This window comes from Ciona robusta, chromosome 8 (genome assembly GCF_009617815.1).
Source record: "Ciona robusta chromosome 8, ASM961781v2".
NCBI classification, from domain to species: domain Eukaryota; kingdom Metazoa; phylum Chordata; class Ascidiacea; order Phlebobranchia; family Cionidae; genus Ciona; species Ciona robusta.
This window is the reverse complement of record NC_143242.1, coordinates 7,301,220-7,423,115: the sequence shown is the minus strand read 5'-3', so window position 1 is coordinate 7,423,115 and position 121,896 is coordinate 7,301,220. Positions and strand designations below refer to the sequence as shown.

The 121,896-nt window shown below is 36.9% G+C and overlaps 15 protein-coding genes, 1 long non-coding RNA gene and 1 other non-coding gene across 26 annotated transcripts in view; 10 read left to right on the top strand and 7 right to left on the bottom strand.

The window, feature by feature from the left end:
• Positions 1 to 684: 684 nt before the first annotated feature.
• Positions 685 to 15,122, bottom strand: LOC149732970 (WD repeat-containing protein 75-like). The gene is made up of 17 exons (XM_089882555.1): positions 14,953 to 15,122; positions 14,427 to 14,556; positions 13,920 to 14,067; positions 13,520 to 13,718; positions 12,465 to 12,566; positions 11,713 to 11,951; positions 11,283 to 11,351; positions 10,896 to 11,005; positions 10,635 to 10,737; positions 10,095 to 10,182; positions 9,332 to 9,471; positions 8,604 to 8,772; positions 7,778 to 7,959; positions 2,781 to 2,926; positions 2,093 to 2,263; positions 1,558 to 1,670; positions 685 to 877 (listed from the first exon to the last, which is right to left on the bottom strand). Exons 1-17 carry the CDS (start codon positions 15,060 to 15,062, stop codon positions 727 to 729), a joined length of 2,370 nt encoding a protein of 789 aa, XP_089738681.1. The 5' UTR covers positions 15,063 to 15,122; the 3' UTR covers positions 685 to 726.
• LOC149732971 (uncharacterized) lies at positions 3,350 to 7,308 on the top strand. Its single transcript, XM_089882564.1, has 5 exons — positions 3,350 to 3,494; positions 4,270 to 4,449; positions 4,888 to 5,094; positions 5,495 to 5,618; positions 5,962 to 7,308. Exons 1-5 carry the CDS (start codon positions 3,408 to 3,410, stop codon positions 6,840 to 6,842), a joined length of 1,479 nt encoding a protein of 492 aa, XP_089738690.1. The 5' UTR covers positions 3,350 to 3,407; the 3' UTR covers positions 6,843 to 7,308.
• Positions 15,123 to 16,112: 990 nt separating the features above from the next.
• Positions 16,113 to 22,682, bottom strand: LOC149732969 (uncharacterized). The gene is made up of 8 exons (XM_089882559.1): positions 22,316 to 22,682; positions 21,713 to 21,875; positions 20,967 to 20,986; positions 20,456 to 20,554; positions 20,025 to 20,224; positions 19,235 to 19,342; positions 18,202 to 18,387; positions 16,113 to 17,795 (listed from the first exon to the last, which is right to left on the bottom strand). Exons 1-8 carry the CDS (start codon positions 22,520 to 22,522, stop codon positions 16,994 to 16,996), a joined length of 1,785 nt encoding a protein of 594 aa, XP_089738685.1. The 5' UTR covers positions 22,523 to 22,682; the 3' UTR covers positions 16,113 to 16,993.
• Positions 22,683 to 25,324: 2,642 nt separating this feature from the next.
• On the top strand, positions 25,325 to 28,042 carry LOC149732968 (uncharacterized). The gene has a single exon (XM_089882558.1). The coding sequence runs from the start codon at positions 25,344 to 25,346 to the stop codon at positions 27,396 to 27,398; it is 2,055 nt and encodes a 684-aa protein (XP_089738684.1). The 5' UTR covers positions 25,325 to 25,343; the 3' UTR covers positions 27,399 to 28,042.
• An 892-nt stretch (positions 28,043 to 28,934) lies between these two features.
• LOC149732967 (vitellogenin receptor-like) lies at positions 28,935 to 45,841 on the top strand. 7 transcript variants are annotated; one of them, XR_016385513.1, is made up of 23 exons: positions 28,935 to 30,107; positions 31,017 to 31,117; positions 31,194 to 31,499; positions 32,359 to 32,553; positions 33,003 to 33,205; positions 34,010 to 34,150; positions 35,141 to 35,285; positions 35,510 to 35,660; positions 36,031 to 36,203; positions 36,614 to 36,794; positions 37,092 to 37,254; positions 37,838 to 37,986; positions 38,370 to 38,467; positions 38,798 to 38,996; positions 39,524 to 39,661; positions 40,208 to 40,350; positions 40,566 to 40,677; positions 41,331 to 41,461; positions 41,897 to 41,981; positions 43,053 to 43,091; positions 43,157 to 43,364; positions 43,562 to 43,753; positions 44,003 to 44,127. XR_016385513.1 is itself a non-coding variant. In XM_089882538.1 (22 exons), exons 1-22 carry the CDS (start codon positions 29,927 to 29,929, stop codon positions 44,130 to 44,132), a joined length of 3,372 nt encoding a protein of 1,123 aa, XP_089738664.1. In that variant the 5' UTR covers positions 28,938 to 29,926; the 3' UTR covers positions 44,133 to 45,841. The 7 variants fall into 7 exon arrangements, 4 of the variants coding, with proteins under 4 accessions (XP_089738664.1, XP_089738665.1, XP_089738667.1 ...); XR_016385514.1 differs by having other exon boundaries at positions 28,940 to 30,107; positions 43,256 to 43,364; XM_089882538.1 differs by lacking the exon at positions 43,562 to 43,753 and having other exon boundaries at positions 28,938 to 30,107; positions 44,003 to 45,841.
• Positions 45,826 to 52,775, bottom strand: LOC149732966 (alpha-1,3-mannosyl-glycoprotein 4-beta-N-acetylglucosaminyltransferase A-like). The gene is made up of 4 exons (XM_089882572.1): positions 51,882 to 52,775; positions 49,821 to 50,036; positions 47,324 to 47,574; positions 45,826 to 46,928 (listed from the first exon to the last, which is right to left on the bottom strand). The coding sequence occupies exons 1-4, from the start codon at positions 52,359 to 52,361 to the stop codon at positions 46,880 to 46,882; spliced, it is 996 nt and encodes a 331-aa protein (XP_089738698.1). The 5' UTR covers positions 52,362 to 52,775; the 3' UTR covers positions 45,826 to 46,879.
• Positions 52,776 to 54,812: 2,037 nt separating this feature from the next.
• Positions 54,813 to 63,648, bottom strand: LOC149732964 (uncharacterized). Its single transcript, XM_089882553.1, has 15 exons — positions 62,828 to 63,648; positions 62,510 to 62,639; positions 62,029 to 62,234; positions 61,639 to 61,750; positions 60,840 to 61,022; positions 60,333 to 60,449; positions 59,862 to 59,930; positions 59,217 to 59,457; positions 58,733 to 59,002; positions 58,194 to 58,325; positions 57,430 to 57,591; positions 56,728 to 57,033; positions 56,019 to 56,359; positions 55,387 to 55,586; positions 54,813 to 55,134 (listed from the first exon to the last, which is right to left on the bottom strand). Exons 1-15 carry the CDS (start codon positions 62,889 to 62,891, stop codon positions 54,848 to 54,850), a joined length of 2,820 nt encoding a protein of 939 aa, XP_089738679.1. The 5' UTR covers positions 62,892 to 63,648; the 3' UTR covers positions 54,813 to 54,847.
• Positions 61,518 to 61,599, top strand: Trnas-aga (transfer RNA serine (anticodon AGA)). Its single transcript has one exon. It is a non-coding gene; the product is annotated as a tRNA-Ser (tRNA).
• An 83-nt stretch (positions 63,649 to 63,731) lies between the features above and the next one.
• On the top strand, positions 63,732 to 66,973 carry LOC149732963 (transmembrane protein 53-like). Of its 2 annotated transcripts, XM_089882576.1 has the most exons (5): positions 63,735 to 63,908; positions 64,398 to 64,547; positions 65,048 to 65,196; positions 65,583 to 65,789; positions 66,275 to 66,973. In XM_089882576.1, exons 1-5 carry the CDS (start codon positions 63,833 to 63,835, stop codon positions 66,563 to 66,565), a joined length of 873 nt encoding a protein of 290 aa, XP_089738702.1. In that variant the 5' UTR covers positions 63,735 to 63,832; the 3' UTR covers positions 66,566 to 66,973. The 2 variants fall into 2 exon arrangements, with proteins under 2 accessions (XP_089738703.1, XP_089738702.1); XM_089882577.1 differs by lacking the exon at positions 64,398 to 64,547 and having other exon boundaries at positions 63,732 to 63,908.
• Positions 66,939 to 68,694, bottom strand: LOC149732962 (UDP-N-acetylglucosamine transferase subunit ALG14-like). The gene is made up of 4 exons (XM_089882581.1): positions 68,499 to 68,694; positions 67,979 to 68,141; positions 67,526 to 67,685; positions 66,939 to 67,163 (listed from the first exon to the last, which is right to left on the bottom strand). Exons 1-4 carry the CDS (start codon positions 68,611 to 68,613, stop codon positions 66,990 to 66,992), a joined length of 612 nt encoding a protein of 203 aa, XP_089738707.1. The 5' UTR covers positions 68,614 to 68,694; the 3' UTR covers positions 66,939 to 66,989.
• Positions 68,695 to 68,826: 132 nt separating this feature from the next.
• On the top strand, positions 68,827 to 71,717 carry LOC149732961 (uncharacterized). Its single transcript, XM_089882571.1, has 3 exons — positions 68,827 to 69,749; positions 70,204 to 70,285; positions 70,768 to 71,717. Exons 1-3 carry the CDS (start codon positions 69,282 to 69,284, stop codon positions 71,349 to 71,351), a joined length of 1,134 nt encoding a protein of 377 aa, XP_089738697.1. The 5' UTR covers positions 68,827 to 69,281; the 3' UTR covers positions 71,352 to 71,717.
• Positions 71,718 to 71,780: 63 nt separating this feature from the next.
• LOC149732960 (lysine-specific demethylase 4C-like) lies at positions 71,781 to 83,688 on the top strand. Its single transcript, XM_089882552.1, has 18 exons — positions 71,781 to 71,935; positions 73,072 to 73,185; positions 73,490 to 73,666; positions 74,053 to 74,246; positions 74,499 to 74,652; positions 75,082 to 75,279; positions 75,776 to 75,963; positions 76,206 to 76,681; positions 77,019 to 77,153; positions 78,087 to 78,223; positions 78,812 to 78,950; positions 79,628 to 79,767; positions 80,336 to 80,503; positions 80,848 to 81,048; positions 81,479 to 81,646; positions 82,253 to 82,372; positions 82,771 to 82,863; positions 83,308 to 83,688. Exons 1-18 carry the CDS (start codon positions 71,810 to 71,812, stop codon positions 83,383 to 83,385), a joined length of 3,006 nt encoding a protein of 1,001 aa, XP_089738678.1. The 5' UTR covers positions 71,781 to 71,809; the 3' UTR covers positions 83,386 to 83,688.
• A 240-nt stretch (positions 83,689 to 83,928) lies between these two features.
• On the bottom strand, positions 83,929 to 85,842 carry LOC149732959 (serine/threonine-protein phosphatase 2A 56 kDa regulatory subunit beta isoform-like). The gene is made up of 2 exons (XM_089882566.1): positions 84,703 to 85,842; positions 83,929 to 84,301 (listed from the first exon to the last, which is right to left on the bottom strand). Exons 1-2 carry the CDS (start codon positions 85,651 to 85,653, stop codon positions 83,963 to 83,965), a joined length of 1,290 nt encoding a protein of 429 aa, XP_089738692.1. The 5' UTR covers positions 85,654 to 85,842; the 3' UTR covers positions 83,929 to 83,962.
• Positions 85,843 to 85,970: 128 nt separating this feature from the next.
• On the top strand, positions 85,971 to 105,622 carry LOC149732958 (polypyrimidine tract-binding protein 1-like). 2 transcript variants are annotated; one of them, XM_089882563.1, is made up of 16 exons: positions 85,971 to 86,175; positions 94,767 to 94,820; positions 95,358 to 95,486; positions 96,054 to 96,212; positions 97,114 to 97,279; positions 97,982 to 98,040; positions 99,130 to 99,310; positions 99,660 to 99,746; positions 100,373 to 100,491; positions 101,837 to 101,870; positions 102,370 to 102,462; positions 102,890 to 103,005; positions 103,387 to 103,487; positions 103,853 to 103,927; positions 104,659 to 104,722; positions 104,966 to 105,622. In XM_089882563.1, the coding sequence occupies exons 1-16, from the start codon at positions 86,134 to 86,136 to the stop codon at positions 105,035 to 105,037; spliced, it is 1,551 nt and encodes a 516-aa protein (XP_089738689.1). In that variant the 5' UTR covers positions 85,971 to 86,133; the 3' UTR covers positions 105,038 to 105,622. The 2 variants fall into 2 exon arrangements, with proteins under 2 accessions (XP_089738689.1, XP_089738688.1); XM_089882562.1 differs by lacking the exon at positions 85,971 to 86,175 and adding an exon at positions 92,629 to 92,874.
• On the bottom strand, positions 103,809 to 108,658 carry LOC149732957 (integumentary mucin A.1-like). Of its 2 annotated transcripts, none has more exons than XM_089882583.1 (5): positions 108,497 to 108,658; positions 107,474 to 107,632; positions 106,944 to 107,093; positions 106,464 to 106,578; positions 103,809 to 104,014 (listed from the first exon to the last, which is right to left on the bottom strand). In XM_089882583.1, the coding sequence occupies exons 1-5, from the start codon at positions 108,570 to 108,572 to the stop codon at positions 103,915 to 103,917; spliced, it is 600 nt and encodes a 199-aa protein (XP_089738709.1). In that variant the 5' UTR covers positions 108,573 to 108,658; the 3' UTR covers positions 103,809 to 103,914. The 2 variants fall into 2 exon arrangements, with proteins under 2 accessions (XP_089738709.1, XP_089738710.1); XM_089882584.1 differs by lacking the exon at positions 103,809 to 104,014 and adding an exon at positions 106,092 to 106,223.
• Positions 108,659 to 117,322: 8,664 nt separating this feature from the next.
• The window catches only part of LOC149732955 (uncharacterized), a 10,905-nt gene continuing 6,331 nt past the window's right edge, over positions 117,323 to 121,896 (top strand). Inside the window, exon 1 of the mRNA XM_089883831.1 lies at positions 117,323 to 117,856. Coding sequence (XP_089739957.1) covers positions 117,443 to 117,856 — 414 coding nt within the window. The 5' untranslated portion in view covers positions 117,323 to 117,442. The remainder of the gene's footprint in view (positions 117,857 to 121,896) is intronic.
• LOC149732956 (uncharacterized) overlaps positions 117,863 to 121,896 on the top strand; it is an 8,324-nt gene continuing 4,290 nt past the window's right edge. The window contains exon 1 of the long non-coding RNA XR_016385616.1: positions 117,863 to 121,896. This exon is cut by the window's right edge and continues 2,809 nt beyond it. This is a non-coding gene — a long non-coding RNA (uncharacterized LOC149732956).

Below are 121,896 nucleotides of genomic sequence, written 5' to 3'. Positions count from 1 at the left end.
TCTGTGTATAATGATCTTCTTGCATTTAAGGTCTCGACATAGCCCTGCCCCGTACTGTATAAGCAGGCAGTCGGCAAGAGTTAGGACCTGCACTTGCTGTTGCCTGTATCGTAGACGCCGATTTGTCGAATAAACTGAGTTGAAACCCGGACTTGTCATGGAGTCGTTACTGTTTTGCTTCAAGTCAGACTTATGTTGAGCGGGGTGCGGGTACAAAGCTCGGGACACGTGAGAGCGGCATGGTTTCGAACGGCGGATGGAATGAGGGGACGACCTGCGCCTCAACCTTCTGCCCACAATATAACAACGTGTGTTATATTAAACAAGAAAAACGTAACCATTCACCGTATCATTATTTATCGCATTCACCGTATCATTATTTATCGGCCAACTATAGAATATAGACCGCTATTCCTGTGCCACACTGAACCTCACCCATATATAGAATAGAATGTGCATATACAATGTTGGGGTAATGGGCCAACTTTGTCCTAAATCCCAGGTCCCATGGCATGCCTCACTGTAGGACCTCACCCATATAGAATGATATTTATTGAGGCTTAAATCCTAGGTCCTGTGTCGTCATTGTTTCTAGGATCTCACCCGCGTGGAATAAACGAATGTCTGTTGCAGGTATCTTACATTAGTTCTACGTTTCCATGCATTATTACAATGATAGAGGCGTATTTTCCGTTTTCTGTTTTATTTGAATTACAACCACGGAAATTATTTTAAATTTGCAAACGATTCTGCCAACCAATCAAAATCGTCCACGTCCGGATCTGGATCGTTCCGCTTTAAACCAGTTTTAACCGGTTTAACATTCAAGGTAGAAGGCTCTGTCGTGCATACCTCCATTGCAGTTACGTCTTCCGATCTTAAAAAAAGAAATTGTTTTTATTTATGTTTTGGCAGCAGAGATAACAGTAAAAGTATTCGGTTTCATACACCTTGTGCCCGCTTACAAGTTAGCATGTATTTAACTTTGTAGTTGTGTAATAAGGCTAAATATGGGTTTAGTTGGTAGTTTGCTTATTGTACTATTTGTATGAAACAGGTTCTAAGGAAAAAAAAGACTAAAAGAATGGCCATTTTGATTTTTTTGTAGGGCGTAGACAGTCGGTATACCACCGGTTCAGTTGCAGGTTCTTTTAGATAAGAACAGGAAAACAATTTTACTACACAATTAAACAGCATTATATTTACCCAGCAATAACATACTATCCAGCTATCTTTTTTCAATGCTACCAAAACTTTAATATAAAAAGATTTTTATTAGTTTGTGATTTTAGAAAACTGGGATTAGTCAGAATGTGGACTATAATAAGGAAAACTCTGTTTAAAATCTAAGTACAAAACAAAAATAGCTGTTTTATTAAACAACCTATAAGTGTCTACTTTTTCAGTGTTGCCTGCACTGTTTATAGATCCTCAAGCGTTTATGATTGTGAAACACTGGTAATTTTTCAGTGTTGCTTGCAGTGCTAAAGGATCGTTAGGAATTTATAATCATGAAACACTGGTAATAGTATGGATGCCAAAATATATATGACTTACTCTTCATGTATATTTGCACCATCAAGTAACAAAGCTGCAACAAATTGTTGACATATCTTGGGGATTGGGGGCAAAACATGGGATTTTGTTTCAAGGACGACTTGCACTGCTTCCTATAAAGTGAATGATTGTGTTATAATGTATTGTAACCATGCTAGTAAGTTAAATGGATGAATGGAACAATAGTCGTTATAACACGGCTGTTCTGTTTCATACACCTTGTGCCTACATACGAGTTACCACACATGTAACTTATTTATCCTCGCATGGCGGGGCAACGGCACCCGTTATAACACGGGTGTTCTGTTTCATACACCTTGTGTCCGCTTACGAATTACCAAGTATATGTAACTTTGTTTGTGATTGTTTTCTGTATGGCTGACAATTTGGACAACCCATTAGTGACCACTGGGTTGGAGCAATTCCCGGTTTTGCGCAAGGATATATATATGCCCACAATGGTAGCAGTATGGCTGTTAATATTCCTGCCCTAAATACTTATTAACTCGCAAAAGTAAAATGTTAAACATTTCACCTGTAATGTTCGGTTTCGAATTGGAACACCTGGCATTGTGATGTCATCAACAGCTTCTTTGTTTGTTGATAATAGAGATGCAATCGGTGTTCTAAGCGTGTCTGTTGCTACGGGTAACGCTCGGTTAGAAACTACTTTGGATTGCTCCTTGGTGGCGAATTTGTGCACTGTCTGTGGAGTGATAAGTTGTAACGGTAAGTTATGCTGCCATGGTATAGCGGTTATTAATGTGGTTCAAGGGTTAGAGTGCTTGCTTCTAAGCCAGAGGATACAGGCTCAAAGCTCGATGCTGCTACCATTGTGGGTGTATATGTCCTTAAGCGAAACACTTAATGGTAAAAAAAATACCCACATATTTACATACATAGTAACTTGTGGGCGGCACGAGGTTTATGTAATAAAACACCAGGGTTATAATGACTTCCGTTGCCCCGCCATGCAAGGATAAATAAGTTACATACATGGTAACTTGCAAGCAGGCAAGAGGTGTATGAAACAAAACACCCATGTTAAAACGACTGTCGTTACCCCGCCACGTGAGGCTAAATAAGATACATTCGTGGTAACTCAAAAGCAGGCATGGTAACTTAAAAGCAGGCATGAGGTGTATGAAACAGAACATTCATGCTAAATGTTTTTATGCCACTTAAATATATAACATTAAGCGAGATATATACAAGTACTTTACCATTTTATTTGATATCATATACAGCTGGGATTTAGCACACCAAGGTATCTCATCATTTCCACCTTGTACAAAACATGCCGCCAATATTTCCATCTTTACATTCTGTGTGAATGGTGGTTTCTCATCAGATGGTTGAAAGACATGCACTGCAAATGTAGAAGGGTAATATGGGGTTTGTATACTAATAGTAGGGAAATAAATTTATATATATAGTAGGGTGGGGGAAGATAGGAAGCCTTTTTATTTTATTTTTTCGTCCCATTCAGTAGTAAACAAAAAATATTTAAAGAATTATAAAACCGTATTCTCACGACTTCGGTAGACCGTTGTTAATTGTTTAAAACATGATCAGGATATTTGGATATTAGGTGCTAATGGTGTCCCATCTTCCCCCACAGTACTATATAGTTATATATTATATTACATGTTTTAATACATCAAAGGAAAAGTTTAATTACTGCTAATTGTTCAACTATTACATCATAATTGGCGCAACAACAATAACCTTTGTTACGCCACATATAGTGTGTGTGATGTCACACAGGAAACAAACAACTTCCTCCCGGCAGACAAACCATCATTATGATGTCATAAGCAATAACAACACAACAGAAGACAGCCATTGTGATGGAGACAATTAGAATTGTTGTTTTTATTTGTTTGATTAATTATGGAGATTGTCAAAATGACACTCAAGTTCAAGGCAGAAGTTCAGTAAGTATTATAATTAATTATATACAGTTAGTTAGTAAGGTTGAACGGGCAAATACACATGGTATTATACAAGAAATAGCTCTTCTGATAAAAGCATAAATTTCTATATATAAATGCATCAGCATAATATATAGATGTTTCGCCACATGGCAAACAAAACAATGGTATAAAAAGTTTACATTTTCTTATTAGAAGAGATATTTGCAACAGATGATTAAAGTCGTTTATGCTTTAACTAGTATGCTAAAACATATGATGTCACCAATGCTTAAAAGTTGGGTAACATGTGACCCCAGGAACCCCTAATGTTACCCCTATGTATTCATCCATGTATTAAAACTGATATTAAGTTTATTTAAAAGGTTACAGACTTTAATTAGACAAACTCATTTGATTGAATTTAATAGAAATCTGCTAACCGTGTGCTAACTACCCAAATACAATTATATAGTTTGTCTTTTTGAGCGATTTAAATTTTGTAACTAGTTTAAACTTGACTTTATTAATGTGCCAGCCACCCAAATACAGTCATAAAGTTTTTTTTAACGATTTAAATTTTGTAACTTGTTAAAGTTTCACTTTAGTTTTTTTTCAACGCTATGCATTTACTTTTAATTCTAGGTTTTTGGCTTTGCACAATCTTATTTTGTTCTTTGGTAAACTTGACTTTATTAATGCTAGTCAAAAGGTGTTTTTTTGAGCGATTTAAATTATGTAACTTGTTAAAGTTTCACCTCCATTTTTTTTAACGCTATGCATTTACTTTTAATTCTAGGCGTTTGGCTTTGCACAATGGACAGCATGGGCTGCATGCACTGCTGGCGAAAGTTGCAGCTGGAAGAGACAGCACTCGTGTTCAATCCACCACAATCCTAGTGGTGCGTGCGGCACAATAGCTTGGAAGGAAGAAACCATGGAGTGTGATAGATGTATAGGGGCAGGGAACAATGTTTGGGTGGGTATGTTTGTAAATATCCTTTCAGCTGGATGCTAACACATTGTGGGCATGTGCCCTTGGGTAAGACACAGTAATCCCTCCAACCAAGTGGTTACAAACAGGTCATGAAAGAATAACATTGGATAGATGTAAATATGCACTGGACTCAGGGGCGAACCAGAAAAAAATAAGGGGGGGGGGGGGGGGTTAATCAAAATATTGTTCAAAACATTTTTTTTGTGGTATAAAAGATGGGGTCACGACCCCCGAAACCCCCTGGCTGCGCCACTGATTGGACTTCTAGTGTTTTCTGAAACTTAAGTGTTTTGAAATTAAGTGACCACTAGGTACACAACTGGGTTGGAACAATAACCGTTAACAGTCTTCCCCAAGGACATGTATCCACAATGGTAGTCGCGTTGTGCCCTGAACCGAATTCAATTTTGTATCTTATAGATACCGCAAGGGCAGTGGAGTGGCTGCTTCGGCACCGGCTGTAGCGACACCATTCAAACTCAAATGTTTAAGTGCTGGAACCATGACACGCAACCGACGTGTAAAAGGAAGTTGACGCGGTTCTGCCCCTCAAACCTGGTATGTGACGGTACATGGTCCAGTTGGTCAGGAACCCAATGCTCAGTGCGGTGTGGTGGGGGGTTAGAGGTGAGGCTGGTTTTTATTTTATGCTAAATATGGGTGAAGTCCTGCACAGTTAGTACATTAATTCATCATTGTATATGCACATTCTATTGTATATGGGTGAGGTCCTACAGTGAGGCACGCCATGGGACCTGAGAAAGGCTGAGATTTAGGCCAGAGTTGGCCCATTACCCCAACATTGTATATGCACATTGTATTCTATATGGGTGAGGTTCTACAGTGAGGCACGCTATGAGACCTGAGATTTATGCCAGAGTTGGCCCATTACCCCAACATTGTATATGCACATTCTATTTCATATGGGTTCGCATCTCTTTGCTATGTTAATGGATAAATATTATGTTAAAGACAAATCAGAATTGAACCTGTTTCTACATTAATAACCTTTTGTAAACATTTCAAGACTAATACACGACAATGCTACAAGAATGGCCGTGAAAGTTATAATTGCGACTCCACGACAACGCTCCAGATAGCTTTATTTGAATCCAGAATTATAATTTGTAACGTGTTTGATTGTAATGCAGGTGAGTCGAAATGTGATGTTATATTCAGTTGTAACTACCTAACCACTTATCTGCCAAAGTAGCTTGTAACTAAATAAATACATCCAGTAACACTAAAAATTTTGACAAAGAAATCGTTTTAAAATTTTTTGCTTTAAAAAATATTAAAATTTTTGCATACTAAAGCAACCGAAAAAAAAGTTTAACGTCACAAAATCTCTACCAAAAGAAATAATAACTTATTGTCCAAGAGCTAATGTTCTATGGACTAAGACTGACTTTACTTCCACGTTACATTGGTCTGATACACCTTATAGAAATACTTTGTCACTGATGCATACCTACACATACTTTGTAATCACAGTTCGATACACTGAATGGGGCGAATGCGTTTGTACAAATGGAATATCAAGAAGAACAAGAGAATGTCTCGCTAATTGTAACGGCGTCAACCAAGAGTCACAAACATGCAACAACCCCACTTGTACAACAACAACAACAACAGTGATACCTACAACAGTAACAACTCCTATAGTGACTACAACAACAACAAGAACAAGAACAACTACTACAACACAAACAACAACAAGCACAATTCCTACAACCACCACAACGGAAAATTATGGTAGAATTAACAAAGAAATCCCAGAAATTGAAACAACTGCCACGACATTAGAGTACGAACATGACGCACAAGAACCAACTTTAAAATCTTGGGTGAACAGAATCATAATAATAGCAGTGTCAGCTCTAGTGGTTGGCTTCCTTGCTTCAATTGCTATATTTATCCTTTGCTGTAGGAAAAAGTTTAAGAGGAAGCAAGTCGTTTATATAGCCGGGGATCAAACTGATGAAGTAGCACAGTATAATACATTAGACATACAGTCAACTTTGCCACCAGTTCAATTATATGAATCCATGACTTCTATACATAGGCCATCCTTACCTAACAGACCGTTACCACGCACACCAACAAGTATTTCATCTTCTATCATAATAACACCAAGTGCAAGTTCGACTATAAGACCACCTAAACCACCCAGAAGGAACCGACCAAACTCAAGACCAGACATGAATATGTTTTTTGACACATTAGCCCCACCAAGTAACCCCCCAGACACCCCACAAATGGCGGTTTCCGCACCAGTGTCACCTACTTTAAGAATAAACAATGCAGATGTTCAATATTCATCATTAAGGAAAATATCCGGAACGCCAGACCCTTATCTTGCTCCAATAAACTGATAAACACCAAGATCAACCAATTCAAAAGCAAATGTGTCATATTTTTCAAACTTTGATAAAAATCTGTGGCGTCATTGTTAAAATTAAAGTAGTACATGCTGTTTTAGGCTTAAACACTGGGCTCTAAAATATAACCCCTGTTTTAAAGTCACCCCAGGCCCCTTAACACCTATGTCCAACTATTCAATTAAGTTCTTAGTATATTTAATGAAGTCATGTTTAATTGCAACATTTTATTGAATTTACATTTATGTCAACAATGTTTTTATTAAATTGTCGTACTTTTTCTACTACCCACTGTACTTGTATTTCAGCAATGCCTCCTATGTGTGTATTCTATATGGGTATGGCCCTACAGCATTACATGTCATGGGATCTAAGATTCAGGCCAGAGTTGGCCCATTACCCTAACATTGTCTGCAACAGCAAGTGTTATTTATTTTCACATTAAACATATTTTATTGTAGACATGTCTTTCTACGGCATTTAGTTGACTATGTTTATAATTGATAGTGATTGTGAATTAAGCATGAAACATGAGAAGGAACTCTGTTGAAACTTGCAGCTATGTCTATATTTCCATTGTTATAATACAAAAGAGCACAAGAAATATGAGAACAAGACAATGAATGGTAAGAAAAAACGTGGTAACTTGTGGGTAAGGAGTGTATGGAACACAACACCCGTGTTATAACGACTATCGTTGCCCCGCTATGCGAGGATAAATAAGTTACATACGTGGTAACTCGTAAGCGGGCACGAGGTGTATGAATGGTTATAACGACTGTCGTAGCTTCGCTATGCAAGGATAAAAAAGTTGCATACGTGTTAACTCCAAGCAGGCACGAGGTGTGTGGGCCATACGAAGATAAATAAGCATTCATTCATATATAAGTATCTAGGTAATATTGAAATCCAATAGTTTAACTCCATACCTGTATGTCTTGTATCAATGAATGCCAGGTTATCAGAGAACGGATCTTTCACCAAAAAGTTGAAACCACAGGTGTCAATCAACCAAATCATAGAAGAGGTTATAACACTCCATGACTGTAGACTGTTTTCAGTTGCCACGACAAGTAAATGGCAGTTGGAGTCTTGACCAAATTCAATTTGCCTGGAAAAATATAACAGTGTTAAAGGATTAAAATCATCATTTTGTTGATATTTTTAGACAGAATCAAAATTTACTAAAACAAATTGACATCTATGGTGTGAATCCTAAACATAATAATAACAGTGTTATGATGTTACATTAGAACCCATGTATTTCTTTTCCATACAGAAGTGCTATTAGTAGTTTAAAAGTCACGCTGTACCGCGTACAAATTAAGGTTAAATCATTTATTCTCGTGTGACGGGACTCGACAGTCGTTATAACACCGGATAAAATGTCAAACACCTAGTCACACTTACTAGTTACCACATACATAACTACATTAATCTTCTCAAAATTACCAAAGTTATATGCAGCTTAATCTATTAAAAACAATATAATATTTATGACATTAACTCAAACATGATTATTACAATTTAAAATGTTAAATTCTGTAATTTTTTCCTTTGCATTAGCATAAAACATTACCAAATTCAAAAGTTTTTACTTTTTTCTTCGAAAGCAACATTAATCTAACTTAGTTGGTATCAGTTGTTGAGCTGACACATGCATTGCCTATGGCTTACTTTATATCTTAACGACAATCAGTAACTAAATACTAGTACAATAATAAAGCTTACAACAATAAATCGAATCTAACTTACTTAATATTAGTTCTTGCCGAGACCAACAGACTGAGGTCGTCGAGCAACAAGGGGTCGATGAGAGACACCGTGTGGCCAAAAGCAAGCGCGAGTACCGACCCATCTTGCGAGAACGAGGAATCCGATGAAGCGTAACCACGATACGACGTTGTGGACTCACAACACCAACCTGGTGGACATAGAAATATCATAAAACATCGGGCCAAGACAAAAAAATTTGGGAAATATAAAAATTTAATTAAAATACTAAACTTTTACAGTAAATGCAGCATAGTAAGTTTAAATTAAGAAAGCCTACAGTGTGGCATGCCATGGGACCTTGGATTTTGTCCACAGTTAGTCGTAAACAGCCATGGCGCTACAACTCATTAGTGACCACTGGGTTGGAATAATGTCCATTAAGACAAATACTCACACAATGGTAGTGGCATGGAACCCGGTATGGTTCCGTGAAGATGCATACCCCTATTAAGCCACAGTGCAGGACAGACAGCATTATTACTGTGGCCTTTCATTATTGCATCATTGTACACGCTCCAGTAATCGTCATGGTATTTGGTTGCGTTGTGTGCGGTAAACCGTGACGGTGACTTTTAATTACACGACTGTGAGTTTGGATGTTCAGTGGTCAGATTACTTGTAATATTGGCGAACGGACGTGAATACAAAACTATTACATTACCAATTACACTACCAACAAGAGTACAAGACAGAGTTACCCATCTTACCCTCGTTATCATCAAGAATCCACGTCTTAGCATAGCCATCCTCAGCAGTGGTCACACATAATGCATTCTTGGGATGAAAGGTTAACGATGTGATGTTGCGGTTATCATGGGGAGATGATATTACTGTGACCAGGCACCATCTGAAAGAAGTTCATTTATAACATTTATAAAAAGTTGAAAAATAAAATGTATAAAAGTATTGTAGTCGGCCATATGAAATATAATTCAAAATTATGCGTACGGCAGTTAACCATCTAAGAAAAAGTTCGGTAAAAAGTTCATGTTATTAAAGGTATGAGAACTAGTATGAGTGTATTGTATTTTACCATTTGAAACAGAGTTCAAAAGTGATGTGTATGGCATTTAACCATCTGAAATAAGGTTTAGGTTACTGCAAGCTATAACTATTAAGGTTCAAGTTATAAGTTACAATATAATAAGTATGAATATATCGTGTTTGACCATCTGAAAAGGACACAAGTTATCACAAGTTGGAGTTAAAAAAACTTAGCCATTTGGTTATGTTTAAAATCCAAGTAATTTTCAGTTTTGTATAAATGAAAATATCAGAAATATAGTGCAAGTATTCATTTAAAATTTTCACATTCTAGCAGAGTGTCTAAAGCCAAGGCAGGACTATACAAAACAAAGTTCTTATTTGCTGTAAGAGTCATTTAGTTTCCATGAATTTGTGTATAAGTAAGCGCTCTAACCAATACTGACATGGCCATGTAAGTTTATTTAATAAGAACAGAGTATTTACTCTTTATATGACTCATCAAATTTCCACATCTTTAGTTTTTGGTCAGTCATGTTTTCCTTGTCGTATTCCGCAGTTGCCATGAGGTGTTCTGTTTGTTTAAATAACAATTTATTTATCTCTTTTACAGTAATATAAAGTAGTTGAAACTAAGTTAAACAAATTATTTTGTATGGGTGGTTATTTTTTGTGGGACTTTTCTATTTTTTATGTATGGCTGATAATTTAGACAACCCATTAGTGACCACTGGGTTGGAGCAATTGCCGTTAAGTGTCTTGCCCAAGGACACATACGCCCACAATGTTAGCAGGGTCAAGCCTAACACGTGTGTTCTGTTTTTATACACCTCGTGCTAGCTTTCGAGTTCCCACGTATGTAGCTTTGTGGGTGATTATTTTTTTGTGTTTTTTTTTTCATTATTTTCTGTATGGTTGATAATTCAAACAACCCATTAGTAACCACTGGGTTGGAGCGATTGCTGTTAAGGGTCTTTACAAGGACACATATACAATACACCCACAATGGTAGTACTCACTACTCACCATTATTAGCAGTCACTGTAAATCCAACCCTCGTAATCTTAGTATGCGGAAGACTCTTCTCCAAATCAACCGGTGAAATATAGTTTCGACTTACAATGTCAAGCTGGGAATAAAGGTTGTCATTCAGATTTACTTTATATATCCGCAGCATAATTGCAACAACTGAATATACTACTTAGAATATTCACATAAGACATTATAATGTATTCCAAAGACTACATGCATACCCATGTTAGACAACATCACATTAATATTATTTACATTATATAGTTGTTCATCGTTGTCAGGGAAATAGAAGAGAAGATGGCCGGCTTTTCCGTTGGTCACGCATGACTGCGTTTTAGGGTCGTAGTTTAATCCACATGGTAGAGCTAGAGAGAATTAAGAAAGGTTAAAGAAATCATCCAAAAAGTTGCATAAAAAGGCTAAGGATAGGGGTAGGTGATTTGATTTTTAATTAGAGAAAAGAGATACAAAAGTCCTTTTAAATATAAAATAGAAAACAAAATTGAAAGTTAACAGTAAATACTAGATGCTTAAAATTTAGAACACATGTAAAAATAGTGAAAGCTGTGTATTACTTTCAAGTTCAGAGTGAATATCACAAACTAGATGTATTTGTAACATAGGCCTGTGGGGTTAACTTACATTGGCCAGTTGCTGTGAAACCTTCTATGGTAGTTCGTACAGTCATGTAGCTTGTGACAATGCAAATGGCTGGAAAGATAATGATTGACATCAATGTAGGCATATTATACATAAACTGTTGCAGCATTCTGTCAATGGCCAGCGCTGCTTTTAACCCAGAGGTAATGGGTTCGAAACTCAACGCTGCTACTATTGTGGGCAGTTTCTTAGACAAGAAATTTAAAGGAAATTGCTTCAACCCAGTGGTCACTATGGATGGCACAAGCATGTAACAGAACACCCTTAATATAACGATTGTCAATGTCGCACTACACAAATATAAACAAGTTTAGATTCCTTACAATAAGTGTGCAACAGAACACCAGTGTCATACGACTGCCTTGCTGGCCACACGTTTATGAACAAGTTCATTTCTTTTCATTCAACTTACAATTATCATTATGAGACGTCGCGTACAATTGATTATCATTGGAAGTCGTAAGCTGCTGGATAGCTGAGCCCAATCTGGGGAGGAATTGTTTTCCATCTGATGTCCATTGAACCATGACCCCTTCATGACCACCAGATATTACAGATGAGCCACTTGAGGTGTAAGAGAGCGAGAGTGCAGGTAACGAATGCCAGTGTTGTACGTTGAACGTGGCATTCTCAGAATCACTTAAGTTATACCTGGAAAAAACGAAGAAATAACCATACTGTTTTTTCAAACAAAAATGGTGTCAGCTGTACACAATATAGAACAAACAAGGATTTTATCTTTTGGGATAGGAGATGAGACAATATTATACAAAGTGGAAGGAGAGCAGTTTTAAATGAAACTGTATGCCTTACAGTGGTTATTTGGGTACACACAACATGTGTATTAAGTTAAGAATGTATACTAGCACTCATAAACACCTCAGGAATATAAAGAATGGGCAAATGTCGTATACATAGAGTCTTGTATCATACAAGCTTAAAGGTTTTTTTATAAGATAAGAAAGGACAGTATAATTTAAACAAAATAAGTGCATAGAGTTATAAAGGTATCGAAGTTGGTATTACATGTAAGAAAATCAACTGTTTATTCCGTAAGTGTGTGTATACAAGCACATATATTATGCTTAGTTGCTTACATTATATAAGACTTGTATCTATATAACACATTTAAATTTTAAGATTCGGCAATAACACTATAATTACCAGAAACGTAATTCTCCATTTTCATGCCCAGTAACGCATTGTTCCAACTTTGGATGGCAAGCTATACACCTTATTGCTGGTTCTTTAGGATTTAAATCATGTCTGGAAATCAAGATGTGTCACGTATTACATCAGTACTCTCATAAACATGTCTTAACTCAGTGCTCTTCAACCTTTTATGGGTTGGTGAACCCCTAAAGTTGTTGCGTCGAACTCATGCACCCCTGATTGCTTTAACGTAAAACTAATGAAGTTTCACAATTCCCAGTGATGCAAGATATAGAATTCATATAAAAAAATGTAGGAAAGTGGCTAAATTGGTTAAAAAAGTTTAAAATGAAAAAATATTGCTGAAAATTGTTGAAGTTTGTGATGCACCCTTGTATACCTTTTTGCACTGGTGCACCCCTGGCATATTTTGGTGCACCCTATGGTGCACCGTGCACACCGGTTGAAGAGCACTGTCTTAAAATATTAAAGCAGTCACCCTGAAAAGTGTTGGTGGTTCCTTGTGTGGCACATTTTTTTAACATGGGTGACAGCATAAATAATTTTAATATCATTTTAATAACACATCATTTTTTATATCATATGTTATGGGCTAATGCCCCCTCAGTTTTAGGCTTTACCCTGCTGTTAGGTGTATTCCTTATGTTTGACAACTATGAGTGTAACTGCATTTTAACAAAGTCACCCCAGGTTTTACCCTGCTGTTAGTTGTCTATACAAACAAGCAGAGTCAAAGTACATTGCATTCACCACATTAATCAATGAGGTTCCCTATGTTTGACAACTATGAGTGTAACTGCATTTTAACAATGTCACCCCAATTTTTACCCTGCTGTTAGGTGTCTATACAAACAAGCAGAGCCAAAGTATATTGCATTCACCACATTAATCAATAAAGTTCCTTATATTTAAAGACCATGACTGTAACTGTAATTTAGCAATGTCACCCTAGAGGTCCAGATTTTTCTCACAATTTAAAAAACATAACACCTATGCCCTACCCGAATAAAAAAATAGAAATACATCAGTTTTTAGACTATATATACCTGACTCTGTTTTTTTTTTTGACTTTGTCTGGTTTACAAAACACTAAGAATGATTTTGGTTGCGCAACGACAAAATATCCTTTAGAGAAAGCAATAGTTTTGTCTGTCAGCTTGTCCATGCTGTTCGCAACTACTTCAACATCATCCACTTTTGGTTGACTAAATTCAAGCTTAAACCGACAGAGTTCGTTTCTTTTGTCTGTAAAAAATGAAATAAATGTTTTGTAGAATTAATGAATTCAGTGCGGTTAAGGTCGTTTTTAAGTTTCTGGGATTTGGGCCAAACTTTCCACTGGTTTTTAAAATTTGCTATGCTCTAACTGCTAACAACTGTTACTGCTCCGCCATGCAGGGTAATAAGTTACATATGTTAATTTGTGTGGGTATAAAAACAACCAACCTGTTCTCTGCACAACAAAGGCAGTGCTTGGATATTGTGGTAAAGTATATATTCCATATAATGGGGTATTGAAACCAAGTGAAGATAAAGCCACCCCGTCCTCATAGTCCCATAACTTTATGGTGCCGTCTGTGGAACTTGTTATCGCCTATATAAACATGATGCTGTAATTTTATAAACTTCATATATTATGGCCTGTATATGGAACAGAATGCTGTGGTTTTATACAGGTATGGGTTACCCTCTTAGTTACATACATGGTAACTCATAAGCAGGCATAAGGTGTATGAAACAGAACACCTGTGGTATAACGACTGTTGTTGCTTCGCCATACAAGGATAAATAAGTTAAATTTATTTATTCCTTAATAAAGATATTTATATTTACAGCCACATTGGCATTCATACATAAACTACTTTTATTGAAAACATGACTGTGTAGTAAATGAACATATTTTGCAAGCAAAACATTGTACAATACAAACAATACACATCCATGCATACATACCTGCAACTTATTACATGGGTGATGGGCAACCATTGTTACAGTGTCTGTATGGCCAACCAACTTCTGGCAACATTCCCCTGTGTTTGTTGAATACACCTTCACAACATTACCACATGGACATAACAGATATCTGGGGGAAATATTTAGTTGAATGAAATAATGAATGCACAGTACTGAAGACCATATGCCTAATATTAGTATAGTAAAAAGTTGTTCTTAGTTAAAGTTAACACATGAATTGGTAACTTTTTATCTTCAAGTGACGGGGCAATGATGGTCGTTGTGACACGGGGTGTTCTGTTTCATACACCTCGTGCCCGCTTACAAGTTACCATGTATGTAACTTGTTTATCCTCACATGGCGGGACAACAACAGTCAATATAACACAGATGTTCTGTTTCATACACCTCGTACCCGCTTGTAAGTTACAATGTGTTTAATCTTAAGGGGCATCCAGCTTTTAAATTTGAACAATATAAAAAGTATAGAAGTTTAAATACAAATATGCTTGGTTTAAATGCTTACTTTGAATCTAGAGTGAATAAGGATTTGAACCGAACGATGCTAGAACCGCCGGTTTCAGTGACGTACAAGCTGACGTCACTTTCGACGTCACATTGCTTCTTCTTTTTCATTCTGGTGGTGAATAGTTGCAAAATATTACTTAACTATACCCTGAAAAAATGTAGAACGCATTGTTACAATTTATTATCTGTTCAGCGTATGCTATGTTAGGTTTAACAGACGCGCTTTTTAACTAACGCTCTTCACCACACTTTGTATAGCGCATTTTAAACAACTGTCGTTTCGCTGTTGATTCCCATCTCTTCGTTGTTTCAATTAAGTTGAACTTCACTACTGTATTCGAATAAGTCTATAACTGTGTTATGTAGTTAGGCACAGTTTAACAACATTATTTACGTAACTAAACAGCCCATAACTTGTTGGGGAATTACACACACGCAGCCACATGATAACTACAGTAAGAACGGATACACGAAACGGCTTCCCGTCATGAAGAAAATGACTTTACTACATCCACAGTCAATATTTTATTTAAAATAGTTTTAACTAAATGATATTACATAATACTGTAACAGTCTATTGCAGTTTTAAATTGCCACTGCCTTTATTAATAAAACAAATTTGACACTTAAAACCGTTGTACTATCTGTTATAAAGATTTCGGGACTTACCCACTGGAAAAATTTACAAAAACTATTCCCCTTTTAGTTAAATAAATGAATGCGCTTTAGCTATCCTCGTGTGGCGGGCAATGACAGAAGTTACAACAGCGGTGTTCTGTTTCATACACCCCGTGCCCACTATGTGCAACTGAATATAACTGCTATGATCCTTTGGAACAAGAGTTAAAGCTAGCAAACCTGACTGAAACGAAACCCGATTGAAACGTAAGTGTGTGTCGTGTGTAGCTATGTACCTGCAGTCTGCTCATTGTTTAGCGTAATATGAAACAAAATTAATCATTTTAACTTATTAATCTTCTCGTGGGGAAGCAACGGTAGTTGTTAAAAGTTATAACACAGATGTCCTATTTCATACAACTCGTGTTCGTCTAGTCATATGTACCTTTGTGAGCGTTTATGTTTTGTTTTATCGTTACCACGACAATAATTGACGTTTTGCTGGTTTGTAGCTTGTTTTAATGATCAACTCGACTGCGGTATTTTTACTTCAAATATATTTGTGCGATAAGAAAAGAATCAAAGCGTCTACTACCACGTAGCTAAAAAAGCTAAATTTCATACAGAATCATAATTCAAAGATAAACCGGCACAAAATACTTAATAACCAATTACACAAATATGCGCCATGTAGCTAGCTACACCAAAGTTATGCCGGAGCCTTGCCCAACATTAAGGTGCATAAAACATGGGTGGCTTAGTTTCGTTACATACATAACAGTCTACATGTATATAACATACAACTTAGATGGTTTTAGTTTTAAAATGAATCGTTTGAAAATGAAGTGCCATATATATAGGCTGCGTTCTTGTGTTTAATAAATGCTATAAATTTTTAAGAAAACTTTAAATAAATATATTTATAAACCACAATTATTCTAAACAACTGCAATCTATATATATATATATATTAAATATACTGCATAGAGAATTAGTTTTCTAATTCAAAAGCGCCATGCGTGTGAAGTAACTTTAACCAAGCTACAATCATAAGCTTTATGAAGTCAAATGATCTATAGGTGCAATTTGGCTAAATAAAGTGCAGACGATCCATAGGTGCAACACCAATCTTCCTGAAGTTAAATGTGCACCTTATATTTACAAATGCTGAAGCAGAAGAATATTCATTTAATGTATTTCCAATGTTTGAAACACTTTTTCACTTACTCAAGTTTTATTTCCATGATTAGATTAAATACGTTGATGAGTTTCATTTCTTTGATGTTTATCCAACATTTGAATGCTAATCCGGATTTAGACATATCCAGAAGACCAGAATCATGTTGGTTTAATCTTTAAATGCCTTTTTATCCAAGAGATAATTCCTGTCCATACATCTAGTTCAGTTCAGTTGTTACAAATTAATCCCTTTGATGTCCAGAGAAATACTTTTCCATCATCCCTTCATCCTCCCACCTTGAATGCTCTGGGAACTGGATTGATATTGGTTGCTCTGGGATAACTCTCCTCTTACCTGTCTCAATAGGCTTCCCTTGGTGTGGCTGGAACCCAGGGAGCTTGTCATCTCTTCTGAGATCATGAGGGTCATGTCCTCCTCTCATAACAAGCTCATCATTTCCCATTACTTTACGCAAGTAATCCTCATGTGCTCCATTGGCTGGGTGCCTCCCTCTATGATGGTGATGATGTTCATGATGACGTCTTCTCCCGTGATGGTGGCTTGACCTTTTGCTCCCATGACGGTGATGTCTTTGGTGATGATGGTGTCCATGGTGGTGGGAATGGTGGGACTTGATCCCTGTACCCGTGCTTCTTCTTCTTCTCCTCTTACCATGTGGAAGAGTCTGATGTTGCCTTGATCTAAATGCCTCTCTACTGATTAATCCACCGTTTTGTGAAATAGAGGGATAACATATCGACTCCTCATCTGATGTATTAAGAAGAGGAAACTCTTTCTGTTTAATCGAGGGCATCGTTGCGTTCCTCGTCATGTGTGGAGGACCAAAGTCTTGGCTCTCCTCATCTTCCATGTTATCTTGCCCAACCTCTTCACCAAGTGCGGCCCTCAGCCAATCTGGCATCGACTTTTTGCCGCCCCTTGATCGGTGAAGATCGTCAGTCTCAAATCTTGACACATTAGGTTGGAATCCCTGGTTTACAAACGAACTGGTGGCAAGCTCTCGTGGGTATCCGTATGCATTTCTATAGAATAAATGCAAAAGTGTAAACGTATATTTAAACCTTCTCAATTGTAGCAGTTACGATATTGTCAATGGAGGTAAATTTTAGCGCCATTTATGCCACACGCTATGAGACCTGAGTTTTATGCCCAGTTGGCTCATTACCCTGAAATCCAACCCATACAGAAACAAGAAACGTTAAATCTCTTGCCCAAGGTCAGGCATCCAACCCGGTATCCTTCCAGTTACAATGCAATCATCTTACCCACGACATGTGCGTCGCCAATAATAACAATATTAACACATTTAAAACTGCCTTTTATTTGAGCTAAACCCGTGTATGCACAAATAATTATGTCTGGTGGAACCAGCATCAGAATTATCTTACTAACTCTAGCCATACTGTTACCAAAGCTTGCAAACTTCACCTGTTTTCCCCGCTTCTCCCGTACCGATGCGTCATATGTGACAATGGTTGACGATGCAATACGTTTGACATCTCAGGATGGTCCATACCATACCCACTGCCCGTTCGTCGCATCTTAGGTGGTATAACCTTTCCTCGGGTTGGGGTTAACTCGCCTTCGCTGTATGCAGAGTCTTTCTCTGAAGCGCTGTAATAAGAAACGCAAAGACTGATTGAAACTTCACTAAGGTAGAATAGATGTATATAAGGTGGTTTAGAGATTTTAAGAATAGTAAATTATAAGAATGAATGAATGTAACTTATTTATCCTTGCGTTGTGGGGCAACAACAGTTATAACACCAAGAACAAAACGAATGACATCGGTTAAAAATGCTTGCTGCTAAACCACATAAACTAATTAATAATCAAAGCATATTATTTTGGAAAACGTTTCCGTGTAAAATGTATTGCCCTATTTTTGAATAGGGTTGTTCGACGATAACAAGAATTTCTTATCCGTTAGTCATCTCCAATATAATGATAGTTTAAACGTCCCTACAGCAGGTTAAGTTACAAAACAACACACTCAGGTTAGCATGAACACGTATGATTTCACCCCGCGGCGCATTTTGTTCAAGGTTTGAAGCCAATATCGTGCAATTATTATATTAATGTTGAAATTCAACGCCATTTATATCAACGAAGGTCGGGTCGGGTTTAAAAACAAAAATGCAAAAAAAATAAGGAAAACAACAGTCGTTATAACACGCTAACGAATAACTTAGAAACACATAACTTGTTCTATAAAAGCGTGACCGTAACACCCTACAAACAGTCAATAATAAACTATTCAATTAAACATATAAGTTTTAATCAGAAACATATCTTCAAAAGACATTGTGTCTATACGGCGCCGTGGTACCATATAGTATGCGGAAGTGACTTCGTTATATTCTGATGGCACAGTATACTCAGCGCGCCTGTCACTGGGTTACTGGTTCGTCACTCAAATATATTGGTATAGCGTAAATTCAACGCCAGGATATTCACATACCTGTGAGGGCGTTGATGGAAGCTTACAGTATCTTGGGGAGGGTTATTGCCGTTCTCGTAAATCTGGTCGGTTAGGTGGGGAGGGAGTGAACTAACCGACGGGAATCGCCTGAAAAAAAAAGAATTGTAAATAAATACTTCATTTTAAATTGCAGTGAATGAATGTATCTTAACTTTCCTCCCGTGGTGGAGCAATGACAGTCGTTAAAATTCTGTTTTATACACTTCGTGTCCGCTTTAACTTTGTAAGATGTTTTTTTAATGTGTGGCTGACAATTTGACAACCCATTAGTGACCACTGTGTTTGAGCAATTGCCGCTATGTATCCTGCCCAAGAACACAGTTCTATAAAGGTATCAAAGCCATGCCTCGACCTCTTATTCTCTAGTTTAAGCAAGTGTGTAATCACCGCTGTGCCCCGGGGCAAGACGTCTGGCATATATAGAATAGCATGAAACATGTGTATTGGTTGTATCAAAATAGAGCTAGCGTTCTAACCATTGTACCAGAGCGACGAACCCATTACATTATATAGTAGGGTGGTGGAAGATTGGCACCTTTCCATTCTATTTTCTCATCCCATTTGGTAGTAAACAAAGCACATTCGAAGAATTTTAAAACCGTAACCCCACGACTCCCATAGACCGTTTTTAATTGTTTAAAACACGATCAGGATATTTGGAAATTATGTGCTAAAGGTGCCATGTTTTTCCCATCCTACTATACTGTGATAACAATTACTGATCAATATTATGACAGCGAAAAGTAGATTTTCACCGGTGGTGTATTACCTTATACTGTGCTGACTCTCCGGGCGACGTTCTTCATTTTCCTCCACCTTTCTTGACCCTGATGACGCAACCGACTTCCTCCCTGATTCAACTTCGTTCTTATCTTCAACTTTAACATCTTCTTCTTCTTCTGATCCACGGAGTTTCCAAGTTATCCAGAAGTAATAAGCGAACGTGATGATAGAGATGAAACCGAACGCCTTTGTATAGAGACGTATAAAGATTAAATAACGCCTCGCTATTTGGATGAGAGACTGATGATGCCATTTTAGGAAAAATATATAGTTCGATAACGTATTTTAAATACGATAGCGAAAATCAAATTAATTACAACAACGAAGAGGAGAGAATTAGCAAAAAAACAAATAAAAAGGTATGACCCCCCAAAAAAACGTTGTATACACATAGTAGCCTATATATATAATACTAACCGACGATGCGTTCAATCCTGCGTTCCCAGCCGACTTACTTGCAGCGAGGCAAGCCCCAATGAATATGAGTAAACCGAACAACGCGAAGTATATAAGTTCCTGTAATGAATAAACTTGTTTATCTGCGCGTGGCGTGGCAAAAACAGTCGCAGAAACACGAGTGTTTTGCTTCATAAACACCGTGCGTCTGTCCTTGGCGCATCGTGGCAAGCTCTTATCACTTTAGGGACCAGAATAAGTAAGATCATTGGTTTTAAATTTCGATACAGATTTTCTTAATCATACAAAAAGTACTGTCGGGTAAGATGGAATACCGTTAGCATATACAATTTTTAAAGTGTTCTTTGTTTATTACCAAATATAGGACGATAAAAGGGAATGAAAACATGTTCCATCTTACCCCAATCTACTATAGCTAATAATTAAATTACACTTCAAATACCACAATGCGAAAATGCCTAACCAATAAAGATTTTTGTATCACGAAAAACTTTAAATTTTATTTACTTACCGTGGTAATCCAAGAGAGACCTGAAAACAAAATGCACAGTTAGTAAAACTACATGGTAGTTATGTTTGTAACTCAGAAGGTTATAGGTTTAGGATGCGCACTATAGGTCTTGTTTCACGAAAGCAGTTTTATAACGTTCCGTAAAAGTTGAAATGTCGTTCAAAACTTTATTGGTTACAAGAAAAGGAAATAACGGTGCAATATAAATTATTGGATGGTTGTTTTATATGGCAAGGGTGATATAGTAGGGTGGGGGAGATGGGACACCTTTAGCACAGAATATCAGAATATCCTAATCGTGTTTTAAACAATTAACAACGGTCTATGATAGTCGCGAGGATACGGTTTTATAAATCTTCAATTGTTCTTTGTTTACTACCAAATTGTAACCCCCCCCCCACTATATGTGTTATACGAATAGCGGTTAGCTACTGCAATAATGATTTTCATTAATTCTTATGAAGTAACTTATTTATCCTTGCGTGGCGGGGCAACAACTGTCGTTAAACACGGGTGTTCTGTATCATACACCTTGTGCAGAGTTACCGCGTATGTAACTTTGTGGGTGATTATTTTTAAGAGATAGTTTTTTCTGTATTGATCGCTGATAATTTGTTCTATACCAATAAAAAAACAATGGGTATAACTAATTGCCGTTAAGTGCCTTGTTCAATGCCACATACGCCCCCAATGGTAGCAGACTTATATGCGTGTGTGTATGTATAATGTCCAACTTCTCAACATACCGAATAGAAACGTTTTCCCTCTGGTTGAAGCCATGACAGTGAACAACAGATATCCGCTTATAAGAATCCCGAACACGAGGAACAAACAGTAGAATGTGTATGTTCCTTTGTCGGGCCAGTTTGACGCGATGATGAGACATACTAAGGCAACGATAAGAGTAAGCTGAAACGTAAATTGTGTATGAATATTCTCTAGAATAGAAACAAACGAGCAGTATAAACACTGGGCCACGGCGTTTTTTTTTTAAATTTTGAAGGGAAAATGTTAACAATGTTGCGTGTATACATGAATGCGACTTCTAGAGGTAGGCTATATTAAAATGGGGAAAGATGGAACACCTTTAGAACATAATGTTCAAATACTCAGATCGTGTTTTAATCAATTAATACCTGTCTATATGGGAGTCGTGAGGATATAGTTGTATAATTCTCTGAATGTTCTTTGTTTACTACCAAATAGGACGGAAAAAAAACAAAATAAAAAGATGTCCCATCTTTCCCCATTCTAATATAAAATGGCCATTTGCAGGATCTCACCCACGTAGTATAGATTAGATCATTTTTAAACGTGCTAATTATCCCATCGTTTAGATTATAACTTACCACTTGCACAATCCTCACAAAACCCGGGATAGTCCTTGGGTAAGTTGTATCAAATTCAAAGGGACCAAGCTTCATTTTGCTTTCTTTCTTTTCCTTTACTCTAGCTTCGGGAGCTATCCTTACTTCTGTCGCTTCATTCTCCGCCACCCTCCTAGCGAGTTTGGACCCCTGGACGTCACCATCCGGTTTCATAGATAGCCCTCCCATGTTGATAATTCGTTGATTTGAATTTTAAAACTTGAAATTTATCCCAGCTAACTTGGTAGGCGGTCGTAGCTTTATTGCTTTCCCATTTTTAGTAAAGGTAGTTACTAATTTAACAGCTCTAACCTTGGTGGATTGAAACTGGCGAATAAAATATAGTAGAGTTGGGAAAAAACGGGACACTTTCAGCACATAATATTGAAAATGCTGATCGTGTTTAAACAATTAACAACGGTCTATATAGGAGTCGTAAAGATATGGTTTTATAATTTGTTAAATCTTCTTTGTTTACTATACCAAAGGGCACGAGAAAAGAGAATGAAAAGGTGTCCCATCTTTCCCCATCCTATTATAAATCTTAGCTTTGTAACAGTGGTGATGCATGAAACATGCGGACTGCATCGCGGAATTAAATAAAGTATAGACGGCCATAACATTTTAAGTGTTCTTTAGAATTCGGGGTAAATCAGCACTTTAAAACTTACAGAAACCGACAAATGTGTATTGGCTTTATAAAAGTTAGCTTTTAATATGAACTGTGCCCTTAATTAAATAAATTTAGCGTCTTTTTACTTAGTATTCTTAAAAATTTAAGTTATATCAAATAATTATATACCGCTGACTCCTTAACAGAAATCCGTCTATAAAATATAATCTATCACTAAAACATAGTCTACCACAAAAATAAATGTAAATTAAAACTATTCTACACTTTAAAATTGCTCAGTATATTCTTTAAAATTCCTTTTAAATCGCTTTAAAATTTACAGCGCCCTTTCATGTAATGTCTCGACTTTCGCAACTGAAAAGTAACCCGACAAGTTTTACATTGAGGACAACTCTTCGTGCCCCGGGCATTGGTTGGTTCACAGAAACATTAGTTTACGTAAGAGATGAGGTGGCTTGCGTGTTTTAAATAAATATCCCATCATCATCATCATAATACGACCTCTCCGTTTTTCTTTGCTTTTATAATTAGGAACTAATATATAGTAGGGTGAGGGAAGATGGGACATCTTTAGCACATAATGTCCAACTATCTTGATCGTGTTTTAAACAATTCCATGGGAATCGCAAGAAAACTGTTTCTTTAAATGTTCTTTGTTTACTACCAAATGGGACGAGAAAATTAATGGAATAGGTGTCCCACATTCCCCCACTCTACTATTAATACAATTCCAAGTAAAACGACAATGGTCTCCGTTGAAAGACTGTTATATTAAAGCCGCCTTGTATTTATTGTTTCCTGAGAGCCAGTCAGTTCAACTAAGCTGGCAACAGTGAGTTTCTATATAGAACTGTGTGTTTATAATTAGTAGAAAATTGTTCGGCCGCACTTTCCGATCGTTTATAATTGTCACTTACTGACGTGTTTTGTTAAACATGCCCTACCCCGCATTTCTTAACTACTTCAAAAGTAAAATGGTCTTGATTTTTATCTAATGTTCAATTAAATGTTAATTGCAATACAAAATATCATTTGTGTTGGAACGGTTGTAAGATACCTGTGTATTATAGTAAGGCGGGGTAAGATGGAACACCTTTTTATTTCATTTACTGTCCCAGTTGGTAGAAGTTTAGAATATTTACAGAATTATATATTCGTATCCTCACAACTCTAACATGGAATTGAGTATTACATTAGTGCTTTAGCAATAACATAACCGTAAACTTATGTCCCCATAAAATGTCAAATATATAAATTCAACTATTTCCGTTATCAAGTTCGGGTAAAACCCAGTCCGTAATTTTTTTTCGTGGACATGAAACTCAGAGTTGTTCGAATCTGCTTACGCAGTAAAACAGCGATTATATGAATGCTTAAGCGCAGTAACTAGCGCGTGTGCAATTACTTTAATCCAAACTAAGTCCATATGTTTCCCAGGAAGCATTAGCGTAGTATAATATGTGTGGAAGCCGTGGATAGAATAACCGTTTCCCGTCGCTGTACTGCGTATTACAGGCCTCTAATCACGTTCGCATTTAGAGCTTCTACGAGTTACACAACTTTCGTTAAACTGCTCTACTGGCATTTATGTTACCGTACCAGTATTTTGCGCTGTTAAGTTTCATTTAGCCTGATAAAGACGACCTGTTCCCTGTATAAGACGTCCAAACGTCGGTACGCAAATAATGCAACATGTCTTGCAGCAACAGCAGTATACAGTCAGTTTAGACACGGTTAAGTTGGCTGTATTAGGCTTATGCAATGGTAAATTTATTGGTGCTAGTGAAGGATCTTCCCCCCCACCTTTTTTGCTAATCCCTAACCACTGACCCCTAACCCCTATAACCACTAACCCCCCCAACCATCAACACCTAACCCCTAACCACCAACCCCTAACACTTTCCACCAGCCTATTCTGCCATGTACCGGAAAGTGGGGGGAAGATTCTTCACTAGCACCAATCTATTTATAAATTAACCTATATTATATGGTCTTATGGGTGTTCAATGCTCAAGCAATAAATATCTGTAATTATTTATGTCAACACATGCGTATATTCAATTACTAGTTCTAGTAAAGATATTAAATAATAAACCATAGATATAACAGAAAGGAATAGTTTTACAGCAGTAAAAATTTAGCAGTAGTTGTATTTCTTTTAGTTTTTAGTGATCTGGTTCTATGAAAACGTAACAAACAAAAATCAAGACCAACCACTAGTAGTAATAAAGAAATTTATTTCGCCTAAATGGCATCGTCATCTTTTATTCAAATAGAAATCGTCAGTTCCTTATTATAGTTAATAATATATTATATATATAATACAAAAAATATAAAATATTAATTTATTTTTACAGCAATAAGGCTACTAAAACCATGAACTGGACATGGGTTGCAACATTTGTGTGCGTTCTTATGCTACACTTATGCACTGCAAATGAAAATGTTAACAAACTAAAACTGGATAGTTTTCGCCCAGTTTTAGATACAGTTAAAGTGCTTGATTTTGAGCCGTCAGTTTTCGACTTTTCGAAAGATTTTCTCTACGCCGGCGTGCCTGTGTTGTTTAAGCTACGCGGGAAATCCTGGCTGGAAGCAATAGAGAAAGTTGGCAATGTTTCGTTTCTAAAAGAGCAGATGCACGGCTTCCATGGTAAAGCATACAAACGAGCTATATGGACATCTGGTTGGTCAACTGAAACAAGGCTAGAGTTCAGTAAGTTCATTGATACTTTGGAAACAAATAAACTTTACTGGGACTCGGAATTACCACTTACTCATGACTTAACGTCCCATATACCGTTACCACACTTTATTAATACCCCACCCATTCATAAATTGATTTCTGCTTCTACTGTGCTCTTCACAAACACAAATGCAACCTCTGTTTTCCATCATGATGGGTCGGAGAATCTGTTTTTTCAACTTAAAGGTACAAAGGATTGGTTGTTAGCCAACTACACTGCCAGTGAGGATGCCTATGCAGATTCATACCAAGATTTACAGCCTGGATTGTCGCCCATTAACCCGGAAGATATTGACATCGAAAAATATCCTTTGATTAAGAATATTCAGTTTTATAACGTGACAACTGAGCCAGGTGATGTTCTGTATGTACCCGAGTACTGGTGGCACCATGTGCGTTCGTACGGCCAGCCGAACATTGGGTTTAATATTTGGATGGAGGTGTTTAATGTCCCGAACCTCGATCATATCAACAAAGTTGCCGCAAGTGCAGTACAACATGCGGAGTTCCGAGCAAAAGAAAAAATGTTTAAATTCCCGAACCAACTCCAGTCTGTGGCAGATGTAATGCAGAAGCCGGTTAAAAAGTCGGACACACAACATGTCACAACTGATAACTTGATTTACCTTGGATCTGATGATGGTTACTTCTATGCTTTTAACGCTTTGGATGGTACAGTAGTATGGAAACATAAGACAAGTCAGGATGCCGGCTCTACTGGTGTGTTTAATAATGATGAATCGAACCCAATAATATATTTAGCTGGCGAAGACGCTTTTGTTTACGCGTTTGAAGCGTCCACTGGTAAAGTTCTATGGAAGCAACAATTAGGTGATGCTGTTACTGCACCTTTAAGGTTGGATGCTGAGAAACAAGTGCTTTATATTTCTTCTTTAGACATGCATGCTTATGCATTGGATGTTTCCAATAATGGGAAGATAATATGGAAAAGTGGGCTTTATGCAGGGGAACTGTGGGCTGCACCTTACATACACGAAGATGGGGTAATTATCGCTGTTAAAACAAATGAAGAAACTTTTAAAGATAAAACGCCAACAGTTATAATGCTAGATAAGGTTAATGGAAAAGAGATCTGGACTTACAGCACCAAGAGTTCTATCTTTGCTACACCTGCTATTTCAGAAAAGGATGGTTTAGCATACGTTGCATCCTATGATGCATATCTTCATGTGATTGATATTAAAACTGGGAAGCTTGTGTGGAAAATGGATGTAAAAGAACCATGCGATGCCTCCCCTGTGTTATATGATGATAAAATTATTGTCACCACTTTATATGGGGCAGTACAGTGTGTTAGCATTAAAGGTAAGTCTGTTGTATGGGAAAAAGAGCTCGCCGAAAATGAAGAATCAACTACTATTTCAACCCCTCTATTGGTGCCTGGCCTTAACATGCTGTTTTCCCCAGTTGGTAACATTCTATATGCAGTTAACGTGAATAATGGGAAAATATTGTGGCAGTTTAAAGCAAAGGATGCATTTATGGCAAGTCCACGCATGGACAAAGCTGGAGTTCTGTATATCGGCAACACCGACAATTATCTTTATGCCTTCAATGCTGACTCAGGGAAATTGGTTTGGAGTACCAAAACTGAAGGCCCAGTTGTGGCAAGTGCTGCTATTCCTGATAAATATGCTGCAGATATGGTTGGAGCTTTGCTGTAAATATGTTTGTACTGAGAATTTGTTTGTAATTTTAATAATGTGACAGTTCAAGTACTTGTTAGATTAAAGTGAAATTTCACTGTAAATGAAGTCGTGGACTTCACTGAAAATATGTTTGTTCCAAAAGTAGTTTACAATTTGAACCATGTTGCAACGGTCGGATTAAAGTGAAAATTCATTGTTTTACATTCTACAGAGCAACTTTTCGATTTTCTCTTCAACATGGCGTTGATTTATATTGTACAGGGCATTGATTTATATTATATATATATATATATATATATATATAAACCCCCCCTACATTTTTCAGGGACCCCTTTCATTTTCCAATAATAAAAGCCTCTTATTCTTTAATTTAAAAAAATCTGAACTTACTATCAACTATCACAACTTATTGCTGGGAATTTAACAACCCTGGAATTTATAAAATCATCGCCACAGTTAGTTCGATGCCTTGTAGATATTCTTTTAATTTTATTGTGCCCAAGGCACCCCATGTGCAAATTGTCTTTATTGCGCCAAAGTGAGCATCTTTGTACTTGTGTTGTTATGTTTGTTGACATGAGATTGTATGTTGAATTGCCCAAGAGATTATAAGTGTAACTGTGCCATGAAGGAATCTTCAATAAATCATACCAGAACAAGTTTTTAGTATGTTTTACACTGTTAAAGTAGTCGCATATAGACCTACTAAATATAGTAGGGTGGGGGAAGATGGGACACACTTTCATTTTAATTTCTCGTCCCATTTGGTAGTAAACAAAAAACATTCAAAGAATCATAAAACAGTATCCTCGCGACTCCCATAGACCTTTGTTAATTGTTTAAAACACGATCAGGATATTCGTACATCATGTGCTAAAGGTGTCCCATCTTCTTACAGTGGTTGGGGCTCTTTGGTTCGAGCTACCTGTGTGGGCATGTGTTTCCTTGGACAAGACACTCAACGGAAATTGATCCAAACCAGCCGCCCTTAATCGGTTTCTACTCTTAAACTGTCAGCCATACAAGAATGAACACCCATGTTATAGCATTGAGCGTCTATCGTTGCCCCGTGAGGCGTGGATAAACAAGTTACATTCATCCGTTACGTGGTTTACGGTTGATTGCAAGTATATGCAGCAATTGTTAGCGTTTACGTACTCGCTGCATACGTAACATAGGGTTAATGTTAATGCAAGGGAATTATGTTATATCAGCATACACGAGTCACTCCGTATACACTGTAGGTAGAAATTCGGTATTGAACGTGCGACATGTGTATTGCTTTAATGATTTTTTTGTGGGTATATTAGTTGCACATGTACCGTCGCATAATATTGTACAACACTATAACATATAGTAGGGCGGGGGAAAACGGGACACCTTCAGCACATGATATTCAAATATCCTGATCCTGTTTTAAACAATTAACAACGATCTGTGGGATTCGCGAGGATACGGTGTTATAATTCATTGAATGTTCTTTGTTTACTACCAAATGGGACAAGAAAATAGAATAGAAAGGTGTCCCATTCTCCCCTACCATATCATATTTAAAAGTAATTGGATGGAAATTGTGCGTAAAAACACGATGTTATGCAGTAGCGAAGATAAGATTTACTAAAACAACGAAGAGAAAGGATTTAGCCTCAAAACTTCAGTCGGTAAAACTTGCATAAATTTATTTATTCTTTCAAATACAATAGCGGAGATCAAGTTAATTAAAACAACCAATATAAGGGAATTAGCGGCAATACGACAGTTAACTAGTATAAGTAAAGTCGATTCATCATAATAGCTGTTAACTGAAATGCCTTTCATAAGGCTAGCAGTACCTGGCTGTCTACCGGATATGACTTATATTTCGGTAGAATAATACAAAACGTCATACCTGTATACTATAGCAGTTGCTTTGCAGTGGCTGTCGGTACAAATAGAGCTGAGTCATTTGGTGAGCACAATGTAGGCTAGGTACAGCTTGCTTAGTGTGTAGTTAACTGGGCTTTATGTTCAGGCTCATATATCTTGGAGTTTAGTTTAATATCATTCGATGAAAGCTGAACAAATATATTAATGTTAAAGCCCACCGTATGGATAAATGGCATTGAATTTGCGCCAAGACTGTTTTTAAGACATACGAATATATAGTAGCGCAGGGTAAGATGAATACCGTCAGCAAATAATATTTCACATTTTATAATTGTGTTTAGCAATTAATAACAACGTTCTTTTCGTCGTTGAAATACGGTTATATAATACTAAAACTATTTTCCGTTTACTGCTGCATGGATGTTAAAAATTAAACATTTACCATCTTACCCCAACCTATTATGATTACAAATCGACCAGTAGTAGGCTATACGTTTATGAATATACATAGCCATTTATACTTGTAGTTTTAAACAGGTATAACAAGACTCCGATTGCCTTCAGACTGAGCAGAATTGAAAACAGAAGCTCCATATAGAGTTACACGATTGAACGAAACTGGTTATAACGATGTTCTTACTTTGGTTAAGACTGTTAAGAATTGCAGGAAAGCGTATATGAGCTATAGCTGTACCTATACAACTGTAAAAGTAAGAACTTGCAAAGGGGTTTTAAACTGCAGTACATTATATGGATGTTTTACAGGTTTTTATATAAAAATGCGAGGATTAGTTTTGTACTTTGTTTTTAGCAGTATTCTGTTAACCACTGTTGTAGAATGTAGTAACACCACGATGGGTAAGTAGAATCATTTAAGCAGTAGCCTTTACGTGTTTGATTGTCGAATTAGAATTGCCAATGTGAGGGATATAAATAATGTATGCTTACCGTTTTGCGTTTCAAAGGACAAATGAGATAATACGTTTTAAAGGACAAATAAGATAAATGTTGTTAGCATCCGAATACCATATTTCCTGATCGTGTTTTTTTAACAATTACAAACCCTATTTTAAAGTTGTGAGGTACGGTTTTATATTTCTACAAATATGCTTTGTTTACCATACCAAAAGGTGTATGAAAACATGTCCAATTCTCTCCCAACCTACTATATAATTTTTCGTTTACCGGCCAACTGGTGGAAAGCGAACAATAGCTGCGTCTTTGTAACGAACCAATGGTTCACAAAACGAAGCGTTATGTTTGCCTTTAAACAGCGCTGTTTGAACCAATGGAGCAAAACTATGTTGTTTTTCGAGGTATTGTGACGTAATCATCTTAAGATTCCATCGCACCAACTTGAGATATTTTAATATTCTGTTACTTCTGCTACCGGGAATAATGTAAAATGTTCTTTTTTGACTCGTCTAGTATAAACCTGTTATCATAATCTAATGTATTGTCTGCTATTTGGCAAGACTTTATCACGGTTTGAATTTGCAAATATTTATTTAAAACATATGTATATAGCAGTGTGGGGTAAGATGGATACCAAGAACACAACAGCCCGTATTTCCTGATGTTTTTTTACAATTAACAACGTTCTTTTAGAGCTGTGAGGATACGGTTATACATTTCTGTAAATATTTATTGTTTACTATTAAATACGATCATTTAAAAAGAACACGTGAGCCATCTTACCCCAGCCTACTACGTTGTAATGTGGAAAAATGTGCGTGTAAATAATGACCAAATATCGTTGCATTGCAGCCAATGTAGCAGAAACGACTGCGGCCACTTTTATAAACGTTGAAAATGTAACATCAACCACCATTGTACAGCAGAGTACGAATTACACTGAAACAACTGAGGTATAGACAAAGGGTTCGCGTATGACTTGTTGTATAGGATATACATAAACAAATATAAACAAACTTTTGTTCTTAGGCTGTTAATACGTCAACAATTCATGACGTCACCACACCGACTGTTGTTGCTATACAAATAACAACTCCACGAACAATAGCACCAACAACGCAATCTCCTACAACGCAAGGATTAAATGCTACAAATAATGGAAGTACAACAGAAATAGCTACAACTGACCCAACTACAGCAATATCAACCACTGGTGTAACAACTGGCGGTGCAATTACGTCAGCGGCAGGAGTAACAACCACAACCGCAACGCCAGACGAGCATTTATTAATTTGGAGCGCCAGAGTCACTTTCACTTTCATCTTCTCAACTCAGGTAAAATTGTTATAAATACACTCCCGTTTTAACATTTTTTAGACCAGATTTGGCTCGTTACCCCAATATTGTATATGCACATTCTATTCTATATGGGTGAGGTCCTACAGTGAGACATGCCACGAGACCTGGGATGTACCGTATAGTAGGTTCTAGAGTAATGGACAAACCCTCACCTAAATCTGAGGTCTCATAGTGTGCCTTGTCGTCCATATCGAATGGAACGTGCATATACAATGATCGGGTATAATGGATCGTGCCTAAATCTTAACAAGACCCGTGTCTCGCAGTGGAACCTTACCTACACCACAGATAAGAGAGGACACTCGTAAACTTTATGAGTGCCTCTCTCATCGGTGCTTATACATACGTGAATAAAAATATCAAATACTGGGACCATGCTCGGTCCACTATTTTTCCCGAATACTTTGACTTTGCGTAAAGTTTCCCGCGTTTTTTGCTGCATTTAAATTTCCCACGTTTGAAAAACGGTGAGCTTAAATTTTAGGTTGTGGAATTTATCCATGTCAATCAACGGTATAAGCTGTATCTAATACATAACAATTTATGGGTTTAGCAGCTACGCTAATATTCACTTTATTGTCAAGATTTTACCTGAGCGTATTTACCACTTGTGTTCTTGCTAATTTACTTATCTTCGTTTTAAAATTGATTAAATAAATGTAACCTATCTATCCTCACATGGCGGGACAATGACAGTCGTTATAATACTGGTGTTCACTTTCATACACCTCGTGTCTGCTTAAAAGTTACCATGTATGTAACTCTATAGGTGTCAATTTAAGCTTTGCTATCGTATTACGGTATTCGCAGAGATAACTAAAATTTACGTTCCTAGTTTTGGAGATGCGAAATATACAGCGCCCACGCTGATGCATTGCAAGCCGTTGCATCAGACAAAAGCGTTTCCATTTCAAAATTATTGGTTGGTCAATTAAACTCTGAGTTCTGGAGTTTATCAGCAAACTACCATCGTAAATTTATCTACTACACCGACTACTACAGGAACTTTATTGGAGTTTACAATAAAAGAGTAAGATTTTTTTATTGATAATAATATGCCTATAACTACTTTTTGTTTAGGAAGCATTTTTCCTGTGTGCCTTGTGTTCAATACTTCTCGAGTTTTTGGAACCAAAAGCAACAATAAAGTTAAATAGCTACAATTTAAGTGAAAATACAAATAAATACATGTTTGCCTAAGGACATATACACCCACGATGGTAGCAGCTTAAATAGTTTAGTTCAAGCCTAAATCTCAAACAAAAAGGTTCCATGGCGGTCCTCACTGTAGGGCCTCACCCATGATATAGAACAGAATGTGCATACAGAATGTGCATACACAATGTTGGGGTAATTGGCCAACCTTGGTCTAAATCCCTGGTCCAACGGCATGCCTCACTGGAGGACTTCACCGATAGGCCATACATAATAGGGATTTGTGTATATGCCAACGTCATGCTTAATATTTAATTTTTCCAGGATCGAACACATAAAAAACTGTACCAAGGGTTGGCTTATGGTATCGACAGTTTATCTGTGGATTGGGTCACAAACAATGTGTATTGGACAGACACTGATACTAAATGGATAATGATGGGAAACGAGGATTTGTCTAAAATCAAACACGTTGTAGCAATTGCAAGCAATGTGCCAGCAATAGTGGCCGTACATCCTCTGACCAGGTTGGTATTTAATGTATTTTTAACTTCATTTTGGTTGGTTTTTGTTTCAGAATTTATCTGAACAGTATGTTTGTTAAGGTTTGGTGATAGTAAACAGAGATAGAAACACATACTTTCATAAAACAAATTGGTTGTAATATTACTGATTAATATAGTGCAGAAATATCCTGGAAAGGCCCGCCTACCTTGTGTTTGGAACCTATGTTTATATTTATATATGTTAATTAATAATTATTTTACGAATGCAAAATTCCCTAATAACTTTTGTTGCAATGGCAACAGGCTGTCCATATTATAGCATTAGAAAGATATATATGCTTACACAGAATGCAAGATGTGACCTTTCCTTTTAAACATATTTGAACAATACAATGCAATGCTAATATTGTGGTACCTGTATTGAATGTTAAACATATTTAAAGACATCTGCTTGAATAACTGATCATATATATACACAATGGTTACAGGTTGCAGGTTGACATTTGTCATTTACCAAACCAAATGTACCTATGTTTTATTGTGTAGGCAGTTAGGCAAATATTAAAAATGGTTAGGCTTCTAAAACATATTGTATCCAGGTTTTAAAATTAGATTAACCTTTAATGTTACGTCAAAGTCTGGCACCTATTTGCTGTTTCATCTATACATACTTAAACTTAATTGTTTTAATACTTCTTATATTTTATGTTTTATTCTTATATATACTTTTAGCCGGCTAAGGGGGATTGTCCTTTCTTACCCCAAGTACTCCATTGTTTCGTATTACCCCACTTTACTATATACTTGAATACTTCTTGTACACAGAACCATTTATTGGTCCGAGGTTACTGTGGAGGAAGTTCGGTTACTTCAAAAAGGGATGGGTGAAAACAACGTAATTAAACTTCATTCATTCAACACAATCGTTTCAATTGATTCACTTATTATTGACGTGATTGAAAACAGGTGAATATTCTGTTTGTTCTGCATCGTGTTTAAGGATTTATAAAATTATCTGGCATTCCATTCTATGTGTCCTATGTAGAGATATGCCAGAAGGCCTGATGGGATTTAAGCCAGAGTTGGCCCATTACCAAAACATCCAGGGCGCTATTCCTTAGAAATCATTGGTATAGCCTTTAATTTTGAAAAACACAAAGTATTACCACTATGCTAACTTTCAAAGTTCTCTCTCATATAAGATTCACAAGCAATTAGATAGAAGTTATATGTAGGGAGGCATAAGATGTGGTTTGCTGTGTTATACAGTACTGAATACTCATGTTGTAACTTCCTGGTTTCACTATGTGTGTGTGTGTATTCTGTTCTGTTGTACTTTATGTGGGTGAGATCCTACAGTGTGGCACACCACAGCACCATTTAGCTGCATTGTGTAACTTTGTACCAGTCTAAAGGGACTTTGTGGCAATTGTTTGTTTTGTAACCAAAACAACGATCAAAATATAAATAGTACTTTTTCGTATAAACAAACAATCTTGTAGTGTGGCACAGTGGACAACATGCCTGCCTGTAGCTCACTGGATATTGGTTCAAGGCTCGATACTGCAAGTACTTTTAGCACATATGTGGTTTTTGAAAAATGTGCAATTGTTTGAAACAGAATACAGTTCATGTGGTTGGCGATAGGTATATGTATTAGAAGTGTGAAAGATATCCGAAGATCTTAAAGGACCAATGTTTTGTCTGCCATATGGTGAGGCAATATCAGGGCTATACAGCAAGGCATAACTTGACATTTATCACTACCAGTAAACCTTGATGATGTCTCCTCGTCATAGAGCAGAGCCACGCCGGTCCCTTATAATTGAAAACAAACTATTGCCATAAAATTTCTTTAGGATGATGTATTTAGGACTTATAATACACCTGGCAGCAACAGCATATACATTAGATATTATACTCAGTATCAGTAAATCTCTTCTGCATTTACCACAGAGTATATTGGGGTGAACGCATAGCCACCACTACTGCTGGTCAATACATTGCACGTGTACGTTCCATGTCCACAACCAACACTAGCGATATACGAGTTGAACTAACAAGCAGGAATTCCTGGTTTATGGGATTGTCTGTGTACAAGGTAATGCACATAAGTGTGTATAATGTATCTGTCTATAAGGTAAGACCTTGGGCTATGTGGCATTTTTTCCTTTCTTTATATATGGCTGACAATATAGACAACCCATTGGTGACCACTGGGTTGTAGCAAACTAGCAATTATCGCTAAGTGTCTTGCCCAATGACACATACACCCACAATGGTGTATATATTCTTTGGTGCATTTTTTACCCAAACTGTTTGCAGGATTTTCTGTACGTAGCGAACAGCCAGCAAAATTCTATAAACGTAGTGAATCGCACAAGCGGTCAAATCCACACAAATTACCTTCATCAGCGTAATGTCACTCCAAGGACTGTAGTTGTTTATTCACCCGATGTTCAACCACAAACTACAAGTAAGAATGGTTGAATGGAAGGTTTAAGGGAATTTAGAGTCCTACTAAAATTCTGGTTAAATAGGGGTTTTTAAATAAATTTAATTTTTTCTGAATTTTTTGCCGAATACAATTTTAAGTTATTTTAGAGTTTTACTGTAATCTCGACTTGTCCACTGTCCAGTCAAATTGTCATTAATTTAAAACAGATAGGGCAAATCCTGTATTAAATAACTGTTGATTTACCCGTATATATATAATTTAAAGCAATAGCTGTGGCTCTGCTTGTTTGTATAGGCACATACCTATACCTGGTTTGCTAATGGCGTAACTCTGAAATTGTAGACAATAACGATAAAATAAATGCATTCACTTTAAAATCTTTGCACAGATCCTTGCTCTGCAATGCAATGTTCCCATCTCTGCACACCCACAAACACAAGTGCTAAGTGCGTATGTACCATCGGCTATCAATTGATGGCTGATGGGAAATCATGTTCAGTTGAATTAATACCTGATAACTTCTTTCTACTGTCAGACTCCACACATGGAAAAATATACCAAGTAAGTCATTACCACAAGTTTACATTTACTTTACTTAAAAGCTTTGGTGTTTTATTGTGTTTCACTTACCCAATTTAATAACATAACTGGGGCCATAGCACAGTGCTTAGGCGCTTGCACTGTAAACAAAAGGTACTGGGTCCAAGACTTGATGTTGGCACATGTATTCTTTAGGGAGGTTATGGTAATTGCTACAATCTAATGATTCATTGTGGGTTGTTCAAATTGTCAGTCATACAACAAAAAGGATAATAACTAAGAAAAATTATCACTCATTTAGTTACATACGTGGTGACTTGTAAGCTGGCACGAGGAGTATGAAACAGAACACCCATGTTATAACGACTGTCTTAACTTTACTAAATCATTATAACTTTTAATCTGACTAAACATAACATCTAATTTCAAAGGTTCAGTTTGACATCCCGACCACTTTTGCCTCATTGCCACTTTCAAACGTGGGGAAACCCCACTCGGTGGATTATGATGAAGCCACCAAGAAGTTGTATTGGTCCGATTCACAAAACAAACGAATATCAAGAAGTGACTTGAATGGAGATAATATGGAAATCTTTATGGATAATGTTAACGGTTGGTTTTTAATTTTTTAATTTTAATCGAATATCTCTTATGTGTTATATATAAATATCTGTATTATTATATATCCATTATAAAACTCTATTTTATCTTTAATTCCATAATTATATAGGAGTTATATAAATACTACTTCGTAGAAAACTGTGGATTTTGTTTTATTATGGATTTTGTTTTATTTCTTTTAAAACTGCTTTTAATTGTTAGGGTTATATATATATGACAAAATTGTGAACCAATTTAAAAAACTCCATAAAACTCTGCAATAATATTATGCATTATTATCCATTTCAGCTTATTCAATCGCCATCGACCCAGTATCAAGAAATCTTTACTTTGCCGATGCAGTAACCGATTCAATAGTAGTCATGTCACTGGATATAGCGAACGTATCAAAGGTGTTGCAAGTCCATGATATGAACAGAGTGTGGGAGCTGCACGTTGATGCTAAACTTGGGTGATTATGGAGCTTAAATGTGGATGATTGTAACTTATGTGGATGAGTTATCATGTGTGTAACTTATTTATCTTCCCATGGCGGCGCAACGACTTTAAATGTGGATGGGTGTAACTTTTTATGAATGAGGTACCGTGTATGTAACCTATTTATTCTCGCGTTGAGGAGCAACAACAGTCGTTATAACACAGGTGTTCTGTTTTATACGCCTTGTGCCCATTTATAAGTTACCACGTCTGTAACTTACTTTTTCTCGCATGGCGGGGCAATGACAGTCGTTATAACACGGTTGTTTTGTTTTATACACCTTGTGCCCGCTTACCACATATGTAACTTTGTGGGTGATTGTTTGATTGACAACCCGTTAGTGATCACTAGGTTGGAGCAATTGTCGTTAAGTATCTTGCTCAAGCACACATACACCCACAATGGTGGCAGCATGTCACAGTCTGTTCTTGTCTATTTTAAGAGAATATAGTTTAAAAGTGGATTAATTGTATACATACCCTACTACACATCTAACACTTTTCACCTACATTACATTACAAGTACTCATATACCAAACAAGCTTCTTCACCCACAGCAAAATATTCTGGTCTGACTGGGGTCAACAATTAGCCGGAACAACCAACTACCTTGGGTTGATTGAATCTGTAAACCTGGATGGTTCAGGCAGAAGTGTGTTAGTTAACCTAACAACTGAACCCCATGGTTTAACTACTGATACAGAGGGTAGGTGGATGGTTGTTATAATGTCTTTATATTACTTTTTACCCGTTGGAAATTTTACCTGAAAACAGTATGGTTTTGGTTTCCCAGCCCACAGAGAGAAATAGCTTGGGGTAATGAGCCAGCTCTGGCCTAAAACCACTCAAAGCAATTGCCCTTTAGCGTCCCAAAGACACATATGACATACACCCAAAATGGTGGCAGCGTTTAGCCTTGAACCTGTGTCGTCTATTCTAGAGGCGAGCACTCCAACCACTGTGGTACTGTACTGACTCTCCTGCTGCTCATTATTTTCTAAATGACAGGACTCTGTTATGGGGAACTAATAATCTCGTACTTTCTGAACAGTTGAATCGCAGTATTCTTAATTATGTTTACCATTCCAGGTCAAGTATTATATTGGAGCGAGGCAAGTACAGGTAAAGTTGGATGGTACAATCTAATAACGAAGAAAAGTGGTTCAGTTTCACTTGGATTTAAAAAGGTAATAACCTAACCAGAACTAATTTATTATAAATTATTAGAAAACACATTATTTACATGAATGAATGAATGTAACTTACTTTATCCTCGCGTGGCCGGAAAACGACAATCGTTATCACACGGGTTTAACACCTCGTGCCAGCTTACGAGTTACCATGTATGTTACTTTGTGGATGATTGTTTTTTTTGGGGGGGGGGATTTCGGACAAGTATATTAGTATAACATACCATGAAAAGTTAGAGGAAAATAAGTGAAATAGCTTGGTTAAAAAGCATAAAAAGTTTCTACATGTTAAACAGCAACGACTAAATGAACATTTTCATTCCACAGCCGAATCTAATGCTTGGTATTGAATATTATGCTGGTTATGTGTACGTAACCGACACCAACCAAAACTCGCTTCATAAAATACCAACGGTTGATATTATTGCCGGGAATGTAACTTCTACCAGCGTGAGTGTTTATGGTCCAGCGATATTCTTCGATTTGTCGGCAGTGAAATACTTCTCTAAATCTGATCTTCCAACGAGTAAGATGGTGTTTTTATCAATTAACAAATGGGGTTACTAAGGTTACATGGGTGTTGGGGGTCATAACATTATGGGTGACCTCAAAAACCCCAGTTTTAACCCCACCCGCCAACAACAGCTTTTACCCTGCTGTTAGATGTCTATACAAACAAGTGGAGTCAAAGTATATTGCATTCACCACATTAATCAATGAGGTTCCCTATGTTTGACAACTATGAGTGTAACTGCATTTTAACAATGTCACCCCAGATTTTACCCTGCTGTTAGGTGTCCATACAAACAAGCAGAGTCAAAGTATATTGCTTTCACCACATTAATCAATGGGGTTTCCTATGTTTGACAACTATGAGTGTAACTGCATTTTAACAATGTCACCCCAGGTTTTACCCTGCTGTTAGGTGTCTATACAAACAAGCAGAGCCAAAGTATATTGCATTTACCACATTAATCAATGAGGTTCCCTATGTTTCACCCAACCAGTCATATATAATATAACTCACTTTGATTTAATATCCTACATTCCCAGGTATTACACCTTGCAGCACTAACCGAGGAGGTTGCCCACAAATATGTCTTCCAACACCAACAGGCCACCAGTGTGAATGCGCTGATCATCATACTTATACAGCTGGTAACAATACGTGTGTGCCACACCATACTAAAGGTAGGCTGTTAATTGATGACTTCTGTGCATTGTGTTCTGTGTAAGTTTCTGTAGACGACCTGGGTTTTAGGGGTGTCCCATTAGTTTAGTGGTTCCTTTTTAGCTTTGGAAATCTTCATAAGATTTTAGGGACAGTATATATGACATTGTATATGTATGGGTTCTAAGCTCGTCGCTGCTACCATTGTGTAGATAAGTGTCTTTGGGCAGGACATTTAAATGCAATGCTAACTTGTAGCCGGGCACGAGATATGAAACAAAACAATAATGTTAAATGCTGTCGCTGCCCGCCATGCGATGATAACAAGTTAAAATCATTCAATCACATCTTTAGCAAATAATATCTAAATATCCTGAACGTGTTTTATACAGTTAACAACGATCTATGGACTCGTGAGGATATAGCTTTATAATTCTTTGAATTTTCTTTGTTTACTTCCAAATGAGATGAGAAAATGGAATGAAAAGGTGTCTCTTTCCCCCCTTCCTACTATATATATATATATATATATATACAAAAAAGATATTAAAACATTAAACTTTCAGATGAAATCCGCCCAACATTCGGCTCAACTTGTCCTTCTGAACTTCAAGTTTACTCCTTGGACAAATGCTCCACCACAGCTTTTGTAAACTACACTGTCCCTACTGCTACTGATAACTCAGGAAAAGTTGTGATAAAGGCAAATGTAAGTGGCTTGTATGTATATAGGCAACAAACCTGGGGTGGCAGGGTGGGCAGATGGACCCCGGAATTTTCCACAGAGAGTTTAACAATTACAACCAATAAGTTAAAAACATTTTCCTCCGTGTGTTTATGGGTTTATGTTGCTTGTAGTATTTTGAATGTTATTCAAAACATAAAACCATAATATAAGTATGGTAACTTCCCCCCCCCCGCCAGGTAAAAGGTACACCCCCTTACTTGCTACCAGAAGGAACTCATTTCTTTCAATACAAAGCTCAAGATCTGAGTGGAAACCTTGCTATCTGTTCGTTTATTGTCAGGATAAACAGTAAGTGGATTCTAGTTTGTTTAAAAGGAAAGGATATAAAAGTATTTTCTTATTTTAGTTTGGTCCCAAATCCAAGGTTCCATAGTGTGCCCGCTGTAAGTTGATTCTAGTGTGTATTTAGGAAAAATATGTATTTAATATTTATTACTGTTAGAATGGTAATGACTAATGAACCAACTGTGACCTCACTGTAGGACCTCACCCAAGTAGAATAGAACGTGCATATACAATGTTAGGGTAATGGGTCAACCCTTGCCCAAATCCCAGGTTCCATGGCATGCCTCACTGTAGGACCTCACCCATATAGAATAGAACGTGCATATACAATGTTAGGGTAATGGGCCAACTCTGGCCTAAATACCAGGTTTCATAGGGTGCCTCACTGGAGGACCTCCCATACAGAATAAAATGTTCATATACAATTTTAGGGTAATAAGCCAACCCTGGTCTACTATACAGAATATAATGATATTTATTTGAGAAAATTTATTTGGCTTAAATCCCAAGTTCCATGGGGTGCCTCAGTCACTGGAGAACCTCACCAATATAAAATACAATGTTGGTGTAATGGGCCAACTCTGGTCTACTATACGGAAAACAATGATATTTATTTGAGAAAATAAACTCAGTATCTAACCCAAGTCCCACCACAGGCATCACTTGCATCAGTCCTTCATCCAACATAATACCAGAAGGAGCCACACAAAGTTCGCCGTCATGTGGTTTAAACTATGGGTCAACCATCAATGTAACTTGTGCTGGGGAAGCAAACCCAAGGTTCCAGGTGGGTTTGACGCCGTGGTTGCTCGGTTGTAATTAAATGGTATTCTATGCTGTTAACATTGCGGGTGTATCCATATGTGTCTTAGACACTTAATAGCAATTGCTCCAGCTCTTTGGACACTTATTGTCGTTTATTCTGGAAAATATCACCCACGAAGCATTCGTAGGCGGGCACGAGGTGTATGAAACAGTACACTCGTGTTATAACGACTGTTGTTGCCCTGCTATTCGAGGATAAATAAAGTTACATTTGTGGTAACTTGTAAGCGAGCACGAGGTGTATGAAACAAAACACCTGTGTTATACGACTGTACAAAAAAGAAATAACGAAAAACAACAGTTGTTATAAAGCAGAAATACAAAACTCATCCCCTGAAAGGCCTTCATACATAAGAAACCTTTTGTTTTGGAATAAATGAATGTCTTTTACCCACAGTATGAGTGTACAAGTGGTAGAATGTGGGAAGCTAATGGTATTGTGTCGTGCGATAAACTACTAAGTACAACTACAACTGTATCAGGTTAGTGGGGTATTAGATATTATTGTACAGTAGGGTGGGGGAAGATGGGACACCTTTTAGCTCCATTATCTCGTTCCGTTTAGTCGTAAACAAAGAATATTCAAAGAATCATAAATTATATGATATAATTTATATCCTCGCTACTCCCATAGACCGTTGTTAATTGTTTAAAACACGATAAGGATATTTGTATATTATGTGTTAAAGGTGTCCCATCTCCCCCACCCTACCATATATTAATATGTGGCTTTAGTTAAATCCATATTTTGGTCTGGTTCTGTAGCTCAGTGGTTAGGCGCTTGCATCGCAACCAAAGGTTACCAGGTTCGAAGCTTGACGCTGCTACAATTGTGGCTTTGTCGGCGAATGTGTAAAACACTTAACGAGCATTGCTACAACCCAGTGGTCACTTTTTGGTTGTAGCACCCTGGATGTTAAGGTTATTGGGAAGACAACATCATACATACATATATATATATGTGCATATACACATTGTCCTACATTGCATGAGTTTGTATTTGTAATAGTTAGTCCTTATCTGCATGGTTTTAGTTAAAGTTGTTTTTTTCTTGGCTGTTTTTTAGTGTTGGTGTTATGTAAGCATGAGGTGTTTTATATGTAACAGTGTTCTCCAACTTGTATTATCATTATGTGAATGTGTGTAGCATGTCTGAAATAACTGTCCAATGCTATAGCATAGTGCCTGCCTCCAATCGTATGGTTTAAGGCTCAATGGTGTTACTACTGTGGCTGTATGTGTCCTTACAACACTTAACAGTTTTGCTAAAAGCACGAGGTGTATGAAACAAAACGCCGGCGCTGTAACGGCTTTCGCTGCCATGCAAGGATAAATAAGTTGCATACGTGGTACCTTGTAAGGGGGCACGAGGTGTAGGAAACAGAACACCCGTGTTATAACGACTGTCGTTGTCCGCCATGCGATGATAGATAAGTTACATTTATTCATACACTACATTACATTTTTTTCTGTTGCTGCCACAAAATCTTGTAAAACACTGAAATATTATTACTAGCTTTATCTTGTTTTAGTGCTTACTTACTTTTTTCTAGGTGTGACAAAAGTAACTGTTTCCGAACCAATTACGAAATGTAGGTATAAATGTTGATTTGGTTGTAACTTGTAATAATTATTTTCCTGCTTGCATGGCTAACAGTAGAACAAACTACCAAAACTGCTTCCATCAGTTCAAGTTATACAATTGCTACAAGCATTCAACCTCAAACAATTGGCAACAATACCTTTTATTCAACAGTAGTTCCTTTGTCAAGAAAACCTTCACCAACATCGGGTGGAATTATCGCGTTAATTGTTATAATGGTTATTCTGGCTCTGGCTGCCGTTGGTATTTTCTTGGCTTACAGGTGAATGAAACATAAGGTGTACGTAGTATATAGTTCACAGAAATGTATGTGTTAAATAGTAATGTTATTTATTATATAACATAATTTTTTACTGAAAGATCAAATTTTTAATCCGCTATCCAGAAATGCATGTCTTTCGTGATAATGTTATTCAGCATACCTTAATTTTTATTTAACTTTGGAATATGGTGGCAAAGATCAAATTATTAACACTATACAAAGAGGAAGGAATCAACAGCAAAACGACAGTCGTTAAAATATATAAAAGTAAGGCAACGAGCATCAGTTGAATAAGTTAAGAAGTAGCAGCGGTGGGATTTGAACCCGGCACCATTAAAAGTTATGTGAGATAATGGAGATTGCATATACTGTTAGACAGTGTAAAACCGGTTAGTACAGTGTATTTTTTTACTTGCTTGGTGCAGTAACTGAAAGTAACATCAGATATTAATATGATGTGATTGGCAAATTAGGCATGGTTTGTATATTAAGGATTTATTATGTGTTTATTAATATTACCTAGATCTGTGTTTAATTTATTCAACATTTTCTGATTTTAAAATTAAGATTTACATTATACATACAACTACACATTCATTCATTTATTATTTATCCTTAATATTAATACATATATACAGGTACAAGCGCACGTTTAGAGGTGTTATATTTTGGAAGCGTGGTGAAGACGCAGTTCAATTAACGGAAACCAATTATTGTTCACCCGAACATGACACTTATTCAACCAGCAATATTTACGTCACGTATTAATGTGTTGCGTCATAATGCATAATAAAACATTGCAGAGCCATAGAAGCACAGTACCCCCAATTTACCGAAATACATTTTTTTCTGCATTATTTAGGCACAGTTTGCCGTTCGATTTACCTTTTACGTAAAATGGGTTGTTCTCCTGGGTTTCTATGACTTTGCATCGTATTTTTTAAGCTCGTACTAACATACGTCATTTAATGACGTTGCACTTCGATTTTCCCGAGTTAATCACGCCTTTATATTCTTTGTTGTTCCCGAAGCGTCTTTATTTACTTTTATATGCAATAACCTCGGAATCTGTAACATTTTAACTCTAGGGTTAAATAGTAAAGTACTGTGGGGTAAGATGGTTCATGTTGGCACATAATATCCCATGTTCACTAAATCCAGTTTCAATAATTAACAACTCTCTTTTAGTGCTGTCAGCATAAGGATATAACTCTGTAAAAAAACTACCAAATGGGACGATAAAAGGGAAAACATAACCCATACCCCAATACACTTCATGGTTTCCATTTCTTCAAACCTTTGCAGTTTTATTCTTCACGCAGTAAGTTACCACAACATTTTGTCGTATTTTAACCTTTTCATGGAATGGTGGTCACTAATAAGTTTCCCATATTATCAGCCATATACAGAAAACCAATCACCCACAAAGTTACATACGTGGTAACTTTTAAGCAGGCACGAGGTGTATGAAACAAAACACCCGTGTTATAACTACAGCACTTTTATAATTAATACCAAACTAGTTTTATTTATATGCAGAAAGTATTCTATAGTTTGTATACAGTCTTGGTACTTAATTATAATTGGTGATACTTGTGTTTTATATGCACTGTTTTTTTAAGTGTTGTTACCATGCATGTTATAATTCTTGTATTTGCTCTGCTGATAAAAATGGTAGACCTATAGTAGGGTGGGGAAGATAGGACACTTTTTTGTTCTATTCCCCCCCCCCCATTTGGTTGTAAACAAGGAACATTCAAAGAATTATAAAATCGTATCTTCACGACTTCCATAGACCGTTGTTAATTGTTTAAAACATGATCAGGATATTTAGATATTATGTCTTAAAGGTGCCCATCTCACTCTAAGTTGGTTTACTATTTTACCAAAAACTTTTATCACCAGAAGAGCAATTTTAGAGTTAAGTAACTTGGGGCAAGATGGTTGAAGTTTTGTTCTCTTGTATCTTCCCATGTTCCCCCTTACCAGTTGGTATTAGAAAACATTATTTACAGAATTGTGTAACGGTATCCATCTTGTCCTAACCTACTATATTGTAGGGTGGGGGAAGATGGGACACCTTTAGCACATAATATCCTGATCGTGTTTCAATGAATTAACAACGGTCCATGGGAGACGTGAGGCTACGGTTTTATAACTATTTAAATGTTGTTTGTTTACTACTGAATGGGACGGGAAGATAGAATATAAAGCTTTACCATCTTGCCCCACCCTACTGTATGTTTTTATTGTTACAGAATTTATTTTTCCGCTGTGGAGTTGAATGTGTTTGTATTTTTTGTGTTTTATGAGCTGTATTATCCTCTTGTACTCGACTTCTGCCTTGCTATTCTACGTGGGTGAGGCCATACGTCCTACAGCATTTAGGACCTGTTATTTGTGCCAGGGTTGGCCTACAAACCCAATTAGTCTGCCTTGAAACCTATTCAAATTACACAAATCCGATTTTCCATAGATTTATATTTCCCATGCAAATTGTCATAGGTTAAGCAGCAAGTGCAAAATAAAGGCTATAAGAACTGTGGGGTAAGATGGGATGCAGTTAGCACATAATATCCCATATTTTCTAAACGATTTTTTAACAACTTATAATGCTCTTTTAGATCTGTGAGGATGATGCGGTCATATTTTCTGTAAATGTTTGTTACCAAATGAGACGATAAAATAGAATGAAAAACACGAACCATCTTACCCCAACCTATTACAACTATTTCACTAATCACTGAAGAATTTTGTGTGTTTGAAAAAAGTAAGTAACTTCATATATAGGTTTGAACTGGAATAGGCGGTTAAACTACTGAGCTGTTCAGTTCTTTAGTATTCTGTCATCAAGTCACGATTACAAAGTTTGGAGTTACAGTTATATCTTAAAACTATCGTGCTCGTATAGTGACAAATTGCAGTTACCACGAATATTAGAATATAAAGCGCATAAGACACAAGATGATATGTGTGCATAGAATGTCGGTAAGGCTAATATCTCTTAAGGCACATAAATATCTGGAACAATGTAGTGTGGCCGTACAATAATGTTTTATTGATTAATTTAGCCATAGAGCAGGGTGGGGAAAGACGGGACACCATTAGTGTAATTATCCTGATCGTGTTTTAAACAACGGTCTGTAGAAGTCTTGAGGATACAGTTTTACAATTCTTTGAATGTTATTCGGTTACTATAAATGGGACAAGAAAATAAAAGGAAAAAGTGTCCCATCTTCCCCCACCATACTATAACTACAACTATCCCGGTCCGCTTGGCTACAGTTTACACCTCGTACCCGTTTACGGGCTATACATTATAGTTATATAGCTACATACCTGTATATAACATAGTGTACATGGTTAAAAATGAAGTAAACGGCATTTGAATTTGAGAAATTAAACTTATTTATCCTCGTAAGGCGGGGCAAGAACAGTGGTTATAACACGGGTGTTCTGTTTGACACACCACGTGCCCACTTACAATTTATATTAAGCATGAACTTTTTGTCTCTTCATGAGCTTGGTTGAATACCAAACAAAGAGTTCGTCTTTGAAGAAACCCTGGAAATAAAGAATATATAAGTTAGTTAAACCTATATTAGGTTGGGGTAAGATTGGGATGGGGTAAAATGGAACTTGTCGTTATTTTATCGTCCCATTTGGTAGTAAATATAGCATATTTACATAATCATGGGGAAATACGGAGTTGTCCCATCGTCCTACTATATAGTAGGGTGGGGAGGTGGAACATCTTTTCGTTCTATTTTCTCGTCCCATTTGATAGTAAACAAAGAATTATAAAACCGTATCCCCCCATGGACCGTTGTTAATTGCTTAAAACACGATCAGGGTATTTGGATATTATGGGTCTTCATCAATGTCCCCCACTCTCCTGTATATAAAACACCATACCACTTTTAAGAGACTTGTAGACAAGATAGAACAAGTTGTCTTACTTTCCTAAATGTTTGAACAAGTCAACCTTCGACTTTAATATTCGTTCTTCAACTTTGCATTCTTTACCATAACCACAGTACTTTGACCTCGCGTAATCCCAGAACAGCCAATCTAGCGGTTTCGTGTTCCAGAAAAGGCCGATAAACGCTGAAAACTCCCGTGTAGATTGGTAATGGAAAAGTTTAGCCGCCCCACCAACCGCACTGAACGAAGCATAATACCACGTGCTTATATTCCGCGACGCAGCGACCTGAAATAATTCATCGCCAAATTTTTAATTGACAAAACTGCAAAGTAGTTTCTGACAAGAGAAATAATTATGTTTCCAATATCTTTTATCGTCTTATTGGTAGTAAACAAAGAATATTTACAGAAATATAAAACCGTATCCTTATAAGAATGTAAAAGAGCATTATGACGTGACAAACACGATCAGGAAATATGGTATATATGTGCTAACGGTAGCCATCTTAACCCCCATAGTACTATACTGATTTTCTATTGCCCACGGCCCACTAGAGATACGGCCTGGTAATTCGTTATCTCTATAGTTGGCCGTGTATATTACCAAATACAAGTTTCATGCCGTAAGCTATTTTAACTATACAAGAAACGAGAAAGTAGCCGTATATCTGACGTGACAAATATACAGCGTTGATATTGTCCCGAGGTATTCTGTTTAAACAATGCTATCAAATGTCATTGTATATACTTATACGGAAGGGTGGGGGAAGATGGGACACCTTTTCATTCTATTTACTCGTCCCATTCGTGTAGTAAACAAAGAACATTATAATAAATTATATAACACCGTATCCTCACGACTTCCATAGACCGTTGTTAATTCTTTAAAACACAATCAGGATATTTGGATATTATGTGCTAAAGGTGTCCCATCTTGCCCCACCCTACTAAATGTAATTGTTTACTCACAGATCTGAACTGAAATCGTTTTCAAACAAAGCATTACATTAACACAAGTACATAATACTGTGGGGTAAGATGGACACCGGTAATTCCTAAACACCCCATCTTCCCTGGTCGTGTTCTTAACAATTAACAACGCTCTTTTAGAGTCGTGAGGATATTTCTAATTCGGTTTAAGTATTTTTTTTATCCACCACCAAATGGGTCGATACAGGAGAAAGGACTATCTTTCCCAAACCAAATGTATTTCGACTTAATCATTTTTAAACACTGAGAGTGCATAAATGGTTTACCAATTCTTAGAAATATTTGTTTTAAAAAATGATTGTAAAACCGCCGACAAACAATCGTTATGACGTAACACATGCCGACCCGCGTAGTATTTCGTAACAATCAAACGACCAAGCTATAGCAACTGCTGCCAAAGTTGAAACAAGAAGAGTATAAGTTAAATTTAACGACAAATAAATCAAACAATTCAAAAATCGTTTAAAGTAGTTGGAACTATCAATAGTTAACTAAGCTATAAAAGAATCAGAACACCCGTGTTGTAACGACTGTCGTCATCCCACAAAACTAAGATAAATAAGCTAAATTCTTTTATTCTTTCCATAATCGTATAAACCCTTTACAATTTAACGACACACTAAAACTTGAATGGACAGCCTTACACCTTTATTGTAGCCATGTAGTTTTAAAACCAAAGCTATAGAAAACATACTTCTTTTTTCACATAAAATTAAATGTAATACTGTGGGGTAAAATGGGATTCTGTTGGAAAGTAAATCCCACGTTTCCGAGAATGAATACCCAACTATATTGTTTTATTTATCTCTTCAAAAATAATAGCGAAAATCATATTTATCAGATTCTGCTACAAACTTCATAAACTCTGGATTAAAACACCAAGAGTCCTGTAACCCAGAGGTAATGAGTTCAAGGCTCGACGCTGCTACCATTGTGGGCGTATGTGCCTTTGGGCAAGACACCTAATGGCAATTGTTTCAACCCAGTGGTCACTAATGGGTTGTCCAAATTGTCCGCCATACATAAAAAAAAATCCAACAAAAATAATCACCTTCAAAGTAACATACTTGGTAACTCGTAAGCTGGCGCGAGGTGTATGAAACAGAACACCTACATACCGACTGTGGTGTTCCGGTCACGCTAAGATAAATAAGTTACATACATCAGATACGTGTTCGAAGCTTTTGGCGTTGCTACCATTGCTAGCCTATGTGTCCTTTAGTAGGCTCACCGAATGCCAAATAAAACGTCGGTCCTCTTAGGTCACAAAACATACGTCAGATCTCTTACAATTGTAATACATGTATATTACATTTGTAATACATATATAGTAGGGTGGGGTAAGACAAGACACCTTAAGCACATAATATCCAAATATCCCAATCGTGTTTTGAACAACTAACAACGGTCGATGGGAGTCGAAAATACGGTTTTATAATTCTTTGAAAGTTCTTTGTTTACTAACAAATGGGACGAAAAAAATTGAATGAAAAGGTGTCCTATTTCCCCCACCCTACTATATATTACACTATTGTTACAAACCTCTAGAATTGTAGTCATGTAGTTTTTACTCGCCAGCACGTCATCTTCCATCATCAGGTAATACACTGGGTCGACGTAGCGGATAATATAAGACATCAAAAACTGCTCGTCTAAGTTTTGTTTTGACCGCCATCTTGCTCGGTCTATTTTATCTCCCAAGTTCGCTTCAACATGACTTTCCCAGTCGGGCATAAGGTATTCAGGTGGCCCAATAACCTGTGATGTATTTATCATTGCATGGCGGGGATCATTATAACACGAATGTTCTGTTTTATACACCTCGTTCCCGCTTACAAGTTACCACGTATGTAACTTATTTATCCTCGTATGGCGGGGCATGGCGGGCAACGACAGACGTTATAACACGGGTGTTCTGTTCATACACCTCGTTCCCGCTTACGAATTAACGTAAACACACTGTTGAAGTATTGACATAAAATTTCCCGAAAAACAACCGGTTTAGTTTTTGTTGTAGTCGTACATGTGTATATACATATATACGTGTGTGTGTGTATATATCCATACACTTCATTTCCAATTACAGTTTAATTGATTGCTTAATACTTGCAACCCACTGTGAGTTGCTTCTTGTACGGTTTTACAGCCACGCTTTTAACCTTTGCTCTTCCATTTATTTTGTCCATGACGTTTTAAAACGACTGTCGTTTGCTGTGGCTATGTTGTTTTAACATGACTTTTGTTTTTGTAATCGATAGTATAAAAACAAAAACGTTGCTATATGTTATGATATAATAGGTTGGGGAAGACGGGGTACCTTTAGCATATAATATCCAAATATCCTAATCGTGTTTTCACAATTAACAACGGTGCGTGTGAGTTGTGAGGATACGGTTTTATAATTCCTTGAACGTTCTTTGTTTACTGCCAAATGGGACGAGAAAATAGAATGAAAAAGTGTCCCATCTTCCCCTTCTATTCTATATATACTATCACCAAAGAGATTAAAACCAATGAGTGGAAACTCTGACGTAACAATGGGAAATTTGGTAATTTGTTTCGTACCCCGTCACGCTTCAATGCATCACGAAAAAGTCAAAATTATCGGTAACTAGGTACAATATAACGCATTTGAAGTCAATATATATATACATAGAAGAATTTAGAGTCGATATATTTACTATTTAGTGATTGGTAACGTAATTTCATTCGATGACGAACGCTTGACATATCGACATTGGGGGTTGACATATTCGATGACGAAAAAATTCGATGATTTCATTCGATGAAAAATTTCACTCTTTGCTATCACCATGTTATGTCCCATCTTCCCCACCCTATTATTATGTTAACCAAGGTTTGCTCCTACCACACTTATACATATATAACATATAGTTCCCAACACATTAAGTTGGATTTATAAGCGATAGTAGAGCACGCATATGATAAAACCCTGTGTGTTAGTCTATAAAATGCAGCGTCAATACAAATGTTTAACCTCATACTTACACGTGTGTACACCTATAGGCGTTATATATAACGTTTTGTTTAACATGGCAATATAACGTGGCGGCGACTGTAACGGTTATCAAATACGAATAGCAAGGTTTGTAATGCATTAAAGCTCAAACTGTTATTCCAATAGTACCATACATCCTAAAACAATGTGACATGCCAACAAAGTTACATATACGTAGTAGCTTGTAAGCAGGCACAAGGTGTATGAAACTAACACTCATGTTATAACGACTGTCATTGTCCCGCAATGCGAGGATAAATAAGTTACATTCGTGGTAACTCATAAGCACGGACGAGGTAAAATAGAACACCCGCGTCATAACGATAACTTTTAGCAACATTCGGTGTCTATATATAGTAGGGTGGGGAAAGATGGGACACCTTTTTAGTCTGTTTTCTCATTCCATTAGGTAGAAAGCAAAGAAAATTCAAAGAATTTTAAAACCGTATCTCCACGACTCCCATGGACCGTTGTTATTTGTATAAAACACGATCCGGATATTTGGATATCATGTGCTAAAGGTGTCCCATCTTCCCCCACAGTACTTTACGTTATTGTTCAATCCGAATAGACCAATTACTTACTTCTACGATTCCAGCATTAAATTCATCATTGTATCGGCTATATAGTTCCTTAGTCGCCGCCTCAAAATTGTTCGTATTATTCTGATCAGCCAGGTATATAATAAATACACACAACTTCCTCTGTTCAGGCGTCAAGTTTTCCAGCATTGAACCGAGTGTTTCTAATAGATAAGTCGCCCCGTTACGAGTTATACTTGGTATCCCAACAGCAACTGTTGGATTTCGTTTAACTTGTCCCATGCGAAATAATGGAACCCTTTGATCGTCCAGCAAATGATCAGCGTAGTAGGTACCAGTTGCTAACACAGGGGGGTCTTTGCGTTGCGTTACACGAGTTTGGATAGCTGTTATCGTTGTTGTCGTACCAACATCTTCAACACTTTTCCTCTTGCTCGTATACAATGCAACACGAGCTGTGAGCCACAATGTACCCACCAAGCTTATAGTTATTAATAATCTTGAGGTTTTTAAAAATTTCATCTCTAACTAGTTGTTCTCACATCAATTTATCCTCTTTATCAATTCCTTAAAAACTTTTTGGCCACGCAAAACGTTTGTATTGAAGCTATACCACGGAATACATTCCTATTCCACTGAAAATAAAAGCAAAATCAAACTTTAACGACTTTCGTTTTGCTGCTAATTTCCTTCTCTTCGTTGTTCTAGTTAATATAATATTCGTTATCGTGTTTAAAAATATAAATAACTGTTATGTTACGCAACTTGTTGTCGCTATGATTCCTTTCTCTTCGTTGTTTTAACTAACTTAAATTTCGTTACCTTGGAAAAGATAAACAAATATTGCGTTTAATAAACAGGTAACTAACTAACTAGGCTGTTGAGCTATGATATCTGGTTATAACAACGCCATAGATCACCGCCTACCATTTACCGCATCAGTGATATGACTACGCGCATGCGTCACCATCCTCCATGACAGCCAACGCACTGCATGCTATCTCTTGTCTGGTATAAACTGTTGGCAGCTTTCTGGGTAATGTAGGTACTTTACGTCAAAGTGTTTGTGTTTAAATTGTGCCCGACGCATCTGCCTACAGCAATTGACGAGCTTAATACACCGCGAGTGGTAGAGAAACCCATTGCAAAATACATATTACGTTATAGTAGGCGGGGTAAGATGGTACGTGAATATATAGTAGGTTGGGGTAAGGAGGTACATTTCATTCTCTTTCATCGGCCCATTTGGTAGTAAACAAAGAGTATTTACATAAGAGTATAGATTCGCATGTTCACGGCACTAAAACACCGTTGTTGTTTGTTTAAAACAGGGTTAGTAAATATGAGATATTATGTGCTAATGGTATCCAACTATCCAGCTTTCTCCACAATATTATACAATGATACAACGAATACCATGCGACACTTGACAGTAACCAGACCATTTCTTTGCTTGCACTGTACATTCACTATACAGCGCAAGTCATGTTCACAAAGCCATACCTTCAGTTAACAGCGCCATTTAAATAGCAGACCATTCAATAACGTTTATTTCTATTTATATCTTCTTATCTGCTGCCTTAATTTCCGCAACAGTCTCAGCCAACATCACGTCAGAAAACAGCGCTTGTGTCCGCCATTACGGATCCCACAGAGCGTGAATCGCCCATACAAATGCATGGTCGGCGTGTGTTTATTTGGTTCTTGTAAGCGCTTTTTGATTAATACTAGCAGCAATCAGCTTAGTTTACATAATAGTATATGTTCAAACTTACAAATCTACAAAACAATTATATACTACTTCCACACAGGCCTCGATTTAAGACTGTCTGTAAAAAAACATTTACTTTTGTATGCACATTTAAATATCAAATACCTCGCCTATGTTTATACATACGTTTGTACCATACCTTTATATACACATATACATCATGCCTTTATATACACATATCTAGTTAACCTGTACATTTCACTTTTGCATGTACGAACCTTTGAACTTGATTCACGTGTATCGATCGAGATATAATAGTATATACAAACATTTCGGGCTTTTTTCTGTTTGCCCTAAGTCTATAGCCTAGCAAGCGATATGCTAAGCAACTTTTCCTAAGTTAACAAGGCGTATAAACGAGCACCGCCGGCCTTACTTTTATTGGCTGATTAATTATAACTTCCTTTCTCAAATTGCTAACGCCTTGCTTGCCGGTAATAGGATATCAAAATCTTAATTTAAGTTTAGCGTAAACCATCTTTTCGATCTGGCTTTTAATGCTAGCTTGCAGTTTATTCCACTTACAAAAAAGCTATTTTTTATTTAACTTTTTAAAACCAGTAGCGAAGATCGAATAATTAAAACAGTAAAGAGAGATTCATTAGCAACGGCGACAATCGTTAAAACACGCTATGGGTAGGATAGGCTTCAACGAAGGTGATTCGTATAGCGTTACAAGTTTATTCACCGATAGTGATGTGTACTGCTATACACGGAGATTGAATGACAACCTGTGTGTTGGCTTTTCTCGATCAAAACCCTTAAGTGAGACACTCAACGAAAATCGCTTAAACCTATGGCGCCCTCTATAACAGGCCTAAACACCGTCGGCGCTTTCTCAAACTTCGATACTGGAGGCGGATTGTTTTGCAGCGCTTGTATGAATTATGGATAGTTTTGATGAGTTATTTAACAAGTTATCGCATTAGATAATTTTTGCCTCGGGTTTTAGCAATTAGTGCAGTATAAAGGGTTTATTTATTGTCAGTTTATCCTAGTGGCCCCTGTACACTTATGCAGGTTGTCTAAATTCTTATACAGAAAAACAATCACCCACAAAGTTACATATACGTGGTATAACTGGTAAGCGGGCAACGAGAAATATGAAACAACACCCGTGTTGTAACAACAGGGCTGTCATTTTGAATCCAAGTTCATTCCGATCATGTAAACAGGGTAATTGCCTCATAATCAATGACAAATAGAAATAGGTTACATTTATTCAATAAATATTTACTTAAACTCGTGTGCTCGCACTAGACCTAGTCACGTGGGTTCTCTCTTTCTGGGTGGTAGTGACGCTTGACCTGTTACGTAGGATCACTGTGCTTAACATCCTGTCAACAAACGACGAATAAAGCAAAGGATTGAGCGCACTGTTAATGGGGAGCAGAATTGTCGCTGATATGACGTATGCAATATCGGGTATGGAAATTCCCCCGATGCTTAAGAATCCCATCACCGATACAGGGACCCAGCATAAGAAGTCGGAAGCGATTAGACGAACTATCTTTCGTTCTAAAGCTGGGAGATAACATAGTTTACTGTGGTTAATGAATTGAATGTAAATTTATCCTTGCATGGCAGGGGAACGACAGTCGTTATAACACGGGTGTCGTGTTTCATACACCTCGTGCTCGTATTTTGCCCAAAGACACACATACCCAGGACGATAGCAGCGTCAAGCCTCGAACCCATATCCTCTGTTCCAGAGGAGGAAATGCCCATAACGACAGAAGGGCCTAGTACACATCACACTCAAGTTTAAATGCTTACCAGTTGTACGAACAAATCCTTTAGAGTTTCGTTTCACAATAGATGAGCGACTTGACTTGATGTACACCACTATATAGGAAGCAGCGACAAATATAAAGGCCGCCAGGTTCAATGATAAAAGTAGGAATGTAAACGTCCAGGATGGAGTTGTTTGTTTTACGAACAGATTAGGAATGCAGACACTGTTCGCGCTGTAGTATCTGTTGTGTGGGTTTCGAATATTTGAATAAATGAATATGTGACATATAGTAGGGTGAGGAAAGACGGGACACCTTTAGCACATAATATCCAAATGTCCTAATCGTGTTTTAAACAATTAACAGCGGTCTATGACTCTAAGGGAGTCGTGAGGATACGGTTTTATAACCTTGAATGTTCTTTGTTTTCTACCAAATGGGACAAGAATACAGAATGAAATGTTGTTCCATCTTTCCCCGTCCTACTATATTTATTCTCGCATGGCGGGGCAAAGATAGTCGTTATAACACGAGTGTTCTGTTTCATACACCTCATTCTGTAAGGCTGGCAATTTGAAAAACCGATTAGGACTAGAGTGGTTACCGTTGGGTGTCTTTCCCAAGGACACATACGCCTCGGTATCTTGCCCAGAAAAAAATACGGTTTAAACTTACCCAAACTTATTGCTTGTCTCCAAAAACTCCGGATGGTTTAGCGTCTGTTTCGCTGCGTCCAACAATTCAATCCAAGATCTCGCATCTTCCAGTACACCAGGACTTCCAACGCCAAGTTTATGGTCATACGTGTACATTCTTAATGCAAAACTCTTCGCCGTTTCAAAATCAACAACAATATTGTTCAGAAATGGATTGTCCTTTATGACTGACAATTGTACAAATACACCTTGTAGTCCCTTAGAGTGCGGTAGTATTGCTAGTAACAATGATATCAACCATGTTGCTGCTATAAGGGATAGGACGATGCTTGTTCTTGGTCGGGTTGATGACGTAAAAGGCTGATGACGTATACAAGAAAAAGTGAGTGTTGTATTCATTTATTAATTCCACGGCCTACTATGGAGATATCTCTAGTAGGCCGTGATTAATTCTTATTTGGAAAATATTGTGTTTCAAAATTTACGTCTGTTTTAAATAAATGTAACTTTTCTTCAATTCCGCACGGCGGGGCAACAACGCGTCTGTTCTGTTTCATAACCTCGTGCCCGCTTTTTAACAGAGTTATGCCACGTTTGTAAATTTGTGGGTGATTTTTTAATGTATGGTAAATAAAGTCGAGTCTCGAGTCCGAATACCCTCTGGTCTAGAGACAAGCGCTCTATTCAATGTAGTTATAACTTGTAGAGCTATATATCAAAATACTTACATTCAAAACTGCATAAAGTCTCAATGACGTCAAAAGCACCATTGTGATGACAGAAGTCTCCGATGACGTCACAACAAGCACCCCCATGACGTCACAAAGTGAACTTGACAACCAAGTTAGCTTATTAGCACAATATGTTCCACTGTAAAAAGCACCAGTACCGCCCAACAATATAAGATATACGCCGATAAGGAGATCAGATACAGCCAGGTTAAGCACTAAGATGTGATTAGCTCGCAAAGACGAAGAAACTCCAGGTTTGTTCGAGTAACGACGAAAGGTTTGGAGCTCACAGTGTAGAACGCACTATGATATATTGTATTTAGAAAAAAATATGAACAGTTGTTGGTGCGCTCGCTTTCAGACCAGGGACACGGGTTCGAGGTTGTACATTGCACTGAAAAAAGGTGGACAACCCATAAGTGACCACTGGGTTGGAGCCGTTACTGTTAAGTGTCTTGTTCAACCACAGATATATTATTAGTGGCGGCATCGAGCCTCGAACTTGTATATCCTCTGGCCTAAAGCCAGCGCGTTAACCACTAAACAGGTATTGTAAATAACTGTTCAAATACCGGTAGCGAAGATCAAAATTAAAACAACGAAGAAAATGGGATTTAGCAAAAAAAAAACAACAGTCATCATTAAAAACACGTTAAAGTAAAAACTATTTAAGTAAAATCAAAACACATGTTGACTTACCAGATTCCCGCCCAATGCAAAAAAGCCCATAATCCACACACAGCTTCGTAGAAAGGGGTTTGCTATTAATTCATATTTTGAGGAGAAAATATTATCCAGTGAGCGATCATGGGTAGGGCATTCGTCGCTCCAGTCGGTACAGTCGCCATTCCCGTCGTACATCTGTAAGATTAGATGTATTGTGTTGCAAATTACATATGGTAGAGTGGGGAAAGATGGGACACCTTTAGCACATAATATCCAAATATCTTGATCGTGTTTTGAACAATTAACAACAGTCTATGGAAGTCGTGAAAAAATATTGTTATAATTCTTTGGATTATCAGTATCTACTATTAAATGGGACGAGAAAATAAAGTTAAAGGGTGTCCCATCTTTCCCCACTTGTACTGTGCTTATAGGGTTGTCTAAATTTTCAGCCATACAGTAAAAACAATCACCCACGGGGTTACATACGTGGTAACTCGTAATAAGTGGGCATGAGGTGTATGAAACAGAACACCGTATTATAACGACTGTCGTTGCCCAAATACCGAGGATAAATAAGTTATATAGTAGGGTGGGGGAGATGGGACACCTTTTCATTCTATTTTCTCGTCCAATTTGGTGGGAAGCATATAAAATTTAAAGAATTATGAAATCTTATTGCTGCGACTCCCATATACCGATGTTAAGTATAAAACCCAATCAGGAGGTTTGGATATCATGTGCTAAAGGTGTCCCATCTTCCCCCACCCTACTGTATACATTTATAAATAAACCACCTTTTTATTAGATACAAATAAAGGCGTTCCATTTTCACAATAGAACCTTCCATCTCTTGAACAATTCATTTCGTCCGTTGCGTCATCGCAGTTTATTTTGAAGTCGCAAACATGTTTTGAATCGATAGATATCTGTACGAGGAACCATAGTTTTAGCCAATGGCGTGTACAATACACACCACGCTAGCTTATTCGGGAGGATGTATCCTTAGACAAGACACTTAACAGACGTTGTTCCAACCCAGTGGTTACTAAATGGGTTGTTGAACCCTGGGTGTCAGGGCTATGGCCCAACTTTGGTCTAGTATGCCGTGCCTAACTGTAGGACCTCACCCATATAGAATATGCAAATACAATGTTGGGGTAATGTACCAACTCTGGTCTAAATCCCAGGTCCTATGACGTGACGTGCTGTAGGACCTCACCCATATAGAATAGAATATGCATATACAATGTTGGGGTAATGTACCAACTCTGGTCTAAATCCCAGGTTCCATGGCATGCCTCACTGCAGGACATCACCCATATACAACAAATACCTTGCTACCACCTAGAACGGGGCAGTAAAACCGTTCCGAACAAGTAGCGTTGCTCTCATCTGTTCTATCGTCGCAGTCTGCCACTCCATCGCATACCCTGCTGGTAGGAATGCTTATCCTGCCGCCAGCATTACAGCGGAAACGGTCTGGACATCGGGAAATTTCTTCATCTTTCCCCGAAAAAGGGCAGTCAATAATCCCGTCACACCATAATTCTTTCCCAATCGTAAGAAACGAGACCATGGCAGGCGCATCGGGTACAACATGAACCTGTATAGGGAACATGTCAAACGATAAAACATTACAGAATCATTCTTATTTATAATACTCGTACAGCCATTCGTTTGAGACTAAACAAAGAATATTTACAAAATTATATAACTGTATATCCCCACGACTCTAAAATATCGTTGTTGAAGTTTGGGATATCTATGTGCAAACCGTATCCATATTACGCCAATATTCTATATTCAAATTTAGTCACCTCTTCCTTGCACTTAATACTTTCGAAGCTATCCTCTCCCCCAAACGAGAAGTCCGGCATCACTATAGGCAAGGTGCAATTAAACTTGGAAGGTAAATAAAGTGAACTACAACTTCCCCAACATTCGTCGTCGGGAAACCCTGGCGCCTCGTGCCATGACGTCTTTCCATGGCCTGGTGCCGGACAGTCGCCCACGCCATCGCATAGGGTGCCATATATTGCCTCACATTCTTTATCGCATCTGGTATAGAATGGGATGAATGACTTGGCGTTATGTAGGTTGTACCATCTTTCTTTGTTGAATGAATGTAACTTTTTTATGCTTGTATGGTGGTGCAACAGCAGTCGTCATTAATACAACGTGTGTTTTGTTTCATATACTGCCCTCGTGGCCACTTACAAGTTACCACGTATGTAACTTGTTTATCCTCGCGCGATGGGGCAACGACAGTCATTAGAACATTTTTTTCTGTTTCATACACCTTATATTTTGCCCGCTAACGTTTCACTACGTATGTAACTTTACGGTGAATTATTTGAAAAATTCATTTAAGAACCACTGAGTTTAAGCAATCATTGTTAATAAGTGTCTTGCCCAAGGACACACATATACGACCACAATGGTAGCAAAAGCTTCTAACTAACCTGCATCTTTCATGTTGATTAGCTGGCGTTGCTTCAATGCATTTTAATGTTCCTCCACACGTGGAGTAACTGAAAGGTTGAAAATCTAGTTGACAACGAATTACAGACAACAGATCTAGAGATTTTATGTTATGCCATATATAATATAGTAAGATGGGGGAAGATGGGACACTTTTACCGCGTAATATTTAAGTACCTTGATCGTGTTTTAAACAACACACAGTGTTTTTTAGAGTCGTGAGGTAAAGGTTATATATTTCTGTAAATATTTTGTTTACCCCTTTATGAGAATGAAAAGGTGTTCCATATTTTCCCACCCTACTATACTTTGGGGTAAGATGAGTACCGTTTGCACAAAATACCCCATATGTTTTGATCGTGTTTTTAACTTTTAAAAGCGCTATTTTATAGAGATAAACAAACATTTATATTATGTAATGCTTATAATTCAACTACATGATATATTAATACCTTTCGTCGGTTGCATTCCCACAATCCACCTCTCCATCGCATATTTGGCTTCTATTTACACAAGTCCCGTCTTCACATGACACTTGGCCTACGTCACAATGCGCCACGTCATCATTCCTGTAATGTCACGCCGCAATGTTAATTTTAATCGTCCTTATACAGACCACTTTGTATTTCAAGTATTTGAGGTAAGACGTTTAAAATTAAGGGAACTTTTGTAAAATGAGCAACTGACAGCCATGTTTGGTTTTAGACCGCTCGCCTTTAGGCCAAAGGTTACTGGTTCAAAGCTTAATGCCACTAAAACAGGTTGTTTAAATTGTCAGCCATACAAAAAAACAATCACCCACAAAGTTACATATACATGGTAACTTTTAAGCGGGCACGAGGTGTATGAAACAGAACACCCGTGTTATAACGACTGTCGTTTTTCCGCAATGCAAGAATAAAAAAACTGGGTAATCATTTTTCTATTTCAATATTTAACTCTATAACTACGTCACTCACATTTCATTACTTTTGTCCCAAAACGTCATCACCCTTCTACAAATACCAGGGGCGTCTGGGCAGGGGCATTCATCTGATAGATCTGGGCAATCTATGACTTGATCGCACACGCTGTTCCTTGGGATTATAGTTGAGTTATCGAAGCATTGAAAACACAAAGTTGTGTTTAGTATCGGAGGGGATCTATATAAAAAGAAAAGTCTATTTTAGATGTTTATATGTGAAATATGAATGAATGAATGAATGAATGAATAAATGAATGAATAAATGAATGAATGAATGAATGTATGAATGTATGAATGTATGAATGAATGAATGAATGAATGAATAAATGAATGAATGAATGAATGAATAAATGAATGAATAAATGAATGAATGAATGAATAAATGAATGAATGAATGAATGAATGAATGAATGTATGAATGAATAAATGATTGAATGAATAAATGAATGAATGAATGAATGAATGAATGAATGAATGAATGAATGAATGAATGAATGAATGTTTAACATTACATTAAAAGTTTTTATTGGGTGAAATAACATAGATTTTATCTGAACAATAATGCTCAAATTAATTAAAAAATACCAGTATTAGGAAATTAGCGGCAATGTGAAGTATTGCATACAAATACTCTGAAGAGACAGTTTAACCACTGAGCTACTAGGTAGTGTGGGTCGTCGTGGCCGAGTGGTTAAGGCGACAGACTAGAAATCTGTTGGGCTCTGCCCGCGCAGGTTCGAATCCTGCCGGCGACGTTCTTTTGACTATAATTCATTTTACTTTTATGTTTTTACCCATTAGTAAAACACATGTCTTCTCCATTGTCGCAGTCTTTTATTTCGTCTTTCAGCAAAACTTGCGGCAGGATACATTTTTTTGCGTTTCTTAAACATTTAAATCCGCGCCCTGAATAAACAAATAAAACATATTAATCCTTCCATGGCTGACAACGACGTTTGTTCTAATACTTAACGGCAATTGCTCCAACCTACTGTCCCTTGTGGGTTTGTCGAAATTGTCAGTCATGAATTACCCCCGCAACTAAATTATCACCCACAAAGTTACACACATCATGCTAACTTTTAAACAGGCACGAGGTGTATGAAACATAACACCCGTGTTCTAACGACTGTTATTTCCCCGACATGCGAGGGCTAAATAAATTACATTTGTTCATTCTAAACCTGTATCCCATTCCGTTTCTTCAGGGCATCCATTACACGAGTTACCGTCGCATACATGTTCCCTTAGTGAGCAAGTAACGTTATCAGAGCATGGGAAATATCCACTACAGTTGAGATCACACGGCGATGCATTTAAACAATGTATTGTCGCATTGCAGATATATTCCTTGTCCAATATGCAGGTTTTGTTATGAATCGTCTTACAACTGCAGAAATAACGATTTTGGTCACCGCGTTTAATATTATTGGAGGCGTTATATATAAGAGGGTTAGGATCGATTTGATATACCGTTAGCGTACAACATCCCATATTTCCCAGTCGTGTTTTAATACTTAAGCAGAGTAAAATATAGGAGGGGTAAGATAGAACATTTTGGGGAGAATTTACAGAATCATATATAACCGTATCTTTACGACTCTAAAACAGCGTTGTTAATTGTTAAAATTACGATTACGAAATATAGAATAGTACTATACATACCTAGTTTGGAAGTTGGAGCAGTTAGGGCATTGCAACGTAGTTTGTATTTCATCGCTTTCATCCATACAGTCGTCATGTTCATCGCAGAAGAATATTGACTCTATTTTATCACCGCTATCGCAAACGAAATCTAAGAGACAGAAAAAAGCGAGGAGCAGATTAATTAAAACAACGAAGAGAATAAAAATAACAACAAAACGACAGTCGTTAAAACACGGTAAGGGTAAAACTTATTCAGGTAAAAAGTCAAATAAAAAGCATGGCTGCCAAACCTCACGCTTATGATAATACGAATCTTTGTAGTCAAACTTAACTTACCCGTTTGAGACGAATACACAAGGCAGGTAATAGCAAACACAACCATATGTAGGAAAGGCTTCATATTACTACTGACTACATAAGCTAAAATACGCTGGTTTTATGAGAAATTCTCACGCTTACATATCCTAATCAGTGGGCGTGTGAAGTTTTTGTTTCTCTCGTTTACTTTTCGGATATTGCCGTCAAGTTACGGCTATCCCCCTTTTTCACACGGTTGTCCAGTTTACAAAAATCAATATGTTATCTCATAAAAGAGGCTCTTTATAATTAAACTAGCCTTTTGTGCCCGTTTTCCCTTTTTTCAGACTGTAGAGACCTTAGGACCAGATTAATTTAAACGGACGTCAAATTCACATTTAAAAGCCGGCCTGTTTTTCGTATATCCAGTATATAATAGGGCTCTTCTGCTTTAGCTATTTCGTTTGCACAGATGTCCATAAAGTACTTGGTCACGATGCAACCCGATTTATGTCATCGATTTTGTAAACACTTCAAGTACTTGTGTTGGGAAATTGTCATGCTGGGTGTACATATAGCGTGGTTGGTGAAACGTAAAGTTTTTATTTAAACTTTATTTTACTATCACCAAGTTTTGTGGAAACTTGTAAGAGGTCACGAGAAGTAACATACGTCGTAACTTGTAAGCCGGGACAAGGTGTATGAAACAGACCCGTGTTATAACGACTATCGTTGCCCCAACACGCGAGGACAAATAAGATATATTCATATTCATTCCTACTAACCACCATTTTAATACAAAACAAGTTTTAATCTAAATATTACCTATTACATATGCTAATCACTTTTTTTCCTATTTAGGTGTCTAAACTTATCGTCCCCTGATTAGCAGGATTTTTCCCAAAACCGTTTATTTTTAGCCCGCTAGATGGCGACAGTAATCAGCAGCAACAATGGATTAGCGTCGTTTTTGTTTGCAGATAAGGCTTTTGCAAATACTGCCAGTGTAGTAAATATAAGTACTTTGCATGACGAAGAAACAAAATGCTTTCGGGCAGAAGTTCAGGAAAATACCAAAGCGAAAATGATGACATAGAATACAATATTGCTTTTCCAAATGGTAAGCATATTTAATTTTGTTTATCTCTTCGAATACGATTGCAAAAATCAAAGCAATCAAAATAATGAAGAGAAAGGAATTAAAAATAAAACAAAAGTCGTTAAAACACATTACTTTACTCGAAGAAATGACTTTTTGGTGCTAGTGAAAAATGCCCCCCCCACCTTATTTGCTAACCACTAACCCCTAGCAAATTAGGTGGGGGGAAAGATTCTTCACTAGCACCGACTTTTTTAATCTAAATGTGTAACATAAAATTAAGTTATTTCAATTTTATTAAAGTATAATACAAAAAATTAAATAAATGTAAATTATTTATACCATAGGGGACCACTAAATTGGGCCAGTTATCGTTAATTGCTTGCCCAAAGACACAATAGTAGCAACATCAAGTCTTGAACCCATTACCTCCGGGTTAGAGGCAGGCCCGCTAATCGCTGTACCGAGGGGGCATGGGGCTATACAAATTTATAAAACTTTCTTTTTTAGCCAGCAGTGATGAAACAGAAGCTGTTGTGTTTTTACTTGGGTGGGCTGGAGCAGAAGACAGACATTTAGCCAAGTATAGCAACATATATGAAAAGCAAGGATGTATTACTATTAGATATGTTCACCCTGTTAGCAAAGTATTTGGACATGGTATGTGAAAAGTTGGCCGCATAATATATTTCACCACAAAGTAACTTACCTGGTAACTCGTAAGCTGGCATGAGGTGTATGAAACAAAACACCCGTGTTATAACCACTGTCGTTTTCCAGGAACGGATAAAGTAAGTTACATTCATTCATTCATAATTGGTTATGGTATATTATGTATAATTTGGGTTGTGTAACATAACATGACTTTTAATCATCTCTTTGAATTCAATAATAAATGTCTTATTAAATGACAAAGCAAAGAGAAAGTCGTTATAAAACGCCAAGGATAAAATAATAAAAGTAATAAAGTTGTTTGAAAAGCTAAGTTGTTAAACCTGAAAAGCTGCAACTGGATATTTAAATGAAAACCGTATCATATATATAAATATATATATATATTGTGGGCTGTTATGTTAGTATTGAAACTGACCAGAAAATCCATGTTTTGTGCACCAACGATTCTCCACAGTAAATATATTTATACATCTCAATGTTTTCAGACCCTTCTGACTCAAGCGAACACAAAGAAACCGCGAGGAAACTTCTCGCGTTACTTGATGATTATGACTTGGTGGAAAATCCTGTGTTCGTTCATGCATTTAGCAACGGGGGCTACTTTGTTTATAGGTTTCTAGCGGATGAATTTCAAGTAGGTGTTTGTGTTAATTGGCCAACCCTGGTTTAAACCTCAGGTCCACTGGTGAGCTGTAGTACTTCACCTATATAGAATAGAATGTGCATATACAATGTTGTGGTAAAGTGCCAACTCTGGTCTAAATCCCAGGTCCCATGGTGTTCCTCGCTATTAGACTTCACCCATATAGTATATAAGTTACCTTTTTTAATATTTGTAACATTTTATTTCGGTATAAATGTTGTGTCTCTGTAGTTTATTATGTTTTGGTTTGTTACCAACAATTAATTATGTTTGTTTGTTTTTTTTAAAATTATTGTTATTGACATACTGATAAAAAGTACAAGTAATAATTATGCATCTATGCAAATTTTGAAATTATCTTACATTTATTATTTCAGAAAAATGAGGTGAATGTCGTTGGAGCTATCTTCGACAGTTGCCCTTCCAAGTTGGAATACTTAGTTGCAACAAGGGGGTTGTTATACTCTGGTGTGCTTCCTAATATGTTTGTATCCATACTATGTATCTTTGTGTTTACTTTCCTGTACATGTGGGTGAAACTGAAGATATTACTTGGTCTTACTGATGGTCCACTTATGTATGAGGTATATTAGTGTATTGTATACCAATATAAGGGCCAAACCTAGACACATTTGCCCTGCAATTTTATACACTGCATTAACTAGTAGACATTACAACCAATTAGTTAGAATTGTTTCACAGGATTGTGTGTCTAACTATCTCTGCCTCTCCTTTGTTTGTAAAATGTTTGCAACTTATGTATAATTGCTAGTGGTCTATGATTTCTAAAATCCAAAAGGCCAAACCTGGGGTGCCAGGAGTTTTCTACACAGCATTGCATTAATCAGTAAACGGTGAAATCAAAAGTTAGATTTGTTTCCCAATTATCCCTGCAAAAGGTGTAGTGCCAATGTATGCGAGTTATTTACAATAATGTAGAGTGTAGACATCTATGGTTTAAAATAGTGTGCATCTTTAAAAAAAACTTTTTAAAAAATTGACTAAGTGCCATGGCCCATTACATGTTTCTACCATGCAAGGATAATAAGTTTCATTCATTTATTCACAGGCAATGCAGGATTCGCCATTCCACTCTTGGCCGCACTTGTTCTTATACTCAAGTGCTGATGTAATAGTTCCACTAAGGCATATTGAAGACATGGCCCTTGCAAGGGAAAAGGCTGGTGCGACGCTTGTTGTTAAACACAACTTTGAAACATCTCCACATGTTCTGCATTTAAAACAATACCCAGAACTATACACAGAGAAATGCTTGAGTTTTGTGGAGGAATGCTTACATATTTATGACGGGGAAGAAATGCCATTGGAAGATGGAGAAATACCGGACTCTAACCTATGACTTTAACTGCTTATGTTAGCATGCGCTGCTTAATGCTTGCACGGGTAGGCTAGCTCACTTTACACAAGGTTACATTTGTTCTATAAGAACTATACTAGAAATGTGGAAGAGATCTTCTGGCGTTTGTTTGTTGTGTGATTTTAAGGGCCGATGTTTCGTCGGCTATTTAGAAAGACATCATCAAGGTTTACTGGTAGTGATAAATGTCAAGTTATGCCTTGCTGTATAGCCCTGATATTGCCTCACCATATGGCAGACAAAACATTGGTCCTTTAAGATCTTAGGATATCTTTCACACTTCTAATACATATACCTATCGCCAACCACATGAACTGTATTCTGTTTCAAACAATTGCACATTTTCCAAAAACCATTCTTAGTTCTGGAATAAATATTTTTTTATTAAAAGTTAAACTGCTTGCGATTAACAAATTCTGCCATTGAGATAAATTGCTTTTGGATAACTTTCCAGCAGTTGAGGCCACTGTATAAAAAACTTTGTTGCGAATGGATAAATAAGTTTCCCACTCAAGGACATACTGGTAACGCGACATATGCTTTCAACAAAGATGATTTCACCGTGACAGATTCCGAAAAGCTGAAAATAGAAAGAAAACATTAGGAATTTTGTAAGTAAACGTGACAGAAACTAGGCTCATGGCCCAGTGGTTTTTAAACTGGATCAGAGGATACCGAGATCAAGGCTCAATGCTGCTACCATTGTGGACCTATGTGTCCTTAGGAAAGATATTAAACAGCAAATGCTACAACCCAGCGGTCACTAATGAGTTGTCTAAATTGTTAGAGAAAAATAATTACCCACAAAGTTACATACGTGGTAATTCGTAAGTGGGGACAAGGTGTATGAAACAAAACACTCATGTTAAAAGTTACTGACCGTAATTGCCCCATCATGAGAAGGTAAATAAGTTACAATAATTCATAGTTCTACAATCTTACTTTAAATAGCAGTGCAGTGTAACAGATAGGCACACAAGTTCCTGGCCCATTGCACAATATGATATCAGGCTTGCTCTTCAAAATAACAGGGATGCAATATAATAACGAAAACAGTGTGGAAAAAATTGTGCTTATCCATGATTGTGCCACTTCCCTGCTCCTGAAAGTAAAAACAATCATTAGAAAAGTATGTACTGGAAAGAGGCAATTAACATTTAGTGTTGTGGCACAATGTGTAACGTGCCTGCCTCTAGCTAAGAGGTAACAGGCTCGACGTAGACATATGTTTCCTTCGGCAAGACACCTAACAGCAATTGCTCCAACCCAGTGGTCACTAATGGGTTGTCTCACTGGCCAGCTATACTATACAGTGTTATAATGAATGTTGTTGCCCCACCATGCAAGAATAAAGAAGTCACATTCATTCATAACATTAATAAGTCATTTCCACACCTTGGTATAACGTAGGTAAAATGTTTTGATTTTGTCGAAAGTTTTGATTCTAACTCCAGAATTTTCTTCTTGCTAAAATGATCAGTGTTTGCAAGAACATAATGTCGTTCAAGGTTGGTTGGTAAGCTTGATAGAAGTCGCATCAGTTCAGTTGTGTGACCACCTGCAATAATAAATGCATGTAACTTATTTATCCTCAGATTGTTGGGCAATGACAGATGTTAACACGGGTGTTCTGTTACATACACCATGTGCCAGCCTGTATTAATACTGTGTTAAGTGCATTTGTGGTAATACACACATAGTAGGCATGGTGTTCTCTCTGGGTGAGATCCTTGTCAAGTCCTCAGGATTTAGCCCAGATATGACAATTCCTGAATCCGTTAACCATTTTACCCCACCCTACCAATGCTACCATAGCTTATTTTTGTTTTTTTCAACTTGACAATATAAAATTGTCCTCTTAACCTTATAAATTGTTATAGGTATGGTAATAAGTCAGCTAAAGTCAAAAAGTTACCTGAGCCAGCTATGGCCAAAATACGTGTCGGTTGTTTATTACGTGTCAAACGGCGCATAAGAATCCATAATAACAGAATTAGCATGGAAAGCAGTGCCCATAACCAAATGTCCATTAAATATTCCTGTTTTACATTCAGTATACACTTACAAAACCATATAAATCAACCTAAAAACATAATAATATAAGTAAAAATGATAAAAACATAGAATGTTACTGAATCATAGGTTTTTAGGACTGAGCAAAATTTTATGCAGAACGTTTGACCCTATATTAAAAACTTTTTTCTATCGTATGACGTCATTGCCTTTTTCTAATTTAAGCTGCGATGTATTGCATTTAGGAACTAAAAGCCAGAATTTACGCAAGTTTAGGTTACCATAACTTTATAACTGGAATTGTAGGTTTAAATGTTATGACCTTTCTGTTTTGCATAGCCGTATTTCGTTTTGTGACCTATTTAAAATATGGTAGGCGTTTTTGTAAACGTAAAATTATTTGCCGCAGAATATGTAAATGAAATCACGTATGCAATGTCCGCCATAAATTGAGTAAATGACCAATCGAAATATAGTCGGTTTGTTTTTAGTGCAGCTATTAAATATTCGTTGTAATGCGTTTATAAATGATTTGGTTTTAACAGTTTAGTGTTAAATCCAGTCCTTTTTTTTACAAAAATATAAAAAATGATAACAACTTTTGCTGGTACTTGTAACTACTTTTTTGTTTAAGTAGTTTACTAGTTGTGTGTTATTCTATTGCAGATACATTACAATATTTATAATGGAACAAGAGACAGTTCAATCTGCTAATGCAGCTCAAGCTGGCACTTCAAAAGCAGAGAAAATGAATTTGAAATGTAATTCTACAACAAAACAATTATCTAAACTCAAGAAACAAAAGTTGTCATTTAAAATCAAAAAAGCCAAACACAGTAAAACTAACAGTGCTATTAAAAAGTATAGAAATAAACATCGTGACCGGAAAAAGAACAAAAACAAAAAGTCCGACGCAAAAGACAACTCCATAGTTGCAATCTATGTTCCTCGACTTCGAGATATTTTACAAACTTTCCCACAAGATATTGTAACCTGTTGCTTTTGTCATTTGCCTGGCAACTATCTCCCTGGCTTAGGTGATTTGTATGGCCCATACTGCCCAACATTCCGTGATCTAACTGAATATCGGAAACTAGCACATACAAATTTGAACCTACCAAGTGCCTCTTGCCAAAACCATGTTATTTCTGAGGTAAAGATAAAATAAATTCTGATTAATGTTAACTATTTAGGCAGGCAGGCTTTAGTGTAGATGAGTAATGTATGTTGTAGTCTGACATCGGAGCATTTCAATTCCAACTGCCATGATATATAAATTTATATATATATAGTCTTTGCCTACTCTATTTCTCTGGTATATAATTTAAGTTGTTTTACTTTTGTGGGTATTTATTTTTATATATAGGGTTAGTAATAGGTATTGGTGTGGGTCTATAGGCTGCCTAAAATATGTACTGTGAGTTTTTACAAATTTGCACCTAAAGCTGTAGTTCAATATATTTGATTGTATGTCTGGCTACTTAACAATATTAATGAAATTTAGAAAAGCTCAGTTGCATTTATTGTTGGTTTAAAAATTGTATAAATTATTGTTAGTGTAAGCCCATATGTGTGTAGTGTGTTTATATAAGTTATACTTGTTGTAGATAACTGTGGACCTGGACAAGAAAGTATGTTATATTACTACCAAGTATTCTAATGATACAAAAGAAATAATTGAATCTCAAGGTACAGAATCAATTTGTGTTCCGTCTTGTTTGTTGAGGATAAATACAGTACCATTAGAACTAGCCATAAGCAAAGCGATAGTGAGTTTTCCACTAAATTTGGGGTGACTATGTTAAAATGCAGTTACACTCATAGTTGTCAAACTTAGGAAACTATTAATGTGGTGAATGCAATATACTTTGGCTCTGCTTGTTTGTATAGACAATTAACAGCAGGGTAAAATCTGGGGTGACATTGTTAAAATGCAGTTACCCTCATAGTTGTCAAACATAGGGAACCTCATTGATTAATGTGGTGAATGCAATATACTTTGGCCCTGTTTGTATGTATAGACACCTAACAGCAGGGTAAGAAGTGTTTGGGTAGAAAATCATAGAATGTTACTCCTGCTTCAAAAATTGGGGTGACATGTCACCCAGGCACTCCTAATGCCACGCTTATGGGACTGGGCTATAGTTTTCTTACAAAGTCATTATTCATAGAAGTACCAACAGCAAAGGAAACAGAAGATACCATTTCTGAAATGTCGTCCCAACTACGCATAATGCAAACTTTGGATTACCTTCTATCTGATTCACGCAAAAGTTCGCATAAGCATAGATCTCACAAACATACTGGAAAAATACGAATACCTGGATTTAATGGAACTTTAAAGCTAAAATCAAGCAACCCTGGCAATGACACAGCAATTAACTCAGACCTTAAAAAGTTGCTGCCAGGAATAGACACAATTATTTTTATAGAACCAGTTGCGCAAGAGGGCAACATGCAAGCGAGACCAGGAGGAAACAGAAATATGGGTTCACCTGGTGTCAAAATAGCAACTGTACTTGATAATATCACTGTGTCTCATCAATTTGATACCTCAGATATGTGGACACATGCCCCATGCGCCATGAATGCTCCAGGGGTGTGTCTTATACAAGGACAGTTGTTTGGTCTTCATACAACTGCTACAAAGGCTAAACAAACCCTTTGCAACTACTGTGGGAGAAATGGGGCCACTATGACCCAAAGAAACCAAATATTTCATTACTTATGTATGATTCCGAATAAATTGGACTAAAGCAAACAAAACTTTTTCCTCATTGACATTTCATGTTTTTAAATTAGTACAAATATAAATAATAAAATGTAACTTATTTGGTGCATAAAACAGAAATTTTTTTGGTCATTTTTATTACAAACATAACTACCCATATTTATGACACAATTTTCTTTATTTCAAGCGTTCTGATTAAAAACTAAAACCATCTTCAGTGATGTCAGAAGTTATAATGGCAATAATTGTTATATATTGGCTGTAATGTTTGTATTCGATTGTAACATGGTTTAATTTCCAAGTGTTACTCCCTCAGTAAGTTTACACAATCATTCATATTCCAGTCTTAACAATATTACTAATTTTTTTTATATCTTTTTCTTTTTACAGGTTAGTTTTCTGTTATAGTTTAATGCACCATACAGATATAAAGGAAATATAGTTTTACCCGTGCACTGTGCACCAGGATACTACATATCAATATGAACAAGCCAAATAATGATTGCCAGATCATGGTATTCAAACCAACTATGGAAGAATTTAAGAACTTCCCACGTTATATCCAATACATGGAGTCACAAGGCGCACATAAGGCTGGGATTGCTAAGGTATTTCTACTATTTGTTTAAGTTATATATTCATATGCTTGTAATGTTTAGGTGTCAACGGCAATATGTAACTGTTTAGCCTATCTATAAAGCTGGGTTTGCTAAGCTATTTCTGTATTTAATGGTTAATGAACTTAATGTTGTTCTATATTTCTAAGCTTAGGCTTGGGGTGCCTACGTATACAAAGCATATGATAGCTAACAGTTATACTTATTGACATTAAACATAAGAAACCTCATTGATTAATGTAGTGAATGCAGATACTTTGGCTCTGCTTGTTTGTATAGACATCTAACAGCAGGGTCAAATCTGAGGTGACATTGTTAAATTGCAGTTACACTCATAGTTGTCAAACATAGGGAACCTCATTGATTAATGAGGTGAATGCAATATACTTTGGCTCTGCTTGTTTGTATGGACACCTAACAGCAGGGTAAAATCTGGGGTGACATTGTTAAAATACAGCTGCACCCATAGTTGTCAAACATAGGGAACCTCATTGATTAATGTGGTGAATGCAATATACTTTGGCTCTGCTTGTTTGTTAGACACTTAACACCAGGGTAAAATCTGGGGTGACATTGTTAAAATACAGCTACACCCATAGTTGTCAAACATAGGGAACCTCATTGATTAATGTGGTGAATGCAATATACTTTAGCTCTGTTTGTTTGTATAGACACGCAACAGCAGGGTAAAATCTCGGGTGACATTGTTAAAATACAGTTACACTTATAGTTGTCAAACATAGGAAACCTCATTGATTAATGTGGTGAATGCAATATACTTTGGCTATGCTTGTTTGTATAGACACCTAACAGCAGGGTAAAACCTGGGGTGACATTGTTAAAATAGTTATACTCATAGTTGTCAAACATAGAGAACCTCATTGATTAATGTGGTGAATGCAATATACTTTGGCTCTGCTTGTTTGTATAGACACCTAACAGCAGGGTAAAACCTATTTTAATATTTAAAAGTGGTTGCTAAAACAATGACGTCACCCCTGTTTTAAAAGTTGGGGTGATCTGACACCCTAGACACCCCTAATGTTACGCCTATGTCTGACCTTATACCCCATCCCTAACTTGTGTTTAGCCCCCAATGTGAGATTATATTTGTCCATTAATTCCAGGTGATCCCTCCAAAGGAATGGGTGCCAAGGTGTAATTATGATAATATTGATAACTTTGTAATCCCTGCTCCTATATCTCAAGTTGTTACTGGAAGGAAAGGACTTTTTACTCAGGTAAGTGGACAATATGACAAGAAGTAATGGTTTAACTGTGGACTATATCTCAGCTTCCATGGCGAGCATAACCGTAGGGTCTCACTCGTATAAAATAGACTGCACATTCAAAGATTAAATAAAGCATGTTTATATATATCTGTTTTTTGTTGTTTTTTTTGGAAAGTTTATGTGTAATATTTATAGAATATTAGTGTTATATCCGCATTGAAACTGACCAGGAAAAACTTGTTGCATCACTTCCATCGCATGTACCTTATCTGCTTCATTCCCCATCTCTATTTTATGCCATCTTTATTTTCAGTACAATATACAAAAGAAAGCCATGACTGTGAAGGAGTTTCGAAGATTAACAAACACAGTTCGATTTGAGCCGCCTTTCCATGAAAATTATGAAGAATTAGAACGAATGTACTGGAAAAATATTTCATTCAACCCCCCAATATATGGAGCTGATATAAGCGGATCTCTTTATGACAGGGTTGGTTAAATAGTAACTTGACTGTGGTTTCTGTTATTTGTGTCTACGTGATCAAATGACATTAATAGGAGAGTAAGTGTTCTTTACACGATGTATGCACATAATACATAACAGAGGATTCTAACACAATAATTGAACGTAACTTTTTATCCTTGCTTGGCAGGGCAACAAGAGTCATTTTTGCACAGGTGTCCTGTTTCATAAACCTTGTGCCCACTCATAAGTGCCCACTTATGAGTTAGCACAAATGTAACTTGTTTATCTTCGTATGACAGGGCATGAACGGTTTGGTATAACATTGGTGTTATGTTTCATACACCTTGTGCCCACTTACGAGTTACCGCGTATGTAACTTTCCAATGTATTATAATATTTATTTTCACCAGGGAGTTGACGTTTGGAACGTAGCTCGGCTGAACACTTTACTCGACATCATCGAAATGGACTCCGGTGTAAAGATAGAAGGTGTCAATACAGCGTACTTGTATTTTGGAATGTGGAAAACTACATTCGCTTGGCACACAGAAGATATGGATCTATACAGCATCAACTATGTGCATTTTGGTGCGCCTAAATCATGGTGGGTATAATATATATTATATATGACTATATGTTATATATTTTCGTGTTTTAAGATGAGTTCCTTTGGCATGGCATGCCATGGGACCTAAGATTTGTGCCAGAGTTGGCCCAGGGTGCTACAGCATTTAATAAAATATAAATGTAATTTGCTAACTTTTATTATACAATATTAATTCATATATCAATGGTTTGACGTAACAGGATAAGTTTAGGATTTTTTGGCAGTTGATTAATCACCCCCAACATCTAGGTACGCTGTAGCTCCTGAGCATGGAAAAAGATTAGAACGACTGGCTGCAGGTTTCTTCCCCAACAGTAAAACCAACTGCTCTGCATTTCTACGACATAAGATGACGTTACTCTCGCCCTCAATTCTACGCCAATATGGCATTCCTGTTAATAAGGTGGGGACAACAACAGTCATTATAACGCAAGTGTTCTGTTCCAAACTTCTCATGCCCGCCTTTGAGTTTTCAAATAATTTAAACAACCCATAAGGACCACAGCGTTAAAGAAATTGCTGTTAATTAATTGTCTTGATCAAGAACACATTTGCCCACAATAGTAGCAGCGGTGAGCCTTGAACCAGAACACATTGATTAGAAGCAAGCATTCCAACCATTGTCCCAGGGCACTTACATATAGGGATACACATTACAGAAAATTACTTTATTTTGAATCTGGAATTCCGAATCTAGAAAATGATGTATGATGACTTCATTAAACAGAATGCAGAATCCCGTAATTAGATTCGAGTACAAAAGGATTCGAATCTCATTGACTCGAAATTCTGTAATGTCCATCCCTACTAACATATTGATACGTACCCACAGATCACCCAAGAAGCAGGGGAATTCGTTATAACCTTCCCGTACGGCTACCACGCTGGGTTCAATCATGGATTCAACTGCGCTGAATCAACAAACTTTGCATCGGAGCGATGGATTGATTACGGCAAGATTGCAGATAGATGTTCTTGTCGTACCGATACTGTTTCCATCGATATGGATATATTTGTTCAAGTCTTCCAGGTATATCATATACTTATGTGTTGATAATATTGCAGTATTTTGTTGGTGTTGCTGCATGTGTAAAGTAATGACTGGTTAAATACCTTACCCCGCAGTACTATGTAGTATGTACTTGTATAGTAGGATAGGGGAAGATGGGGCATCTTAAGCACATAATATCTAAATATATTGATCGTGTTTTAAACAACTAACAACGTTGTGTGGGAGTCGTTAGGATTCGCATTCAGAATTTTTGAATGTTACTTGATTACTACCAAATGGAACGAGAAAATTGAATAAAAAGGTGTCCCATCTTCTCCCACCCTACTATATTAATGTAACAGTATTCGAAAACAATTTTATTCCAAATGTCAGACATATAGTAGGGTGGGAGAAGACGAGACACTTTTAGCCCATAATATCCAAATATCCAAATTGTGTTTTAAACAAACACAATACATTATAACCAGCATATTATAACTCCTTTATATAACTTACTTTGTTTATTTTTACCCAGCCCACCCAATATGAGAATTGGAAAGCCAACAAGAACGAAGTGAAACTAACTTATGTTGAAACACCGGCCGTTCCTGACTTTAATAAACCTTTTCCTGATTGGAAGGAAAAAGTTGCTGAGCATAGAAAATCTAAGGATCCTTGGAAGATGAAGAGACTTCCTTCAAAGTCATCGATTAAACTTAAGCCGTAAGTTTGTATGAATGTGTGGATGAATGAGTTTAACTTATTTGCCTTTGCATGGCGGGGCAACAACAGTCGTTATAACACAGGTGTTCTGTTTCGTACACTTCGTGCCAGCTTACAAGTTACCTAGTATTTTACTTTGTGGGTGATTGTTTCATTTATGGCTGACTGAAAAGTCGTTAGGCCTACATAAAGTCTGTGTTTTATTCTTTATCAACTTTGTTCTTGTTTATTTCACTCCATAGAGCTGACTCCCCAGAAAAATCGGATCGAACCTCTCCAAAATCTCCCACGAAACATAAGAAGAAATCTTCCCCATGCAAATGCATTACTACCACTGTACAAACATTCGGTACACCACAATACCCCAACCCTGCTCCTAGCACCTCCCCAGAAGAAAAACCTTTTGACATATCCCCACGTTTCATTGAAAACGAATCACTTTTTGATCGCATAAAAGGCGGGGCAAGACGGATGTCTTCAGCAAAAGCCATCTCCCATGAGGATGAGATAGACCCAGCTTTTTTATTAAACAAACAGTCCTGTTCATATACAGAAGTTAAAAAACTTTCCCAAAGCAAACCTTGTTCATCTAGTAAGTGTAGCTTGAAAGAGGATTTGGTAAAGAGAGAGAAAAGCAGTGAAAACTACACAGAACAATGTGAACCACTAGTTTCAATATCATTGGATGTAGTTGCCGATTCTACTTTTGTTGGTAAAGGTGAGTTTCATGAGACAACTTTATTGCATTTATATTTTTATATGCTGTTACTGCTAGGCCTATTACAATTCTAATATATATATTTTGATCTGACAGAAACAGCATATACATTAATAATGCTTGCAAGATGGGTATATCAAATACCAAATAGCCCATTGGTTGGTCTGCTTGTTGATCAGACGCATGAGCCTTTAAAGTATGGTAGTTGGATCTGGATACCCGGTTTTGTGAAAAATAAAACATCAAAATAACCGTTCTTTATTACTGTGCACATCTGAATTTCGTTTCAAAACAGCCCGCTTATAATTTTTTGTAATATTTTTTCAATTATTTACAGATTCAAACTCCGAAACAAAGAAAACGAAACACGTAAAACAAACAGTTAAAAGAAGACAACCTCTGACAAAGAAGGTTGTCGCGAAAAAGGCGTGCACGTCTGTTATACTTGATAAGCAACAGGAGAATAACATGGGTGCGGAGTTGTTTTGATTTATTGTTGTTAACATTGTGTGTATAATGTCGGTTCTTTTCTCATTATATAAATGTATGCGTGCCTTCTTCTTTTATGTGCCACAATATTGTTATGAATTTAGGCGCCAAACCTAGGGTGGCAGAGTGGGCGGGCTTACCCTTAAATTTTACATTAATCAGTAAACATTACAACCAATAAGTTAAATTTGTTTTACAGTATTGTGCACCCAACTATCCCTGCCTCCCCTGTGTTTATCAAAGTTTGATGTCTATGACTATATTTTAAAGGGTTAACAGTTTTTTTCTGAGGTAATGGGCCAACTGTGGCCTAAATCCCATAGCGTGCCAAACTTAAGACCCCACCAATCTGAAAATCTTTTTTTTAAATACAAAAAAAAACTTTTAAATACTTTAAAGAAACCTAAGAATAAAAAGCAAGACAATGTCTCAGATGAATTAACTACCTAATCCTGAAGATATACAATGTCTCATAAATACTTTGCATTTTCATTTCTATAGCTTATTTTGTTTTTTTATTGCCAATTAAATATCACCTGACACCTAATTTTGTATTCAATATTGTAATAAATTATAGCTTGAGTGCATGTATACTAACATAAGTGGAAATAGTGAACTGCCCAATGATGTCAGACCATATTTCTTAGCTTTATTTATTAATACAAGCTAATTAATAGATAAGAAAGTACAGGGCCATGTACTATGGGCATATTTGAATCAAATGTGTTTCTTAAGATAACATTACAGTTACTGCAGTTTAAGCATAAATAGCAAAACTGTACTTTTAAGCAACATATTTTACGAGCATTTAACCCAAGTGTATACTGTTGTATATATATGGGTGTATATAATGTATAACAGTATAGATATTTATTGTTACATAACAGTATATTGAACCCAAACCTTGATATTCCAGATGCTGATGTAAATCCAACGAAAGAAGACACCGATCTAGTGATGTCAAGCTTTAAAGATGAGATTGAATACAACAGAAATGCTGCAAAGTCCTTTCCCTACTGTGCAATATGTACCTTGTTTAAAGTGAAAAGAAATGTAAGTACTTTTAAAATACACGAATAGGATAAGATAATGAAACTTAGTATATAAACTATTGGTGCCAGGGGATACAGGTTTCCAGGTTTAATGTTACTGGTGTGGCCATATGTGTCATTTTTGGCAGGTCACAAAAGTTAAATATGCGGTAACTCGTAAGCGGGCACGGGGTGTATGAAGCAGAACACCCGTATTATAACTATCGTTATCCCACCATGCAGGGATAAAGCAAGTTACATTTAACTCAAAGTGGGCACGAGATGTATGATTATGAAGCAGAACACCCTTTTTATATCGGCTGTTGTTGCCCGTCACTTATGTATATTATAAAGTCCAACGATCTCAGTTTTAAATTATATTTTATATTCATGCGGAATTGTGTTATAACAACTATTGTTGCTCCTTCACGCAACTAATATATGTCACACTTAAATTCTAACAATCTTAGTTTTAAACTATATGTTATAAGTATGAAGGAAAATTATGAAATTATAGTGACTATCAATGCCCAACTGCTTAAATATACTGTAAAGTATAAAGAACCACAATTCGAGTTATAAATTGTATGTAATATACCCTTCTATGCAGAAATCCCACCCAACCACCAACCCCCCCACCCCACACACCCCTGTAGTAGCAGGTGACAATACTAAACCACTGATACCTGAAGTAAGCTTTGTATCAAGTGTGGCGGGCCCTACAACTCCATCTGTGTGTAAACTACTTGGTGAGTTGCTATATCATGTGTTATAGATATTCTATATATTATTTAACACTTGATTTCAAAACTTTTATACAGTGAGTGGGGGAAGATGAGACATATTTTCGTTCTATTTTCTCGTTCAATTTAGTATTAAACATAGAACATTCAAATAATTATAAAACCGTATCCTCACGATTCCCATAGACCATTGTTAATTGTTCAAACAAGATCAGGATATTGGTATATTATGTGCTAAAAGTGTCCCATCTTACCCCACCCTACTGTATGTCGGAATTACAAGACAGAATATCGGGTGTTAATGATATTCTATTTATTATTTAATACTTGATTTAGAGACTTTTTTATGGAAAATTTTATGTATGTTTTTAAGAAGTATTTTTTAAACAACTGTGATTTTGCTGCCAATTCCCTTCTCTTCTTTATTTTAACTAATTTGCTGCTATATTCGAAGGATAAACACCATTTATAATTTTGTAAAAGTGTAAAAAATACCTGTGTTTTATATAATTGGGTTGAAGATAAATATGTGAGTTACAGACACCATATACTACTGATTTTGTAATAAATTTTATAATGTAAATCATATAATTATACATTTGTACTGCTCTACATATGGCCATTAACCATCTAATAGGAAAATAGGAGCCTGTTATTTTCATCACTAAGACTCTATATTCCAGATGAAAGAGGTGAATCTATATTACTACAATGTTGTGTATGTTGTGTACAAGTACACGCTTCATGTTACGGTGCAACACATATACCTAACAAAGGTGAACTATGGACGTGCGATAGATGTATGGACAGAAGCTGGTCTACTGTGAGTACAAAGCGCGTTGGTTAAATGTATGAATGTAACTTATTTATCCTCAAATGGCCGCAGAAAGACAGTGCTTTTTAAAATGGCCGTTTGTATGGCTGATAGTTTGGGTAAACCATTAGTGACTACTAGGTTAGAGCAATTGCCGTTAAGTGTCCAAAACTGTATCAGTGACTAGCCTTGAACCGATTACCTCTGGGTCATGTTTTTACTCGCTGTTAAATGATTAGGATGTGTTTTGCCAACACTAGATACTACGTATGTCATACTGCTGTATTTCATTCAGTTAATTTACAATTGCACCTTCTGCCCCTACTATGACTGAAGTTACAACACATAGCTTTCGCTCTGGTACGGCATTGTATTTTTCCAAATGCATATCAAGATATCATCAAAAGATTGGGATCCACTAGATTAAAATAAATATTAACCTGTTCAATAAAGCTTATACACATGTATTAAATACCTTGCAAAAATTTCAAACGCAAATTCAAATTTATTGAAAAATTCAAACGCAAATTCAAATGCGTTAAACGGAAAAATTTGAAAACCCATCTTTACCCCACAGCAATGTTGTTTATGCTGCATGAGAGGGGGGGCATTCAAACCCGTTAATGTTGAGTCAATATGGGCTCACGTGGTGTGCGCCATCGCGATACCTGATGTTTATTTTGAACAACCTGTCAACAGGACAAATATCAATATTTCCAAAATACAATCCAAGAGGTTAAAACTGGTAAGTGGTTGTAGTTGTTGTGGTGTTATTATAATATATTATTTCTATACCGCTGTTGTTGCTCATTTTTGGGGTATTTAATGAATATAACTTTTTTATTCATGGCAGGAAATTGATGGTCGTTATAACACATTCTGTTTCATAAACCTTGTGCCCTCTTACGAGTTACAACCTGTGTAATCTTAGATAATTATTTTCTGCTGTAGCCCTTATTATTAAGTATCTTGCCCAAGGACAGCAATGGTAGGTTTAGTAGCAGCTGTAAACCTATACCATCTGGGCTAGACCAGAAAGCTCCATCTACTGTGCCTCTTTATTTTCTAAAGTTACAACTCATCCAATAGAAATGCATCTACTGCAAAGACAGTCCTAGTGAGGATTATGGCGTTTGCTTGCAATGCTGTACAGGCAACTGTACGGTGTCGTTCCATGTTACATGCGCGCAAGTTGCAGGTGTCCCTATTGAACCTGGCAACTGGCCGTACCCTGTATATGCATATTGCCATCAACATGCTGTGATGCCTGATAGTGAAGAGACAGACATGGTAAGTGTTGGGTGGTTGGAAGTAAATTGTTTGTTCTCGTATTGCAGGCAATGACAGTGGTGATAACACGGGTGTTCTGTTTCATACACCTTGTGGCTTGTACACGCTTACAAGTTACCAGGTATGTAGCTTATTTTTCCTCTCATGGCGAGGCAATTACTGTCGGTATGATGCGGATGTTGTTTCATACACCTCGCGCTTGCTCTGTAACTGTGTAATGTTTTTATGTATGGCTGACAATTTGGACAACACATTAGTAACCATTGGGTTGGAGCAATTGTCGTTAAGTATCTTTCCAATTAGGACACATAAGAGGTTAATTAAGATCATCGAATACAATATCCTTCAGCTAGTTTCAAATCACTGAGCCACCTTGCATTAGGTGAAAAACCTGTGTCATTAAATCTAATGTTCCAAATTCCCTTCACAGCCATCTAAGAAGCAAGTACCCGTACACCTGAAGCAGCGGGTTGTAGCGAAGTTAAAGACCGGTAAATTACGAGGGGGTTTCGTTACCGAACTTGAAATGGAAGTTTTCCATAAAGTTCATTTTAAGGATAATTCATGGAGTGATAATCTGTATCAACAAGATATTGTGGTGGGTTTATATATATAGTACTATGGGGTGAGATGCTACACCTTTAGCACATAATATCCAAATATCCCGATCGTGTTTTAAACAATTAACAACGGTCTATGGGAGTCGTGAGGATACGATTTTATAATTTGTTAAATGCTCTTTGTTTACTACCAAACGGGACAGGAAAATAGGCATCTTACCCTACTATATATATATGAGCAATGATATCTGTTTTATTACTGTTGAGCTTTATATAAATTATTTTACATGTGTTAATGTATGAGCATGTTATCTTAGAGTGTTTTATACCAATATGGCATTTCTTGCTTTTGAAAGCAGCAGAAACTACAGCATAAAATTTAAATTGCTATTTCACTTTTATTACCAATTTCAGCACTTCTACCAAACGTGGCTGCTTACAAAATCTATTTCAATCCCTTCTACAAATCTAGCTTCTTACAAAAAGAGAATACTTTTGTGCAATTAATGATAAAGTTCTTAGGTTACTTTTCACAGAAAAATCCATTTAATTTGCGCGAACACAGTAGAACTATTGGCATAGAAATCTTATGTTTTATACAAGTTATAAATAATATATTAACTTAAAATAATTTTATTTTTTAGGACCATGATTGGAGTGAAGGGAATTACCCTAAAGTAGGAAACACAGTGCACGTTAAATGGACAGATGGAGATATCTATGAGGCCGAGTATCGGGGACATTCGGATATTCAGAATATAACTGTATGTTCTAAATTGGATATATCTTCCTTAATAAAGTAATGGAAATCTGGTTAATTAAAACAGTGGGGAGAAGAGAATAAGTGAAGGATTTATTTGTCTGTTATGTGTTACATACGTGGTAACTCGTTAGCGGGCACGAAGTGTAGGAAACAGAACACCCGTGTTGTAACTCCCTAATTTATATGCGTATTTATTCAGTATTGGTAAGATCCTGCAGCAAGACATGTCATGGAACCTGAAATTTAGGCCAATTTCTTGCTAGTATATACCATTAATGCCATAGTTAGGTTTATATCAATAGGGCATAAAAAGGCCATAGTATATTTCAATAAGGTCATAGTTTTGGCCCATTATGTTTAGATAGTAAAGATAGATAAGTTTCATCTATTTACTCCTAGGTGACCTTGGATGATGGAACTTCCCATGAAGTTGAAAGAGCCGACGTTTTCACGAAGTTCGATTCCTGCACCCAAAAAATTAAACGAAAACTGGTAGGGTTGGTTTTTCTTCATTATTTTAGCGGGTATTGGAATTAACTGTGTGTTTTTTTTTAATTATTTTTTTGGCGGGGGGTAGGGGTAATGGGTATATATTGTAGTTTTTTTTTGTTCTGATCTGTTTTGCAGGCGTAAGGTTTATTCTCTGGGTGTTTTATATATATGAGTTAAACCCTGTAGGTTTTACGATAGTTTTATTCTGATTGGTTCAACAATCGATGCATGCCAGGGGACCTGGGATTTAGACCAGAGTTGTCCCATTACCGCAACATTGTATAAGCACATTCTATTCGATATGGGTGAGGTCCTACAGTGAGGCATGCCATGGGACCTGGGATTTAAGCCAGAGTTGGCCCATTACCCCAACATTGTATAAGCATCTTCCATTCTATAAGGGTGAGGTCTTACAAGTATAATTTCCAGCATGTTACTTTACAGCAACGAAAGCCGTCAAAATCAAAGAAGCAACAAAAATGTCAAGTTTTCAATGAAACCAATGATGGAATAGCAACATGAACACATTTTCTCTTATTTTTCAATATAGTGTGAAAGATTCTTTAATAATATCCTCACTGTTTATTCTTTGCTCAGTTGTTCAAGGTGCTGTGTTTCAAAGCTTAATCTTTTCTTGCATGTAATCTTAAATTGCTTGATTTATTTTGCATTAATTGCATACTTAGGATTAAATACTCCATTTTATTGCCATTGTTAGCGTTGTCTGTATCCACACTAATGTTCAACTAACATACTTGATTTGTTTATATTAGATTTTTATGATGGTTGCGACCTAATTAAATAGCATTTCAGTAGATATCCATACCAGAGGGCATGAGCTCAAGGCACAATGCTGCTACCATTGTGGGTGTATGTATCATTGGACGACACAGGCGATTACTCTAATCGCGTGGTCACTAGTGGGTTGTTCAAATTGTCAGCTATACATTAAAACAATCACCCACACAGTTACATACATAGTAAAAGTTATGACGACTATCGTTGCCCCACCATGTAAAGATAAATAATCTGCATTCATTCACACCACACCAAAAAAATCTCAAATAAGCTTTAAAACAAATGACACTCAAACGCTTTATTATTTTTCTTCCAAAACAGAAGAAGAATTTTCAATCTTCCTATTCATCGCAGCCTGCTCTTCCAAGCTCCTCCACAACTCCTTTGATCTCTCAGCTCTCTCCTTCTCACTTTGCTTCTTACTCTTCATCGTCATGACCATCTTTGTGAAAAACTTCTGGTTTCCGGACATGAAATTCTTCAGTATATTTGCAGCCAATGATGTGATCGTTTTATTCCAATGATGGTTCGAGACGCTAATAAGGCTTGATAATACCAACGGTAGAATCTGTGCAGCGCTGACTTCGATAAGGCTGACTATGTATTCGTTGTCCCAGAAGTACAGCGCTCTCTCGGCTACCTTAGCGGGAAAAATAATTCGTTAAAACGATTGGAATTCAGTCGTTAGGGGGTGTCCCATTGTGCAAGACACTTAACGAAAAATAACACCCGTGTTATATTATAACGTCTGCCGTTGTTCCGGCATGGGAAGATAAATAAGTTACATTCATTTATAATATAGACAGGAGCAGGTCAACGGCTAGATATACGCTATGTTTAGTAAGGTGGGGAAAGATGGGACACTTTTAGCACATAATTTCTAAATATTCTGATCGTGTTTTAAACAATTAACACCAGTCTATGAGAGTCGTGAAAACACGGTTTTATAATTCTTTGAATGTTTCTTGTTTAATACAGAATGGGACGAGAAATCGAATGAAAAGCTGTCCCATCTTCTCCCACCTTACTATATCAAATTACCTGAAAATGCTCGCATTTTATGCATTTCGCGAGTCGCAAAAAGATGTCTTCTTGCACTTTTAGAAATTCAGCCGGTTGCATGACGTCTATTATCTCTTCTAGTTCGCCAAGAAACATGACTTCTTTTGAGGTAACGGTTTTAGGCCACAGTTTTAAGAATCGTTTGGTAAACTTCTCCGTAAGGCTCGGGTCTTTTTCTAAATACTGAACTACGCAGTATACTAGTTGGGCTTGAAACTGCTGCAACTTCGACGATGTATGTAGCGGAAGTAAGACACTAAACAAGAAATGTATATGCTCATGTTTCAACGGACATGCATAGCCGTTTATAATGCTACCCATCACTTCGAGTATTTCTGTAGCTCCAGGAAATGATAAATCTTCGTAAATTACTTCTAAAAACTTGTTGTTAACCTCGCCCCTTATATACGACCTAAGGCCTAAAAACTTGCCGTAAATTCGGTGCAGGACAGTTTTTAAACATTCTCTTTCGTTAATATCGTCGCTGCTAAACATTTCAATCAAATGCTCTACGAATTTGTGGTCGATAAACTGCTTTGCTTCGCTCGGTTGGAAATCGGGAGACTCCAGTACTCGCACGATAAACGAATACACAAGTTGAAGATGCGGCCAAGCGGGGTCCGAAATAGGATCGTCTTCATCGGGGTCATAATCTGGATTTTTAGGGGGCAAACTTCTAAAAACGTTTCGACAAAACATAGCAAAGGATATCGCATATATCGGCTCGATTAAAATGCCTTTGCTCTCTTCCATAAAATGGATGATTTCTGTGAGGTAGATTCGTTTAAGTTCCTTTTCTTTCAGTTCTATATTCACTTTTTCGAAGTTGAATGTATGGCAGCAAAAATGCATTTTCTTGGCAAATAATTCCAAACGGGCATGAACAGGAGTATTAGCAAGTAATGGCAGCGGAGTGGTTTTAGTCGACATCCTATTGTTCAGACTTTTACGATTTGGAAATGAACTAAATAGAAACTGCTTCAATGTAAAAGTTTTAAAACTACCTAAAAATTTATTTTATCTTATTTTGTGACCTCATAATTAGTCTTTTTGCAATTGTGACAAATTTGTCGAAATTACCAACAACAACATGTTTTTGGTAAATTCGGCAAATATGACGTCATGAGATTAGTTGTTTTGTTTGTTTTATTTCATTTGTTTTGAATTTCGTGATTGTGGCTTTGATTGGTTGTAAACGTTTTAGATAGTTACTTGTCTAATGCAATACTGCTTCTATTTTCATAAAAGGTACATTAAACAGGTGTAGATACATATTTGACATTATATTTGGGCCATTTTCTTGTTCTTGTCCTTACTGCTGTTGCTGTATATGCTGTACACTTCACACTTGCCAAATTACAAGCGGAGCAAATTACTTTGAAGACCAAACATACAAGCTGTGGAGGAAATATGAAAGTGATGAATTTTTATGAACCTTCATACGGAACAAAGGTATTTATTCTGGGTGTTTTATTTATTCAAATTTACTTCTATGTTTTTAACAACTCGTTTTGTTTCTAATGCCGTTTTTCCCATCTTGATTTTAATTCTTCACTGTATTCCAAGATAAATATGTTTTATTCTATATGATACTTTCTGTACGGATTTAAAACACAGGCTTTTTATAGAATATGCTATTGTATTGTCATCCAAGAAGGCCATCATTAGTAATAGTATTTCTGCGGCTAATAACCAGCAATAGTTTTTTAATTTTGGTGTTACAATATTCTTTACGGCTCATTAATACCTACTGTATAATTTTATTTAAGGAAAGTCTAATGTTTGTGTGTCAAAATTAACTTTAAAACTGCACGATAAGTGTTTCGGCGCCGTATTAAAATATTTAGCAAGGTTACCAATCACAAAACTGTTTTAATCTCTATATGAGTCATGTAATATGTTTACACCATTATGACATGCATTATGATTGATAAGCTTGATGTGTAATTTATTATAAATGGTTTAAAATAGGGAACTGTAGGTTCGTACTAAAGTAAACTGTCTTCATAGCATTAATCAACATAACTAGTTACAACTTAACTTGTAAAGTGTTAACACAGTGGTATTGAATTATACAGTGGATGCAAGCCTACCCTGACAATTTTGCTTGGGTTGCAGCAACCCTTGATTTTCAAATTGCAATTTATCCATAAAATACAAACCTGCGTACAACTGACATGTTTTATTGTCCTGGAATTTTGTAAAATCAAGGCAACTGTGTGAAGTTGTAGTAAATTAAGGTACTTTATTTTACCTTCATCAAACAAAATAAAACGCTCATCGCGGCTCATGCTCATGTATGTTTTAACAACTGATACGACCTCGAATTAAACTTGTTGATTCTTTTTAGTGACGGCATTAAATATAATTATGCATAAACAGGTTGAACATTTACATTTATGCAAAGTATTCTTATATATAAATATTATATTTAACAATAATGTTGACTTAGTGTTGCTACAAACAATAAACACACAAAGTGTTTTGTTTTTATATATCTATTGCCTCTCAGTTATCAAACCTATTATGAGAGCTTCTTATAGAGTTGAGTAATCCATTGACATTGTTTAGTGCCATGGGATTTGTATGTATTTAGTATGCACATGTACCATAGGAATTAGGAAAGATAAATTACTGTAACTTGAATTGCGCTTTGCATAATGCATCTAATTCGTAACCATGGCTGTTTAGTTGCAGCTTTTTATTGCTGCTTGAGCACAAAGAATCTGTTAGACGTTATTAATTGGTAATGGTCACAGTATAGTTTACCACACTTAATAAAAGTCCAAGGGGTGTGGCGTAGTGGCTAGAGTCATAGAGTGCTCACAATTAGCGTTTGGACAATAACAATTTGATACAGGTTTAATAATAGGTTGTCTAATTTGTCAGCCACACTTAAATAAAACAATCACCCATAAATTTACATACATGTTAACTTGTAGGCTTTTTATATTATAACAACAGACATTGCCACGCCATGCGAAGATAAATAAGTAGCATACTAATACACTATATTCATTCATCTGAAAGTGAAACACTAATTAAAAAAGTCAAACACTTAAAACAAGTGAACCATAACCAATACATGAGCATTTTTCTTTGTAAATTGCAATTAAGATTACTCATACAAGCCAACAATACAAACTGCACGGGTAAGGTATCTTATGCCACCACATGCCATCAATCAACAAAAGATCCCATGAATAAGGAATGACGCATGATTTCGATACAACTTCCCCCAACGCTTTATTATGTGGGATATCCTTGGATATTTTGTAAACAAATCTTTGTTATCGAATAGAAGAAGACACTCCTTTCCCCCATATTGAGTTATTATACTAAGTTTGTTTTCTAAGGAAACAAGAGACAGACGTAACTCAAACGACTGTTTCCTTTGACTTGCCTTATCACAACTTTACCTGGTATGCCAGAAGCTTCTAAAGCCAATATTAACTTTGCTTAAACTTTATGTCAACATTGCTTTGTTATTATTTATCTTGTCAACTGGTGGAATATTTTCAAATCGTTGTCCAAATGTTTAAACTCTTTACCAGTAGTTTTCAACCTTTTATACTAGGATCCAGTAAAAAAGGATACTTAAAATGAGAATATATACCATATATATATTCGGAATCTTTTTGAACAAAGCTGTCCTTATGTGACATAATGTACAATATTAATTAATAAGCTCTGTAAATAAGCCCAAATGGTGTTGCTAGAACTTGCAGTAACAACTTGCAAAAATTATTATGATTCAATATAAAATTAACTGTATTGAAGTAAGATACTTTGGGAGTCATTAGAGTCATCAAAATATGGCCCTTTTTTTGAACCATTGGTTTTAAACTTTGTGACAAGATTCGTTTTCTCCCAACCCAATAAAAGGAATAACAGTGACTTACACACAATAATAGATGACGTTTCCCCATGCAGTAGGCAGTGTGTTGATAATATATTGCATGGCTGGTTTTGAAATGAATTATTTGGTGTGCAGTTGCGCGGTGCAATTTAATCCAGAGGTGAAGCAGACTAATGGTTTCCTGCATTGCTGACATTGGATGCCTACAGTCCAAGTGGAATTAGTTTCTTTCATTAAATACAAATGTAATTGCGCCATGTTGACAAGTGGGAAAAAAGGTTTTAAAACGAGCGTGTTTCGTGGTTAGTGTTGAATCTATGTAGCTTATTTATTTATTCTCGCATGGCGGGGCAACGACAGTCGTTATAACGCGTGTGATCTGTTTCATACATCTCGTGCTCCCTTACGATTTACCACGTATGTAACTTTGTGGGTGATTATAATTTTTCTGTTTGGCCAACAATTTGGACAACCCATAAGTGACCACTGGATTGTAGAAATGCCGATTAGTCATAAATGTCTTGCCTCAGGACACACACGCCCACAGTGGTAGCAACGTCGTGTTTTCGTCAGGAACTCACTGTCTGTGACCTAGCGCCACCAACTCTTTGCAAATTCCGTTTCAAAGTAGCGACTTCCACGCTAAACATGTAGAACTGCGACAAAGCTAAACCTTCATCCGTAACGTCGCTCCACGCTACACCAACCCAACCATTCAATGGCAGTGGTCTATAGCGAGCTGGTAAGCCAGCCCTGTTCTTTCTACTTGGCTGGCAATGAATGCCCGAGACTGGTATTCAATATCCAGTTAAACGCCAATTGCCAGTTATTTCTGCGCGACGACAGCCAACCGATCAGCTTAGTTGAAGCTACCGACCTCAAAGGCATCAGAATCGCAGTTTTCTATTCGTATTAGAGTTTGATGATGCGGTTTTACACGAAATATATAACTGCCAGAAAAAAGCGCTTGACTTGTTTTTTTGTTACGTTTTTTTGTAGCACTTTTTTCTTGATTGTTATTTTGTTACAAGCATCATCCAACTTTATAAGCAGTAGATCAGAGCCAGATTCATGCAATTTATCATAGTTAGTTGAAACCAATTAAGTTAGATGCAGGATAGGGCTAAACACTTCTGCGCAAATACCGGCGACGATTTATGTGTAATCAGCTGTTTAGCGTGCGCGCAATTCATAGAAAATGGTTGTTTACTACGTATTTTACCATGGTATTACATATTTTGCTTGATTTTTGGATGTAAAATTGTTTTTACTTCTGAAATTACTAAAGATCGATGGTTTTGTAGCGACGATGCTTATTGCTCGTTGTATATCTTGTATAGATTGACGGCTATATCTTGTATAGCTACAGTTTTAGCTTTTTAACCGAGACAACGAAAATCGTATATAAATATTGTCGTTATGTTTGTATTGAAACTGACCAGAAGTTCCGTGTTTTATCACTTGTGTTAAATACTCGTACAAGGAGTAGCTTTTCTTTAATCCAAGATTTCCTACGTGGTTTCTAAGGTCAAACCAATTTCTCGCATCTCACTTTAAAACTGACAGGTTGTAAATACCTCTCGATGGTTATAGTTAATAATAACCCAACCACCCAATTTCAGTGCGCTCAAAAACACAAAGTAGCGTCTCATTTTGAGTCGTCACCGTTCCGCTTGGCTGTCTTCTCACCCGTATACTTTACGTAGCAGAGGATTTCCCGTTCCCATCTATTCTTACGACGGGCAACCATAATTAGTAGTTACGCTGGCGACAAGTCATTACTCCTGTTGCCCACTTCCTTGTAACGCCAGCCTATGTTTAATATTAAGTCCTGAGGTCTATTTAAGCTTACACTCCGTGTCTAGGTTGCTTAGCAGAACTATATGCTTGCAGGTGTAGTTACGAATTAGGTTGTAAAGCTGTAATTTTGATTCTTGAACTAGGGATAAAGGAATCGCGTGACAACAAGTTCGTGTTTGGAACTGCGTTTTAAATTTGCAGTTTCGAATCGAGCGTTTCAAATTTTCAATATTATTTGAAAATCGTTGTTAAACCAAGTTTTACTCCATGTTCACTTTAAGTTTGTCTGTATGACCTTTACGCATAGTTGAGAGTCTTATGACAACTTTGCGTTTGAACCACAGTTTAAAATTCCCAGTTAGAATTCAGTGCTTCGATTTTAGCTCTGTATTCTTTGTTAAACAGCCCTTTGTTAAGGTTCGCCTTTAAAACCAATCACTTGTATTGCAACCACTATTAAAATTCGAAGTTTAAAGTATGTGCTTTAATTTTAATTCTATTCTGCATATGAAAGCCGTTGTTTACCAGTTGTATGCTTTCGCGTATGGTTCAATTAAACCAAATCTTCGTCTTTTAACTTCGGCCTTCACTCAATTCAAAACTTTAATTTCAACTCGTTTTTTTTTTATGTTTTTTAAACAACTTTATTAGATTTAGACAACCTATTAGAAGTCGTAAAACCAAGTTTTCTACCTTCGCTTGAATGCGTGTCTCGTCTTAGCCCATAACTTGAAATCAATAGCGCACGCTGTGTAACAATTATCTCGTATTGTCTACTTAAGCAGCTGCCTGTAGTTAATCTGCACGACAAGATAACTCAATTCTACTATGGTTAAAACCGCATTCTTGCGGCGACCTTGTCTGTAACGAATTTCTGACATCTTGAAAATTTCATAAGTCGTAACCGCTTTGATCTTCGAAATTATACAACTCATTGTAGCTATTAAAGCAATGTCGGCATCATCTTTATAATATATAATTATGTCAGAATAATATCCTGTTCATGTCTATGTAGGCTGTAGCTGTAGGCGTTACGGCCTAACCGAAGTCGCCAATTAATTACGATTTTAGCCGAAAAAACTCCAGTTACTCAACGTTTAAACTTTTAATTCCACCCTGTAGCTTATGAAGCTTCGTTTTAATCGCAGCGACAAGTTAGAAAGAGGCGCGCCCGGTGACTAATCAGCCGTTCATAGCAGCCTCCTGTTACGGAGCTACCGGTTTTCTAGTCTGGATGAAAAATGAGTTTTCAATATCAAACTGTGCTCAGGGTACACAGGATTGTGCAAGTAAATATTTGCTGTGTTAACCACGCCATATGTTTCAGTGAACGAATTTGAAACCGTTGTGTTCACGTATCATATCGACCAGTGTAAAACGAAACCATTTTCGCAGCATTTTTATAAAACACGCGTTAATTTAAAAGCAGACAGAAACAGGTCTAGATTTAAACGCAGGTTTTAGGCAGTTTGCTCATTGTAGTACTTATATTCCCCCCTACTGTATCAGCGTAAATTAAAACCATTTTCGAAGCATTTTTTATAAAGCACTCTTTAGTTTAAAAGCAGACAGAAACAGCTCCAGGTTTTACAGCTAGTCCATTGCGGTGCATATATACTATTTTTCCTTACTTTTCCGTACCAGTATTTTGCGCTGTTGAGTTTCATTCAGCCTGATGAAGACGACCTGTATAGGAACGCGAGAAACATCGGTACTCAAATAAAAAGCCAAAAGAACTGATTTAAAATACAAAACGTAATAAACCTGGCAGCAACAGTAAACCATGGTAGGCAATGGTAGCTGCGTCAAGGTTTGAACCTATAGAGAATATTGAAACTTCAGTACGCAAATAAGTGCCAGAAAGATTGTTTCACAAAACGTCTATTACAATGCAACGCAGTCGCTCAATCAGTTATAACACCTAGTATTCGTTTACTTACCGCAGGTGTCAGAGCGCAAGACAATTTGTTACGCTTGTATGCGAAACGAACTTTCTTTTTAATATTATTTGTCAAACTTTGACGTTGTGTAAACCACATGTTACTGTGTAAAGAAATTAGTTTTAGTTTAGTAACGAGTTGTATCAAAAAATTATATTTTATAACTTATTTTTTACTCTTTTTGATAAGGTTTCTGACACATTCCGCATTTAATAATGGCTACATCGTTTTAGCATAAGAAGAATAAGTTTTTTAAAAACTAAATAAAACCAGTCGATAAAACACGTCTTTGGTTTTTAAATTACCTATAACTTGTTTTCAGAAATTAAGGATATTTTGAAGTTAATAAATTTAACCCAAAACCGTAGTTTTGCCACAATGTCTTTGGTTTTCCTGCCGGTTCCCGGCCACCCAAGTACTGTGCAACAAGTTAGTGTGCCAACCCTTGCGTGCCCTCCTAGTATGTGTATTGCAGGGCCTACACAACTCGCACCGCAAGTAATGTTCAATGCAGGCCCCTTTGAACATACAATTATACCCACAGCTACCAAGGTAACTTACAGATGGGGATTTTTTATTCTTAGTGGTTGAGGTCTTTGTCAAAAACCTGAGATTTAGGCCAGATTTGGCCCAACACCCCAGCACGCCCGGAAAGCCTATTTAAGTCTTTCATTCGACCGCGAATTACTCAAAACCTAGTTCTCTACGACTTATGCACACCGTTTTCTTGATAGCATAGTAATTTGTTTATTTAATTTTTCACAACTCAATGTGAGTTTACCATATATTGGTTTGAAGGCCGCTTTTTTAACTTTTACTTACAGTGTTTTAACGACTGTCATATTGCCGCTAATTCCCTTCTCTTAGTTGTTTTAATCAATTTGATTTTCGCTGTCGTATTCGAAGAGATAAATAACAATTATGTTATGCATAGCGCAAGAAATAATTGCTCTCGCGTAATAGCGTGGGTAGTATGACGTATCAGTTTAATTACAACACAATTATCTAAAAAACACGATGTGTGTTAAGCAGAAACAAAGTTTTTATCGTATTTGAAAATTGTTCATAATCGTAAATAGGTGTTCTATTTGAACGGTGTTGTCATTCGCTGTAGAATAATACTGTAGGGTAAGATGGTACCGTTGGCACATAATATCCCATATTACCTGATCATATTTTTAACATTAACAACGCTCCTTTAGAGCCATGGGGATACGTTATACATTTCTATAAATATTTATCGTTTACTAGCAAATGGGACGATAAAACGGATTGAAAACACGGGACGTGTCCCTTCTTACCCCACCCTACAATAATACACGTATGGTGTTTCTCATATATAAAAAATATAAAAAATATGGTTTTCCGAAATTCCTATTGTTTCCAGTTAGTCGAAACGGCAATTATCCAAAACATCGCAACTACGTTTAGCAGAAGCGACGAAAAATCTTATCTTTTAGTCCAATATTCTTATCGCATTCAGTTAGTTATTCTGAAGCGGCAAATATCTGGTATACGCCATCGTTGTTTGTATAGAATCATTACACCACGTCTTATGTTTGAGCTGTTATTTGCGCCCAGCATACGACGTATCGTGTTCAAGCAGCGCATTCGTTACGCAGCAACACACTTGTCTGCCATACGATCTCACCACAGACTTAAAACCTGTAGCAAACAACACAGAATTATTGTCACAAGCTCTCGACTACTGTTATTAGGTCTCCTATTATATGCGCCGTTATTACTGCATTAAAACAGTCTTGTCTTACCGTTCGCTAACATGCAATCTAACATGAACTTAAACTGTAGCGAACAATACCAGACATTTTTGTCCATGTTATTCTATATGGGTGAGGTCCTTGTTGAAGGTCCTGGGGTTTAGGCAAGATACGGCCCATTACCCCAACACCCAGTCGACAGACTTCTTATATATATATATATATATATATGTTTAAATGAATGAACATAGACATTCTTGGCAAGACGCAAATTATTACGTCCCCGTGGCTAACGAAAATGAAGTCAGTCAAAAATGAAGTTTGGCTCTGCTTGTTTGTTACGATTAATACAATCTTACCACATACTTAAAACGGCGCGGACAAAAATACCGACCTAAAAATGCGTCTGAACGAATGAACTCGCACGTTCTTGTCTATGTTCTTACATCTATTGGTGGACTCCATACCTTGTATTGAGTAGCGTGCAACTGCTGAACTGCCTTAGATGTATGCATGTGAACTGCAGCTACTGTTACTATAATAAATGTTTTATATTTTTCGTTGTAATAGTATTAAAATATTACTATTTATACTCTGTCTTCGGGCTGAGAAAAATCAAGTTGGGTACTTCTCAAGAAAACATAGCTACTTTTATTGTTTAAAATGGGGTTTAGGCAGTTAAAAGACCTATATACCTCTTTATTAACTACATTGTTTACATTACAGAGAAACAGTGATGATCCTTCTAGACTTGGAAGTGTGGATAATGGGGCTAAGAAGGTAAGGATGCTCCCATGTTATGTTTATAATATGTATGGGTGAGGTCCTATGGTGTGGCGTGTCATGGGACCTGGGATTTAGACCAGAGTTGACCCATTACCCCAACATTGTATATGCACATTCTATTCTATATGGGTGAGGTCCTACAGTAAGGCACGTCATGGAACCTGGGATTTAGACCAGAGTTGGCCCATTACTCCAACATTGTTTATGCATATTCTATTCTATATGGGTGAGGTCCTACAGTAAGGCATGTCATGGGACCTGGGATTTAGCCCAGAGTTGGCCCATTACCCCAACATTGTATATGCACATTCTATTCTATATGGGTGAGGTCCTACAGTGAGGCACGCCACGGGACCTGGGATTTAGACCAGAGTTGGTCCATTACCCCAACATTGTATATGAACATTCTAATCTATATGGGTGAAATCATACTGTGGGATAAACAATAAGACCTTGGATTTAAGCCAGAGTCGACCATTACCCCAATGTTTACTATCCTTTATATCTTATTTGCTTACTTTATCATTACAGATGAAGTTGGATCCAAGCCAAATCTCGAAAGTGGTTCACCTACGTAGCTTGCCGGGTGACGTAACTGACAATGAGGTCATACAGCTTGGTTTGTCATACGGACATGTTACGAATGTCCTCATGCTAAAGGTAGAAACTTAAACACTTGTATCTATTTGTTTTAACTACTTGAATTGTTTGAATGTCCTGCCACAAAAAAATTAAACCAAAATTACTGTAATTATGTAACAGTAACCTGTAACAAAAAGGTTGCCAACCCTTGGTTTAACCTGCAATTTAACCTATTCATTATAGCTTGTACACATATATTAGTCTACTATAAGGTCCCATATACTTATGTTTGTGTACCATCTTACACACTTCAAATACAAAGCCAACCTATTGATTGTAGGTTATCTATTAAACTATAAAGTCTCATAATTATGCTTATGTACAACTGGGTAATGCTTGTATTGTATCTCATATGCTTATATTTATGCACCATCTCATATGCTTATGTATCATTCCATATGCTTATAGTTGTGTACCATCTCATATGCTTATAGTTGTGTACCATCTCATATGCTTATAGTTCTGTACCATCTCATATGCTTATGTATCATTCCATATGCTTATAGTTGTGTACCATCTCATATGCTCATAGTTCTGTATTGTCTCATATGCTTGCGTACAATCTTCCACACTTGTTTACCACAGGGCAAGAACCAAGCTTTCCTTGAAATGGAGGATGAAGAAATAGCCAACCAGATGGTTAGCAGTAGTGGTATAAGCCCGCCCACTATAAGACAACGGATAATTTATGTTCAGTTCTCAAACCACAAGGAGCTGAAGACAGACAGCTCGCCAAACCAACTGGTAATTATGTATATGGCTATTAGGTTAGTTAGTATTTGTTGGACTAATCTGTTACATTGTGAATACCTAATGTTTGTGATCCTTGGCATATTCTATAAGGGTAAGGTCCTACAGCGTGGCACGTCATTAGATTACGGCTGTAGTAAGCCCATTAACCTGACACTAAAGGTACTACAATCCATTTTATTAAACTTTAAATGTTATATCCTGTTTTATATTACATTATTATTATAAATACCATTAATATACAAAGCATGTTTCTAATTGCTGACTGCAACAAAAGACAGTAAATAACTGCAACATTAGGGAATCTGTTTTGAAACAATATGACATGCATATGCCCAATCCATCGTCACATTCTTTGTATTTATCCTATCGTGTCAGTAACCTATTGTCCTGTTAGCCTAATTGCATGGTGATCTCATGTCCTTCCTGTGTTTATAAGATGTCTATTGTTCTAACTATAATAGGGGAAATTACCATCTCACAAACAATGAGTAGATAAAGTTAGGAGATATTTGTTTTTTATTTAAATTTTAACGACGTCTACAAAATATTTTGCTATCATTGCTACCATGCAATCACACATAATGTAAAGTATATAAGTAAATGGCTCTTCCATTAAAAGAAAATTTCAATTTCACATATGTGGTAACTTGTAAGCAGGCTTAAGGTGTATGAAACAGAACACCCGTGTTATAACGACTGCTGTTGTCGACTGCTGTTGAAGGATGAATAAGTTAAATTTATTCATTCAATTTTAATCTATTTTTAAGTTAAATATAGTTATATTTCATGCAGTCACCACTACAGTTACCTTTTGAATCTTAGTAATTCACACATAGCCATCACTTTAATTACCCTAAATAAGGGTGCACAAAATAAACTTATTTTCCTCCAGAAAACGCAAGCGATCCTCGAAGCAATGCAGAAACGTGATGGTGGTCCCAACCATGTATTACGTGCTGTGATTGAGAATATGTTGTATCCCATCACCCTTGATGTTCTGCACACAATATTCTCCAAGTTTGGAGTAATATTGAAGATCATCACTTTCACTAAAAGCAGTAAGTAGTATGTACAGCCAGTATTGGGCATAATAATGCACTGAAACAACTTTAAAAGGGAGTAACATTGTAATTTTTAGCACCTAAAGTTTACACCTAAAGCAGCTTTACCCTGCTGTAAGGTCTATGCTAACAAGCAGAGCTATTGCCTAATACAGAAGCATACTGTGCCTGAAACCGCCTTAAAAATATGTTTAGCACCCAAAGTTTACACCTAAAGTCGTCTTCCCTACTGGCATGGGCTTATACAAACTAGCATAGCCAATTATACGCTGTATTGGTACATTAGGTTAACTGAATGCTTTCTTCACATTGAACAATTAACCCAAGATAAACAGTGTAAAATGTCTAGCGTAAAAATCAAAAACATTGTGAAGATTTCTTCAATTTAAACGTACATGCATACATCATACATGTTAATAACATACCATTTGAAGTTTTGAATCATCTTTTGATAACAGTAGTTTTGGACGTACATGATGAGAGTTACTTTAACAATATCATCCCAATTTCTGAAACACACATGTTTAAAACTCCAGTTTTACATATCACAATATAACATATGCTACAAAAGATGCAAAAGTTAAATTCTTCACTCTCAAGTACCTTGTGTTAAATCCATCGAAACACATACACACATAATGCAGTGATACTAATGTTTGCTTGGTAAACATCATAAACAGTAAAGTTGAAATATTTCAGGTCAATTCCAAGCCTTGATACAAATGGCTGACGCCCTGCAATCACAAACAGCTAAGCTTGTAAGTTTGTTTGTTGATCTCTTTTGTAAACAAAGTTAATATAGTATTGTATATGCGTTGTATAGGCTATAGTAATAGTGGCCTTTTACTATAGCCTATATAACTTGTTAACCATGTCGTATCATAAGAGCGTATAATATATTATCATGAAAGACTGAAAGAGTGTATCATATATTATTATGAAAGAGTGTATCATATATTATCATGAAAGACTGAAAGAGTGTATCATATATTATCATGAAAAAGTGTATCATACATTATCATGAAAGAGTGTATCATATATTATCATGAAAGAGTGTATCATATATTATCACGAAAGAGTGTATCATATATTATCACGAAAGAGTGTATCATATATTATCACGAAAGAGTGTATCATATATTATCATGAAAGAGTGTATCATATATTATCATGAAAGAGTGTATCATATATTATCATGAAAGAGTGTATCATATATTATCATGAAAGAGTGTATCATATATTATCATGAAAGACTGAAAGAGTGTATCATATATTATTATGTAGTATCATATATTATTATGTAGTATCATATATTATTATGTAGTATCATATATTATTATGTAGTATCATATATTAAATTGTTAACCATGTAGTTACTAGTATCATAAGAGTCAAGTTTGACTAGAGACTCTAGTCTAGTAGAGTTATACATTTTCTTTGGTTTACTTCTAACAACTGTATAGTAGGAATATACATGTCATAAAGGTCACTATTTGCCGAGATGTCCATGACGCGCCTTACTGTAGGACCTTGCCATTCACTCATTTAGAATAGAAAATGTATGGTTTGGATTAATGGGCCAACTCTGGTCTAAAGAGGAAAATCCTAACAAGACAAGACACATCGGGCCTAACCCATATACAAGACTAGAGTAATTCATAAACTAAAGACCTAAAATCTAAAGACTAAAAATTAACATTCCATGGCATACCTCACTGTAGGACCTCACCCATATAGAATAAAAGATAGCAAACTAGTAAGATTTGGGGTAGTGGGCCAACTCTTGCCTGACACCCAGTTGGGCATAACCGATATAAAATAAAACCAATCTTAACTTATCTTTACAGTCTCTTGATGGCCAGAACATCTACAATGGTTGCTGCACCCTCCGTATCGAGTATAGCAAACTATCCTCGCTCAATGTAAAGTTCAATAATGATAAGAGTCGTGATTACACCAGGAATGACTTGCCAAGCGGTGAAGCTTCAATACTCGGCACAGGGTCCACACTGCAGTCTATGCTAGGAGGTGGGCGGGCATTATATGCGGTTTTCAAATAGTAAAATACAATTAACAACTGTTGTTAATAGTTTAAAACACAATCGGGGTATTTGGATATTATATACTAAAAGTATGCCGTCTTCCCCAACGTTTTATATGTTGATTCTGTGGGGTATTATGGAACAACTTTAGAATTTGATATCCTGATCGTATTTTAAACAGTTAACAACGGTCCATGGGAGTCGTGAAGATACAGTTTTATAATTCTTTGAATGTTCTTTGTTTACTACCAAATTGGACGAGAAAATAAAAAAAAGGTGTCCCATCTCCCCCCACCCTACCGTATATCCAAATCATCTCAGCCACTTTAACACAGGTGCAGGGTTGATGCCGTCACCGTACCAGAACAACATAGCGGCCGCAATCCAACAATCACAACTTGCATCACTTGCCAATGCTTCAGGTGAGGATTGAACTGTTTGAAATATAACCTTTATGTTGGTATGTATGCTACTATGCTATGTATAGAGATATACAAAACAGACACTCACTTACAGCCACAGACAGAATAGCTCCTAGAGTCATAAGAAGGCAACAGTGCTGTATATATACAACACATAATAGTGCTAGGGAAGTTATATTTCACATTATCTTACATAACTCGTTGTCCTGCCCGTTACGCCTTACTTTCATATATTAAAAGGAAATTTAGTTTAAAAAGTTGTTAATTTACATCCGCATATACCACGCTTTCATTACTGCCCATGCAAAAGTGATCACATTATGACACCCTGTCAATTTATATGCCAATCCTTTGATACTTATAGGGCCAACTTATAACTTTCAAATGATGTGTTAAACCGTATGCATCCTACAATGACTATGCATGTCCTGGACTTAATTGTGACACTTCATAGAATAATCCGGGCACACACAGTAACAGGTTAATTAGTAAGAATGCCCCAATCAAAGGTAACAGCAATGACCATATGGGCTAGAGAGCACCCTGGTTTTTCAAAAGATAGGTGTCTATGTCACTATGTTTCAACGCTTTGTACTTATCATTACCACCCACGATCCCATCCACAGGTGCCCTGCAGCATCTTACGGGAACAAACATGGCGGGCAACTCAAACCATATGGTGACACAGCTTGCAGCTATGGTGGGCCAAACATCTGTGCTACATGTGTCTAACCTGAATGAAGAGGTAATATTATGATCATATTGTTGTTGGTCCTTTTTGTTTGTGTCACTTAACTGCAATTGCTCCAACCTATTGGTCACTAATGGTATTAATTGTCAAACAATCACCCATAAAGTTACATACGTCGTAATTCTTATGTGGGCAAGGGTAACTGGTAATGTGGGCAAGGGGTACATGGTAACTTTGAAGTAGGCACCATGTGTATGAAATAGAACACCCGTGTTATAACGACTATAGTTGCCCCGCCACAGGACAATTAACGAGTTACATATGTGGTAACCTGTAAGCACCACGAGGTGTATGAAACAGAACACCCGTGTTATAACCACTGTCGTTGTCCCGTCATGTGAGGATAAATAAGTAACATACGTGGCAACTTGTAAGCAGGCACGAGGTGTTTGAAACAGAACACCTGTGTTATAACAACTGTCGTTGTCCTGCCACTCCAAGGATAAATAAGTTACATACGTGGCAACTTGTAAGCGGGCACGAGGTGTTTGAAACAGAACACCTGTGTTATAACAACTGTCGTTGTCCTGCCACTCCAAGGATAAATAAATCACATTATTATTCCAAATCCACTTTCAAAATTTAATTCACTTAATTAAGTAATCAAAATTTCCCAAACTAAAGTTTTCTTAATACCTGGGTATTATACTTGCTTTCTGGTGGTAATTATTTTAGAATATCATAATTTGTTAACTAAATAAAACCTAATAATACCTAAAGCATGAGGTAATTGTGTTAATTTGGTGCTGAGTAAAAATGGCAACCAGTATAATTGAACTAATACATTCATCATTGGCAGTAATTTTAGTGTTTCCTGGTATAATTCATTGCTATTATTACCAAATTTAATAAGGAAATCCTTGGCAAATCACATAGGCAACACTTTTAACTGTTTTCGTATTTGAGGGTAATATGTATAACTGCATTTTAACAATCTCGCTTCAAATTTTGTTAAAAACCCCAAGGCGTCGTCACAAGCTGTCACACCTATTCCCAATTTACTTAAAGGAAACCAAATCCCAGTAGTACCTAGCCTATTTGGTATGTAGTGACACAGTCTCTGAGAAAACATGGGACAGTTTAATCAAGTTTTTTTTTATTAATAAAAGGGTTGAGTCATAACCTCCGCAATCCCAAGATTTTTGTACAAAATTTTTATTTTTTTAATAAAATATTTTTAGGGGGGGCAGTGACTCCCGCAACCCCCCTAGCTACGCCATTGCTGGTATATAATTAAAGCAATACCTATCCATCATCTAACTCTCTCCTCTTTATTTTCTCCATGTGAACATCTCTATTACTTGGGCGTTCTATTTATCCTTCCTTCCACGATAACAAGATGGTCACCCCACAAGTTCTCTTTATTCTATTCGGTATGTTCCTTTTTACTTACTACAACTACTACTACCATTCTTAACTGTACCTTGTAGCTATTTCCGGGAATTTCCCCTTGTTTCGAGGATTTTAAACCTGTTTTCGGGGATTCCTGTGTTCTTTGCTTGTTTCAACGGTTATTCCACTTTTAATATGTTTATGTCTCATTCTCTTCCAGAATAACAGTGACATAATTAGTCTCAATTCTGGAAGCACAACCTATTTAAACCAAGATTTTGTTACTTCTGCTACTAGGCACATTGTAAAGTAATCTTTTAGTTGCTAATCTGGCATAAAAACTTTTTCCAACATTTCTTTTGCTATTCGGAAAGACTTCATACTGGTTTTTGCTGTTTTAAAATATAACATTGTCTTAAAATTTACATTTTTATACCAGATGAGCTGTTAAAAGTTAACTTTATAATAACCAAAGTATAACAATAGTAGTTGGGACCATTTGTTGAAATACTAGGCGTTAAACTAACTTTGGGTTGGCAGGTGTATATGGCGATGTAAACAGAGTGAAGATAATGTACCAGAAGAAAAGTAACGCGCTTGTGCAGATGAATGATCACCAACAAGCACAAACAGGTGATTAGAAATAGTGTTTTTAATATCATTATCAGTTGATGCTTCTCTTATTAACAGAACAGTTAAATATTACCGGGTAGCTGTACTATTATTATGGTAGGCTTGGAAATCTTGTTTTAAATTATTATAAAAATAAATCGAGACTGAAATAAGTGGTTTAAATACTTTTATCTTTTACCGTAAATTTGACCCATTACCCCAACATTGTATATGCACGTTCTATTTTATGAGTGAGATCCTACAGTGTGGCATGCCATGGGACCTGAGATTTAAACCAGAGTTGGCCCATTACCCCAACATTGTATATGCACATTCTATATGGGTGAGGTCCTACAGTGAGGCATGCCATGGGACCTGAGATTTAAGCCAAAGTTTGCCCAATAATCCAACAGTAATTAAGTACTAGCCACCTATATCATGCTCACAGTGATAAAGTACCTACATGGTGTGAAGTTATACGACCGTCCATTACAAATAATGATGTCACGACACAACCAAGTACAAATGCCGAGGGAAGGACAGGAGATGGCCAAGCTTACACAGGTGGGTTGGTTTAACATGGAGTTGGTAAACTGTTTGGTATTACACTGATATACAATGTTCACGAATAGATTTAAGAACAAATTAGTCATTGCCCCTCCAGTTTAAGTCAGTATATGTGTTGTGTATATGGTCGAAAATTTAGACAACACCAATTAACTACAATTAATACTACCAACCACTCTGCCACAGTGCAATAAACTGATACCAGATGATTGTTGCTACCACTTCTGTAGTGCATATTGCTACACTCTAACTAATGTGACCATGGTGATTGACAATTTACAGCTTGCCATTTACCATTTAATCTGTTACATCACTTGATTCATTATTACATCACTTCACCCATTATTACATCACCCAACCCATTATTACATCACACAGGACTACAGCAACTCCCCTCTACACAGATTCAAAAAACCCGGGTCGAAAAATTTCCAAAATATTTTTGCTCCATCTGAAGTTCTTCATCTGTCTAATATACCGTGAGTATGGAGGTTGATTGGTTGCTTAGCAACTAATGTTATATGAAAAGGAACAAATACCTGAAATAAAATATAGGTTTTCGTACCAACATTCGTTCTTCAGTAATACGATACCCAAATCTTTGGCAATACATAAAATTCAAGAACGTTATATCTGCGACTTAGTTTTTCATTTTTACTTAACCTGTTTGCAATATAACTCTTTCCAAAATATTTAGTTTATATTTTTAAACAAGTCTGTCTTCATTTTTTATCTGATTTTTCAAATTTTGTTTTCCACCAGAAATGTCTTTATTTATTTCTTCTACTAAACCAAATCACTGGAAATAGTTTTAAATTTATTAAATCAAACATTTTTCCACCAGAAACGACACAGAAGAAAATTTTCTTCGTTCCAAGTTTGAAGAAGTTGGAGTCGTGGTTGGCTTCAAGTTTTTTGTGTAAGTTTTGTGTTGTGTCTGTTGTGGAACCGTAGGTATGATACTATGCCGCAGTGGTAGAGTAGTAAGAACGGCCTCTCGGGGTAACTAGTAAATGAATGAATGAATGAATGTAACTTACTTTATCCTCTCGTGGCCGGAAAACGACAGTCGTTATCACACGGCTTTAACACCTCGTGCCAGCTTACAAGTTACAATGTACGTTACTTTGTGGGTGATTATTTTTTGGGGGATTTTTTTTATGTATGGCTGATAATTTGGACAACCCATTAGTGACCACTGGGTTGGAGCAGTTTGGGTCAAGTTCTTTGTGTAAGTTAGGTTGTCAGACAAAATGAGAATTCCCATCCAGAAAGTTACATACGTGGTAAAATGTAAGTGGGCTCGAGGTGTATGAAACAGAACACCCGTGTTATAACGACTGACATTGCCCTACCATGCGAGGATAAATAAGTTACATACGTCGTAACTCGGGAGCGGGCACGAGGTGTATGGAACAGAACACCCGTGTTATAACGACTGTTGTTGCCCTGCCATGCGAGGATAAATAAGTTACATACATGGTAACTCGTAAGCAGGCACGAGGTGTATGGAACAGAACACCTGTGTTGTAACGGCTTTCAAATCATCGCCATGCGGGGATAAATAAGTTACATTAAATGATTGGTTCGACTGTATGATTATTTTCAATGTTTTTGTTTCTGAATGGACCTTTGTTTTTATCTCCACAGCAAAGACAGAAGGATGGCCCTCATCCAAATGTCGTCGCTGGAAGAAGCAATCTTATGTCTTGTGGTTAGTATCTTTATAATGTATAGAACATAGGCCCCAAACCTGGGGTGGCAGGGTGGGCAGGCCTACCCCGGAGTTTCCTTTATTTCATGAATCAGTAAACATTACAACGAATACATTGGTTAAGAGTGTAATGGGTCTTAACTATCATTACTTCTTCCCCTGTGTTTAAAAAGTTTGGGGCCTATACCGTATTTATTATTATTATCAATAATCAAGATATTTAACTTTATTTTGTTTCAACAGAATTTGCACAATTTAAAGTTAGGGGAATCCAATCACCTTCGCGTCTCTTTCTCCAAAGGCCAGATTAACTGAGCGCCATGTTTGGTCCTACATTTAGGCTGGTGAACTGTTTCATTAGTTACTTTGGTTAGCATTCCATGTGAACACTGAGAGTCCGCACAGCATTTTTAACGATGCGTTTTCGCCCTAGGGCACATATACCTATTCCAGGGGAGTATTCAGGGGGTGTAAAAGGGGTCTTGATCTCCCCTTTTTGTGAAATAACCATGCTTTATTACACCACACCATCTATTTATTACATAAAAATTGTTTTTAAATACAGTTAGAACCCCCTTTGTAAAAAGTGAGGCATGAAACACACTTTTTGCACCACACTTCTATTCCAAGCATTACATAAACAAATGTTTTTAAGTAGAATTAGACCCCTTTTTTAACTCCTGGATGCGCCTTTATTCTATTCCACATCAAGTAGTGAATACTTCGTTTTTTTTCGACCATTCCCGCCCGCCAAGCAAGACTGTGGTCTTAGCCCAATGTTCTTTGCTTAAACTGTACAGCGCACATTCCGCCATTTTTGTTCTTTCGTGTATCAGCGGGCCCTTTTTGCCGTGAACTTTACATTCGTTTATAATTCTTATTACACCTTCGTAAGAAGGATGTCTGGTTTCTGTTCTATGTGGATGAGGTTTTTCAGTGAAGCACACCATAAGATGCAAGATCAAGGCCAGAGTTGGCCTTTCGGAGTGTGGCTGTGTGTACTAAACACCAAGGATGGCTAATTTTCTTATTGCTGACCATTGGACAACCCATTGTTGACCACTGGATTGGAGCAATTGCCTTTAAGTGTCTTGCCCAAAGAGACATACGCCCACAATAGTAGCAGCGTCGAGCCTTGAACCCATTACCTCTGGGTTACAGGCAGGCGCGGTAACCACTACGCCACGGCGCCAAATTGAGCTAAAACTTGTTGCAAGATCACCTGCAGTCATGTAAGCTAAAGGAAGGTAGCGCCCACTAAAGTATAGTACACATTCGCTTGTATATTTCTATATGGCTGAGGTCCTACGATTTAGGCCAGATATGGCCCAACACCAGTAAAAAAAAAACAGTGGTAAAACGAAACAAGTTTTTATCGAATTTTTATGTAATAATAAACCAGAAGGAAAAAGAAAGTGAAAAATATTACGAAGGATAATAACACTGAGGCCCTTCTAACGCGATGGGAAGCCAACAACATCTCCAACGCAGGCATTGATCCCTGTCGGAAGGTAGAATGATTAGACCAGGGGGTACAGATACGAAGCTCGTAGCTGCCACCGTTTTATTTTAAATTATTTTATCCCATAATAGTGCTAACTGATCCTGCAGCATTTGTGGTGCATTTGTTCTCAGGCAAGATAAAATAGCAAATAATCCAACCCAGTGGTCACTAACGGGTCGTCCAACTTGTCAGCCATACAGAGTTTTTTGTGAACAATATTTTATCCAAACTACTTACTCGTCGCATCTTTTATTGCCACATGGATTCCTGTAATCTGGGTTGACTCTCCTGCACGAGTTCATCAACCAGCGTGAGAATAGCATGTACATTCCCGGGTAGGCGACGGCATAAACTGGAAGTGCAATTTTTTATGTCATAATTTGCATATAATCAAGATTGGGTCGAATGTATGTAACTTGTTTATTGGTCGCTGTCACCATTGTGGGCGTATGTGTCATTGGGCAAGCCAATTAACGACAATTGCTGCAACCCAGTGGTTCAAAACATTGGTTGAAAGACGAACCATACATTTGACCAGTAGGTTATAAGATAGTACTTTGGGGTAAGATGGAACGTCTTCCGCACATAATATCTAAATACCTTAATCGTGGGACGAGGAAAATAGAATGAAAATGTGTCCCATCTTCCCCAACCCTACTTTCATTATAAACATAAACCATCCCCCCCCCCCTACCATACGTGTTTCTATAATCTCACCTTTTCTCTTGAAACAGACAGGCCCTCCATACGTATCGTCGTCATAACAACATCCTGCCAGCATGCAACGGTACGGTGTGACGTCACGGACTACGTCACAGTGCATTCGATCTTCAGGTATAACCTGGCATTCGGCGTGAGGACATTTGCCTGATAATTTCATTGGGTTTTAGCACAACAATATATTTGTTTCCAGAATCAAGCCAAGACGATATAGGTCCGTCGCAGTGGTTGGTTAGTATTGTACGCATATGTATCATACAGGGCAAGATACTTAATGGTAATTGCTCCAACCCAGTTGTCACTAATGTGTTGTTACCAAATTTCGCCATACATATAAAAACACCTACAAAGTTACATACGTGGTACCTCATAAAAAATGGACACGTATGCAAAAGAACACCCTTGTTATAGCGACTGTCGTTGACCCGCCATGCGACGATAAATAAGTTAAATTCATTCACACATTGAAAACAATCTCAAATCCCTGATATTGTTATTGTTTATAGCATTTCAAAAATACGACTTACCGTGTGGTTTACGAAGTGGTTTGAAGCACCATGTCGTGTCAAACTTGGAATTATCGAAACAACATCCTCTTGCAAGGCACCGATCACGTGATGTCTCTCCTTCTGCGCAATCTTGTCGCAAATGAACCGGAACCGAACATTGATAATCAGTACATGTGTCTGTGGTGTTGGAACGAAGTTAAACATTTGGTGAGACTTTGTATAAAGGTGGCTGTACACAGTATCCGGAATTCGTCCGTTTTGTCTGTTTTGTCCGGATTTCGCTGCCGCATGCGGAACTCGGTAATGAGTTTGCATGCGAATTCGCACGCCGGATACTGTGTACAGCCACCTTAATACAATTCGTAAATATGGGATTTATGTGGTTACCCTATCCATCTTGCGCAAAGTGGAAAGGAGCGCCCAGCGCGATTAGTTTTATATCATAATTATCTAGAGGTGTGTATAGGCTGGGGCAAGATGGTCCATGTATTTATTACGTTTTATTATCCTATTTGATGGAACTCAAAGAATATTCACTGAATGACAGAACCGTATTCTCGTGACTATAAAGGGCGTTGTTTATTGTTAAAACAGATCAGGATGTTATGGGCTAAAGGTGTCCCATCCTACCCCACATTACTATACACTATGAAGAACAAGTCGCGACTTCAGAGACTTACATTACTTTTAACGGTAAGTGTTGCGTTAGAATATAATACATACGTTGTGACAGCCATGTTACCTCTAATGAAACGACAATTACATACAGTAGGGTGGGGGAAGATGGGACACCTTTTCGTTCTATTTTCTCGTCTCACTTATTAGTAAATAAAGAACGTTCAAAGAATTATAAAACCGTACTCTCATAAACCGTTGTTAATTGTTTAAAACACGATCAGGATATTTGAATATCAAGTGATAAAGGTGTCGCGTCTTCCCCCACAGTACTATATATCAATGAGATAAAATTAACACTAAACCAACAGCCGCTGTAACATGTATACCATTGTATATTAAAACTCATATTGTAAACAAACTTACCTGACTTTGGCACTATATCTCCCTCGATAAATTTAGATGCAAAACTTAATAAATAGAAATAAAACAAAACCTTCATTTCAAAATTCAAACTCGCAGTAAAACTCTGATCACGGCTGTAGTTTCGTGAACCTTGTGATAAAAACAGACATCAATAAAAAGAGCGTCGTTTTCGTTTAGAACCTTCTAAACTGGTAAAGATAACAACACGGATACGATGTGAATCGTACGTCATATTGCTTGTTAATTAATTTGCTCCTACATTATAATTTAACATATCTTTTTATATATCTTTTCTTTTTGAAAAAAAAAAACGATAAAATCAACAAAAAACAATAGTCGTTAATGTGAAATCGTACGTATTAATGCTTATTAATTAATTTCTTACTTTTCCCTAGGTTCATATATAAACTAAATTTTAATTACTACCTATTCGAATGCTTTAGCAATGATTAAATTAATTGAAACACCGATGATTTTATTTAACGTTTTTCACAAGTATTATGGTTTTTACCCGCATTTTAACGACTGTCGTATAAAAACGATTGTCGTTTTGCTGCTAATTTCCTTCTCTCCGTTGTTTGAATTAATTTGATCTTCGCTATCGTTTTCAATGAGATAAATCTATTTATGTTCGACGTATTGAGTTAAAGTTCATAGCTACCGGGTTCGAATCCCATGCCGGTAATTCAATACGTTGTGATCAGTGGCCAATTTAGTGCAAGTTGATATCGTTAATTAAATGACAAGTTCGAATTTTCTACGTAATCGCCACGCCAGGTGTTCGCTATTAGATCGGTGAAAATGTCGCCAACTTAAAACGGCATGACTCTGTAATATATACATAGTAGTTTTTTATTTGATAAAATATGCTGTGGGTAAAATGGTCATGTTTTTATTCCCTTTTTAGCGTCCCGCCGTGGTAAACAAAGAAAATTTATTTTTTATATAACGGTATCCTCACGACTCTAAAAGCGCGCGAAAAATTTTATTGCCATGCTTTTTGTACCATGAGTATTACTATATAGGGCCTCACTTATAGTGAATAAAATACAAATCGACATTCTTACCATGCCATATATAGTAAGTGGGAGAAGATGGGACATCATTTTATTCGATTTTTTTGTCCCATTTGGTAGTAAATTAAGAACATTTAAAGAATTATAAAACCATATCCTCACGACTCCCATAGACCGTTGTTAATTGTTTAAAACACGATCAGGATATTCGGATTTTCTGTGCTAAAGGTGTCCCGTCTTCCCCTCCCTACTATACTTTGATTTTATTCTGTATGGCGGTCTGAATGTTTGGAATACCTTGCTTTTTATATCACATATATCTACTCGTTATCGTCTCTATAAGCGCATGTTACACACGTGGTTGTTACACTGTCAAATGTCTTTGGTCTACAAACCCCACAATACTAGTCTGACGCGATACAATTGAGTGATGGAATGAATATGGAATTCGTAGCATTTCTATATATAATAGTAAAGTAGAGGTTTTATATAAACCGCTACCTATAGTTTCGCGCCTCTAAAGAATGCTGTTTCTGTTTAGTTGTTTACTTGTATTAATATATTACATTGTTGAAATTAACCTTTAATATAGTACAGTGGGGGGAGGTGGAACACCTTTAGCTCATTATTTCCAAAGATCCTGATCGTGTTTTGAACAATTAACAACGGTCTATGGGAGTCGTGAGGATACGGTTTTATAACTGGTTGAATGTTCTTTGTTTACTACCAAATAGGACGAGAAAATAAAATGAAAAGGTGTCCCATGTTTCCCACCCTACTATACAAACATATACAGCCTATATTTGTCTCTTATTCTCAAAAACTTCAAAACTGTTTCCATTGTTTAAGTGAATTGCTCTATTTTCCGCATTATATCCTTAATTCGTTCACACATTGTACAAACTCACGAAACAAACGATAATTACCAACGCTCTAATCGCTTCGACTGTAAGCCGTATAATTAGGCAACAAAACTCCCGCTTAGTCACAATATGGAACAATTTGAGCGCTTTGTTGTTGATCAAAATCTACAGGAAACTCTCTTATTTACAGCAGTCTGTGTTGGCATATGGGTGGTCTACAAGTCCATTGTTTAAACACAATGCAGATTGTGACGTCAGGTCCAGGACTAATTAAGTAACTTGCTGGTTGCATGCGTGGGAAAATTGACAGTTCTCATTACCAGTAAAGGTCTTACAAATTGGCTGATAAATTGCACTTTGGGGTAAGATGGGATACCGTTAGCACGTAACATTACTGTGGGGTAAGATGGATACCGTAAGCACATAATATCCCATATTTCATGATCGTGTTTTACAATTAACAACGCTTTTTTAGATTCGTGACTCGCAAGGATATGATTATATAATTCTGTTTAAGTTTCTTTACTAAACGGGTTGGTAAAAGTAAATAAAAACATGAAACATCTTACCCGGAAAGCCTATACAATTATTTCAATATAGTTGCCATACATTGGCTGTCATCTAAATCACTACAAATTAAATAAACCTAATTAACGTTACGATGTTATCATTAGGAGTTATAAATCATACGCCAGTCATTCATAACAACAGCGTTAAATTACGACACGCAAGTTTGGATCCAAATACACAAGTCTGGCGGTCATATAGCATTGAAAGCTAATTGGAGGACAAATAAAGTGTCTTCTGTTCAATGAGCTCTACAATAGGAAAAGAGACTCATGATAAATGGGCACGTTCCATTATAAAAAAATATATTAACTTTAAAATGAATAAACCTAAATGACCTTAAGTTTAACAAACATTCATAAAATTCATTTTGGATTTAAAAGTAAATTACTCGCTAATTAAGTGGGACCTGGTGGGCCACTTACGTGCCCGATTACTCGCTGCCAGGCCACTTACGTGCCCAATAAGTTAGAGTCCTGTTTCCCAATATAACTGATAAGGCGCCATTGTATAAATGTTACTTCCTATCTATCAGGGATTAAGGTTGTCTGTGTTATGGTTACCTATTATAATTAACAGAATTAACGGTGCCAATGGTCAGATTGATAATGGTAATTATGACTGTCTAGGAAAAGGTCTTTAAGGGTAAAAATAGAATGTATTAACACTAATGACGTTTCGCCGGATGGCAGACGAAACGTTGGTACAATTATGTTAGCGTCAATAGAAAACATATATGGTAGGGTGGGGAAGATGGGACACCTTTTCATTCAATTTTCTTGTCTCGTTTTGCACTAAACAAAGAACATTTAAAGAATTATAAAACCGTATCCCGGCGACGCACATAGTCCGTTGTCAATTGTTTAAAACACGATCAGGATGTTTGGATATTATTTGCTAAAGGTGTCCCGTCTTCCCCTACCCACTATATATTTCGTGTGAAAATTTCCCAATACCTTTAAAGGCGTTTCGTTAAAAATTAACATGATTTAAATATATCATATATTGATTTTGTCGATTTTTCAATCTTTGTAATACATGGATACATCACTTGTGGTGTGTGTAGATAAAACAGCCGCTCAAATTATCGATTTGAAATTCATTTTCGCTTCGTTAAACAAATTTGATCGGTTTCATGTTTAGTTTTAGAAACCATCGGGATATTATTTTTTAAGTGTTTCGCACAAGTGATATAGTAGGGTGGGGTAAGATAGGACACCTTTAGCACTGAATATCCAAATATCCTGATCGTGTTTTAAACAATTAACAACGGTTTATGGGAGTCGTGAGGATACGTTTTTATAATTCTTTGACTGTTTTTCGTTTACTGCCATATGGGACGAGAAAATAGAATGAAAAGGTGTCCCATCTTCCCCACCCTACTATACAAACAATATTGTTGAATATTGGCTGTGGGCTATACGGGTCGTGTTATATACATTCTTTGTTTGCTACCAAATGTGACGATAAAACAGAATAAAATTAAGACTCATCTGACCCTAACCTACTATACTATCAAATCATGTCATTAAAGAATTAAGATGTCGTCATTTTTGTTCCTATTACGTCATCATGCTAACTATTACATCTCTGTTGTTCCAATCAGGGATAGGTTCATGTCAAATTACGTCACGATTTACCAATCTCATGCTCTTAATGACCGTTGGCACGTGACAATCATCGGCGCCAAAGCGTGCTTGCGTTTCAGGTAGAACAGCAGGCGTGTTGTTTACTAAATACTTGGAAACACAATCAAAATCCAGTCCGTTTAAATCAGGGTAACGCTAACAAAGGAATCCAGCTTTCGCTGACAGGTGTGTGTATAAGATCACTTCGCTTCTGACTCGGCTGTTTGTATTCAGAATGAAACCCGATGCTGTGCCTTTGTCCGCACCGTGTGTTGGTCCAGGAATGCGCAAAAGGTCGGGAATCCGAGTAAGTTAGTTCCCGACCTTTGCCACTCATTCCTTCAACCGCGTTCAATTTTTTTTTTTTTATGTTTTGATTTTTCGACCTAAATGAACTCGCAGTTTAAAAAATTCGTGTTGTGACGTCAAAAGCTTCCTAGCTACTTGAGGTATAACCTACGTCATTAATTTTGCTTTGAGTTATCGCTATAGTTAACCTGCCCGACCATGCGTTTACTCTCTTAGTGCTAGCCGGGGATCAGGTAACCTGCAAACCCACAGCTGTAGCTTAGTTCCCACGCTGATAGAGGAGTTATCCACGCTTAACTGCCGTATTAGCACGGGCAGTGTTCTATTCTACGTGGGTGAGGTTAAACGGTATGGCACGCAATGGGCTTGAAATTTAGACCAGAGTTTACCCATTTCCCCAGCATTGTATATGCACATTCTATTCTATATGGGTAAGGTCCTACAGTGAGGCGAGCCATGGGACCTGATAAATTAAACCAGAGTTGGACCGTTACCCCAACACTGTATAAGCACATTCTATTCTATATGGGTGAGGTCCTACAGTGTGGCACGCCATGGGGCTTGAGAATTAGACCAGAATTGGCCCATTACCCCAAAATCGTATATGCACATTCTATTCTGTATGGGTGAGGTCCTACAGTGAAGCACGCCATGGGACCTGGGATTTAGACCAGAGTTGGACCGTTACTCCAAAATCGTATATGCACATTCTATTCTGTATGGGTGAGGTCCTACAGTGAAGCACGCCATGGGACCTGGGATTTAGACCAGAGTTGGCCCATTACCCCAACATTGTATATGCACATTCTATTCTATATGGGTGAGGTCCTACAGTGTGGCACGCCATGGGGCTTGAGATTTAGAGTTGGCCCATTACCCCAACATTGTATATGCAAATTCTATTCTGTAGGGTTGAGGGCATTCAGCGTAAATAAGGAACTGTAGAAATTCCAGCGGTAAAACAATTTCAATCGCCAAGATTTACTTTTCGTGTTAATATAGAAACGTATAGTTATACCACCAATATAGCAGTTATATATGTTGTAGAAAAACTCAAATTCCGAAAAGGTTTTTAATTGGGAGTTATTTTGAATACACGTTAAGGCGCCTAAAAGTAAAGTATTTCTATGTTTACGTTTTAATTATTAATGAGCAAAACATGTCGGCTATAAGCGCTTTTCGCCAGATGTGTTTTCGCCAAAAAGATAAATTTCTTTTATTGTAAATTGGGGTAAAATGGTACATTCTCCATTATCGGTAAATTGGGGTAAAATGGTTTCATTCTCCATTATCGTCTCATTTGTAACAACCTAATAATATTTACAGAATTATATAACCGTACCCACACGACTTTAAACAGCGTTGTTGATTTGTAAAAACACTACTATAGGAAACATGGGATATTATATTCCAACAGTGTCCAGTACTTAATAATGTTTAGTATTTAGAGCACTTTATGTTATAACCTACTTTGGGCTTTGTTTAATTTCACTTCAGCCACCTGCGTTTAACATCTCGTTAAATGGGATCGTTTATTTGCCAAGCACTTTGAGTGCGGGCGTTACTTAGTTAGGCTGATGCATCCCATGCTATTAACATGGGAGGACCTTTATATAAAGAAAGTGTATGGAATAAGTTACTGCTGTATATTGTTGTGGTATAGTTTATTCTATAAGAGCGAGATTCATGTCGAGGATTTGGGTAGGGGTTGGCCCTTTACCCCAACATTGTATATATTAGGGTTGGGGAAGATGGGACACCTTTAGCACATAATATCCAGATATCCTGATCGTGTTTTAAACAATTAACAACGATCTATGAGAGTCATGAGGACATAGTTTCATATTTCTTTGAATGTTCTTTGTTTACTACTAAATGGGACGAGAAAATAGAGTTAAAAAGTGTCCCATCTTACTGTATGTACATTCTATTCTATATGGGTAAGGTCCCACAGCGAGGCATGTTACCCCAACACTCAGGAAGCAATATATAGTCGTTACAGTAAAGGTTTGGTTATGAAGATTGATGTACAGAAGCTATTTTAGTACAAGGTGTAGCTGACAATGAATTTTGTTTGTTAGTGAAAAATGATTAGGAAATATGGGATATTATGTGCTAACATCAGTATCCATCTTACCCCACCCTTCTATACATTACATTTAACTCTGTAGCTTATGGATCAAGCCAGGTCGAAACAATTTGGTTAAACTGATATTTCTTTCACGTTTTCATAAATTGCGATAGAGATAAGAGTCAATTATTCATGTGCTAGTTTGAAATGTAACACCAGGTAATAGGGGTGTGCGGGTACGCAGTCTATTCCGCTACGGGAGTATATACCATAAATTTATTTATTTGGATATAGCAGTGAAAATCAAATTAATTAAAACAGCGAAGAAAGGGAAATTATAGTAACAAAAAACGACAGTCGTTAAAATAGAATAACTTGGATTTAATCACTCAATGATTTTGATTTTGTTAAAACGTGTTAAATTGTCAGCCGGATCTTTTTCCGACGTGTGATTATTGTTTCGCGTGTTGATGACGTAATAATAGTTACGTCATTCCGATGACGTCATCTTTATCTCTCGTCCCATCTCGCTCGATTTCTAAAGGAACAGTTTGTATGTACAGCGGGTAGCGGCGTGGCTGGACGACGATTCTATTTAGTAGGACAAAGGCGACCGCATGTCGCGCGAAGTCGAAACAAAAAGTCAACAATAAACGACGTTCCAGCACGGCGTTCGTGGCCTTTTGCTACGACATTCATGAATGAATATATTGGTCGGTCACGGGGTCATATAGATTATAGAATATAGTAGGGTGGGGGAAGATGGGACACCTTTTCATTTTGTTTTCTCTTTCCATTTGGTAGTAAACAAAGAACGTTCAATGAATTATGAAACCGTATCCTTACGACTTCCACAGACCGTTGTTAATTCTTTAAAACACGATCAGGCTATTTGGAAATTATGTGTTAAAGGTGTCCCATCTTCCCCCGCCCTACTATATACATCGTTTGAATGACGGTGTTTAATATAGGGGATTATTGCAAGGCAAACTTGTGTGAACTTAGAAGGGAGTTTAGGAAGTATTAATTTAGATATACAGTAGGGTGGGGAAGATGGGACACTTTTTAACTCTATTTTCTCGTCCCATTTAGTAGTAAATACGTTTAGTTTTCTCTTTCCATTTGGTAGTAAACAAAAATCATTCAAAGAATTATAAAACTGTATCCTCACGACTCCCATGGACCGTTATTAATTGTTTAAAACACGATAAGGATATCTGGATATTAAGTGCAAAAGGTATCCCATCCTCCCCCACCCTACTATATATAAGACTATATTATTACATTTGTAATACTGTGGGGTAAGATGGATACCTTTAGCATATAATATCCCATATTTCCTAATCGTGTTTTTAAAAATTAACAACGTTCTTTTGGAGTCATAAAGATACGGTTGTTTAATTCTGTAAATATTCTTTGTTTATTACCAAATGGGACGTCTCAGAAGATGCTTTTAGTGTTTCAAACCACAGAGCGACTTCTCTAGTCCACAGTTCTATATAATTCAATCAACTTTTATAATCGAATATTCTTCGCTCTACTTCGTGGAATCGCTGGAGCGTCGCGTGGTAGATGAATTATGACGTCACTATCGGTCGTTCCGGGCTGGTTAATGGATTTGGCGTGTAAAGGACTATGACGTCAGTTCCGCTTTAGATAGAGATGGTTCCCCATGTTTTGGGTGAAGTCGGTTAAGGAGAAAATCCTTTGAGGTTTTTGAAGTCTCCAAGCGAGTAATAAACCGTCTGGATCGTTTGACTCACACCAAGTGTGACAACATTTATTTCATAAGTTTTGGCGCTTTGAGGGTAGTGCTACTGTAGGTGTGATTGTAGCTTACTTATCTTGCGCGGTAGGGCGACGATAGTCGTTATAACACGGGTGTTCTGTTTGGTGTTATATGTGGGTGCGCGTTAAAGGTTCTTCAGTAAGAAGAATGGTTACATTGTATAACGTTTTATTTGTTTCCTCGAATACAGTAGCGAAGATTAAATTAATTAAACAACGAAGTGAAGGAATTAGCAGGAAAATGACAGTCGGTAAAATACGCTATACAAAGTATGAGAAAAAGCATCAGTATAAAGGCGTTTATTTACTTGTTGAATTAGTCTAGTTTGCGGAATAGATTTCGGTGTGTGTTTTACTTTTTCTTAATTCACAGCAATTTAACTACCGCGGCGAAGCGTCGTAAAAACGTTGCTGCGCCCACGCCAGCGCGTATCTAGAGCGAAAACTCGAGAGTGAGAGGGAGAGAAAGAAAGAAACAAAACTCGCGAGGGAGAAAAAGGGCGTGTGTATGACGTATTTACGAGCTCAGTTACGCTCTGTCTCTCACACTGCCAGACACGATTTCCTATTCATTAGAAACGGAATAAGAACTAGCATGAGTTGGCGGTATATGGGTGTTGCTGACCGTAAAATAGATTTATGGATCTTGGTTTTGTGTTTCAGGTTTGTGCTGTACAAGTTAGGTTATAAACTTGTAGCTAACCATGTGGAAAGAGAAAGAAAGCGAGTTGCAGAATAAATGCGATAACGATAGCGCCATCGGGGATTCGGAGAGCTATTCCGCGGGCGAGGAGAGCTCGCATTCCCGCAGGAAGTCATCCTCAGACGAGATGGAGACCGACACTATGGACATGTATGGCCATTTGAACGCAAAACTTGGAACTAAAGTACCGGGGTGTCTTTGCAAAGAAGCAGGAGATAGTATTGAAAGTTGTTCGAAAATATTCAAAGAAAGCTTGGCAAAACAAGCGGCCAAAACACCCAGAGTGATACGTGTAGTACCAGCATCTGTCGCGCTTGCAAATACAAACGGGAATAACAAGAAATCTGAGGATATCTCACCAAGGAAAGATAAATCAGACATGGCTCTTAAACTGCAGTATCTACTACATGAAATGGTAAGTTTGTTAGTGGTTGCTTCTTGCTTGTTCTAGATCGTGTATAGGAGGATGGGGGAAGATGGGACACCTTTTAATTCTAATTTCTCGTCTCATTTGGTAGTAAATAAAGAACATTTACAGAATTATAAAACCGCATCCTTACGACTTCCACATACCGTTGTTAATTCATTAAAACACGGTCAGGATATTTGGATATTATGTGTTAAAGGTGTCCCATCTACCCCAACCCTACTATATATAGTGTAACTAAACTGAAGTCGCCGCTGTTCTGTATATTGATTAATACGCCAAAGTTAGCCCATAACTCTTACTGAGTTATATATGGGTGAGGTCCTACAGTAAGGAACTTGTGATTTGAGCCAGAGTTGTCACATCAACTTAAATACATTTCTTAGTTGTTTAAATGTGTTTCTAACCTAACTACGGAATACAATTGATGGTTTGGTGAAGGAGCAACGAAACTAAGTGACCATTAGTGTGTGTTGTGGCCAACGGCTTAGAAAAGTATGCGAAACTAGGTCGTTCGTTTATGAGTTGTAGTAAGATTTTAACGTTTAAACTTGAAATTGCATTCAAATCTAATAGGGATGGTTTGGGAACGCATAATGTTGTGCTGACTGTATATGACAAAATGTCAAACTAGGCCACTCATTTTAGCTGCATTTACATTTTAACACAATTCATGCTTAGTTGTGGAATTGCAACGTTTAAATTTGGATTGACTGTTATTGCGGTTGGAGTAGAAGCGTATATTTGGGTAAAACAACAGAGTGAATTAGTATTGAAAACTATACGTTACATTGCTATAATACGTCATTGCCTCCTTCGATCCTAGATGAACGCTCATTTTTTTATATTATGTTGTTAAGATTTGAGTCCTATATTTCCCTGAAACAAATTGAAACTATTTATAGTTTTGATAACTGGACGCATCCCTAATGTGCCCTTCGTAATTGTTACACGCTGGCTCGCCAACGAAAGGGAAGTCGCACAGACGTGTAACCATCTCTGTCACTTCCCAGTAAAGCAAACATGGCATTAATCTGACCGATGTCAGGCCAAGATAAGCCAATGCGATGTCACTCTAGTTTGATGTTGGTTACTTTGTGCTAAGTTGAAAACGTAATCTGTAAGTTTATATAAAATGTAAATGTGACTTTGGTTACTCTATCCTTGAGTAAAACAACTTTGCCATTTGGTAGTAAATAATATTTACAAAGGTATGGAACCGTATCCTCACGACTCTAAAATATTGTCATTAATTGTTAAAAACACACGAAGAAAATGTGGAATATTATGTGCTAACGCTAACGGTATTCATTTTATCGTACAGTACCGTGTACTAGAACCGTTAACAAAACACGATAAACAGAGTGATAGTATTACCGAGTCGAGTTCGGTTCGTCTAAACTGTAAACCGCGGCAAGAAGCAATCGTTGCAATTCTTGTTTGTTTTTATCTTTTCCCGTTGCCTAGTAACGTGGCATGTCTCGCAAAGACGTCATCGCTTACATGGCAGCATCTCGACTTTGTCCTCTGAGAGTTTGGAGTAATGCAAACACGGGCGCGTCAGATTAAACATTAGATGTATTTAAGTGTCATGTTGAGATATGGCGCTAAGGTTTTGGCTTTATACGATTTGTGTGTAAGATGGATACGGTAGCGCATGCGGAATGATTTACGGATGATGTAATCGTATGTTAACAAAGACGTGACTACGGTTTAGTTCTTGCTAGCCCATACCAAAAATACGAAGACATTCCCTTTTATTACCAATCCTTTTATTACCAGGTTTAGTTCTTGTTAGCCAAAGTACGCAGACATTCCTTTTTTTAACCAATCAAAGCGCCTTGTTACGCTTCGGTTAGGAGTTTTTGATCGTATAAAAATGGCAACCTATTATATTATTTCTATTATATTCATCTCTATACTTGTGTATTTTATAAATAATGTTAAAAATCAAATGCATTTATTGGTAACTGGTAAGCAGACACTATACCGTTTCCATGCGAGGATTAATAAGTTACATGTATTATACTTATACAGTCTGAATGTTGGGGTTTTCGGTTAAACATGGCCTGAATTTAAAGTATTTCACCCATATAGAATAAAAAAGGCACATCATGCTTTGAAACCTCAAAAGCAATAAGTTGGCTGCGTCGGTATTTCATGTTTGATGCTATTTTCAATTTGCTCTGGTGTGAACTCGCCTGCGCTTGTAATTATAGATAACATCCAACGGCAGCTCCATAATCGGTAGCACCTGGTATAGTCTGCATAGTAATTGAAGTGCGAAACTGCATTTTTGCGGTTTCACGCTGGTTCGTGTAACGTTAACAGGTAAACAGTTGTTATCAAGTTTAGAGGATACGATTTTGTTTTGAAATGTGGCACCAAATTTTTACACCTTTAGCACATAATATCCAAATAACCGGTTCATGTTTTAAACAATTAACAACGGTCTATGGGAATCGTGAGGATACGGTTTTATATTTCTTCGAATGTTCTTCGTATACTACCAAAGGGGGCTTCCAAAATCACTGAAGACGGTTTTGAAATGACAACAATTATGTCATAAGTACGAGACAGAACGCCCGTGTTATAACGACTGTCGTTGCCCCGCCATGCGAGGATAAATACGTTATATTTATATATACGTGATAACTTGTAAGCGGGCATGAGGTGTATGAAACAGAACACCCGTGTTATAACGACTGTCGTCGCCACGCTACGCCAGGATAAATAAGTTAAATATATACGTGGTAACTCGTAAGTGAGAATGATGTGTATGAAACCGTTATAGCGACTGTCGTTGCCCTGCCACACGAGGATTGAAGTATATTTAATATTTATTCTACTCATCAGCACTATTCCTGTATCTCTGGTTACCACCAATTAGGTAGGCGTCTGCCGTAGTAATAGGATTCGCTATCACACGTATACATCAGCATACCTGTTGCTATATATCTGTATTGAGAGCAAATGCAATGAGCATACGGCCAACGGCAGTCACTCTGGCGCCCAAGCCACCGTTATGATAATATAGAGACCTGGAAATCCAATTACCTTCGATCACTAGGTGGGATAAATCAACAAGACCTATCGTGATAACAGCCCTGGTTTAAGGTTGCGCAACATTATGGTATTTATGGGTTACTGTTCATCAGAATTAGTTTTTTTTAACTCGAATATTAAGTTTGTAAGCATTTTAATATATATGGTAGGTTGGGGTAAGATGGTACACGTTTTCATTCTCTTTTGTCGTCCCATTTGGTAGTGAACAAAGAACATTTAAAAAGCTTAAATAACCACATCCTCACAACTTTAAAAAGCGTTGTTAATTTGAAAACAAGAAAAGGAAATATGAGATATTATGTACTAACGGTATCCAATCTTACCCCACAATTAGTGCAGTGTGAAATATCCCCCTAAAATAGCACACATACAGGCTGTATCTTTGTTGGAGCATCAGGTATATAGCTAAATGCTGCATGATTATGAACCTAACAGCATTAAACCCAGCCATAACACATCAGCACTCGACATGAAATGATCTAATTAAAGTAGTTGGCCTCAATCCTGTTGTCAGCTCCAAACAGGAGGCAACGAAACCGCAATAAGTTGTGTAGGACCCTTCAATTGACGGGTTTCGTAGGGTTAAGAGCTCCTTTAGGTGACCGCATAGGTCTGGCACTTAATTCGTTCGCCCTAGACTGTACTGTTCAATATGTATTGCGTTTTTATTGATGCAGTGATTTTGTTGATCTTTATAATTGAATGAAATGATTGAGTGTAAGTTTGCCTTCGCGTGGCAGGATAATGGCTGTCGTTATAACGCGGATATTGTTTTATACACCTCGTACCCGCTTAGTTACCACGTATGTAACTTCATAGGTGATTGTTTTTTCTGTACGATTAAAAATTTAGACTACCCATAAGTGACCATTGTTAACTGTCTTGCAAATACGCCCACAATAGTAGCAGCAACGAGCCTCGAACCTGTATGGTTGGAAACTGTCGATTCTCATAACGTTTGT

What these genes read in the sequence shown, in the direction of transcription:
- LOC149732971 (XM_089882564.1), top strand. Translation starts at nt 3,408, where the DNA reads ATGGAGACAATTAGAATTGTTGTTTTTATTTGTTTGATTAATTATGGA. An exon ending in AAGTTCAAGGCAGAAGTTCA is followed by an intron (nt 3,495 to 4,269) that starts GTAAGTATTATA and finishes TTTTAATTCTAG; the next exon opens with GCGTTTGGCTTTGCACAATG. An exon ending in GGGCAGGGAACAATGTTTGG is followed by an intron (nt 4,450 to 4,887) that starts GTGGGTATGTTT and finishes TGTATCTTATAG; the next exon opens with ATACCGCAAGGGCAGTGGAG.
- LOC149732970 (XM_089882555.1), bottom strand. Translation starts at nt 15,062, where the DNA reads ATGAAAAAGAAGAAGCAATGTGACGTCGAAAGTGACGTCAGCTTGTAC. An exon ending in ACGATGAACAACTATATAAT is followed by an intron (nt 10,738 to 10,895) that starts GTAAATAATATT and finishes CTTTATTCCCAG; the next exon opens with CTTGACATTGTAAGTCGAAA. An exon ending in GATTCTTGATGATAACGAGG is followed by an intron (nt 8,773 to 9,331) that starts GTAAGATGGGTA and finishes TATGTCCACCAG; the next exon opens with GTTGGTGTTGTGAGTCCACA.
- LOC149732969 (XM_089882559.1), bottom strand. Translation starts at nt 22,522, where the DNA reads ATGGGAGGGCTATCTATGAAACCGGATGGTGACGTCCAGGGGTCCAAA. An exon ending in AGGGAAAACGTTTCTATTCG is followed by an intron (nt 20,987 to 21,712) that starts GTATGTTGAGAA and finishes TTTTGTTTTCAG; the next exon opens with GTCTCTCTTGGATTACCACG. An exon ending in CAGGATTGAACGCATCGTCG is followed by an intron (nt 20,225 to 20,455) that starts GTTAGTATTATA and finishes CTCTATACAAAG; the next exon opens with GCGTTCGGTTTCATCTCTAT.
- LOC149732968 (XM_089882558.1), top strand. Translation starts at nt 25,344, where the DNA reads ATGAACTGGACATGGGTTGCAACATTTGTGTGCGTTCTTATGCTACAC.
- LOC149732967 (XM_089882538.1), top strand. Translation starts at nt 29,927, where the DNA reads ATGAGCTATAGCTGTACCTATACAACTGTAAAAGTAAGAACTTGCAAA. An exon ending in TACAACTACAACTGTATCAG is followed by an intron (nt 41,982 to 43,052) that starts GTTAGTGGGGTA and finishes ACTTTTTTCTAG; the next exon opens with GTGTGACAAAAGTAACTGTT. An exon ending in GGTATTTTCTTGGCTTACAG is followed by an intron (nt 43,365 to 44,002) that starts GTGAATGAAACA and finishes ACATATATACAG; the next exon opens with GTACAAGCGCACGTTTAGAG.
- LOC149732966 (XM_089882572.1), bottom strand. Translation starts at nt 52,361, where the DNA reads ATGAAATTTTTAAAAACCTCAAGATTATTAATAACTATAAGCTTGGTG. An exon ending in TTAATGCTGGAATCGTAGAA is followed by an intron (nt 50,037 to 51,881) that starts GTAAGTAATTGG and finishes AATACATCACAG; the next exon opens with GTTATTGGGCCACCTGAATA. An exon ending in ACATGACTACAATTCTAGAG is followed by an intron (nt 47,575 to 49,820) that starts GTTTGTAACAAT and finishes GAATTATTTCAG; the next exon opens with GTCGCTGCGTCGCGGAATAT.
- LOC149732964 (XM_089882553.1), bottom strand. Translation starts at nt 62,891, where the DNA reads ATGAAGCCTTTCCTACATATGGTTGTGTTTGCTATTACCTGCCTTGTG. An exon ending in TGGGACAAAAGTAATGAAAT is followed by an intron (nt 60,450 to 60,839) that starts GTGAGTGACGTA and finishes GTGACATTACAG; the next exon opens with GAATGATGACGTGGCGCATT. An exon ending in TATTTGTATCTAATAAAAAG is followed by an intron (nt 57,592 to 58,193) that starts GTGGTTTATTTA and finishes CTAATCTTACAG; the next exon opens with ATGTACGACGGGAATGGCGA.
- LOC149732963 (XM_089882576.1), top strand. Translation starts at nt 63,833, where the DNA reads ATGCTTTCGGGCAGAAGTTCAGGAAAATACCAAAGCGAAAATGATGAC. An exon ending in CAATATTGCTTTTCCAAATG is followed by an intron (nt 63,909 to 64,397) that starts GTAAGCATATTT and finishes TTTCTTTTTTAG; the next exon opens with CCAGCAGTGATGAAACAGAA. An exon ending in TAGCAAAGTATTTGGACATG is followed by an intron (nt 64,548 to 65,047) that starts GTATGTGAAAAG and finishes CAATGTTTTCAG; the next exon opens with ACCCTTCTGACTCAAGCGAA.
- LOC149732962 (XM_089882581.1), bottom strand. Translation starts at nt 68,613, where the DNA reads ATGGACATTTGGTTATGGGCACTGCTTTCCATGCTAATTCTGTTATTA. An exon ending in TTTGGCCATAGCTGGCTCAG is followed by an intron (nt 68,142 to 68,498) that starts GTAACTTTTTGA and finishes TTATTATTGCAG; the next exon opens with GTGGTCACACAACTGAACTG. An exon ending in TTTACCTACGTTATACCAAG is followed by an intron (nt 67,686 to 67,978) that starts GTGTGGAAATGA and finishes TTTTACTTTCAG; the next exon opens with GAGCAGGGAAGTGGCACAAT.
- LOC149732961 (XM_089882571.1), top strand. Translation starts at nt 69,282, where the DNA reads ATGGAACAAGAGACAGTTCAATCTGCTAATGCAGCTCAAGCTGGCACT. An exon ending in AAAACCATGTTATTTCTGAG is followed by an intron (nt 69,750 to 70,203) that starts GTAAAGATAAAA and finishes TACTTGTTGTAG; the next exon opens with ATAACTGTGGACCTGGACAA. An exon ending in AGAAATAATTGAATCTCAAG is followed by an intron (nt 70,286 to 70,767) that starts GTACAGAATCAA and finishes CATTATTCATAG; the next exon opens with AAGTACCAACAGCAAAGGAA.
- LOC149732960 (XM_089882552.1), top strand. Translation starts at nt 71,810, where the DNA reads ATGAACAAGCCAAATAATGATTGCCAGATCATGGTATTCAAACCAACT. An exon ending in TTTGGTGCGCCTAAATCATG is followed by an intron (nt 74,247 to 74,498) that starts GTGGGTATAATA and finishes CCCAACATCTAG; the next exon opens with GTACGCTGTAGCTCCTGAGC. An exon ending in GCAACAGGAGAATAACATGG is followed by an intron (nt 77,154 to 78,086) that starts GTGCGGAGTTGT and finishes TTGATATTCCAG; the next exon opens with ATGCTGATGTAAATCCAACG.
- LOC149732959 (XM_089882566.1), bottom strand. Translation starts at nt 85,653, where the DNA reads ATGTCGACTAAAACCACTCCGCTGCCATTACTTGCTAATACTCCTGTT. An exon ending in TAAAATGCGAGCATTTTCAG is followed by an intron (nt 84,302 to 84,702) that starts GTAATTTGATAT and finishes TTTCCCGCTAAG; the next exon opens with GTAGCCGAGAGAGCGCTGTA.
- LOC149732958 (XM_089882562.1), top strand. Translation starts at nt 92,701, where the DNA reads ATGTCTTTGGTTTTCCTGCCGGTTCCCGGCCACCCAAGTACTGTGCAA. An exon ending in AATCACAAACAGCTAAGCTT is followed by an intron (nt 98,041 to 99,129) that starts GTAAGTTTGTTT and finishes TTATCTTTACAG; the next exon opens with TCTCTTGATGGCCAGAACAT. An exon ending in CTTCATCTGTCTAATATACC is followed by an intron (nt 103,488 to 103,852) that starts GTGAGTATGGAG and finishes TTTTTCCACCAG; the next exon opens with AAACGACACAGAAGAAAATT.
- LOC149732957 (XM_089882583.1), bottom strand. Translation starts at nt 108,572, where the DNA reads ATGAAGGTTTTGTTTTATTTCTATTTATTAAGTTTTGCATCTAAATTT. An exon ending in ACCACTTCGTAAACCACACG is followed by an intron (nt 107,094 to 107,473) that starts GTAAGTCGTATT and finishes TGAAATTATCAG; the next exon opens with GCAAATGTCCTCACGCCGAA. An exon ending in TGTCTGTTTCAAGAGAAAAG is followed by an intron (nt 106,579 to 106,943) that starts GTGAGATTATAG and finishes TTGCACTTCCAG; the next exon opens with TTTATGCCGTCGCCTACCCG.